Raw genomic sequence first — 124998 nt, 5'->3', positions numbered from 1 at the left:
TTTATGTGGGTTTCAAAAATCAAAATACTTGTCAACTCAATATATAGATCGCATAGTACATTTGTCAAATAATATCCCTTGGCTATGAACGTGTACAATCATGTTAGAATGGAATGCAGCCAGTGTAGAGGTAAACTCTTGGCATTTCAAAAAGCACAAACATCTCTCACCATGAAGTTTAATCTCCCTCTTAGAAGAGGTTTCAGATGGAGAGTCAGACCTGCACAAACTCTGTGCCTTTATGCATTGGTGATTTGAGCACATAATCTCTCTGCATGGATTTCACCATCCTGCTAATGTGGACTTTAATTGTAATAAGGAATCAACTTTCTAGTCTTTATGGATCAGACAATTGTGTCATAAAGATCATGGATGTGCAGAACAGCAAGAAATGTGTGGGTAGCGCTTTGTGAGGATTTGAAAGGGCACTACAGAAGGCCTGTGGAGAACTCCCAGGGGTTAGGGTTTGGAGTTTTAATGCCTTTTACAGTTTCCTGTCTCTTATTTACAGCTATGCTATTATTGCTCTGTTAAATAAATACACTGCTCTGTCTTTGGGAGGAACAATAATACTTAGAGAGTTCATCAAGCTTTGCCTCTGACATTCTCAATGATCTCAAATGGATAATAAACATCTTGCCTCTGATATCCCCTTGTCTAAAATTTAGCTCACAAATTGGTCTGAAAACAAACCCGCCTGCATTAAATTTAAATATAGCGGATATCTCAAAAACATGGTGGAATGGGGGAAAATCTATGGGCTAGAGTCATCCCTGGGTATAAACTCTATAGGCAGGATAGGGAAGGACGGGTTGGGGGAGGCATTGTGTTGTACATCAAAGAAGGCATAGAATCAAATAAATTCAAAAACGTTAGAGGAATGAACTCCTCAACAGAAGCAATATGGGTGGAGTAAAGGAGCTGGCTGTTCTTCTCCCACTGCCTTCTGGGGATCTGCATGTGGGCCACAGCCACACGATTTCAGGGGGCTGTAAGCAGCTGTTGGCTATGTCCATGTTGTGTGCCACTCATCAGCAGAACACTGCTCCATGGCTGGGGGATGTCAGGGGGGTTGCTATGCACTGACTCTAGTATGATCACAATCTGATCAGAGCCTTGCTGGGAGTAAGAGCAATCACGTGACAGTGAACTTTCTTCAAGGCCCTGTGGCATTGGCTTGCCATGAAACCCCTGTTTCAGGAACCTGCATTTCCTTTCATTGACATATTTTGCAGAGTAATTATTCCAAGAAAAGCCTTAGAACACATTACCCTGAAGGAAAACCAAAAAGAAAGAAGAAAACTTTATAATTGTCTTTGCTAATATTAAAAATTTGAATAACATCACGAACTGGCATAGAAGTTTCCCCCCCACCCCACTAATTATGAGGAAGTTGATTGCAATAGATTCATATGTCGCTCAGGGCCTTTCCACACAATCTACTTTTAAAAATTTTTTGTACAACAAATGGCTGTTTTTTTCTTATTTATTGTAAGGAGCCTATGCATCTTCCCTCAAGGAAGCATCATGTAGGAACATGTATTGGTCCTTAAAACAGCTAATGAACTCAAGTTTAAATAGCCAAGTGCATATATGTCAAAGAATACGTGCATATTCTACTTTAAAATGAAAGAGAGCAGGAAACTGACCCAGATCTTTTTGATGACTTTAAATATTTTTAATAAGAAATAGGCAAAAATCACATGCATGTGCCTTTCATAACTGAAACGTAGTTCGTTGTATTGGGCAGCATGTTTATTGTGCATTTGGGCATTCATACCACACAGAAAAAAACAGAGCACAAAACTGTTTCTTAAAAAATGTCCTTTTCTTTAAAATGAAAGAAGGGGGAGTCCAGAGTTCCTGATCTTCAGAGGAGCTGCTGTCTCTCTTTCAACCCCCTTCAATTTCCAACTCACTCCTAAGCCTCCAAGGAAATCAAGGGCTGGCCTGAGTTCAGAATTATCACAGCAGAATGGATCCATAGGGGCAAAGAGAGATGCACCAATTCGAGAGCAGCAGAGGAGCTTTTGCTCCCTGGATAGGGTTGCCAGGTCCCTCTTCGCAACTGGCGGGGGATTTTGTGGGCAGAGCCTGAAGAGGGCGGGGTTTGGGGAGGGGAGGGACTTCAATGCCATAGAGTTCAATTGCCAAAGCGGCCATTTTCCTCCAGGTGATCTGATCTCTATCAGCTGGAGATCAGTTGAATGAGCAGATCTTCTGCTACTACCTGGCAGTTGGCAACCTTATCCCTGGAACATGGATATGTATTTTGCTGTTCTGAGAAAAGCTCCAAAAAGCTGCAACTTGGACAAGTGACAGGGGAAATCTGGACGTAGTGGGCTCCTACTTGCTGTCCTAATCTCCTGGTCATTTTTTTTCAATTTTAAAAAATGTTTGAAGGGCTATTATTGGTAAGGTGAAGTATCAATCTGTAAAATAATAAATGCGTAGGGGTCATTTAATTTTTTCTACATGGCCAGCCGATGACTGAGAGATTGATCCAATGTTGGGCCTCTCTCTTGCAAGTTAACCCTGGTCAAGAGCTGGGCTTCCACTACTGATCAAGAACCGACTGTGACGGCTTTTTAAGCCCCACACATGCCTGTACCCAAGGTCTGTGCACTCCTTCCCCAACTTTCAAAACTTTGGCTTGAATATCAGTACCCCAGGCATTTTATTTTTCATTCTTCATATTCTCATCTGATATTGCCCTATCTCTTCCACTCACTCTCTTCTTTCCTCAGAAGTCCTGAACAACTAGCATTGGGAAATTAGGGGCCAGAAAGTAATGATGTTGGTGTAAAAAAACTGGCTTCTGCAAAATAAGCTGTGAAAAAAGCCTCGTGTCCCCCCAAGGATCTCTGCTGAGAGCACCGCAGCTTCCAGTAAAAACACTAACTTGGCCAGAAGAAGGAAGAGAGATCACAGAGATGCGACACTCCCTCCTCTGCCCTTTTCTTTGACTTTTTAAAAAGAAACCATCCAAACCATGAAAGAGCAACTGACTCCCAAATTGTAGCAAACAAACCATTTTATTACTAATAAACATAAATACAAACAACCTGTATAAAAGACATCACATTTGGTTTCGAGGGAAAGACCTGTTTCAAACAGCACTTTCTTCAGCTGAAAAACTAACCATATCATTGTTAGCTTGACTATAGGTTAACAATCATGGCACTAAATAAATGTAAGTGAATTTAGGTTTAACTTCTGCTCATTTTCTTCTTCCTTTTTTTTGAGAATTAGACATTTTAGACTTTCTTTATTATCTGCTGCTACATTTATAGGTACTCAAGGTTATGGACTGTATATGTGACCAATGCTATCACCACAGGCAGAGTTAAACCCTTCTCAGCCTGCTGGCTTCAATGAACTGAGAAGGATACAAGTTTAAGACTGCAGTGGGGTCCCTTTAAGAGCCAACTCGCTGCTTTCATATCGTTCATACCAGTTTCATTTCCACAGATGATTTTGGACCAGGAAAGGGAACGTCACATCCTTTTTGATGTTTGGCATCTGGATTTCCTTATTCAATATTGATTGTAGCAGTTGTGTTTACCTACTTTGTTCTCTACTGAGTTTAGAAGTTGAACTTTCCTTTGTGAATTATTTAGCACATTCAGAGGATAATGTGAACACTCAGGTGAATATTAGTGCCTGAAGAAAATGTTATTTGAAAAAGGACTTTAACTCATACATTTTCTGTGTTTTTATACAACCGTTTTCAGTATATATGTTTTTGCTTGTACCAAAATGGATCATTGTTTTTATCTGTTCTTGTGGGTTATCCGGACAGTGTAACCGTGGTCTTGGTATTTTCTTTCCCGACGTTTCACCAGCAGCTGTGGCAGGCATCTTCAGAGGAGTAACACTGAAGGACAGTCTCTCTCCTTCAGTGTTACTCCTCTGAAGATGCCTGCCACAGCTGCTGGCGAAACATCAGGAAAGAAAATACCAAGACCACGGTTACACAGCCCGAATAACCCACAAGAACCAATGAACTCTGACCGTGAAAGCCTTCGACAATATTGTTTTTATCGTTTGAGAGTCATCTGTGTTTTATAAATATTTTATTTTATTTTCAGCTATGCGACTTTTCATTCTCCTTTTTAAAAAATTCAAGCACATTTGTGTATTATGCCCAAATGCAAACCCTATTGAAGGGAATTACATGGACAATAGTTCATTAACCTTTTAAGCTACACTCACATTTCCACTCCCTCCACTAGCTGAAACTGCTATTTGCACAAAAGTTTCCCCAGCAAGGCAAATGACTGCTCCCAGGGGAAGCTTAAACCTGGTCTTTCTGCAATGCCACCATCCAAATCCATATCTGGCCCCCACACACCTTGTAAGCCTGGGCTACCATTTTTGTACAGGAAGGAGGGTGGGGGGTAGGCCATTCTGTTGTCTGTCTTATAGCAGGTGACAGTTAATTGTCTTTGTGTATCCATTTTGCCCAGAGTGCCTTCTCTTGCACTCATTGTGATGCCTCACATGTAGTATAATCATTTTTAAGTCTTCATTCAAAATAATTCTTTATAGGAATGATTCTCCATCTCTTTAGTGCTAGAGAATGTCTTCCCTAAAAAAAAAGCCTTCTTTTATTTGGGAAATAGGAATAAAGCTATATCTACTGCAACTAGAGTTGGAAAGCCTTCCCATGGAACCCCATGGCCCCAGGGGCATGACAAGCCCAAATCAATCCTTCAGGCACTGCACTGGCCTTGGCCAGTAGAGCACTTTAAAGACCAATATACTCATCTCTAGATTTTGTCTGATTTCCTTTTCAAAAACAGAAAAGCCTAATGCATAGTTCCAGTTTCTACATAACTGCCACATTGATCAATATAATAGTCCTTAGAGACAGTACTTGTGTGCATGTAAAAGTGGAAAACAAAAATAACTCCTGGAAAAAGAAAATTGCTCGAGCAAACCATTTTTGTGGAAGCTCATAGGGGGCTCTGGGGTGAATTACTTCCATATGTGTGCTAACAAGCAGCTGGGTTAACTTGCATGAGCACAAGGGCCACTTCAGGTCAAGCACCACAGAGGAAGATTTCACAGCATTGCCTCTCACACTGCACTTTTCAGTGGAGCAGTTCACACATTCCACTGCGAGTCTCTAAAGCTGTAAAACAGAGAGGCATAATGTGTTTGGGTGTCAATCAACTCATGTGCTGTCTGCAACTTTTAAATGTATTTATTACTTTAGATTACATGAAGCAATTTAGGAAATGAAAATATAACACAAGACAATTTCCTGTCAATAAAACCATCTGAAAAAAACAGTAAAACATAACAAAAAACAAACAAACAGCAATTTGAAAGCAGCAAATAGAAACAGCAGATAAAGCTCTATAAAACCCACAACACCCAAGGACATTGGAAAAATAACATCACTGTACTAAACAAAATGTCTGGCTAAACAAAGTTTTTCCTAGTGATGCTACCCTAAGTAGACAGTCTCCACTTTAGTTGGGGGATTTGCTGGAGACAGAGAGTGAGAGAGGGTAACTGGGAACGATAATCTGTGTATACCAGGACAATCCTGGGCAAAAACTCTCAAATGAGCAGGCAGTTGTATAATTGAAAGGGGTTTTTATTAAAGAAGTAAGTAATACAACAAGAAATATATCTCAAGCAATGAGCATACACACACGAAGCTTACAAGAGCTGACTAAGGCCAACTTTTCATGGATGATTTTGCTGTTCTCTTGCCGTGGAGCAAAAAAAGCATGATTTAAAAAAAAAATTTCATGGCCGTGAATCATCCCCGTCAATCCCAAAGTAGTTTTGGTTTTTAATGGGAACAAAGCAGGCAGTATTCTACAACGGTTTGGTCTGCCCCTTTGCTGGAGCCCTCCCCTTCCGACAAGCTCATTGTTTATGCCCGCCCCCAACTCTGATTACCTTGTGCGGTTCACCTCTGTGGACACGGCCCCAGCGCAAAAAAGCAAGCACCAGTCCCTCTGGTTTCCTTATATAATTTTTCTATTTACCATGCTCCCCATTTCCTCCCACCCCCATACTTGGCCACGTTCCCCCCCCCTTTCCCAGACTTTGACAGATGGTCATCGTTGTGCCCCCGCCCACAGTAGAGCTCCGGCCGTCCAGTACCAGGAACTTCCATCCAAGAGGGCTGGCAGCCTTGGAGGCGAGCCTTGGTGGCGAGGGCTCAGGACACCAAACCGCTCAACTCCACTTTCATGCAACCAAATGTATGGGGAGTTTTGCCTTGGATTTGCCGCTCTCTGGATGCTGTCTGGATGCACACTCTCCCTTCCCTTTGCAGCATGCCGATCCGCACACTTTCCCAAGATTTCCATAGTTCCTTTGTTCTGTTCTTTTACCAGGTTGGGGATGCACAGGATGCATGGCGGGGGGAGAGGAGGGAGACCCAGAGCAGACTGGCCACCCCTCCTCAGAAGGGTGATGGGAGGGAGTTTTGCCTTGGATTTGCCACTCTCAGGATGCACTTTTTCCCCATCCGAATTCTCAAAACTCAACAGTATGCCCCCAAAGCAGAGTTTTGAGAATTTGGATGGGGAAATGTGCATCTAAAGAGTGGCAAACCCAAGGCAAAACCTCCCATGATGCATAAATGGCCATACACTCTCCCTTCCCTTCCTAGCATGCCAATCCGCACACTTTCCAAAGATTTCCATAGTTCCTTTGTTCTGGTCTTTTACCAGGTTGGGGATGCACAGGATGCATGTGGGGGGAGAGGAGGGAGACCCAGACCAGATTGGCCACCCCTCCTCAGAAAGGTGACGGGAGTGAGTTTTGCCTTGGATTTGCCACTCTCAGGATACACATTTTCCCCATCCGAGTTCTCAAAACTCAACAATAAGCCCTCAAAGCAGAGTTTTGAGAATTTGAATGGGGAAATGTACATCTAAAGAGTAGCAAACCCAAGGCAAAACCTCCCATGCATAAATGGTCAAACACTCTCCCTTCCCTTCACAGCATGCCGATCTGTCCTGCCTTGGAGGGAGGCTGTCCCCCGGGCGCAATCCCCTAAACAGACCACCACCACCCCGCAAGAATGAATGACCGGGCTCGCTTAGGTTAGCAACGCCACGGCACTCGCTCTCTGAAGAACAAAGAGTGTGATCTGCAGCAGCTATGCGCCGCCCGGCACTCCTATGAAGAGGAAATGCACACATCTCCTGCCGGAAGACTTCTGCGGAGGTGGAATGATGGCCTGCAATACTTGTCGGAGCACAAAACTCCCCTTGTCCAATCACCATTCACGTGCGTGGCAAGTCACGGGGAGGGAGGAGAAATTTGCCTGCATGGGCCAGGAGAATAGATCCGACTCCAGGGAGTTTTTCATGGAAATTTGCAACAGAAAGGGAGGGGCAAACGCAAAGATCGCACCAACACAGGTTTGAGATGCTGCGGAGATGCTGCGAATTTTGTGGTCAAACCCATAACAGCCATGAAAAAACAAAAATTAGCAGCGCGGCAAAACAACAGTGAAACTGCAGCAAACCTCCGTGAAAAAATGACCAAGATAAAAGGGAGGAAGTTGGATAGGGTTTCAGGGATGGGGTGATAGTTACCAGCCTTGAAGGGACGTCCAGGGAAAGCAGGGCTGAAGAGGAAAACGACCTGCGTTTCCAGGAGCAAATAAAAGAACCTACACACAAGTGGGGAGCGCACAAGGATCCAGAACACACACACTATGAATGACGTTGTGACATTAGCTGGCTGCCCCATCTATCTATCTAGATCCCTTCCAGGGTACTGCTTTTGGTGTCTCATAAAAGCTATCGGGAACCCCTAAATAAGCCAACAGCCCCCAGCAATGCTAGTACTGGCCAGTGCCGGCATCAACTGAGTCTTTTCCCCCACCCCCCAATCACTGAACTATGTTATATCTAGACAACTGAATGGGGGGGGGGGATGATTACATGCTATCTTGGAGTTTTTTAGGGTTATATTATATATATTTATATTTTAATCTGATTTAGTTCTATGTATTTATATGTTCACCAGATTTTAATGATGCATGTTATATGTTGTTATCTGCTGCGAGCCCCGCTGCAGCGGGAAAAGGGGGCAGGATAGAAAGAAAAGAATGGCATGGTCAGAACATTATGAAATGCATGTAAATGCAAGTATTTTAAAAGCTGTTTGAAGGCTCTACTCTGAAGGGGGCCTGGAGATGGTTTTATTTGTTCATGGCATCTTTCAGAAGCAAGGTCCTGCCATTGATAAAACGTCTGAGAAATCCTTTGCTGCATGATGGGATTGGCAAAAGCAGTTTAGAACTGGTTTGAAGCCCTCCTGCTGGCACTGTTCAAAGGGACTTTGTCAGCGCCGCATTCAGAAAACCACTAAATGGGAGGGGTATCCATTAGGATTGTGACTAGAGTTGCCAACCTCCAGGCACAGCCTGGAGTTCTCCCAAATTAGAACTGCTCCAGACTATAGAGATCAGTTTCCCTGATGGAAATGGCAGTTTTGGAGAGAAGACTCTATGGTATCACATCCCCACTAAGGTCCCTCTTCTCCCAAGGCACCCCCCCCAAATCTCCAGGAATTTCCAAAGCTGGAGTGGACAGTCCTGATTATGACTGCTTTCTTCCTCCCCCTCCTCCAACCAATACATGCTCACAATCTTCTATATCTTCTGATTTTCCGAGAAAACATATACCTGGGTAGGCTCTTTTGTAGTGTACCAAATTGCATTTGTATACTCTCAGACGAATACATAGAAATTGGGGAGTAGGGATACTGGGTGCCATCTCAGCCCCACACAATGGTTGTCTGAGGGGTTAACTCAATGGTCTACAGCTTTTATAGAATGATTATTTAAGGAAGTAAATAATGCAATTATTATTTTAGAAATAACTCTTAAAGATTAACTATAAAAGATTAACTATAAATATATAAAGTGACTGAGGCTATTTTCATACTGGACCCGTTCATGTAAACACAGTGCATTCCTGTATACTCTGAGCGGCAGCCAAGCTAGAAAATATATATATACATTTTAAAATTCTGCCTGAAAACCTAAAGAGAGTTTGTACAACGGCACGTTTACCTGGAAGTCTGATGGTTAGACTAATAAATGACATCATATACTTGACAGAGGCTCCATTTAATGTTTGAAATGTGGCTTTTTCAACGGTGCCTTAAATTTTTAGAGGTTATCCTTCACATTGTAGGAGATCGTTTTGAAACACTCGGTGGTGGTAGCTCCATGTCTGTGAGGTTCTGTTGTATGGAAAAGTCAAGGAGACCCAGAACTAAGGTTGCCAGGTCCCTCTTTGCCATCAGTGGGAGGTTTTGGAGGCAGAGCCAGAGGAGGGCAGGGTTTGGGGAGGGGAAGGACTTCAATGCCATAGAGTACAATTTCTCCAGGTGAACTGATCTCTATTGGCTGGAGATCAATTGTAATAGCAGGAGATCTCCAGCTAGTACCTGGAGGCTGGCAACCCTACCCAGAACCCAACAGCCTCAGGCGACCTAACAGGAGACATCCTGTTTCCTCACAGACCAGATAGTACAAGCAGGAAGTGTTCCAGGCTATCTCCATCTCTTCCTTGTTTTAACCTTACAAAGCCTGCAAGAAAGGAGCTGGCCTATCACCATTTACTTTCTTTCTTCCTTGCTGGACTCCTGTGTGTTGACAACTACAGGACTGATAGTGAAGTCAGCTTTCTCAGTCACTCCTAGGGTTTCCAACCTCCAGGTACTAACTGGAGATCTCCTGGGATTACAACTGCTCCCCAGCTGATAGAGAACAGTTCACCCGGAGAAAATGGCTGCTTTGGTAGGTGGATTCTATGGCATTATACCCTGTTGAAGTCCCTCCTTTCCCCAAAACCCCACCCTCCTCAGGCTCCGCCCCAACAATCTCCAAGTATTTCCCAACCCAGAGCTGGCAATCCTAGTCACTCCATCACCATAGTGGAAAAATTACCACGACTAAGATTACCCTGCATTCCTTGTGGGCATTTGTGCCTTCACTTCACTACCAGCCAAAGTTGCCACCTTTCTTTCCCTTGGGATGCTTTTTATGGCTTTAAGGGTTGCACGATAGGCCCAGCAACTCCCAAGAGCTGGCCTTGCTACGAATTCTTTATAAGAACATAAGATAAGCCTTTTTGGATCAGAGCAGCTGTCCATCTAGTCCAGAGACCTATTTCACACAGAAGCCAACCAGCTGCCCTGGAAGGCCAACAAAACAGTGCATAGAGTCCAATTCTGATGCTGCCTCCTCGCAATGGTATTCCTAGCATGAAGTCCTATGCACACTTAACTGGGAGAAAGCACCATGGAACAAAGTGGAACTTACTTCTGAGTAAACATGGATAGGATTGCACTGTATGATAACAAGGGACCAAACAGCAGATCCATGTGTTTAAAGGATTTATTGCAGTCACACAGAAAACAGGGGCAGGGCGGTTGGGTTCCAACTTTACTAGCAAAAGGATGTGCAGCTCTGGACTGTATCATGCCTCCTGCCTGTGGCTCACTTCCCTGCAGTCTGTCCTCTGCAGTCACCATGCCCTGATTTGTTCCCATGAATCCAAGTCGTTTATGCATGGGAGTTTTGCCTGGGGTTCGATGCTCGCTCGACCCACAATTTTCTCTTTCGAATTCAGTAATTGCTAAGCACCAGCAAAAGTCACTAAGCTCAAAACTGGAAGTGTCTCCCCGTCCCTTGAGAATGATGCTTTGTAATTGGCTTTAGTATTTACTGCGAGAAAAACATCCAGTCCACCCCCCCCATGGAATCCCAAGTGCCGTGGTAAAATCCATTTCTCAAAAAGGGTAAATGTCTAAGGGTAAACGTGCGTCCAAGTACCCATGCATAAATGACCTTAAATCCCGATTCCTTGATCTCTCCTGAGATTAGCCAGGGTCAAATCGTCCTCCTCTCCATGCATAATACAAAGAGTGGGAGAGTGGAGCTGGGGTGGGGGTGACTTTTTTTACAGTAAGCACTACTGCCAATTACAAAGCAGCGTCTCAGGAGGCAAGGACTCAAATGCTTCCTGGTTTTTCATCCCCCAGTCGGAGTTCTGTCACAAAAAAGGGTTTTAAAATGATGCTTGGGTTTCTCCCCCACAGACGCATCCCTTCATTGCATTCCTTTGAAAGAGCTCCTTTCCCCAGATTTGATCTTGGTGCATAGCAATTTTTGAATTTGCTCAAGAACAGTGTGGGTCAAGGGAGCATTAAACCGCAAGTAAAACTCCCATGCATAAATGACCTAACAGCAACAGGAAGCCCTGAGATTTGTGAGGGCTGGCCACAAGGTCATCTCTAATGGACAGGAAACTCATGCATAAGTCCAAGGAGCAACTGAGTCAGTCCGAGGGCGAACATGAGTCCAAGTACCCATGAATAAACGACAAAGAAAGACACTTCAGGAAAGGGGTTGCAGCCTGCATGGAAGTAAGAAATGGCCAGGGGAAGGGTTTCACATTTATTTCATCCCTGAGTCCTGACTGGTCAAAGGGGAGGGGACTGTGCAGACAGGTGGAATTAGCTGGTCCATCCCACAATTGCAAGGAGGATTTTTGCCCATTGTTCAGGGTGATGACTTTACCTGCACATGTTGAAGCATAAGAATAAAATGTGCCTCCAATTTAGTTCAGAAAAGGAGAAGTCTCAAGTATCAACAGTTTTTGTTATGTGTGAGCTACTTTGCAAGTGCTTCCTCCTTTTACACTGCCTGGACACAATGCTCCATTATCAGGGTTGCCAGCCTCATGTGATGGCTGGCGATCTCCCACTATTACAACTGTTCTCCAGGTGACAGAGATCAGTTCACCTGGAGAAAATGGCTGCTTTGGAAGGTGGAATCTATGATGTTCTACCCCACTGAAGTCCCTCCCCTCCCCAAACCCTGCCCTCCTCAGGCTCCATCCTCAAAAACTCCAGGTATTTCCCAACCCGGAGCTAGCATCCCTACCCATTATGCAAGGCTATCTGATATCACTGTCCTAGTACAAATCAACATGCTAATTTGACCAAACTTGTCTAGCTCTTGGTTGAGGATCACAGCTATAGAATTTGACAGAAGTAACAGATTTGTGATGAGTTATGTAAGAATATGAGCTTACAAGCCGAAACAAAGCACATATGGCATTACATAAATACAAGGAGAGAAACGCCACTGGTGTTCAGCGGGAACTGCAAGTTCCTGGCTATTCTGAAAATGTGTTCATAAGAATTATTAAAGCTTAAGCTACTAAGACATGTTCTAGAATTAAATGGAAACATTGCTTTTGAGTTCAGCTGGCTTTGGATCAATCCTTAAGCCCCTGAGTGTGGGGGTTCTCCAAGAAATACTAAAACAAAACAAAACATTTGTGTCAAGTTGGTTTAATTCACACTGATCTTTTGAGAACACTGCTATCTTAGAATGGTTTGGAGCCAACATAATCCCATGCTGTTGCTTCAGCTTTTACTTGTACATATTGAATGCATCGACAGATAACGGTGTTTATTTGAAGGATTTTTTTCTATAGGAAAGTTATTCAAAAGGGTAATTTTGCTTTAAAGCTTATCAGTGTCTATGGTTGCCAACCTCCAGGTGAGGCCAGGAGATCTCCTGGAATAATAACATATCTCTAACAGAGATCCATTCCCCTAGAGCAAATGGCTGCTTCAGGGAGGGGCTGTGGCTCAGTGGTAGAGCATCTGCTTGGCATGCAGAAGGTCCCAGGTTCAATCCCCAGCATCTCCAGTTAAAAGGACTAGGCAAGTAGGTGATGTGAAAGACCTCTGCCTGAGACCCTGGAGAGCCACTGCCGGTCTGAGTAGACAATACTGACTTTGATGAACCAAGGGTCTGATTCAGTATAAGACAGCTTCATGTGTTCATGTGGAGGGTGGACTGTATACATTATATCCTACAGAGGTCCCTCCTCTTCCTAAACCCTGCACTCCCAAGCTCCACCCCCAAATCTCCAGAAATTTCCCAATTTGGAGTTGGCAATTAACTCATTATTAAGAATATTTAATAGAGTGACCTTGCTTAATCACACAGAAAATTTTAATTTTTGAAAAACCATTTTAAATATAAAAACTGCAGAGGACAACCACCACACTGAGTGAGAAATTCCCTACATTGTGTGAGACAAGGGGGAATGCCTCTTGAAAGATGAGGCCTGCTCCAAGGCAGTTACCAACAGGTCTGGAGAGAGAAAAATTTCCAGGCAAACTGGCAAGGTTAGCTGCAAAACATTCGTGCATTTTATTTATTTAATTAATTAATTAGATTTATAACCAGCCCTTTCCCTACCAAGACAGGACTGCTCACATCCAACAATAGACATCATAATACATTAGTTAATATGTGTGTGTGTGTGTGTGTGTGTGTAAAGTGCCGTCAAGTCGCAGCCGACTTATGGCGACCCCTGTTTTGGGTTTTTCATGGCAAGAGACTAACAGAGGTGGTTTGTCAGTGCCTTCCTCTGCACAGCAACCCTGGTATTCCTTGGTGGTCTCCCATCCAAATACTAACCAGGGCTGACCCTGCTTAGCTTCTGAGATCTGACGAGATCAGGCTAGCCTGGGCCATCCAGGTCAGGGCATATTAGTTAATATACAATATAATAAATAATGTAAAATCTAAAATACACTCTGTTTAACAATTTAAACTAAGCAATTTAAATAAAGATGGCTCTAAAATGTCTTCCGTATCAATGTCAATAGTGCTGGGAAACTTCAGGTAAGAGATGGATGTTAACCAGTAAAAGATGGTATGGAATAATACTTAAATAACTTAAAGGATTTTTAAAAATTCTTTAAAATACACTAATGTATGCACAATCTATTTATTAACTGATTAAAACCCATATAATTAAGATATCTTTAACTGGGTAATAGCCCTAGTTATTACCATTAATAGATCCTGTATTGGTCTCACAGAAAGGCTGGTTCCTAAATTGCCGGAATAAACCAAGCTAGGCCTGTGAAACCAGTTAATGCTAATCCTAATGGTTTGGGACAAGTCACTCTCTATGTACCGTACTTACTTTTCGTAGCTCCAAAGGATGTTGTGAGAACTAATTAGGTAAGAATCATAAAGTACTTTGTACATTGCAATGTGACCAAAAATCTAAATTATATCACCATACTGTTTAGGGTTGCCAACTGCCTAATTGTGGTGGGCGATTGCCTGCCAATCAACCGGGCTGCCCGCCAGCCAGCTGTTGGCCGGCAGGAGGAGCAGAAAGGGGGGAATGATCCCCCGCATGCTCCCAAGAAGGCTCCAGCCTCCTGTTCCACACTGCAAGGCCCGATCAGGCTTGTAGCATGGAAAGGGAGGCTGCAGCGTTCCTCCCAGCCCTGCTGTGCGTGCGCTGTGAGCGTGCACACAGCGGGGCTTGGAAGGCTCCAGCCTCCCCCCCCCCCCATGCTACAAGCCCGATTGGGCTTGTAACGTGGAAAGGAACGCTGCAGCCTCCCACCCAGACCCCGCCCTCCTCAGGCCCCACCACTAAAACCTCCCGCCGGTGGCAAAGACGGACCTGGCAAACCTAATACTGTTCTATAGGCTGGTAATAGTTTACAGGTTAACATTTTCAAAGGAATTAAAATGATCCTTCTTGTAACTTGCAGCTACTGCCATTGTTATTGTTCTTTCTATGCTTGTTAAAATAGTACCTAAAAACATAATACAGATCAGTGTAGAATTGTGATAGTTTATGCAGGTATAGGAAAATATAAGCAATAAAATCTTGTTGGCTGTCTATAATAGGGGATAATAAGAATAAATAATATTTTAATTGATTTTCAACTATCTAATTTACACAGCAGTTTACAACATCAAAACCAGATAAAATCAAAACCAATGGATCAACAAATCAACAGCAGTAGATTCAATCCTTACTTCAGATCAATCTTAGCAGTACAGAGCAACCTAAAAGCTGGGCAGCACAAGAGAAATTTTGTCAGTTCCAAAAGGGAGTAAATGAGAGGGCCAAACAGACTTCTTGGAAAGGGCATTCCACAAAAACAGGACACAGGAGGATGCAAATCTTGCGTCTACAAAACATAAAAGATTTCTATTCTTATTATTTAGACAAATTCATAGAGGACAGATCCATTAATGGATCTATAGTCATGAGCGCTAATAGACAGGGTTCCTCTTTGCCACTGCTGGGATATTTTGGGGTGGAGCCTGAGGAGGGTGTGGTTTGGCTAGGGGAGGGACTTCAGTGCCATAGAGTCCAATTGCCAAAGTGGCCATTTTCTCCAGGTGAACAGATTTCTACCGGCTGGAGATCAGTTGTAATAGCAGGGGATCTCCAGCTAGTACCTGGAGGTTGGCAACCCTAGTAATAGAACTTCTATTTTCAGAAGCAGTATACGTTTGCATCTCAGTTGATGGGGAGGGCAGCAGTGTTTGGCAGCTTTGGCCTCTGTTGCTCAGAGCAGGGCCTCAATAATGAAACAGATTATACCAATGTTATAGGGTTATTGTAAATATGAATGTGCTAATGTATATGAGACAATTTAAGTACAATAGAAGTAAATGCTACATACATGCTAAATAAAACAGGCACAACTGAGACAAGGCTCTGCGTTTTAAGTTCAGTTTACATTACTGGGCAGTAATGGAATCAACAGAACTATTTAAAAGCTGAACTATAACTGGATTGTGCCTATTATTATCCCTCTACTCTCCAAAGTTAGAAAAATTTCTGATGGCTCAGCACGACATGTTTAAATAGCAGCTACGTTATTTTAAGGAAAGTTTATAAGAAGGCAGAAGCTCCTCATGAGAAAAGAGCCATTAATTAATTGGAAGGGTTTTTTAAATTATTGCCTGCACGTAAATTATTGCCCCCACCCCCATTAAAACCAGCTTTCTAACATATTTCACCCTAAACCTATTTATAACAGATTTGGTATCTGCTTTACCAAAATATCAGAAAGAAAATCTTTCTCCAGATCTATTGTAGCATTTCCTACTCCAAAATTAACAGCGTACAAAAATATTGGAAAGTAAAGAACAGAAGATCACTCTAAGGCAATGGCTCTTACCTGTGAGTAAGCCCCATTAAACATAGCGGAGATTACTTTGGGGTAAACATGCATAGGGTAAGCTGCACAGCTGCAGTTCTAAACACACCTTTTTGGGAGTAAATTCCACTGAACACTTCTAAGTAGATCACGATAGGTAGCCTTGTTAGTCTGTCACTAGCACTAGAAAAGAGCATGAGTCCAGTAGCACCTTAAAGACTAACACAATTTCCATCAGGGTATGAGCTTGTCAGAAATTGTGTTAGTCTTTAAGGTGCTACTGGACTCCTGCTCATTTCTAAGTAAACATACATAGGACTGGCTTGCATAATAATGAAGAGTATTGTTTTTCTTTCTCTGGAGATTGCTTTGGAACAGCTACGGAAATTGAGTGTCTTTTTTTCCATTTCAACTGCTTTTGTCCTTTCACACCCTAAGGTTCTGGATGACTGTTAGTCTAAACAGTGGGAAGCACCCAACCACCTGTTGCATAAAGAGCTCTGAAGTAAGAAGATGATGCACACCATCAACAACTCCAGCCCTGATGGAGCGTTTCTTGCTTCCTTGCGTCCTATCTGTTATAGTAAGCAGAACCCCAGTTCTATATTAAGGCCAGAAGACATGCAAATGTGTTGTTGCGGTTCTAGGGGTCCTTGTTATGAGAGCACTCCCAGCCAACATGGGGGAGCTACAACAAAGATTTTACAGGACTATTACAAGAACTGGAAATGCAGCTTCAGAAAACTAAGGAAGGAGTCAGAAACAGTCACTCAAGATTCTGTCACATTATCATTGAATCCAGGTCTTTGGGTGCTAACGCATGGCCGTTTTGTCCCCCATTTCTACCATAAATATAGCGAATGTCCCATGTAAGCACACATGGTCATTGCCCAACCGCCTGCTCAACCTTCCCATTTCCAGGACATAGGCAGTTTTTCCCAATCCTGCTTTTCCCCGATTTAAATAGTTGTTGCGCTGCAGCCGCGGGTGTTTGCCGGTGCATTTCTGAATGCCCGGCCCTGGCATCAGCAGGCAACGGCTGGAAGTGCGCATCATTGGCACCAGAAGGAGCTGCTGCCACCGCTTCACCTCTGATGGTGGGGCTCCAAGATGCAGGCTGCAGGTTGCTTTGTGCTGAAACCCCAGCTGGTTGGTACAGGGGGGAAGTGGAGGAGGGTGTGGGTGCAGGAGAGGGGGGGACAGGGGAGAGAGAGGCGTGGGTCCGGGGGCCGAAAGGAGCCACCATTGGCTGCTGCCCCATTTGTTTGTCCCTGTCCCCATGCGTTCAGTTTTTTGAACATGGGGTCATAAAATGTGAGACAGGAAAGGGACAAACAAATTCGATTACAGCCATGTGTTAACATGTTTGTACCGTTAAAAAATGGTGTCAGAGGTAAAAGTGCTTTTTTTGAAGGCAAAAGGCTCACACAGAACTGTTTTCAAGCTGAAGAAACAGATCACTGGAACAAGCAGATATTTGATAATGGCAGCCAAGCTGATTCTTGTTCCTGGGCCTGTAGATATGATAAAATCTTCAATAACTAGATGTTGTTTAGGGCACAATGAAAAGATCTGAAAACAGCAATAGGATGATGGGATGGCAAAATCAAAAAAGTGAGGCTTGCAACTTTGCTATCTAGGATATGATGGGAATTTCAGCAGATCCAACAGTATCTGGATTGACCATCACCAAAGAGCAAAGATTCTTCCAAACAATCAGAAGCCCTGCAAAATCATTTTGATCCCACCAGAAATGTAATGTATTTATGTTCTCTCCTTAATAAATGTGAGCTAAAACACCTGCTGGAACCAGCAGTCATTATGTTCCCAGGCTGTGCACAATGTGCACATGGTACTCTGCAAGAAGAATTTATCACAGATTTGTCATAGACATTAAGGACAAAGGAACACATGTGATAATGTTTAGAATTAATCCATGTTAACTCTGTGAGATGTCATAGACAGATTGCAAAACTAGTGAACAAATGCTAACAAAAAGCCAACTGAAATTGGAGAAAATGGCTGCTTTGGAGGCTGCTTTGAAAATCCCTGCGTGGAAGCAACCCAGGATGGCACTGCATTTAAAGGACACCGAACACTCATAACGAAAGCCATAAGAGATTTAACATATTCTTTCTTTAGAGCAATTTATGCAATCAAAGCTACCTCTGCAATCTGAATGGAAGCAGCCTTCATATAGGCCTTCTGCGATCTCTGCTATAGCCACAACCTTTTACAAGAATAACAAATTTGTGAGTTCCTCATTTAAACTACTGATTTTCAGCTATGGCTCTGGGAGGTAGTAACTAGACCACATTAAGCAGGGAATATAACCTAGGAAATCACTGTGTAACATTGGCTTCTGACAGAACATTCCATTACATCATGCCATATGAGCATGCCCACCCATGTTTTCTGAAAATAGATCACCTGTGAACTTTTGTGAACCGGAATTACATTTGTTACCTTGTTGTGTAAAAGACTGTTCACGTTATTGGTGCTGTATGTATCCTAATTTTTTTTGCTATCAAGTCACGTCTGACTTATGGTGACCCCCATAGAGCTTTCAAGGCAAGAGATGTTCAGAGGTAGTTTGTCGTTGCCTGCCTCCGCGACACGGCCCTGGTATTCCTTGGGGGTCTCCCATCCAAATACTTGCAAGGGTCGACCCCACTTAGCTTCTGAGATCTGACAAGATCAGGCTAGCCTGGGCTATCCAGGTCATGGCATGTATCATAAATAGTAACTACTACTACTACTAATTATTATTATTACTATTATTGTTATTATTTACTAAAATTATCCTCAAATTAAAGATGTTTTAAGAACTGAAGGCAGGCATACAAAATTCAACTTCTGTTCAGAAATACATTACATTTACCTAACAGCGGACATAACACCAAAAGACTTGCAGAGCCAAACTGAGTTTTACTAATTTCATTGCAAAATCAACACAGCTCAAAAGTAAGCAAAATTTAGTGAAATTAATTACAAGGACAGTGATTATAGATAAGACATCTTGAAGAACTTATATTAAAAACACTTTTACTAGATCCAAGAAGTAAGAGCACATTCCAAAATGCTTTTTAATCCCACTGCAGACTTTAATGAAACTATGAACCATAATATTTTTATTTGTTATGGTTGCTAAGAGTGTTGCTAAGCTCTACACACCAAAGCATGGCTCCAATGATGTTTGTGTAATCTGAGAATGTACACTGTATTGAGGGATTTCTTTAGTTGAGTTGGCCAAGTTTAGTTATACTTTGAAACTATGAGTGAAAGAGCCATTTATTAGCTTCCTGTGTGCCCACCATTTTTCCTTGACAACACAAACACGGGTAATTATAGTTAGACAACGTTTGTTGGAGGGCTTGCTCTTGGCATACTTTGAGTATTCATTTGGAATTTGTTTCACACTTGCAAGAGGAAAAAGGGCGACTGGAGAGTATACAGTGAGATTTACGCTATAAACTAACAAAATACAAAAGAACTCTGACCGTGAAAGCCTTCGACAATATTTACAAAAGAAGTAATTTACTTAGTAGTGCAGTAAATGGGCGCACCATTTTCCCCGTGCCATTCTTCTGGTCATTCTTAAATCTCTTTTAGAAAAGGCACATCACAAGATCAAAAAGTATAAAAAAGATCAAAAAGAGAGCCAGCATGGTGTAGTGGTTAAGAGCAGTGGTTTGGAGTGGTGGACTTTGCTCTGGAGAACCAGGTTTGATTTCCCACTCCTCCACATGAGCAGCAGACGCTAATCTGGTGAACTGGATTTGTTTCCCCACTCCTACACATGAAGCCAGCTGAGTGACCCTGGGCTGGTTACACTCTCTCAGCCCCACCTACCTCACAGGGTGTCTGTTGTGGGAAGGGGAGGATGATTGTAAGCCGGTTTGAGTCTTCCTTAAGTGGTAGAGAAAGTCAGCATATAAAAATCAACTCTTCTTCTATTCCAGATCTGGAATTTGGAGCTCTGAAATAAAAGATTAAATTGTCGAAGGCTTTCACTCAATCTAAGGCTTCCAATCAATTTAAAAGATTAAATTGATTGGTAAAGGTAAAAGGTAAAGGTCCCCTGTGCAAGCACCGGGTCATTCCTGACACATGGGGTGATGTCACATCCTGACGTTTTCTAGGCAGACTTTGTTTACGGGGTGGGTTGCCAGTGCCTTTCCCAGTAATCTTCCCTTTACCCCCAGCAAGCTGGGTACTCATTTTACCGACCTCGGAAGGATGAAAGGCTGAGTCAACCTTGAGCTGGCTACCTGAAACCAACTTCCGTCGGGATCAAACTCAGGTCGTGAGCAGAGCTTGGACTGCAGTACTGCAGTTTACCCCTTTGCGCCATGGGGCTCATATCAATTGATTGGGGATGATACTAAATTTACAGTGCCATCCTAAAAAGTAATCTAATCCAGGAAGGGCTACAGCTGGCTCACCAGTCAAAAGGCACCCTGGCCACTGCTACCTCCTGTTTATCCAACAGGAGGCCATGGTCCTGGAGCACCCCCCAAACTTCAAACCTGCTCTTTTAAGGGGTGTCCAGAGCAGGGGACAACCCATGTCCCAGGTCAGACCTTCTGCCCACCAGTAGCACCTCTGTTTCGTTGGGATTATGTTTCAGCTTGTTAGCCCTCGTCCATTCCAAAATTTCTTTCAGGAACCTGTTCACGGTTTCCACAGCCTCCCTGGAATCTGTTGGTAGTGCAAAACAGATCTGAGTGTCATCTGCATATTGGTGGCAGCTCAGCCTAGATCTCTGGATGACCTCTCCCAATGGCTTTACATAGGTGTTGAAAAGCATGGGGGGGGGGGCGCAAGATGGAACCTTGTTAACTCCATCAACCAAAGGCCAAGGGGCACAGCTGCATTCCCCCAGCATCACACTGTGAAACCTACCCTCAAAGTAGACCAGAACCACCGCAGAAAAGAGCCTCCCAGTCTCTAAAGGTGATCCAAAGGAATACCATGATCAATGGTACCAACAGCTGCCGAGAGGTACAGGAAAATTAACAGGGTTACACTCCCCCTGTCCATCTCATGGCGCCAATCATTTGCCAGATGACAAAGTCCGCTTCAGTCCCATAACCAGGCCTGAAACCAGATTGGAATGCATCTAATTAATCTGCTTCATTCAGGAATCTCTTAATTTGGCCAACCACCACAATCACCCTGCTCATGAATGGTATATTTGAGAATGGATGGTAGTTATTCAACTTTCCTGGGTCCAGAGTAAGTTTCTTCAGGAGTGGACACACCATTGCCTGCTTAAAGGCAAGAGCAACCACTCCGTCTCTCAGGGAGACATTTACAGTCTCCTGGACCCAGTCTGCCAGTCCCACCCCACATAGAGCTAAGCGGCCTGGAAAGGCAAGGGTCATACAAATAGGTGGTAGGTCTCAAACTTCCATGAATCCCATCCACATCTTCCGACTGCACAAGCTGAAAGGTATCCCACACAACTGGACAAATCAGCACCCTGGGACCATCCAGTCCTGTTGCTGCTAATGTAGAGTCCAAGTTGAAATGGATGCGAGATACATACTCTCAAACCCAGCAGAGTCCCAGGCAGGGCAACGAGCTAGTGGGATAATCAAACAAAAGGGCGACAATGGGGAAATGGCAGCCAAGGGGCTGAGGCAGGAAAGTGCGGACAAAAGTGCGGTGTGGATGCTCTGCCGCCACTGCGAATGCCGCTGGATTTGAAATGCTAATGAGAGCTACCTGGATTATTGTCACCCTTTAGAAGCAACCTTGATGTGCTTTTAGTTGATAATCACTAGTTGGTCTGTTTTAGTAGCATAGGAAAGGCTGTCACAATCAAGAGCTGAAAGATGGTCATGTGCAGCTCATCTGTGCCACCTGGTGGACAAAGATCAAATGCCTGCCCTATATCAAAGCAGAAGACAGTGGGCGAAAACGCACGGTTGCTTCAGCCTCCTTTATTCCCTGTTTCAGCCTGGATCCAGCCAGGATCGAATGCATGCGTTTCGCTGAATGTGCGTTCGATCCTAGCTGAATCCTGGCTGAAACAGGGAATAAAGGAGGCTAAAGCAACCATGTGTTTTCGCCCAGGGTGTTTTTCTACTTCCTTCTGTGAGTGTTAAGTGCCGTCAAGTCGCTTCCGACTCATGGCGACCCTATGTATGAAAGTCCTCCAAAATGTCCTATCTTTGACAGCCTTGCTCAGATCTTGCAAATTGAGGGCTGTGGCTTCCTTTATTGAGTCCATCCATCTCTTGTTGGGTCTTCCTCTTTTCCTGCTGCCCTCAACTTTTCCTAGCATGACTATCTTTTCCAGTGACTCTTGTCGTCTCATGACGTGACCAAAATACGACAGCCTCAGTTTAGTCATTTTAGCTTCTAGGGTCAGTTCAGGCTTGATTTGATCTATAACCCACTGATTTGTTTTTTGTTTGTTTTTTTGGCAGTCCACGGAATCCGTAACACTCTCCTCCAAAACCACATTTCAAATGAATCTATTTTCTTCCTATCAGCTTTCTTCACTGTCCAGCTTTCACACCCATACATAGTAACAGGGAATACGATGGCATGAATTAATCTCGACTTGGTGGCCAGTGACACATCCTTACACTTCAAAATATTTTCTAGCTCCTTCATGGCTGCCCTTCCCAGTCTCAATCTCCTTCTGATTTCTTAGCTGCATTCTCCCTTTTGGTTGATGGTGGAGCCAAGGAATAGAAAGTCTTGAACAATTTCAATTTCCTCATTGTCAACCTTAAAGTTGTGTAATTCTCAACTTCCTTCTAGCTTGTAGCAAGTCTACCCTAATCCTTATATCCAACCCTTGTGCCTGATCCTTGGCTGCAACAGAATATCAGGCTCAAAGGTTCTGTTGGTTGCAGGGCAATCAGTCATTCTTTGTTAACGAGGCTGAACTACAACTTAAAAACAAGGCTTTTAGTGAAATATAGGAAAAAAGGAAGACCCAACATGAGATGGATTGACTCTGTAAAGGAAGCCAGGGCCTTCAGTTTGCAAGAACTGAGCCAGGCTGTTAACAACAGGATGTTTTGGAGGACACTGATTCATATGGTCACCATGAATCGGAAGCAACTTGATGGCACTTAACACACACAGGAAAGAGGATAGTAGTACCTAAAATAAATGATTATTGAATGTTCCCATTATGATCTCCAGTAAAACCTTAAAGACTGGCAGAATAAAATCAATAGGTTCATCTGGGGCTCTAAAAAACCAAGAATGAAACTGAAAGTTGCTCAATTGAAATTTACTCAAGGAGGTCTACTACCCCTAATATTAAATTCTATTATAATACAATAAGGTTAGCCTGGATTTCAACATGAATTAAAAATCCATCGGATGACCCTGAAATTTTTATTGAGCGATCTTTTGTAAAAATGCCACCGAGGACCATCCCCTGGGCTAGCTTGTTAATTAGAAGTCGGGTATATAATAAGGATAACTTTATAATCAACAATTGAATTTCTGTGTGGGATCTTTATAAAAAGACCTTGGCTCCTAATGTCTCCCCAATGTCTGATGGTATTAAGGAATGGGAATGATGTACAACAGAGCTGATTTGGAGGCCAATAACGTGTAACTTATGCTATCTTGCCAAGTAGAATCATTGCTTTGTATATGTTCAAATTCTCTTGCTTATACACTGTGTGCTTTTGTATAATAACAATTAAAAAAATTCTTACCCCAAAAAATGAACAAAGATAGTAACTGATTTAGACTAGCTTGGGGGACAAAAACCACGACACAAGGGCAACAGTTAACCCAAAGTAATAGGGAGAGACGCTTCCCAAGGCTAAATTGTGAGGAAGAAATAGGTGTTTCTGATTCTACTCCCAAATTCATGAAGAATCAGAATACGCTCTCCTTCAGGGAGAAAGTAAAAAATGTTATCCCATTAGAGTTACTGTACTGTAGATTAACAGTGCAATTCTGAAGGGGGTGTGAATTGGCTTAGGAGCCAGTGTGACCCCTGTGCCGGCAGTAGTGCTACTTGCAGTGTGAAAATGGGCACTAACGCAGGTGCAGGCCCACTCATGCTGGTGATAGGGAACTGTGTGGCAGTGCAAGGGAGGGGTGCCAGCGGAGCCTCACTCGCAGCATTTTCTCTGGTGCAGGGGCTCGCACCGGTGCCAAAGAAGGCATTCTCCGGGGCGAGGCTGAACCTGCACCTGCAAAAAGGATGGCGTAGCCCTGTAAAACTCTATGGAGCAGTTTCATGAAGCTAGGGGAAAACCTGGATTTTTCATTGCAAGCCGCTCAGGAGGTGGCGTGGCTGTGCCGTCCCCTGGCACCCTGCAACCACCCCCGCTACAGGATTGCTCTGCCCGTGTGCATTTTTTCGCATTCAAGGGCCCAGGGAAGTAACATGTTGTTACTGATAATGAGAGTTTTAGCGAATTGCTAGCAAAGAGAGCCTACACCACAATGAAATGCTAATACCTCCATAATGTAGACAGAATTATCTAACTTTATCTGTTTTATCTGCATTGCAGCTCAGACTGAAATGCACTAATTGCCATGTTAGTGTATTTAGAAATTGCTTTAGGGCATTTTGCAGCACTGTGAATCACCACAGTCCTATAACTTTCAGTTTCAACCTGTTAACTACAATCCTCTACAATAATCAGGAGCATGCTCAACTCTAAATCAATGTCTTTATGCAATGGTGTTGTGGAACCAACTATAAATCATGCATGGTGTGTAGAATGTGTGTATTCTTACAGACCTTGTATCATTTTTATTATTTAGCATAAATTAGCCTGAGTTAGAAAAGACTCCCATTTTTCTTGCCCTCCTCCAGCTCTTTCCCAACCCAACTGTTTTGATATGTGGCAAAAGACAGGGAATGAACACTGCTCACCTAGTGTCTAGGCACAATTGGCCAGCAGATTTGGCTGTTAATGGAAAGGCTGGGAGTTCAAGCCCACCCAGGGATGTGGAAAGAATGCCTAAGTGCTTCTCATCTTTTATATTTATATGACTCAAAAAGCTGCATGGCCTTGAGGGTGTCTTCTGATGTTTGGAGAAAGGGTCAGATCTCTACCCTTGGGCACAGGCTATGATACCTGCATACCACTAGCACAGAAGCTAGCACTGTGGCAAAAACAAACAAACACAGAATGTTAAAATCAGATTTCCAGGTTCAAAGTCTGGCTCACTTGCTACTTCAGAATGGGTCCAACCTCATACCCAGTCAAACAGGTTCCTGCTTCCTTAGTACTGACAAGAAAAAAGTGCCCTCTGTGACTTTCTCACCTACAGCATGGTGTACTCTAATCTGGAGAACTGGGTTTGATTCCCCACTCCTCCACATGAGTGGCGGACGCTAATCTGGTGAACTGGGTTGGTTTCCCCACTCCTACACATTAAGCCTGCTGGGTGACCTTGGGCTAGTCACAGCTCTTAGAGCTCTCTCAGCCCCACCTACCTCACAGGGTGTCTGTTGTGGGGAGGGGAATAGAAAGTGATTGTAAGCTGGTTTGATTCTTCCTTAAGTGGTAGAGAAAATTGTCATCTAAAAACCAACTCTTCTTCTTCTAAGCCTCTTACTTCATTATGCTTGTCTGGTGGCAGCCTCTACAGTAAGCAATTGCTGTTTCTAATGCAGATGCTGGTTTGAATCTCTGCTGGGATATCTCTACAGAATGATGAGACTGTACCATTTGCTTTTGTGGGAACAGAAAGGTGCATTTCTCTTCCTCGGTTCCCAAAGCCTGGCCTTCTGGCCTGGCTTTATTTATTTATTAAAGTATTATTATCCCACCTCTCCTTGCTGAAGATGAGATACAATTTTTTTTTTTTTGCAAAATGAGGAGCCTGATGAACCAAAGAGCTCCTACAGCACCTAGTTACAATTTTGTGGTGCTCATGAACCCCACCACACCCCCAAAAAGATGGAAGTTGGCTAGTAGAGGATGGTTTCAATCCATCAGCCTCTGGGTTATGGGCCCAGCATGCTCCCACTTTACCACTCTGCTTGCTGGTATAATTTGCTGACAACCTGTCTCTTGTTCTCTTCACTGTCCTCCTGCTCTTTTTTCTGCCTATTTTCTGATGTGCCTTTGTTGGTAACAAAAGACTGGGGAAGAAGACAGCAGGCAGCACATTGACCATTTAATCTCTGTGGTGTAACTGGCTAATTTGTTCAGATGGTAATCAAAAGATTTGTGGTTCAAGCTTACTCAGTGAAGTTGGGTGTGAGCCTAGATGCCTCTCACCTTTGCTTTTTTGATCAATAAGCTGTGCTGCCCTGAAGGTGAATTCTGACACCTGAGGAAAACTTCAGTTTTACCCTTGAGCATAAGCCATGTACCAGCCAGGATTCAAACCCGGCTCACAAGAATGAGAATCTCATATGATACCTCTACACCACTGGCACAGATGCTAGAAATGTGGCAAAAATACCATTGAATGTCAGATTCTGATTTCCATATTCAAAATCTGGCACAATTGGATACTGTTACAGAATGGGTGTGGAGCCTGAGAAAAAGGCCTTGGATTTCTGAGACATTAAACATCTAGCAGAGTAAAACTTTAATTAAAATTTTCCATTCAAACCAGAAAGGGATAGGTGTGACAGTTGCTGTTAATCTGTATAAAGGTAGTTCAATAGCAACAGAAAATCTGCATAAAAGATTGGGGCAAAGGTGACTGGAGCGTGCCCAAAAGTTAGTGCCAGGCAATGGGGGAAAAAAGCAAGAGAATCAAGGTGTAAAAATAATGATACAGTGTAACTAAGACACTAATAACTGTTGCAGGTTCTCAGAATGCAAAGTCCATCTTCCTTGAAATCATGCCTTCTCCTTTTATGGCTACAGAGCCTAGGTATAGCCGTCCACGGGGGTGGGGGGATTCTCACGGGCTTATTTATATACCTGTTGAAAGTGAAAAGTAACAGATGCACATAATAAATGTAGTAGTAGAAAAGGGCAAGAGTCCAGGAGCACCTTAAAGACTAACAAGAATATTTTCTGGTAGGGTATGAGCTTGCGTGAGCCACAACGCAAGCTCATACCCTACCAGAAAATATTCTTGTTAGTCTTTAAGGTGCTCCTGGACTCTTGTTCTTTTCTACTACTGCAGACAGACTAACACGGCGACCCACTGTGAATAATAAATGTACTTAAACATAAATGTACTTAAACATAAATAAATGTACTTAAACATCTGCCCAAGTTCGATCTCGTGTTTCGTTAGAGTGGCAGCCTCCTTTAAAAATAGAGTTTTTGCAAGTTTCCCAAGTTACATTTTCCTAGATTTTTTTTTAATACACGCATAACGTCTGCGGAAAGGGGTTGTAAATTAGTCTGACGCCCTTCCCCCGTTTTCACCAGGCTGACGGGACTTCCTTTGAAGCGCTGCCAGAGATTAAAGCAAAAGTAAAGCCAGCCAAGCAAGCGCCTTGTCTGTCGGTCTTTGCAAGCCCAAGGAACCCCCTGCAAGACATCCCACCGCCTGTCCATTTCCTCTAAGGGAGAAAGAGGCCTCGCCTATGACGTCACTTTCCCCTCTCCCTTTTAAAAAAAAACCCCGAGGAAGCGCACGGTCTTCTGTTAAAACGTGCCGATTGGCAAGAGCCGTGTCCAATAGGCGCCCTCTCCTCAACCTCCCGCCTTGCGATGCGGACCAATGAGGGGGAAAGGGTCGGGTTGCGGGGGCTGAGGGGAGCGCGCTCCAGGAGCCGTCTCGGCCACGGCGACCGGGAGGCGCCAGAGAGAAGTGGCTCTCCCTTCTTTTCTCCGCGCTGCTGCGCGACGCCACCCCGCCGCCATTTTGTGAGCGTGTTCGGCGGCCCCTCCCCCCCCCGCTCCATCCCACGCGCCATTTCTCCCCTCTTTCTGTCTCGGGCGCCATGTTTGTAAAGAAGAAATAACCCGAGCGGCTCCTCATCCGCGGCCGCCAACAGCTCCCGCGCCCCCCCCTCGCTAGCCCCGCGTGTGCTCTCTCTCTCTCCCCCCCTCCTTTTTGATTTGTGCGTTGGGCATTTGGCTGTTGTCACTCCCCGGGCCGGGATTCTTCCTCCGAAGCCGCCTTCATCTCTCACTCTTCTTATTTGGCTGAGGCGCTGGGGGGGGGGAGCAGCCTTTCGCCTAGGGCGACCGTTAAAGGTCCCTCTGTGTCCCCCCCCCCACTCAATAAACCGTGAGTGAAACCGTCGTTCGTCGCCTGAGGGGGATATTCCTGCCGCCGTCTTCCCTCAGCAGCAAACAGCGCCGTCGCCGTGCGCGTTTTGAGTGTGTGGTGTGTGTGTGCGCGCGCGCCTCCTCCTCTCTTCTCCCCAACGCCCCACCACGGGCAGCAGCAGTGTCCTGCCTTCCTCCTCCTCCTCCTCCTCCCTGCACACACAGCCAGAACCAGCACAATGGCCTTTGAAAGCCTGTTCTCCAAGCCCCCAAACCCAGTTCTTGACCAAAACATGCCCGACTCTGACAGGCAACATGCAGGGGATGAAAGGTCGAGTAACGTTCTTCTCTCTCTCTTTTTCTCTCCGCTTCTCAATGGTGATGATTAACAGTGATAACTAAGAATGACGGTATAATGTGGGATGATGGTGGTAATGATAATGATGTGTGTTGGAAAATGTGCCTGGTTTGGAGGTTTTTTTTAAAAAAGGAAAAAAATGGGGGGAAAATATTTCTGTAGCATTGTATGGGGTAAAGTCACCTTCAGGCTGATGGGAGAGCATTTTAAAGCTATGTTTTGGGGTGGGGGTGATCTCTTAGAGGTGCATTTTGCATGCATTTTTACATCTCATTTTTTACAAATCCATCTTTTCATAAAATGCACTTTCTTTCGGGTGTCTGTGTTACATCATTGTTGTTCTTATCCTCCCTGACTCCACTCCTATTTGAAAGCAAAGTGAGTGCATTTTCCCCTGTGTATACATAGAGCTACTTGTGATTTTTACACCTTACACATTTAACTGAATCTTTTTTTGTGCAGGTGAAGTTCTCTCTGATGTTATCTTTGCCACTTTTACATCCCATTGAGCTAACAAACCAGAGACATTCCCCCCCTTGGAGGTCCTATGTCTTCCTCTCTTTCCTGCAGATACTTGTTTTTATGCAGATTTATTATTATTTACCTGTCATTCAATAACATGTATGCAAATGTTACTCTTTAGGTCAAGGGTTACAGTGGTGTTCCCAATAATAGGCAAGTCTGCTTATGCTTCCCACAGTCCTCCATCACCATATACAACACTGTTTATCAAAGTGGTAAAAAACATTACATGCTCCCTATTCATGCAGCAACACTGTAGGTTATGTTCTGTTTCCTTGCTTTAGAAAGAAGAATATAAAGGTACATTAAAATCATTTGCTTAGAGTTACAGTGAATCAGGGCTAGGCCTTATAACTAATCTACATATTAGCCGTCCTTCAATGAAGCAGTTGTAGCATGTCAAAATGTTAATAGAGCCTGAACTTCAAAATGATACAATATTTTTACTTTTAAAATAGTCTATCATGAAATGTAACTTTGGTAGATCGGTAAGCACTGCTTAAAGAAAAGAATTGTTTAATTAAGCTGCACCCTGCTAAGTTGTTAATAGACCTATAGTTTCTTATTCTTTTGTATCTGGAAGTCCTGGAGATATTTAGCCAAAATGGGAAAGATTCCAAGATACCACTACTATGTTAGTGCAGAAATTTTTCCTTTCCTGACAGACGACTGACAACAGTTTTCTGTAGCATAAACAGCACTTTTAAAAAGTTACTATAAATGTTGAACTGCTGACTCCCAAAGTGCAGGGTCTGTTGAAATACATTGGACTTGCACTGAACAGTTAGAGAAGCACAGCCAAAGTTTGTAAATTCATATTGCTTTGCAGCTCCTTAATGAGCAAATTCCACTGGTATCACATCTTTGAACATTTCCTGACACGGTTCTTTTACTCCAGAGTCTTCCAATAGTTCGTTGAATGCTTTTATAGGTAGAGAATTTAAAAACTGGACCCTCTGAATTAATAGGATTTGGCAAGATGTGTTCTTCCTGTGCTGACAGTAATAAAAAGGAAGACTAGAGGTGTACTTCCTTCTTTTGTAGTGGATAGCAGAGGTTTTTTCCCCTGCCAGAGTCCCAATCTCAAAACCATAAAAAGTTCACATTGAGCCCTTTCTAGTGCTGCATGAGTTTAGTTTTCCTTAGCTCCCCTGATCTTTATATTTTGGAAGGAATACAAATGGGCTGTCTTTTTTTTTTTTTACATGGAGAGTTCTCCGGTTTTGTTGGGATGTAAGAAATACAGGGCAAGAAAGATATACAAGTATATGCAGATGGTGACATCCTAGTACTCAATAGTCCAGCTGTCTGTTCTGTCCTTACTGCAGTAGGTAAAACTAAGTATCTTCACAAAAGGTAGATGAGTATTATTTATAATAAAGAAAAGTTTTCATTTATTAATTACAGTGTTGAAAAGGAACAATGAAGAAATGTGAGTCTTATTTTCAAAAATTGAGTCCCAGTCTTCAAAGAGAGAGAGTAAGGCACTTTTCCACTGTTCATTAAATCATTAATGCTGCTTGGGAAACAGACATTATGCTGCCTATGCTCTCCTAGATATTTCAGTTAAAACTTCCAAAGCATGTATATGGCAAAAAAAAGCACTTTATATATACACATTTCCTTCATTCCTAAGATGACTGAACGTTATAGTTAATAGTACTAAAATTACACCATCCAAATTCCAGAACTGAGTCCTCTGATAAACATTTGACTATTAAATTACAGGTATATTTATAGTCTTGTGCATGTGACTGGCAGATGCTATCGCATAGGCCTCAGACCATGTACCATGAAATATCTCTTGAGGTAAAGGTGGAATGCTCCAAAAATTAATGATTGGAGCCATGCAGCCAGAAATCATTTGGCCTGTTTAGCATAATTTCTTTATAGTCATCACTTCTTTTAAAAATGAATAATGAAGTGACTTGAATGCATCTGCATGGGCCCATTAAATTATTAAAGGTTCACTTTCCCATTGCTTAATTATAGGAAGATGTTCCATTGGTCATCTGTTCTAATTCTCTGTACTGAGTTGAAATATTAAGTACTCTTTACTCTGAAAACTTCCAAGTAGAGGATTTCATCTACCCTTAGATAATTTGGCTGATCAACTTTATAACCACTTGTTTCCCATTTATACCTAAGGATTTATTACTGTTTATTTCTATATAATCTTTTACATTTCTTGCTGAATTTTATTTTTTTTCCTGTCAGCCTTGTTTTTCTATTTATCAAGTTCCTTTTCTACTCTGTACCTTCAGCTCCTGGCTGTGTGTGTTTGCTTTAGACAAATGTTTAACAACAACAGCAACAAAAAAACCTTGTGTACACAGTTAAGGCATGCAGAATTGAACAGTTACAGCTCTGAGAGACCAGCATGTTAGCCTTAACCCGTTAGAACAGTGCAAAATGCCTTGGGGGACAGTATTGCTTCTCAGATCTGTATTGAGCATTGTGTTGGGTTTCTGCTAAAGACTAGGCAGCATTTGCCCATTGAGATATCGGCAATTTATGCATGGCTGTTTATTCACGGTAACCCCACTGACTACTTCAGGGCTTTGACTTGATTATGCATGCATTTTCTGACCGTCAGAGGTTTCCTAGCTCTCCCCTCGTGTTTCTGTGCATTTTGCCCGCGTTTGCTGGATTTGTGTTTACCCAGCATCCAGAAAACCCTGGCAAAGTGCACGGGGAGAGCAGGGTGATCTCTGATGGTCAGAAAATGCATGCATAATCAAGGCAAAGCCTCAGAATAATCGGTGGGGTGACTGCGAGGAAACAGCCATTCATAATTGCCACCGTCCTTGTACATGGGAACATCAGATGAGGTAATGAACATGTGTGGACTGTACCACCTCAGACTGCTGGTGCAAAATTATTTGATCGAATTCTTCAGTGAGGAAAAAGAAATCCCTGCATATAGACAATATCAGGGAGAAGGATAGGCTTCAGCTCTTCTCTTTGACATTTAAGTATCTGTGAGCATGGAATTTCTTTGGAAGGAATTGTACCATGATCACTGTCTCATTTGCTATGAGCCAGACCTAACCCCTTGGTTGATATTCTGAGGATTGGGAAATCTCAGTCCCAGCCAAAAGTTGGAACAAGTGACCTCCCCTTTTAAGTTATATAATTGTCTTTAAAATCAGCTGAGATAACCTATTTATATTATATTTGTACAATTGTTCTTGATTGCTGGCCACAACACCGTAAATCTTGTCTTTAGAGATTTCACTACAGCCCAAGCTAAATGTTTTTTGTCAGTATTATAATATCTCTTTATCAGCTGTTGACAATCTTGCCCACAGGCAAATATCATACAGGAAAGCATAGTCATACATACTTTAAACCAAGGTTAAATCCTTCCCATATTTTTTTTGCTGAACTTTCTATTGGGAGGGAAGATTCTTACCAGAAGGGGGAGCAACAGCCATTATTTTTAAGGGCAGGACTCTTTCACTTCAGTGGCATATTTGTGAAATCAGTTTGTTTTAGTTACATTAAGTCTCCAAAATAAATATATTAAAAATAGCCTGTACCTAGACATTGATGAAGAATTCTCTAAATATACATGTTTGTGCAATTCTTAGTCACATAGGTTCTATGAATCAATTGTCACAGAGTAAATTTTCCCTTTCTCAATTACTATGATACAATTGTCACAGCATAATTTTTTACCTTCTGAATTACTAATGTTTTTGGTTTCTAGTTGAGACATTCTTGAGAGAACCCTTCTCTTTTCTGATGCCCCTACCACATACAAAAGACCAATGCTTTTGTATGGTTGTTAGACATTCTATTATATCGTTATATTATTTAATCATTATTCTATTATATTGTTATATTATATATAATATAGATATCATTATATCTATATTATATATAGATATTCATTAAATCTATTTCTGTTAATATCATCCTGTCAAACCCTGTGGCATAAATTAACCAGAGAAATAATTGTTTCTGCAAAGCCATAAGTTCAGAGATGCACACCTGTACCAGGGTAGCTTGTGTTAAGCACAATTGAGATTTATGCTTCCCTATCAATTATATTTTTTCACAACCCAAAACACCCACAGCTGTCTCTGTATATGATTAGTAGTATAATCTATATATTTTCCATATCATAAATATTTCTGTTTTTTCTCGATGTACTTTCTGTGAAATTAGGATATTTGTTTATTGTTCTATCAATTAGTAAAATTTATTACAACTATTTGTAATTTTGGGATCGCATGCTACGTACCACGTTTCATTGAAATGCAGATAAAAACTAGATACTATATTATGTGACTTTAACGTGTATAATTTTGATTGAGGAACACAAAAATGTGAAACAAGATTTTTCTGTTCCATTTCCTACATTACTGTTGAAAAACATTGGCCTTTCAAAAATTATATTAATATTAAATCTAGAATTTATGTTTCTGAAACAGAGAAGATGGTGAACTTGAGGATGGAGAAATAGATGATGCTGGTTTTGAAGAAGATAAGGAAGAACAAGAAGCAAAAGTTGAAGATAAACAAAAAAATGAAAAAACACACAGAAAATCTCGAAAAAAACGCAAAAAAGAAAAAGAGAAGAAAAAATCAAAAAGGAGAAGACGAGATAAACACAAGGTTAGAATTGTTAGTCAAAATTCTTTGAAACTTATGCAAGGAATAGCACTAATTTCCTTTTCCCTAACTTCAGGAAATTTAGGCCATACTTACACTGACTGAGGATAAAAAAATTAGGCCATGCCAGATTGTGTGATTTTGTATGGTTAGGGCCAAATCAATACAATTATAATGATGTAAACTCTTTTTAATGAATCTAAGTGCTGCAAATCAAAGGAGCAGAGGTTATTCAAATCTCTTTAGTTTGCTTGAACCGTAGTACTTTTACAGCGCATTCCTGAACTCTTCGGCTGAAAGAGCTCAGGAGGCAAAAAAGGGGCTGCACCGGCATAAGTGGGACAGCCGCTGCCGCCTGTCCCACTTATGCCTTGCAGAGCGGCCCAGATGCTGGTCTCCTGGCGAAGCCATGGTAGCGCCACCCAGGGACACCGGCTGGGCCTTCTGCTGGCATCCCAATGGCATAAAGACCCACGTTGGCATCCCAGGGCACGTTCCCGGGGCATTTCGGGGGGCAGGGCTGCCTGTAGGCAGCCACCTGTCCCCTTTCGCTCCAGGTATGCCACCAGGATGAACAGCGTTGCTGCGCCTGCTTTTCAGCAGCTGCAGCCTCGCTGTTTTCAATGGGGTGAAAAAACCCATTAAAAAACAAAAAGCCTTTAAAAGGCTTTTTTCAAGCTTTCAGCTGCCAACAGCTCAGGAATGGGCTATTAATTTGTTTTAAGGGGGCTTAACCTGAACAGTGAGAACACAGCAGACATATTGGTTTTCTGAAGTTTAACATTTAAACTCTTGGCTATATCAGTCTTTCTGGAGGTGCAATTTGCCACAGATTGCAAAGTGGCCAAGAGGACCAGCCTGCAGGGTAGTCATATGCTGCTTTCAGTGTTTCTTGGAGCACAATTGATTTGAGCAGTGCACTCAAAGTACACTGTGATATCTCAGGAGGTGCTGTAGTTTGCTGATGGGTTCTATGCTGTTACAGTATAACATAATATTGTGGATGGTGTGGTGTATAGTAGAATAAAATGGTATTAAAAATAGACCAGCGATAGAGTCCCATAAACAGTCAGCAGCAATATAAAATCAGGCAAAAAACAGCAACAGCCAACAGTAATATAACACTAAGCTATCTTATTTAGTAGTCTTGCTGCTGAATTCTAGATGAATTGAAGTTTCTAAACCATTTTTGAGGACAGTGCCACATGGAGAGCATTTCAGTAATCTTTCCAGGAGGTAACATGAGTATAGCTCACTGCAGGGCTTTTTTTACTTAACTGGTAATAAGTATTAGCAGAATTTCTTGGGCTCACCCAAGTCCTGATCCTCATGCACTGGCCTGCCCCACTCAGCTAGAGAAAGAGAGAGTAGACTTTCAGAAACAGCCTAGTGGGTTGTTCTGCAGAGGGAGGTGGGACTGGGTGGAAATCATCACAACCTTATATATTATTGGCACTTAATAAAAAACCACTGGATCACTGACTAGGTCAGGTTTCTCAGACTAGTGAACCACTCAAAGTTAGTTAAAAGGGCTATGTATTAAATACAAGATCTAAGCATCCATATGTAGATCTTGATCTACTCTCAACCTCGAGCTGCAAATCTATTTCTTCTGCCACTCTGTTCTGAGAAGGCTTTCTCCCAGTGCCATGATTAGCACCAATACCACCCAGCAATACCTTCTTATCTAGAGTGAGTTTATTGTCCCTCATCCAGTCTGTGATCACCTTAACAGCCTCATCTGATTAAGATGGGAAGAGAGTTGCATGTTACCTGTGTATTGATGGTACTTCCAGTTTCCAGATCACCTGTCTCAGCAGTTTTACGTAGATATTAAATAGCATGAGGGAAATTATTTATCCTTGGTATAACTACCATGGAGCTGAACAGAATTCATCTAACTCTGCCTTCTGGAAGCAATTAGACAGAAACAGAAGTATTGGAGGGTGGTGCTCCCAATGCTGATCCCAGTCAAATTATCATGACAGTAACTTCTGTTTATTAGCCCTGATCCATCCTATGGGGTACAAGACGGAACATCACAGGATCCCAGAGGCCAAGGGGCTGAGCAGCAGCCCCTAGCACCACCTTCTGAAACCTGGCTTCCAGGCAGGACAGAAACCATTGTAAAACAGTGCCTCCCACTCCCAACTCCAAAGGCAGTCCAGAAGGATACCATGATTGATGGTATGGAAAACCGCTGAGAGGTCCAGGAGAGTCAACAGGGTTGTTCTTCCTCTACCCATCACCTAGCAAAGGTCATCTACTAGGGCAACCAAGGCCCGTTCAGTCCCATAACCCAGACTGAAACCAGTTTGGTTGGATTCATTTTGAGTGAGTTTTCACTTGGTGTTGTAGCCATCATCCTTAGCTTCACGGGCTACATGGGTTTTTCAAATGTTTAGGAGTTTGAGAAGCATAATACTAGCGTATTGGACTAGGACTGGGAGACCTGACTTGGTGCCTTTGGGTTAGTCACTCTTTCCCTGCCTAATCTATTTTACAGAATTGTTGTGAGGATAAAATGGAGGTAGAGAAAACCTTATGTGCTGCCCTGAGTTCTTCAAAAGAAAAATGCAGGATAAAATGTGTCAGATAGATAGGAACTATTATAAATATGCAGTATAGTGAAGGTACAATCTTTCTTATTATTGGTTAATCATTGTGGTAGATTGAGTTATGAACCCCTGGTTGAGGCTCTTACTTTCCTTCTAACCCATATGTGGTATTTAAAAATACATATATGTAGTTTCTTGTGTGCACATATTAATACAAATGAAATGGGTTTTGTTTTTCAGCATAATTCCCCCTCTAGTGATGATAGTTCTGATTATAGCATAGAATCTGATGGTGAACGTTCAGAAAGACCCCATAAGAAAGGAGGTGGTTTCTACAGAGACTATGATTCTTCATTTCTCCAGGTACAGTTTTTAAGGAGGACGTACTTCTTTTCAGGTTCACAACTTTATAGTCTTCATGTTCAGTCCTATCTCAGACTGCAACTTCCATTCTTTCTTAAAAGATATGTGCTTTCGCACACTGAAATTGTATTGGTGCGATGTAGTCATTTAATGCATTTATTTCATTGGAAAAAATACTTGTTTTTGATTTTATAACTTACTGCCATTTTTGTGATGTCAGTAAAAGTTCAAGTCAGGATAAAACAGTTTTAGTTCCACTCTTTCCTTGCTTGGTTTGAAAGCTTTCCATTCTTATTTGGTTGTAAAGGCGATGGATCTCATCTCAGGTTTTAGTGGTACCTTAGCTCTATTATTACCTTTGCCACATTTGTTCACAGTAGAGAAGATTGCAGACCCAAGCAGCATCTGCTCTCACCTTGACTGCAATTAAGATCTTTGCTATTTCATTGCATGAGCTTTTACTGTTTGGTGTCCCAGTACCTGAGAAGAATCTTCACTAGGTCATTAGTATAGGATGTACTTTACTAAAAAATAATATCCTTCTTTAGTTCTCCATAGAGAGGACTTTCAGATTAATGTGAAAAAACTAGATTTGGGTGACTTACATTATTATTCCAGAAAATAAAAGGGACCTTTCCACAAAGCCCCTTACTCTTCATAGTAACTGAATCGAGGATTGTCTCCTATTATTTGTATAAAATGGCTTCATGTTTTCCTGACATTTAGTTTCTCATGACCAGTTGCTTTGTGAGAACAGCAGTGTTTGGAATTGGATGTTCCAATTACTACATTGGTGCACAATCACAAGCTATTTTATTAATGCTTGTCATGCAAGGTCAATAGTAACTTCACATTAGCTGCAGTTTGTTTAAAGGTGGTTTTAATGACCACTGCATCTTGTGTGTTTGTTTAATATCAATTAATGGTGCCATCAGAGTAAAACCTGAGTTCACAAAGCCACTTTTAATTACTTACAGAAATAATCAAAGGTTTAATATGGCTTGCAGCCAAATTAAAAAAAATCAACATCCTGAGGAGGAAGGAGGCAAATCTTCAAGACTTAATTGAGATCAAAACCTCTTCCGGTAGTGTGTTGCTAATCTAATATGGAAATAGGGCTTGTAAGTGCATAAGTATTGTTTCATTCTGACTGCTACAGAATACGCAGTCATTTGTGTATGCCTCGTGTGATCTTCATGCTACAGAAAATAGGTAGGAATTTTTAACTTGAATATAGCTACTTATAGTTAAGAAATAATGCTAAATGTGTCTGGGTATTTATATTTAGGCATATCTTCATAGATTTTCCTGCTAGCCCTGAGGACATTTGACCTTTCAAGAATTTATTCCCTCATGCCCTAATTATTTTGCTGCCAATTGTAATGATCAGATTCCTGATTTGCATGATTTATGTATGTTGCAGAGTTCAGCTTTACTTGCAGCATAATTCAGGTTAGCTTGGTATAGATCTTCGATTTTGGTTTGTGTCTGCCATGGGAGTGGGTACTTGGGTACTGTTTTCCTTTTCCCTTCATCACAGATTTAGCGAAGATTATTGGGGGCCAGATTCTAAAAATGGCTAACATTCTGATTAATAGTGCTTCTGAAGGTAGTCTGAAGTTTTAGAGACACAGAAGTTACCTTGTCCTCCCCTCCTTGGGATGGACACGAGCCAGCTGGAACTTAAGAAATGGAGGCTAGTCTGGGCAGACGTCACTCTATTCCTGTCCTGGTTTGGCTTGAGTGCTGGTAACAGGGTGTCCAGATCTTTTAACCCTTCCTGCCCTGGCTGGGTGGGTTTCCCTTCACCCAATCCTGAGTTAGGAGAGTGATGACCCTCATGTGTTACTCGACACTCTTTTCTCCAAGCAACTTGGAGTGCACATCGCCATCCTTTATTGCCCATTCAGGTCATCCAAATAACCATCCATCTTGTCCCTTCCTGGCAGTTGAGCAAATGGGTATCTCCTTGCAGGAAACTCACTTCCGCTCAGCTGGCAGTTTAAGCAGTTTATTTCTCCCTTCCCTGAGAAAGAGTGTTCTTTCCTGAGATTTGGGTCCCCTGGGTGTAACACAAGTCATCTTACACTCTTCTGTCAGGCAGCACCATAGAATGGCTGCTGAGGTGGTGGGGGCCAGTTACAAAATGGGTGCCACAGGAGCAAGGCAAATCACAAAAACAGGTTCCACAAAATATTGGGAGGGTCTAAGTCAAGCATTGTCCTATGATGAAGGCAGTTGCTTCTGAATGAGCAGTCACTGCAGATGCAAAGATGATGTCTCCTATGCTCTTTTCAAGCAACTGCTGCACTGATGAGGCACAGAAAAGCCAGGATTGGATCTTTGTTTCAGCAAAGAGATGCAGTTAGGTTCCAAACAAAGGGAAGGGTGTGCTTCCTGCGTAGCCAGAGGATGAGGCTGCCAAGCTTAGAGACATAAGAATATCAGAATAATGAGTATGCTGCTCGATTAATGGCCAGTAAATAATTGATGAAGAAAGCTTAGTCATAATAAAATTGATATACTTATGTTACGGTTGAAGTAGTAAAATGAGCTATGCTATTTGAAGACATATGTGCATAAATTTAGTTCACACTATCTAAAAATATGAATAGTAGTAATCTTGCAAGATTATTATTTTATACACACACACACACATGGGGCTGTCTTATACTGAATCAGACCCTTTGTCCATCAAAGTCAGTATTGTGTGTGTGTGTGTGTGTATATATATATGTGTGTATGTATATATATATATTCCCTCCCCCACTATTTCCTCTTTCTGTTCCCTGGCAGCCATCATAGCCTCTCCTTTTTCCTGCTTTCTTCTCTTCTTCCTACCCACCAGCCAACCTACTTTTATTTCCCCCTGCCTTCAGCTTTCCTTCCTTCCTTTCCCCTAGTAGCCTCTCCCTGGGAAAAGTCTGACCCAGTTGTACAGAGGCTACTGGTGTTGGGTTTAAATTCATGGCTGCCGCCAGGCCAGGCCTAGTTGCATGTGAATCTCTGGTTGTCACTGCTTGGCCTATTCCCAGTGGGTCCTCTTCCAGGTTTTTCTGAAAACTTGAGACTTTCATCAGGTTTATAGAGAAATCTCCCTTTTCAGCTCCATTTTGCCTTTCTAATAATTATATGCTCTGGGGTGTGATTCAGAATTAAATATATGATGATAATTTCAGATTCAAGGGCAGCTTCCTGTGTGTAAGAAATTGGACTCAGCTTAGCAGTGATCTCTTTTATGTAGTAATAATTGTTGATACTCTTACGTTCTTTTAAGTTTGTCAAGACTGTGAGCATTGTGTGTAAATGTGAATAAAGGGGCAATTTGACAAGAAACCCAACTATACTTGCTTAGGGCACATTCTGATACCTTTGCAAGTCCGTGGTGCCAATGTCCTGATTCCTGTAGTGAATTTAGAATTGTTGTGAAGGTGTACCTGTTGTCTGGAAGATTAATAATCAGATATCAGGAAGTTAAATAGAAGTCTGTAACTTCTCAAGTGCAAACCTTTATACTGATTAGTCTGACAAAAAGTTTCCAGAATACTTAGCATTAAGCAGAATGAAGACTTGGTTGAAAATATTTCCTTTTCCTGTTGCTGTTCTCATGTGACTTGCAGGCTGTTTTGGGAATGAGGAATGAGATGGTGATACAATTGTAGCTCAAATTTTCTGTCATCTTTGGATGTTGAATTACTAGAGGCACCTTTATACTTTATTTGCAGCACTAAAACCATGTCAATTGACCGCATTTGTTTCTGGTGCATTTTTATATGGATTTGTTTGTATTTCAGAGATTTCCACACATATATTACTGAAACAGCAAAGCATATATCTGGTACATAATAGAAAAATTCAAAGGAATGGCATTGAGTACATTGTGTTTTCTTTTGGTTTTTATGTAAAGGTCTTGTGGTTTAATCTTCATACCTCAGATTAAGCTGTCTCAACAAATTTGAGAAAGGCTTCTGCTGGAGTATAGAAAGCTCCTGCTGTTCATAGTAGATGATATTGGGCCTTACATCCTAATGGTCTTCTAATTGTCACTCTCTTTTTGATCCAGCACGGACATATTTCAGGAAAATACACATCTTCACAGAAAACACTGCATAATAAAAAGTCAAAAAGCAAGGATTACGAGGATTATAGCAATTACAGCGATGATAATTTTGGCTACAATGAAGATGAAAAAGAGGACTTTGCTGACCAGTTAAAACAATATAGACAAGCTAAAGAAACATCAAACGCTGATTTAGATCCTCCAGTTTCAAAAGAACCAGTGAAAAAGCAAGGAATGAAAGGAGTTCATAAAGGTACATTAGTTTAAGTTAATTTTTAAACCCATCCATGTAGGATAATGTTGCAGAATTACCGTATTTTTCGCTCCATAAGACGCACTTTTTTCCTCCTCAAAAGTGAGGGAAAATGTCTGTGCGTCTTATGGAGTGAATGTGTGTGAATCCGGCCCCCGGGGAGAAGGGCAAAGCTGCGAGAGGCCCGACCCCCAGCCGCGGCAGCCCAGCGCAGAGCTGGCGCACCCCGGGAGCCAACTAGGAAGCCGCCAGCCAGCTGGGGGGCGGGAGGCCCCTCCTAGAGGCCGCCCAGCACAGCAGGAGCCCGGCGCGGAGCCCATGCGCCCTGGGAGCCGGCTTTAAAGCCACCAGCCAGCTGGGGGGCAGGAGGCCCCTCCCAGCCACCCAGCGCAGCCTCGGGACCGGGAAGCGCTGAGGGGGAGGTTAAACTCCTCCGCGCTGCCATCCCAGGCAGCGCAGAGCACTTTCAAGACCCCCCGCCTGCCTTTTCCCGCCTTTAAAGACCGCCCCACCCCGTTTCCTTGGAGTCCCAGGAAACTTGGCGGGGCGGTCTTTAAACTGCTCTGTGCTGCCTGGGCAGGCAGCGCAGAGCAGTTTAAACCCCCACCACCCCCCTTCCCGGGAGTCCCAGGAAGGGGGACGGTGGGTTTTTAAACTGCTCTGCACTGCCTGCCCAGGCAGCGCAGAGCAGTTTAACCTCCCCCCGCACTTCCCTGGGATGGCAGCGCGGAGGAGTTTAAAGACCCTCCCGCCGGGCTTCCAGGGAGTCCCTAGAAGCCAGGAGGGGGGTATTGAAAGTGCTCTGCGCTGCCTGGGATGGCAGCGCGGAGGAGTTTAAAGACCCCCCGCCGGGCTTCCAGGGGCAGTACACCATTTGATTCAGAATATATTTTTTCTTGTTTTCCTCCTCTAAAAACTAGGTGCGTCTTATGGTCAGGTGCGTCTTATGAAGGGAAAAATACGGTAATCATGAAATACTGTTAGGGTTCATAGACCTTCCTATCTGATGGTTTGGATTGGAGCCTTTAAGGGGTTGAGGTTGCACATTCAGTTGCTGTTAGTGTCTAGGCATGTGCTGTATTATGGCAGTCTGAAGGTACTGTATTTTCTGCTGCCTGGAATTTTTGAGTATTTTCCTATTGTCCCCCACCCCCCAAATAAAACTGCAGTGTACATCAACTCTTGGATGCTTGGTCAAGAGACATCTCTGCTTGCTTTTCCACTGTGAAGTTGTTTTGATAAAACAAAATAAGTGTTACTGGCTTATTCTATAGAATCCTGTTGATGTAACATCTAACTATTTTATGTGTTGTGTGGTAAGGACAGTTGAGTAAAAAAGTCTAGCTTTGCTGCTGCTGCAGGATAATATTAATTTATTGGTTTTAACACAGACAACTGCCTGTGAACATTGTCTGGGCTAAAATTGTCTAATTCAGGTAACTGTGATAAGAACATAATTATCAAAAGGTGTCTGAGTCATTGTTCCCCACTGAAATCAAAGGGTGCATGTTCATTGAGTATTGGTCCAACTAGATGGTGGGGACCCAAGTATGTTGCATGCCAAATTTAAAGGGTCTTCCTCCATTGTTACCACCCCAGTTTTAGTTTGGGAAGTATGTCCCTTTCATATGAGAAAGAAATCTATTGAAAATTGTAAACTTGAAAGTGATCATGCAGATTAAAGGTAAGTCCTGGGCATGAAAATGTTGAAGACTGCTGAGCTAAAAGGGCCAGTATCGCACCAGTATCATTAGCTAAACTTTAATTTAAAGTTGTCTTGGCTAAGTAAAATCTTCAGGTCCCAGATCAGACTCTTTCCTTTTACTAGCTCAAACACACCAAAACAAATATCCAGTAAACCGTCCTGCTAATCTTAAACAAGTAGCACATCTCAAGTGCTCATCCTATTTCTTATCTCATTGAAGTTGTCAGTATTTTAAATTGGGGTGGCCAACTTCTATGTTATGAGGGATCACTTTCTTGCATAGAGAGTAGCATAGGGGCCACGTAACAGCAAAGATTTCATAGTTATTGAGCATTGAAAATCCAGAAATGATCTGTTATTTAATTGTGGAAGATCTTTCTCATAAATCTCTCTTCTCCTTAGACATGAAATTGTGGGGAAAAGATTTAGCAAACAGTGATTAAAAATTGTTAGGGTTCTTAAAGGCTGATGAAGTTGCTTTGTGAGATCGACAGACAGATTTTTTTAAGTTGGCCATCTCTGCTTTATTTTGCTATACTGCCTGAGAATGTGGCCGCTGATCCCTAACATGTGAGGTATGATGGATTTCAGAGGAATAGGTATGTGTCAGGACAAGTCCATAGAAATACCAAATTGATCACATGATGGATGACATGGTATTCAGGTATTCAGACAGGTATTCAGCCTGTGTGTTACTGCTGCCACTAGCCAAAGGAGAACTGCAGGAAGGCTATCCACATAGTCCAAAGAAGCCTTGTGGCTTGTCAAAACAGGCCAAATTTTAATAACATCTAGACAGTCTTTTGGTCAGATCTGCTTTCTGTCCTGAGCAACTAAGAGATCTAGTCCAACCCCTGCACAGTGCAGGGAATTCACATGACCACTGCTCTATATCTAGATGCATGGAATGTTTTGCTACCTTGACTTGATTCCACTTCCCTTTTCTCCCGCATTCCAAATTCTGATTTAAAAACAAATATTTGTGCAAATTTCTGTGGAGTGCCTCTTTCCTTGTTTCTTCTTTCTGAATTCAGTGTTGCCTTTTCTCCAGAAAAGTTGTGCAAGTTAGGTTTGTGCATGAATGTATCTGTGATTTATCATCTATGTTTCCTTCAATCCAAAGCACTTCAATTTATGACTCCTTTTCCATTGAGCCTAAATATTGAAGTAGGCAGAGAATTAAACATAACACGTTATTAGATTAGAATAAATATGACAGAGGTTTTGGGGAGTATTCAGAAACAGTGTGCAGTTTTATAATATCAGAAATCACCTTGGCATTGTAGCACTGACCTGGCATGTAGAACCTTATGAGGTACATTCATCATTACCTGAGCAAAAAAAATGAAGTGATGTTTTTGTAAGTTGTATATGCATCCTGTCCCTCTTTCTGTTCTCTTCTGGAGCAGTGTGTCCTAAATGTTTGGGCATTTTTCACCCAGGTGCTACACAAACTGGCAGTGGCTATGGTATGGGCCGAGGCCGTGGCATTCAGAAGAAATTGAAACGTAAAGACCGTGGAAGGGGAAGAGGTACAAATAAAGGACCCGAAGAGGTAAATGGAATGGGAGTGGAAGTGTGTGAGATTAAAAATCTGGAATTTTATGTACTGTGGAAGCCTAGTACAGTGGCTGCCTTTGGTGTGGTTATAGTGTAATTGTAAAATTTAATTGATGCTTCTATAAAGTACTTTATTCTATAAATTACAGCTTGAGTATCATAGCAAAAGGATACTTGCATCAATCACTTTTTGATTACCTTAAGCTGTGGGAAGGGCAGTGTCAATTTTGTAACATGAAATAGTGACAAGATAAAGATCACTGGTCAGTTGGTAGCTGCTTTTACAAAAATAACAAGATTATATAACTAGCTCTGACAAAGTCAATCAGTCAATAGCAGTAAGATGTCTGGTGGCTGAGTTAGCACAGCCCCCCACCACTGAACAGAATAGCCAGTGTCTTTATAGTATCACAAAGAATAACAAGTTTCTTTATAGCCTTTATCTTGTTTATATTTCTGGCTATCCTCTAGAGTGGGATAACTATAATTTCTGTTTCAAAGGTGGAGAACTAAGGCTAAGAGTAACTTTGTAAGGCCTCACAGAGTGATGTTAGGTTTAAGCTGTGTCTTCCACAGCTTGGTCCAAAGATGGACCCTACTGACCAAGTTACTGTACTTGCAGACATCACCACTCAGAAACCTATGCCTGATTTTCATGATGTACAACTGTATTACTTTACTCCTTGTTACAGACACAGGAAGCCCCTGTACAAACATGCCAAACATCAGTAAAGTTTTGTCGAAGGCTTTCACGGTCAGAGTTCATTGGTTCTTGTAGGTTATCCGGGCTGTGTGACCGTGGTCTTGGTATACCAATACCAAGACCACGGTCACACAGCCCGGATAACCTACAAGAACCAACTAGTAAAGTTTATCTTAACTAGAATGTTGGTGGCTAATAATGGAAACCTCTGTTTGACCTTCAGAAGCTCAGCAAATTATATAGTATCTCCTTTAAAAATCTGAACACTGTAATTATTTTAATTTGGAGTGATACTTAAGGAGGGAAAACAGCTTAAAATTAATATTTCTTTTTACAGGAAATGAAGCCAGTGAAGAAGTGGCCAACTATGAGTCAGGCATTCATAAACCAGCATACTGTGGAACACAAAGGAAAACAAATTTGTAAATATTTCTTAGAGGCACGATGCATTAAGGTGAGCTCATAACTATAATCTCTGTTTCTAGAGTGTATATATTTACTTCTAGTTTGTTCAATAGAAAAACAGAATTAATTGGACCTTTTGAGGGATGTTGCCTTTTTATGAATTAATTAATTTCCTCTAGTACCTTTTTGCACTGATCTCATAGAATTTCAAGAAAACTAAGCCAGAATGACAGATTCTTTTGTCTGTGCATAGATTTTAAAATGTTCTGTTAACTGTTTTCCTTACCTTTGAACACTTTGAGTATGTTCAGTATAAACTCATAAAGTCATGAACTCCTGCTTGGAAAAATAAATGGTTCTGATGGTAGCTTTGTAATTAACATACACATTCTTGCAACACGGTGTTGCATCATTGTGAAAAGAGGAGCTTCGGCAGTTCTGATAATAGCAAAACTGGCAATACATTCTGAATGCAAATAGTATCTTCATTGTCGTAAAACAGTTTCATGGTCTCTTTTGTTTTTTATAAACTCAGAATTTGGATGCATTTTATGATTTGCTTTATTTTATTCTTGTAAAATTAGTATAGATATTCATTTCAACTTTTTCAGCTCCGCTAGTGAAAAAATAATTGAAAAGCATCTTACTAAAATTTACCATGTTACTATTATAAGCTCTACTTGAAAAATAATACACTTGTAACTAATAACCTCTTTCTTTATATACACAGGGAGATCAGTGTAAATTTGATCATGATGCTGAGATTGAGAAGAAAAAGGAAATCTGCAAATTTTATATTCAGGGTTATTGTTCCAAAGGAGAAAACTGCATTTATATGCATAATATCCTTTGCTTAAATTATATTATCTGAATATTTTTGTCAATCTGTTTGAAACTACTAGAATATAGATGTTCTATAAAAGTATTGGCTTGAAATGCAATATAAACTGATACTTGTAAAGCACTAAGGGGAAGAGCTTTAGAGCCATGCTTGTTAGGAAGTAATTCAATCTAAAGCTAATTGTTAGTGGTAGTATGTTGATAAAACATTAAAAATTCTGTGCTTCCTCCGGCCAATGTTTGTTTCCATAGAATGAAAATAAAGTAAGGGGGATCTTTTGAGACGACGTAATTTTTGAATACTCCATGTAATACATCCCCTTACCGGGACCTCGTCCATATAGAGAATCTATTGCCCGCTTGACATGGAATTGTCCAGCCCACACTGAGAGAGGAATCCTGCTTATGTCAAGGGGCTTCTAACATGCCCAATTGCACTACTGTCTGCCTAACAAAATGCTAAGCAATTTAGTGAAATGTTAATCTTGTTAGAGTTCTTAATATTGGCTTACATGAATTTCCTTGCAAGTTCTATCATACAGGAGCGAAGTGCTATCACGGTGATAAATGCAAGTTTTCTCATGACCCACTAACTAAAGAAACAAAAGAGCTACTTGATAAAGTGAGTAATACCTGTTCTCAGCATATTCAGCCTCATGTAGGAAAAAGATTCTTTTAAAGATGTTTTCAAAAATAAGAAAAGCCGGTGAGTAACCTGGTTTTAACTCGATATTCCAAAGATCCTAAGCAGATTTAATGAGGCTCCAGATGCACCTAAGCTGTGTAAAAGTAGGCCTTAGTTTTGTATTTAATAACAAAAAAACTTCTAAAATAATAAATGGGGCAAAAGTGCAACATTTTCAGGGATTGGAGGTGCTTTCATCTAAAGGTCTGAACCTTTCAGAACTCCACAGGATAGACTCCTAGCCTTAGATGCCAAGTCATCAGTTATGACTTTCTGGGTATGCCTAAATGAAGAAGACTAGAAGCTTCAAGGCATCATAGCAAAATCAAGTCTCTACTATGTCATAAGCAGCAGCAAGATCCAGTAAGACCAAAAGAGATGTGTTTTACTTATAGAAGTGAGATTCTGATAAGATCGCTGAGATTGGAGGTATACATCTCTGCAGTGAATCCTAAACTTTTAGCCTCCGGAATGTTCTAGGAAGGGCTTTTTGGTCCATTGGCACTGCCAGTCAGGATTCAGCCCTTGATCCAGTATTTAATTTCCCAGTCATGGTTGGTCTTTTCTTTCTTTCCTCAGTATCAAAACAATTGAATCACATTGTTTACGTTTAAGGAAAAGGAGAGCACCCTTATTTTGGAACCCAGTTTACCCACAAAAACTGAATGCTAATAGCAGTGTACCAGTATATCTACTTGATCTTAAAAGACTGCCCTAACTTGGCACAATATTTAAGCTTAGGAGAGATTTTGCCGGGTGGTTCCAAATAATTTTGTTTGTTAATATTAGACTTTATATTATATGACGGTATTTTAATTCCATTTGTATTCTATGAATGTTTATCCCCAATAACTTTCTGTTTTGAAAATGTTGCAACCTGTTGGTAACTTACAGGATACAGAACTCAGTAAGGAGTATGGGTGGGGTTCTGTAATGCTGGTTAGAAGATGCGCCAGAAACATTTGAGTTTTGCTACATTGTATGTTTCTTTTAGGTACTGAACACTGAAGAGGAGCCACAAAATGATGATGAGAAAGAATTGGAAGAACTTAGAAAGCGAGGCATAGTTCCTCTTCCTAAGCCACCGCCAGGCGTTGGACTTTTGCCAACCCCACCAGAACCATTTTCATTTGCTGAGGAAGATGCAGAAAGCTTTCAAGATCCCTCTGGTGAATTCAAGAAAATACCATCCCTCTTTGAGATAGTTGTGAAGCCTACTGTGGATTTAGCACACAAGATTGGAAAGACGTGAGTATTAGAATGGGGTTTTAATGAGACTATAAAAGGGTTCAGGAAATCAGAGAAATTACTGTAAGCTTACCGTAAATGTCTTCAGAAGTAGAGGGGAGACGGGATACATGCAGTTCACTTGCTTACTGGATGCAGCACTTCCCCTCTCTACCCCCTATTGCTTCTTCCTACCCGCACTCGGCAACATTGCAGTATAACATTTCCCTAATGGGGGAATTACTCTAATACCAGTTAAAGGGACACATCCACACTACCACTAAACTGTACATTCTCTAGAAGACATAGGCCATTTATGCAGGGTCAATTTTGATGCTTGCTCAAAGCTCTTTTTAAAAATGCAACCTTTAAAATGACTATTCACAGTCCCGACGGAAAAGGAGAAATTCCACACACACCCCACTCGCCTGCTCCTTTGTTCCTTCCATTAGTCAATTGCCATTTGCATAGCTAGTCACTTCCTGAATGATAGTTCAGCTTAAAAAACTCCTAAAAATATATATGCCGGGCACTTCCGCCTGGAACTAATTACCAAGCATAAATGGCCATTGTCACACAATGCTGTGTTTGCTACACTTGTGGCTCTCTGTCTTCTCTCCTGAAAGATCTACTGGGCCTTTTTTGAGTTGATGGGAAGGAGTGACCTGTAAGCATGATTGCTGCAGGACTGCATTGTGCTTCCTCTGAGGTAAATGTAGCAAAGTGCTGTAACAGTGGTAAGCAGATGGCAGTTTGCAAAGCCGGAGTAAGGTTTTAAAAAAGAGTTAAAATTGTATTTACAACATAAATAGGCTATCATTATTTAAATGTCTATCTTGTTCAGCAGACATCTGAGGAAAAAAATCATGCAATTCAAAACTGTATCTAATTCTGATTGAGATCCTTTTGGAGCAACTTTGTGTAGGGCAATCAGTTGCGCAAATCTACTTTATTTCTAATCAGGAAATTTCTTGGTTTCCTCATATGATTGATGAGAGCTTTCCTTAGTATTTAACCTATCCTTGTTTTCTTGCAGCTTCTACCAGTCACCTTGACCTGTATGAGGGAAGAGTTCCTTTTCATCTTTTAATTGATTTCTTCAGTATTTGAATATTATGATCATGCTCCTTCATAATCTATACATTTAAAGATCTTGACTTGTAATCAGTGTAGGCCACAGTAATTAGAAGTTACATTATACTCTCTGGAGATAAAGTAATTTTGAAATATGTGGGCAGCCATTTTTTAGGTTCTTGAATGGAATACTGGATTATGTTTTTTAATACTTGTAGAAAACGTTTATAACATTTTAACTCTGTCTTACAGCCCACCAGCTTTCTATAACAGCACATCACCACCAGGACCAGAGTTTGAGGGGAATGATGCACATATTATGTACAATGCAGAATCTAGCCCAGGACATAACGTACCATCAGGACTACCAGGTTCTCCTGGGCATCCCTGTACAGGTCCAGCAGTGCCACAGAGTCCACCTTTACAGCCAGTTCCTCCCGGTTTCCTAGGCCCACAGTGTCAGGCTGGTGGACCTATGCATGGACAGCAGGGTGGTCCTCCTTTAACACCACCTGGTGCTTCATACAGCTGTGCAGCTGCTCAAGAGCATATGGCTAACATGCCAAGGGACAATCATTGCCCACCTGGGCCACCGTTCCAGCAAATACCTGGTGAAAGGCAGCCAAGTATTGGTTATGAAAATGCAGCCAATTTCTATGACAATTATTATTCACATCAGGCTGTGCACAACTTCCAGACAAACAATAACACCTGTGGTAAGTTTTTATACATAAAATTACTTCCTTGCTTAGAAATATTCGCTAAAATACATTATTGTGGCTGTCAGGAGAATAACCAGGTGTGTGTAGAAGGTGGGTTTGTATATTGCACAGACTTCTTCGGCACACAAGATTCTTTCCTCCCTCTTTTCTGGGACCCAGGAATTTATGAATTATAGGTTTTGTTCTTGCTCTTAAGTGTCCCTGTACTTTTACTTCCTGCTATCCAGTTTTAAGGGGAAACTAAAGGATACTCTTCAGGGAAGTAATTGGGATTTGGGGTAACCTGCTCCCAAGCGTACAGTGAGGGGGGAAAAGTATTTGATCCCCTGCTAAATTTGCCCGTTTGCCCTCTGACGAAGAAATGACCAGTCCATAATTTTAATGGTAGGTTTATTGTAGCTGTGAGAGACAGAATAACAACAGGAAAAACCCCAGAAACCCAGAAGACAAAAGTCAGAGATTGATGTTCATTATAATGAGTGAAATAAGTATTTGATCCCCTATAAACCAGCCAGATATTGAAAGGTTGCATTGATCTAAAGAGAAACATCAAGTGTAATTTATGTGGCTCAGTACTTTTTTTTTTTTTTTTTGCTTATGTCCAACATAAATACTGATTATTTGTAATTCTGAATGCAGATGGTACATGGCATGGAGAATTCACAGATCATCAACCTCACCACATTTCTTCAGATTCACATAACAGTGGAAATGAATACGAGTCAGACTGTGCCCCTGCATCAGGACACAATTCAGCCATTAATGTACCAGATTTTCTTCCTGCAATGCAGAAAGCCCTTTTTGTAAGGCTTAGTCAAAAACAGCAAGATGATGGAGAAAGAATGAGCAGTCAGTGTCAGAGGACACTGAGTAGAGAAGAAGGTATTGTCAGATTTTGTACTTTATTTAAAACCTTGTGAACATTTTCAGTTTAGTCTTCTTGTTTTGATTTCCCTCCTAGTTTTTCTACAATACCTTTTCACATATTGCAAATTAGTCCCAGATGGGTCTGAGGAGGAAGGCTTCTGTGACCTGTTCCATTGTGGAGATTATGTCATCCCCCTCCTCCCCTCTTTTCTCTGCAGAAAAACTACTTTTGCAACCTGACAGTTTTTGATTTTTTATTATAGTCCCTGAGGATTTAGAAACATGGGATTGTGTTTTGTGCAGTCTATAGAACAAATATTTAATTTCCTACAACTTGTGAATGTAACAATGCTTATTGTATCTTCAGCAGCCAAGAAAAACAACTGATAGTTCTTTTTAATAGTCACTATTTACATAAAGTATGTATTGTTAGAATTGCCTCTCATGCAAAGGAGAATGCTAAACAAACTCTTTCCCAGATGAGCTGCTGGTGATTTTGCTGATTTTACAGTGTTGAAATTTGGAATATCTCAGTGTTACAAGTCCCAGACATTGTCTTGAATATGATATAAGAAGGAGCCATGGCTTCCCACCCACCCCAAAAAAAGCTCAAGACCAAGCTAGACTCCATTGTTCTCAAATCCAGGCTTTCTTTCCAGTTAGGCAGTATAATACTGAGCTAATCTTTGGGTTCAAAGATGTGTATCAAGAGCCTACCTCCATATTTGGCTGTTGGAAGAAAATGACGTTCTGAAATAGTAGGGTGAGAGTAGTGAAAGGAATTAAGAGAAGGCAGTTCGACTCAAAACTGGTGTGCTTGGTATAGAAACACCCTAGTCACATTTTCCTCCTTTTGCTGATTTCTGCATAGTTTGAAGAAAGTAAGAGATAAACTTGGTGGGCAACAGTTTATTTTCATAAGTCTTAGCTTGCTTTTGATTCTTCTAAAACATTTTACATGTTTATGTACTGTGGTATTTTTCAGTGTGCAAAGTGCTCTACATCTGGACATAATGCTTCAATTTAGGCTCGCAGGGCCAAATAGAACTGAACTATTGCTGCTCGTATCTTGTATGTTTCTGTGTTTGTATTGATAGATGGCAAAGGGGTACTTGGTTGTTATAGTGAAACAGCATGTGGTTGTATCAGGTTGTGATCCACCTGTCTTGTCTGGCTGTTCGTATATTGTTTCATGTGTTTAAAAGCCCCAAATATTTTAGCCTTTCCTAATAGGGATGGCATTAGGTCTCCTCTGCTAGACCATCAAGGCCATGGCAGCAAGCTACAGGCCAAGTGTTGTTTGGCTCTTGCCCTTTGCCTAGCACCAAAAGGGTTGTGCCTTTGGCCACAGCCAAGCATCTTTAATATCTTCAACAGGAAGGGAAAGAAAAAGTTCAGCTTGGATCTTGTACAGCTGGCAGAGAGGTCCCCAGATTGCACTCCATGTTACCTGTTAGGATTAGACAAGTGGGAACCCACAGCAAAATGTTACATATTGTTTCATCTTGTCCAAAGTGGCTGGAAAGGTGGGACTTTTTCCACTTCTACAGCCATCGGTGGGAGGTTAGAGAATACCCACTAGCACACAGCAGCGGCTCTTTAACCCACACAGATGGCTTCAAATGACAGACCTGTAGGGAGTCATGGGGGAGGGAAAATTCCATTCCCCACTGGCTCCCTGCTTCCTCCTTGTTTTCCACTTTCCCAGTTAGATGGGAGCTTATTGGTTTTGTCATATTGAAGTAACAATTTGTAAATTGGTCCTAATAAATCATCCTTTTATTTCGTTATTATCTTTTCAAATTCAGTCAGTTCCCCTTTCACTCCTCCCACCAGTTGGAAGTCTTTCATTATTCTTAAACAAGTTGAAAATATAGTAACCATTGTATATTTTTGCCTTCATCTTTTGCCACAATTTAATTTCTCCTTTGTGAATTTATCATTTCTCTATATGTTATATAATCATTATTTTTTTCTTATACATTTGTCATAATATGTCTCTATAAGAAACATTAATGGTGGTATAGGAGGGCTAACTCTTCTTCAAACAGATTCCCAAATTTTAAATAGTCCATCACTGATTATTACATGGTTTCGATTCTGAGTTATGTTTTTTAAGCTGGTTTTTTAATCCACGTATATTTATGTAAGCCTTCTTCGAAATCTGTCGTTTCTAATTTTATTACTCTTTGTTCTGGATCATTTATCCAGTCCATAATCCACACCAGGCCTGTTGCTTGGTAATATTTGTAGTGCTAATCCTCTTTTTTATCGTTTTGCAAGACTTCGAATCTGATTCTTGGTTTCTTGCCATTCCATATTATTTCTCTGTTTCTGCCAATCTTTCATGGGTTTTTCCTGTATATAATTTGGTAACACCTGAAATTTAAAAATTAGTTTTGGCAATACATTCATTTTTATTGTAGAAATTCTTCGTAGCCGTGAAATTTTTAGTTTAGTCCAACTCTGCAAATACTTCTCTATCTTCTCCCATACTGATTTGTAATTGCATCTGAATTTTATTTTGTCCAGTTATTATTTTGTCCAGTCAGGATTATTCCCAAGAATTTGATTGGATCTTGCGTACATCCTGTGTTCTTTTTAATGTTTTCTTTTTCATGCTTCAATAAGAAACTTAAAATTATTTTCATCTTTTTCCTTTCCCCCCCGAAAAAGCTCCATATTTGTCAGTTTGTTCAGTTATATGCTGCATCGACGGTTGGGGATTTGAAATTGTCAACACCACATCATCTGCATAACTTTTCATTTTAAACTCTTCCTCTTCTACTTTCAGTCCTTTGATTCTGGGATCTTGTCTAATTTTAACAGCTAAAACTTCTAACACAAGAATAAATAAATAAAAGTGGCGATAATGGGCATTGATGGGAGCTTATTGGGGTGGTGAGCTGATTGGCAAAGAAGGGTTTGGATCTGAAAGCATTTTAGCCCAAGGGCCCCCCACTGCTACCACCAGCCAGCTGATGGGGGGTGGGTTGGAGCTCACCATATAGTGTTGCCAGATTTTTCTGTGTTTATTTTCTTAAATGGGGGCAGCCCTCCAATGCGGGTTTTTAAAAATTTCAGACTTAATTTTATTTTTTTATTTTTTTTGCAAACATGGGGATCCCCTAAGTTTGTAGAAACTGCTCCTTTATGTGCACAAGGTGCCATTCTGCAGATTTTTTATCTACACTTTTGGAGCTAAGTTCAAAATTAGATACAATAGTTTGTTTTGCTGATGGTGATTAAAAATTCTAGACATTTGTTTATTTTAGGTTAGAAAATAGTAGTCCAGTTTCTGAAATTTACATGGTGTGTTTTCTTTTCTAGATGACAACGTAAATTGGTACTCCAGTAGTGAAGAAGAGGAAGGAAGCAGTGTTAAGTCAATACTAAAAACCTTAAAGAAACAAAGTGAGAATTTTAGGAATCAGCAGTCAGCAGAACAAAAGTTGCGTATTATGCCTACGGACCCAAGACTTACTAAGGAGAGACATCCGGGAAATCAGGCTGTTGATCCCAGGCTGAGATCAGCTTCACGATCAAATGCCAGGAAACTCTCAGAGTCAGGAACCTTGGACCCAAGGCTTGCACGAGATCCTAGAATCTTAAAAAGTAGTGAAGGCAGTCATGCAAGTTCATCTGTTGGTGGAGCAAAGTTAGAATTGCATCACACACATCCTGGTGTCAAGGTCATGCAGAAAGGCCTGGATGAAGATGATGAAGATGTAGAACGAGAACTGAGAGAGAGACCCTTTCTAATTCCATTGGAACCTCTACCAGGAGTAACAATACGAGATCCAAGATCACAGCTTAGACAATTCAGCCACATTAAAATGGATATTGTCCTGAGCAAACCCAACTTTGCTAAGCATATCGTATGGGCGCCTGAAGACTTACTCCCAGTACCTTTGCCGAAGCCAGACCCAGTATCCTCAATCAACTTACCCCTTCCTCCACTTATAGCTGACCAGAGATTTAATCAATTACGCAGTATCAAAAGTGATCCCATCACATCTGACCCAAGACTAGCAGCAAAAGCAAAAAATAACACAAATTTAGCAAATAGAAGTGGCTCATTGGACCACTCTGCAGATTCACATGCTAGTAGCATCGCAAACAAACTAGGAGATCCTCGCTTGCAGAAAATAATTGACCCCAGACTTCACAGGCTGCCTAGTACAGACACTCATCATGGTATAATGAAGGATTCTCTGCCTTCAAAAACTGACCCCAGGTTAGCAAAATCTGGCACTGGTACATCACAGCCTTCAGAAGCCGCAAATTTTAAATCTGACTCTGATGTGTTGCCTCCATATGCACCTAAGCTATCATCTGCTAGTGCTAGAATGGGCACCCCGAGCTCAATACTTGGTGGCATTAGTTTGTATGATCCAAGGAATCACACTTCTTCAGACCCCTCTCCAGTTAATTCAGGGGAAAATGGAGAAAATCAGAAAAAGGGCATTTTGAAAAATGCTGGCCAAAGTGAAGCTACTCTCTCAGAAGAACAGTTGTCTTCAAAAACATCTCCAAACATGGAAAAAAATCTGGAAATGTTCGGAGAATCCAACGCAGATAAAGTGGGTAGTGTCAGTAAATCTCAGGCAAAACACTCCAGTGCTGCTCCAGCAGTGCACAATCTTCCTATCCAAGCTTTATCAGGGTTAATCAGACCACAGTACAGTGATCAGAGGCAAGCGAGGCAGCCTGGTCAGATCAGTCTGGCCCAAGAGAGTGATCCAAATGGGGAATCAGATGACAAATCCCTAAAGGAGGTTTTCAAGACATTTGATCCAACTGCTTCACCTTTTTGTTAGTTGTTTTATAAAGACTTTTTACCATTGTAAATAACGCGGAATTTTGTAACTGGTTTACCTCTTATGCTTTATTTTTAAATTATGACTAGAAAACACTTTTGGGCTGCTATTTTCAGAACTACATGCAGTAATACATTATGCTATAGTGTTTGCCAAGTTGGTATTTTCTATATAATTTTCCCATTTCAGGGAGACTGATGGATCTGTTTAAAAAAATAGGTATATCATGTTAGATCTGAGGGAAGCACTTTCATTGTAAATAATCATTGAGAAATCAGTTTGAAGACTTGTATATGTGCAATTGTCTTTTCAAAATCAACATTTAGAGAATGTGTGCCACTTTTGTATGATTGTATAGGTTCAAGCAATATAATGTACATTACTGTGAGAGACACTATTTAAAGACAATTATCTGATCTATTCAGCCAAACTTGCTAAATGAAATAAAAATATTGTTCTTTTCTGAGCATTTGACATAAAGCATCATTTTTATTCATGCATTGATATACTTAGCCTAAAACTGTATTGTGTATTGTTAAAAAAACTTTTTAAAGTATTTTATTCTATTCTGTATATAAAAGAAAATTCAAAGGACATAATTAAAACATTACAGTTGAAGGTGAAAACACTGTCTGTATAATACTGTATTTCCTTTTTCATGTATACACTCTTCTCAATTAGTGCTTTGTCACATTGTGGTGTTAATGTATTCAGTGTATTTTTGTATTCAACTACTTAATTTGTATTGCTTTTTTGTATTGATGTAACTACAGTAATCTGTATTCATGTATCTATATGACATTTTTAACAAATTAAAAAACAGTGACTAGACAAGGCTGATACACTGCTTGGTGGCTAAATGGTGGGAAATCTACATTGGCTCCACTACAGTCTCCAATCTGAAACAGATAAGCAGTTGCTTTAAGGTCCATTCTGTAGTCTTCACTAGAGCAAAATTTTCTTTCGTTTAATTTAGGGGGAAAAAATCCCTGAGGACTATAATAGCTTCTGCTTTATGCTAATTGCTTTATACAGGGTAATTGCAGGAAAGTGAAGACCATTCCAGATCACTGGTGTAATAAAAAAATGTAAATATTTTTTCTAGATTGAGCTGAACACCCTATACTGTATTGCACTGTACTAGTAGAAGCGTTTATTTACTCCTGAAATTTAAAAGAAAAAAGATAATAGGAAAGCATAAACTTTGCACAGCAATGCCTTGTCATTGGTTAAGCCTCCCCCCCTTTAAATCAGTATGGTGCTGTGTTCTGCTCTTGTTGATTATTTATTCCCGGCTCTAGTTTTTCCATCGGGGGGGGGGGCAAAGAAGTGAGCAGCAACATGGATGCCCCCTCTCCCTCAGAGCAAGGCCACCTGCACTTACTATTTTTGTGGGGATGTTTATAGTGAGTTCCTCCTCTATATCAAGCCCATTTAACGTGGAGGACTGCTATAATACATTCCTAGAGAAGCTCAAAACAAAGGGTTGGATCCATATAGCTTTTTCATTCAGTCTTACCCAATTCCTCTCGATTACAGCCCTGGCTCGTGCTACTTCTGTACATAAAGGTCTTGTGATAGCACTGCTGCCTTTAATCTTCTCTTTTTCAGCAGCAGACAAACTGGTTGTATCCAACCCAATAAGCTAAAGCAGCTTCCAGCATGGTCAGGAGCATCAATGATTTACAGTACAATACCTGCAGCAAAGTTTTCTCCTTGCAACGGACAAAGCAAAAATCCTACACTGCTACTGATGTGATTCTTCATGTTGGACCACTGCATGGTGCCAGCATTCCAGTTTGCTTTTGAACAGGACCAGCAAAGTTCTACTTGTGGGCCTTCACTCATCCCCTTGAATACTTTAAAGAGCTTACAGCAGGCTGTCTCCCCAAAAGTACTATACTGCAGTTTGCTGCTGTAGAGCAAGGGGTCAACAGTTTAAGTTGCTTTTTCAGGCTCTGACAACTGCTCCATGCCACTTCCTCCTCTGCATTTGTGATGTAAACCACACACAAGCTGTGAAATGACCTTGCTGAGGAGAGTGAAAGAAAGTTCAAGCTCTTCCTACCACCTGCCCAGAATTGCTGACATGACTTTGGGGGGAGGGGAGACTGAACTTGACCAGTGTCTTCCATATCACCCTCCATTCTCCAGCTTTAGTCTCAGTTGCAGCAAGAAAAGCTACCCTTTATTATTTAATAAGTATATGTTGTTTGCACCCGTGAGGATTCCAGTTCTTGTACTACAGCAACCCTTTCAAGACTCTTAATTCTCTGAAGGTTGCTTGTGCATGCACACATTCTTTGCCTAAATACACCTAGACGTTTAAAAGTGGATAAGGGAAAGACAGCCAGTCCAAGCGGTTCATGTGTGACCAGTGCTAATTGCCCTTTCTGTATGACATGAAACACTGTGAGAGGGTGATAGGCCATTGAGTACTTAGCAGAGCAACATGTGGACTGTGCTTTATAGATAGAACACTGTGGTTCTTCCTTGCCATCCAATCAACAATCCTCCTCAAGAGATACAATGTCACTCCTTTTGCACTAACTGTGTGCATTTCAGATTCTTACATAATTATTTAACACTTATACTGCTTTTCCCAAATTCAGAACAGAGACCCACAAGAATCCATAAGACAAAGTAGATAATAAAAATCGAATACAATTTTAGTAAGTCTAGAATATAAAACATTCATAATGTATAACTAAAAGCAAGGTTTTTTGGGGTGTGGGGCGGTTACATCCCTTGAAAAACAAATCTTAATTTCCATTCCAGAACTTGGTCTTCTTGATGTGCAAATTAACATCTATCTTCAGTCTTTAGATGAGGTTACCTGGAGCTTTGTAGGCAGATGTGATCAGATTTACTGATGACACAACTTGTGAGCACTTTTTTAATTATCAAAACAGAGTGGGTGCCACCACAAAATGGCTGCCATGGGTTGCTAAAGCCTAACCCAAAATGTTGGAAGGTTATAAGTCAAACAGTCGCCTACAGTGAGTGCTCCCTGGTGTCTTTGGGGTTCTTTTAAAGCCCCTGCTGCTCCAGTGAGGTAGAGGAAAGCCAGGATTGTTTTGTTGAAAAAGTAAAGTAAAGCCATTGGTGAGTGCTATAACACCCATAGGGGCAATGTTAGAAATCTCTTATAAATTGTCTTGAGCCCTTTCTTCTTAGGGAAAGGTGATACTGTAATTTTAATATTTGGGGGGGGGGGATATGTATGAGAAAGGTATTGCCTGAAAAAAGAGAGGGAAGGGCAGATAGTCTGAGGAATCTGTTGCAGGCCACCTAAGCGACAGCTCCAACGTCTCCTTCAGGAACTGCACTGGGGAGTATAGTCAAAAGGAAGGACTATGACTGAAGGGGAAATATGTGTTGCACTTACTTGTAACTGTTGTTCATCAAGTGGTCTTCTGTGCAGTCCCACATGGGAACTGTGCATGTGCAGGCAAGCCACACATGCGCAGTTCCCATGTGGGACTGCACAGAAGCCACGAAAATGAAAAGCAAGTAGCTTTCCCTTCCTTGCTGCCTTTATCCCGCTTTTCTTGAGATCTGCTTTGTGCCTCTTTTGGGACACTTCTCTCCCTTCCTTTCTGCTTTCTTCAACTCCTCAATGTCACCCATTTGTGCCCCCACACATTATTGTGCTGGTTGTTGCCCACATTTATTTTTTATGCTTTATTTCCAGGCATCTTTGATCCTTTCCTTAATACAAGGTGTTTTGGATGCTAGGCATGCAAATAGGACTGAGAAGAGAACGGGGATCTGGAACAATGGGTACTTCTCTCACTGATGCCTTCTCGCCGCAGGTGAAATATGCTATTTCCATATACCTACCATTTGGTAGGCATTTTACTAATTGTTAATTGTTTTCAAAGTATTGGGAAAGAGATCTTGCTAGGAATATTGAGCTGATAGTTCATGGATCATAGAAGTGAAGGTGGGTTCGATCATTGCCTCTGTTTTGCGGAGTCCCAACTCATCTCGATCTGAATTGGACGCTTCTTTGACCCTGTGCCACCACAGCCTTTTTCTCCACTGGCTGCAAAAGGCAGCTACATCAGCTTCATCTGAATTAGGGGGCAGCTGCCGTAAACCCTGCACAGAGGGGAAGCAAGAAAACAGTTAGTTTTAAAATACAGGAGCCCCGTGGTGCAGAGTGTTAAGCAGCAGTACTGCAGTCAAAAGCTCTTCTCACGACCTGAGTTCGATCCTGACGGAAGTCGGTTTCAGGTAGCCGGCTCAAGGTTGACTCAGCCTTCCATCCTTCCGAGGTCGGTAAAACGAGTACCCAGCTTGCTTGGGGTAAAGGGAAGATAACTGGGGAAAGCACTGGCAAAACCACCCCGCAAACAAAGTCTGCCTTGGAAACATCGGGATGTGACATCAACCCATGGGTCAGGAATGACCCAGTGCTTGCACAGGGGACCTTTACCTTTTTAAAAATTATATTCAGCTCCAAAGACAAAATGGATACAGCCCTGCCCAAAAGAGTTCTCCCACTAGGGATGGGTTACAAAAAGGACACTGGTAAGAATGCCCGTTCTATTTTACATAAGACAAAACTTACCAGAGTGGAATGCAAGGTGAGAGCTGAAAACAGGTAACAAAACCCACACAAGTGACTGCATTCTGAATGTAAAAGAATGAGGAAAGGCAGGAAAATTGAAAACACTTCATCATATTGTAAAAAGCTTGCTATCTGATTACTAAGGGTGGGTCTACCTGTATGGTTTGGCCTAAAGTGACATATGATGGGAATAAGGAATTTTAATGTTCTCTGATGGCTGTGGATGTTTTCTCAGCAGGACCTAATCGTCCAGAGATGGTCTCCTGAAAGCAATGTGTTCTTCAGTAAGAGAAGATGACTGGTCAATAAGGCTGTGATCTCCAGCTTGGAAAATTCCTGAAGATTGGGAGGTGGTGCCCTAAAGAAAGGGTGGGAAACTGAGAAAGGATGTGATGCCGGAGCCTGCCCTCCAAAGCTGCCATTTCCTCCAGATGAAGGGGAATTCAGTTGCAATTCTGGGACGCACCTTGATGATAATCTTACCAGTCCAGCTGACACAAGGGGTAGGTATGAAAACAGTAGTTAGCCGTTTTGAAAAGGAAGAGAAAGGGAGAGAGCGCTATAGTGCTTGGTATAAATGCCTCTTTGCCTCCCCTATGTTTTATGTGTCTATCTGGAAATAAAGCATATCTTACAAAGGCACTATATGTCTTTAGTTTGCTCCCATTCAAAGGAAATCAGACCTAGGTAACACTACTACTGGAACTTCTCAGTGCTTTGGGAAACATAGAACACACAATATTGTGTTACACCAGCTAAAGAGAAATAGAACAAGGATGTGGGGCCATGGCAGTAGTGACTGAGCAAAATGTGACTTTTAGATAAGTTAGACAAAGGGAAGTGACACAATGCTGGAAATGAATCGATGTAACAGAAATCAAAAGGGTGCTAAGGCTCAAAAGCTGATTATAAGATGGTTGAACACTAGATTGGTGACTGCCTCTCAACTGGGAAAAATCTGTGGAGATACACCCAAAGAAGGAATGGGGAATTCATAGTCCTACTTTACATGCAGAAATGCGCGTGCCCCTTGATTTCTGGCATCTCCATTTAAAGGTAGCAGAGTTTGGGAAAACCTTGGATATCTGCTGCCTATACTGTACTAGATGGACCAACAGTTTGGACAGGCCTTTTAGGAAACCTAGTCAGCCACTGAGAACAGAATGCTAGACTAGATGGGCTACTGGTCTGATCCAGCAGGGCTGTTCTCATGATTGATAGGTAGTTTGGATAAATAGATTGTGTTTTACAGAGACATGCATTGGCAGAGACAGTTTGTTTATATGTACCAATGATTTCTGGATAGCCAGTATTTGTTGTATCAAAATCCCAAGTGGCACAATGTATGACTTACTGTGACACAAGCCGCTTCAGCCACCTTTAATATCTGAAAAGCTGCTTGGATTAAGTTCTGGGCATTGCTCACTAGATGCTCTGCAGATAGCCTGCTTTTTCCTGTTGATGCATTCACCCTGGGAAATATAAAGAGTAAGCATTTTGTGACCTGCCAAGTAGCATAGAACAAGAACGGCTAAGAGTCTGAACAAAAGGTGCTCTTCTCTAGGTCAGTAGGAGGCAAATGTGTAAACATCCCAGCAAGCCAGGGCCATGCTGCCTCTTTCTGGTTCAGAGATTAAGCAGGAAAGAACACCACAAAATAGTAACCATTCACTCTGAGATATAGCTGCGAACAAGCAACTAAGGCTGGGCACTTATTGCTTTTCAGAGATTCTGAGGTGTGACTGTACCACTGCAATTGCCAGTGATAGTCCCACCATAATTGCTGGCCTAACTGATTTTCCTAAGTTTCATAACATGTCTAGTTATGGCCTTGCAACCGACAGTTAATCAAAATGAATCTCTTGTCAAGCTCACTGTAATTCCTCCTTGCACACACTCACACTTCTTTTATAAAGGATCAACAGGCATCATGGCCTCATCTTTTGGCACCTTCTTATCAGGTAATTTTCTATTCTATCCTCTGTCCTTTTTCTAGTCTTCTACTTTCCCTTCACCTTTGAGTTGTCTATCTTGCCAAGGAGCAGTTCACACAGGTAAATTCTGTGTTGAATCATTCCAGTGACCTTTATTTGAAGATATTTACCATTATTTATTATGGTTGGGAGCCAGTGATCTTTTTTGCTCAGTCTCACTCAACCCCCCTCCTTACTACTGCCCACATCCTACACGGTGTTTGTATATATAGATCTGTGATTCACAGCATAGCCTTTTGGATGATCAAAGGGGGCCCCCTTCTTGAGTTTTTCGCCACTAGAAAAGCTGGCTGGATCAAACCTTAAAATTTCCATCAGCAGAATGGACCTTTCCTGCCTCTTCCTCCTCCCACTGATCTCTTTGAAATGCTTTTCCCGGCGACCCTGAAGGACAAAATGGAGGGGGTCTGAAGTGGGAGGGAGGAATTGGTAGAAACTGCCAATTGAGTCTGGATCTATCCCTATATTATTTTGTGTCTACTGCTGCCATTGGAAAGCCAGTGCTAGGAAGCTGATCTAACCCCACTTAACACATTCTTTAAAATGTCAACAGCAGCATGTTTATTCCACATCAAGGCTATTCCTGCTACACCACCATCCCTCCCACTCAGTAGACATACACACTACTCCAACACTAGCACTAGATCAAATGCTGCATGCTTTATCATGTGGAAAGATTTAGAGATCATTATTTTAAAGATCCAGTTACCTGGAAATGATGCTAAGTTGATAGCTAATTGTCTTGGTCTGCTCTATAGCACACTGCAGTTCGGTAGCACATCTCTCATTTAGGCAGTTCTTTGCAATGATGCCCGCAAATTTCAACAACGCTTGCCCTCCAGAAATTATCTCTGTAGCACAGGCAATAAGCTGCTCTTTAGTCTAAATCAAAAAGCAGTTCCAGAAAAACAGAATCAGTTCTTTTCTTCATCATGTCCATCATCCAAAGAATTTATAGCAGTGTTTTAGGGCCTGTTTATGCTATCAGAACAATCAAAAGGGGATTTTTTTTTTTGCATTGTGCCACTTCAAGATGCAGATAGGAAAGGTGCATTATTTGAATAATCCCCTGCAAAAAAGCTCCCTGCCTCTAGAAAAATACCAATTAATAAAGAAGGCTAAGTTGAACAATTCCCTGCAACCCGGAGATCTGTTGTAATAGCAGGAGATCTCCAGCTACTACCTGGAGGTTATAATTGTGCTGTAAATTGTATAGACTATCTGGAAAAAAACAGCAACTATGGCCAAAATACCATATGCATACAATACTACAGGTTACAATTTAATGTGCAATACTACATTGTGATTTGATACTATCAAAATTACAAAAATACAATATCAGCCAGCTAAACTACACACTACAATTATATACAGTCAATACAGAGTACAATGTTCTGCAGCGGCATTCTACAGTCTGTTTAAAGCAACAAACCAAGTTTCATCCTCCGGATGGTAAGAGCATAGTTCTCAAATCAATTTCAATGCCAATCATATATGTAACATTGTACTCTGTATTGACTGTATATAATTGTGTGTAGTTGCTGGCTGATACTGTATTTTTATAATTTTGATAGTATAAAATCACATTGTAGTATTGCACATTAAATTGTAACCTGTAGAATTGTATGCAAATGGTATTTTGGCCATAGTTGCTGTTTTTTTCCTCTTCAGATAAACTACCTGGAGATTAGAAACCCAAGTGGTGGCCTTTGGAGTCTTTGCCATGAAACAGAAGTCTCAGATTTTTTATCCCCCCATTTCAGAAGAAATAAGAAATACCGTGATTGGCCCCTTCCTTTTTAGAAACTGGTCCATGTACGTCATCTTAGTGGTCATTTGCTTGATCACTTGTGAAATAGGATTGCCATCATGCCACCATTTTTCAGAAACCCCTGAGGAGGCTGTAGGGCCGGCTGTCAAGTTTCCATCAGAATGATGCAACTGGTAAACACTTTGGAGATCACTTTTGAGCTGCTGAAATAATAAAACAGATCACCTTCCTCTTTCTCAATCTTTTGAAGATGACACGTTTCTGTTTATGAGAGGTAGTACTGAAACCATAAATACGTGAGATTTCTTTTTACAAAACCAATTGCCAGCTTTTTCTATATGAGTTCTCATTAAGCTGTAGCATACCAAGCAGTACAAATTGCAGTTTCTAACCACAGTCTGTTCTGTGAACTCCAATGTACCATTTCTTATTGGATACCATGACCAATGTTTTGGTGAGATCTTCAGAATGCTATTTTGATCCACCAACATTGAAGATAGAACTCTTTATCCCCATCTGTGACTGTGAAGATAATTCACAGTGGGTAGCCGTGTTAATCTGTCTGCAGTAGTAGAAAAGAGCAAGAGTCCAGTAGCACTTTAAAGACTAACAAAAATATTTTCTGGCAGGGTATGAGCTTTCTGAAGAAGTGAGCTGTGGCTCACGAAAGCTCATACCCTGCCAGAAAATATTTTTGTTAGTCTTTAAGGTGCTACTGGACTCTTGCTCTTTTCTACTTCTGTGACTGTGAAGTAATTCTTCATTGAAGAACTACTTCTGTTAAGAAGGAAGGAGGATTTGTTGATGCAAAATCCTCTGTTCCTTATCCACTGGGACCACACAGAACTTTTCGAACATTTTGTTAGAACTGAAAAGATAAGTTCCTATGTACATTTTTCTCTCCATGGAAGAAAATCATGAATAGAAAGCCACCAGAACAATAACAAGATAAAGGGCCTTTTAAGTGGTGGCACTCAGATTATGAAATTTCCTCTCCTCATCTACCTTCCTGGAATCAAGCTGATTATTGCTTAGTTTTAATGTATATTTATGTTTTAGCTGTATACAATTTCTGGCGTTTTGTAAACCACCTCAAGACCCTGCATTGTCTGAGGAGGGTGGGATAAATAGAACAATTAGGAAAGATCCAGGAGTGGAAGTATGTCTTCTCCCCAGAGATCTTTCCCTTCCCGTTCCAGCTGAAAATGCAGTGAAATTCAAATTAGTATTATTGACAAAAGTGCATGTTTAATATCTGCTCCTGGTACATAGTAGTAAGGGAAGAGATCAATGTTACCATTTCATTTCTGTCCCTGGCATGTGAAGCTTTCTGCCCAGTCTTCATGGGTCTGTGGCTCATTGCTGCAGGATTTTGATGCTTTCCATTGTCGACCTCCCTGTGTTGGGAAGACTGAGTTTTGCAGAAAGGTTGGCTTGAATAAGTATGTTCCCCTTCATTTTGCAAGCATCTCCTGATGAGGTCCAGGGCTGTTTTACTGATACCCTTTGTGGACTGGAGTTGTGTTACAAGATAACCAGCTTCAGCAGACCACTCAAGAAGAATACAGTCTACCAGGAGATGCTCCTTGTCTAGCTGGCTTTGTAGTTTCCCAGCTCTCCCCATCACTTGGTCAGTGAGGAGCAGAAGGTGGTCTACAGTGGAGAGCAAATCCTCTTTCACTTGAAGAGAAGCCGGATTCTCAAAAGCATCCCCGATTATCTTTTTCACCATCTGAACATTTACCATGAGCTGAGCAGTAATTTTGTCAAAGGCCTTTTGGTTGTTTTTGTGACCATCACATTTATTATCACGTGTCATGGGTTGGGCAAGTTTGATGACTCTTTGGATTCTGTTCAGGTACACTCTGTTGATCCCACTCAGTCGAAGGAGAAGCACTTTGGCGGTTATGGCAAGTTCTCGTTGGAGAAGCTCAAAACGAACTGATACATTGGGGGCAGACAGGGGAGAGACGGACAGGACACCAGCAACTTGAAGTAGAGATTCAGTCAGTATTTGCATCTGTTCCCTTAGCGCTACAATCTCATTCTTAAGGCCATGCTCAGCACACAACGAAAAAGATAATTTGGCTTCTTTTTGCAGTCTCAAAGAACTTTTTGATACTGCTTCCATGGCACTCTGCAAGCAAACCTGGTATTTCAACTTGGTTTTTAACTCATTTAAGGACAAAATGTCTCTTCCTATAAACTGATCTATGACATCTAAGAAGATTTGGATGGTGATGGACCACAGAATGCAGTTTCCATCAAAACTCTCCAGTTTGCCTACATTAGAGGGGGAGTTAACCCCAAGCAGTGCCTTTTCCAGCAAGTGTTTTGTCCTGGCCTGTACACAAGTGAATTTTGCCTGCATCTTCAGAAAAGATTCACGAATTTCAGGAAACACAGGCAGCTCCTCATCATGATCTATAAAGGTAGCTTTGCCAGCCAGCTGCACAACCGTCTCTAACATCTGCATTATTTCATCCATTGTTTGAGTGTTGTGAAGAAAATCACAGCGCGAAACAAAGCAAAATAACTGCTTAGAGAGGCTGTACCAAGAGCCTGCAACAGTGGTCAGGCTTTGCTTAGCTTCATGAATCCTCTCAGAGAGTGAAACGGCCATTTGCAGAAGCCTCTCTGATCTGGAAATAAGGTTTGGGCTGACCTCTTTGGCTAGGCTGATAAGAGAAGATGTTAATGTCCCTATTTCTCTATAATGCAACAGTTTTTCCAACACAGGTGACTTGGCTACCTGCAAGGCCTCTTCAACTGCATCGACACAACAGGTGGAAAGCTCCAGTAAATCTGAACAAGCTCCATTCAGCTTTGCAATGCTGCATGTCTTCATTGCTGTGATGAGCTCGCTAACCAGAGGGTGTAAATCAGTTTTTCTACCTGCATCTTTGGTGAATGGAATACTTTCTTGAGAAATGTTTTGGGGAAAACTATATTCTAGAAATGGTGTGCCTGAAAAGTCATCCTGTTCTTCTGAGTGGTCTGTAGTGCTTTGCTTTATGGTGTTTTGTGAACTGAGCTCCAGAGAATTCTGGGGACGGACACAAGTGAGAAGGTGTTTGGAAATATTGAGATTTCGAATGTTCTCCCGAAGAGGGCTGAGAATATCTGGCTGGTTGCATTCATCGAGCCCCTTCCTGACATTGCAAGTGGACTCAATCAAGTGTTTTGCTCTCTTTGAATATGTGTTCTTTGCTTGTGGACTGGTGCTGCTTGCCACATGCTGATCCATGGCCATTTTTACCAGCAATATAGCATTTTCCAATTGTCTAATTAAAACTAACAGTCCGTTGCGGAAAATGGGGTCTCTGGATCTATCCACGTGTCTGGTAACAAACTCAACCACTTGTGTTGCTTGCTTGGAAAGACCGGATGCATGCCAAGAAAACTCTCCCACGTGCTGATCAACTAAAGCTTTTTCACTACGCTCTTTGTGTCCCTCCATCTCCTGAACAGACAAATCAAGGAACGCCCGGAGGTCAATTTCCTTGTCGAAACACATCAGCAAGCATTCTATTGTGCTAGACCATGTTCGACACAAGGAGTGCAGTTTTTCAGGCACGTCTTCGTTATCAGGATTATGACTCATTTTGCTAAGGAGAAGAGGCAATGTGGCAAGAAGCTTACTCAGATGGTCTACACAATCTTCAATGTCCTCAATGGTTTCCTTTTTGGTGCACGTGACCAGAACAAAATTCGCTGCTTTGAGCATCTGAATGGAATGGTTGAAGAATGCAGCAATTAGGGGCTGCAGTTCTTTTAGAACTACTCCCTTTCTAGCTTGAGAACTTGGCTCCACAGCAGCTTCTACCAACCTCTTCAGGGGTTCTTTAGGTTCTGCAAAGCTGTCCAGGATCTGATAGAGAACAGCAGTCTGTACAGCTTGATTTAGATTTTCCAGCTCGCCTCTCATAGAACAGCATTTCTCTTTTACGTTTTTCTCCAGCTGGCTTTCCACAGGGAAGCCCCCCATCGTGCTTACATCCACAGCAATGGCTTTTCTGAGTTTCAGGAGACGGTGGCAGAGTTTGACCAGCTTTGCTTTAACAGTCGCCCTTGAGAAACCAGCCAACAGCATGCAATAGAAAACAACAGCTGCTACAAGGACATCGAATTGACCCTTGCAGAGGTCTATAGGCTGTGGCCTGGACAGAAGCCTCAAAAGCTTTTGCAGATGCTGGGGGAGGAGGCCATTTCGTCGACGTAGTTTCTTTTCCCCGGCATCACTCTTTAGTAAGGAGATCAGTTCTTTTAGAGTGTTTTCTACTAAACCAAAAATATAGGTTTTTGACAGCTTCACTTGCTGATCACTGGGGTATTTTAGGTTGCTGAGTTTTGCTGTGTGTAGCATAGGGATGCATTTTTTAAGCATCTGCAGGGTTTGAGTCAAATGCTTTTGATGAGGAGATACTTTCAGCTCCCAAAGGAGTCTTTCTGTCAAATTGTTCAGCAACAGCAATGCTTCTGAAAAATTATGGAATGCAACCAGCATTGCTGGTATATTTTCGGCGGACTCTAGACAGGACAGACAGTCTAAGAGCCAGTGGGCAGCTTGGATTACCCTTCTGAACATGATGCTATCTTCTGTTTGGAGGACCTAGTTGGTTAATTAAAACAAACAAAAAACACCCACATATCAACATTAGTACTTCTTCAAGACATTTAAAAATAAAATCAAATTACTTGCAATAACCTATGTAGCCAGTAAACCCAAAGCAGAAACAATGTGAGGTGTACGCGCCCACCCAAATGCAAGGTTAGGCTATGCTCCCTGCTGGGTAGGAGGGCTTGGGGCCTCTCTCTGCTCGGCTCCTCCCTCTTTCCCTCTCCCTTTCTGTGATTTCCTGTAAAACTGAGGTAAGGAATTTCGTTCTCCTATTGTTTTCAAAGAAGTGAGCACTGTCTCATAAAAACTCATACTGGGATAAATGCTGTTAGTCTTTAAGGTACCACCGGATTTTAGTTGTGTTTTGCTACAATAGACTAAGGACCAAACTAGATGTTACAGTGGCCACAGTGGCAAGAGCCAATTGAACACTTAGCAATCTTATAGACACACATGTATGGTCTTGCTCCTTGCACCAGCCCTAACTGGGGTGGGGTGGGAAGGCAGGGCCTTGGAGCAGACAGTGTAAAGAGGAGCTGGAATAAGCACTACAATGATAATTGGTGTTCTTCCAAGAAATACATAAGGAGATGGGTTCCACTTTTGCAGCAGGCTTCCAGAAACATTTTTCTGTTTCCTGCCAGTTTCTAACTGGTAACTAAACCTGAGCCCTGAAGATCAAGAGAAAAGAAAGAGATAGCGTTTAAATGCACAGGTGGGAAAGTGGTTCTCATACTTTTAGCGTTTCCACTAGAATCGTTTTGGCTGATACAACCAGTTCCTCTACACCATTTTCAGCTTCAGGTTGAATTAGAAGCTTCTGTACCACCAGAAGGATGCTTTTCCCAGCTATCAAGAGAGATCCGACAGCCAGCTTCATTTCCTGCTTGAGCACCTCATCATCAGATTCTTCAGCCAGTCTGGGTTTAGACAAAAGAAGTTGTCCTCAACTTAGTTACAGATGGTGTCATGCTGGTATAATGAATGAAACACATCTTTGCAATTATGTGCCCATACCACGTTACATTATTAGACTACCCACTGCTTCAAAGGAAGTAACTCAAAGCCAGAAAAATAATATTACTTCTGCTGCTACCTGCAATTGACCTGTCAAAACTCAATTGCAAACCTGGGTTTGCTGTGGCTTATAGAGTATGAAATGGCCCTGACAGGCATATATGTTCACACAAGGTCTGGGCCAGATGGGCTATTCCCTACCATAATGTGGGGGAATTGGTTGTTTGGTCTGAATCCAAAATTTATAACCATTAAAAAACAACAAAGATTACCTTCTTGCAATACAAGCAAGTTGTTCAGTAGCTTTCGCTAATTCGTTTGCAGTCTCCTCCAAACCAGCAAGTGCCTCATTATTCACTTCTCCCAACTCTGTGGCTATAATTAATTGGTAAAGTTCAGCCACCATGGGTGAAATAATTCTCTCTGTAGATCTGGTGAAAATGATAGCACTGATGTCATACAAATAAAAGGGCTCCATTGCTTTTACCCTGAAAATAGAGTGGACATAATCAGGCGAGTAATTTCCACAGTATAAAGATGGTGATACTGACATAGCACAGAAGTACTCACACCATTTGCCTATATAATAGGAAATTTCAGAGGTGGGCATTTGCAGAATCTTTCCTTGTGGCGATAGCCTCCTACAGATTAATTTTTTGTTTTAATGAGGCACTGCTGGTTATCTTATTGTGAGCTATTTATTTCCAAATGTTCAAGAAAACTCCTGGTGTGGTGAGGGCTTTGTGTTGCACCATGGAATAAAGTGGTAAAGGTCTGAGGTAGCAGAATGGTCTGTACCACTTTAGACTGAAAATGGGGACATTATATTTGAACTTTCACACAATGACTCCCAGGATTTTTGGTTTTTGAAAAACTAGCACATCAGGAAGAAAGCTTCTCGTTACCTTGTTTTCATAATGTGTCGGTTATTGTTACAAGTGCAGAGTTTAGTTTTTTTATATATATGGCAGACCATTAAAAAAAAAAAAAGAAATTCCCCACCAGCACCCCAAAGCGGTACAGTCCATTTTACCTCATTCTGTTGTTTGTGTAGATCAGGTCTCACATAATCAATTATTAAGCCTAACTAAGGCTCTGGTAGCAGACATGGATGTCTGGGAATTGAAGTTGCTGTTTTTGTGCTGAGAAATAAGAAGCAAGAGGGTGCCATTTTCAAGGGATAAGTGGGCTTTTCCTTTCCCCTTGCCACTTTATCTTTTGTTTTCTTTTTTAAAAAAATATTTTTAATAAATATATAAAACCAGAATATAAAACCGAATAAAAAAAGAAAAAAATTAGATGTTATATTATGACCGCAATGGCTTCCATTACATCAGAATAAAAAGAAAGAGTATAACAAAAATTATTATGAGTAATGCACATTAACAGAAAAATCATAGCCATTTTAAGTATTGCATAATAAAATAATGATAATACAGTAATAATAAATATTGAACAATGAATCTCATAATATTCTTAGCGTAAATCATAGGGTACTCTATTTCACACTTGATATAGCCAATATTGAGATTGAACAATGTTATAAAATGAATTTTTTCCTTGCAACCCCCCCTTCCCATTGTTTTTTTCCCCAGACCCGTGTTTACTGGCTTGAGGGAAAGGCTGAACACTCTCAGGACTACCACTTCTCTCCTGTGAATTGGCCCTTTCTGTCCTGCCTTCCTCTGGCAGAGAAGCAGAATTTTGTGTTCCCAGACACTGTGCAGTCTCACCTCCACCAGCACACACAGAAGAGCAGCAGGGTCTCCACCAGATCCAAGCAGGCAGCATATAATAGACAAGCAGCAGTATCAATTCACACACAAAGAGCAAAGTGCCAGAAGGCCCAACCCGGTTCTGATGTTGCCACAACATTCCCTATCACATGCAGGGTAGACAAAAATCTGAAATCAATGCACCATGTCTGCTCCTAGGCTAGTTTGGAATGCAAGATTCTACACATGCAGACGTATCACTTCCTTCCTGTTGTACACTTTCAATTTATTCACTTTGGGGAAACCCTGCCTCAATTATTCCGCACTGGGGACCCTTCCTCGGTCAGTTTCAAGACCCAACAAGCAGGGCCAGCTGAGGAGACCCCAACAGCCGGAACTTCCCCCTCTCACATGTAACAAAACATAATATTTTAGTCAATAAAGCTTATATATAATAAAAAGAAGCAGTTTTCAGTTCTTGAACAGAAAATTTTTTTTGACATTGTGTTCTCAGAAGTGCTATGTGAACAGAAAGCGTTTTAGTCCCACTTAATATAGATGACAGCGATTCTTATGCTCATCTCAGATATTCTTCATAGGAATTTTATTAATTACAGTCCATTTTAAGAGTAAATACCTGCAAGCTCTGATGGGCTCAGGAACCAGAAGAAAGACACACATCAACACTACATTTATTTTCAGAAAAAGTAAAACAGAAGCACAATCCCCCCTTTTCAGAGACTCTTTCAAACCCACCATCTGTGGGGACAAGGCATACTCGAGAGAAAACAAGAATAACTTACTTCGCCTGAAGCGTGCACCCATTGATTTTTCCACATACGTTTTCATTAATGTTACAGAGATGGCCACTTTCATAAATAATTAATATTGGCCTGTTGACAAGTAATGGGAGCCAACAGCAGATGTGAGGTCTCATGGCAACAGGCCGTCAGCTGATCAGAGGTCTGACATCGATGCAATGGTGCTAGCTGGCAAATGGTACCCATTTCCTGAACTGAAAAAGAGCAAAAACATTCCACAGCTTCTAAAACCAAGGCTGAGGAAATCATGACAATGAGAGACATTTTCAGACTTCAAATTTGGACCCAGCCAGTCATTCTCAGTTTAGTTTGCCCGCATTTACCTCCAGAGATGCAAGGGGTGGGGGGAGAAAGCAGCCTCAAAGAAACAAAACAACAAACTTACAACACCTTAAAGATTAATAAGTGTATTATTTGGAGCCAAAAACTCATGTCATAATAAACATAATAAACTCATGTCATGGTAGTATAAGCTCTGTAATTAGAGCACATGGGGAAGTACAATTCAGGTGGAGCAGCAGAAAAAATTGGTCAAAGATACCGGATATTTATTATATTGCCTTCTTAGCTGAAGATACATAAAGGCTAGCTTCTCTTCCTTCAGCTACATCCAAGTCACTATATAATAGTGCTTTTGAAAGGAGTTTATCCACAACCAGTTATTAATACTTCAAGTAAGGGTGATCCAAAAGTACTTCCCCACCAGAACATCCACTGCATTGTTGAAAAGCACCCTCAGTTAATGATACTTGGCAAATGCTTCAAAGGTGTACAGCTGCTAATCTAATCACCACGGGACTGTTTATTTATTGACTTCATTTATACCTCACCTTGCTCCCCAGTGAGGACTCAAAGCAGTTTACATCTTTCTCCTCTCTTCCATTTTATCCTCACAACAACCCTGCAAGTTAAGCTGACTAGCCCAAGGTCACCCAGCAAGTGTCCATAGCAAGGGTGGGGATTTACACCTGGATCTCCTCGATCCTAGTCCACACTCTCACTGCTGCACCTCTCACACCGGACTAATCTATAAAGGAAGGAGGAGAAAAACATGGTGCCAAAGTACCATCATCTAGGGCACGGGTCGGCAAACTCATTAGTCAAGAGAGCCAAATATCAACAGTACAACAATTGAGTTTTCTTTTGAGAGCCAATTTTTTTAAACTTAAAATATATAGGTAGGTACACTATTTATTAACTTAATAAACTTTAATTAAAGTTTTAAGTCTTAATTAAACTATAGGTACACTGAATAAAACTTGACATCATACATAATAATGATCTTATTTATTGATAAAAATTAAATTGTAAGTAACGTATCCATAACATTAAATCATGACAATGACTTACAAACACTTAATGTGAACAATGGCCTTGCATCTCCTTGGAAAGTTTGGGTAAGTCAGGTTTGTATGTTGTTGTTTTTAATTTTAGGCACTATTCCAGGTTCTCATCAAGAAGACGACTTCTCAATTTACTCTTGATAAGGTTCATGCTTGAAAAAGCTTGCTCACATGAATATGTAGAACCGAAAAGGGAAAGAACAGCAAACGCTAGTTTTTTCAACTGATCATATGAGTCAGGAATACTATTCCAGGTGTTAAAAATCATCATGCCTTCCTTCTCCAGGTCTTTCAATGCAGACCACTTGTGCTGTGAACTGGCCGAGGGGCCAGGGAGGGCGCCTTGGGGGGCCCTCCGTCGTTGGCAAGCCCCCCTCTACACTGCAGGGAGCACAGCGCTCCGGTGCTCCCCTTGCCAGCCCGGAAGGAGGGTCCGCGTGACAGGGAGGGGAGAGGTGGCGGCCGCCGGGGCAGCTCGCTCTCTGCCTCCCCCTCCCCTCTGGGCTGTGGGCGGCCTCAAGAGTGGAGAGAAAGGCGCCACGCGGGGCTTCCTCGTCCGGGCGACGCACGTCCTTTGGCGCAATGCGAATTAGAGGCTGGGATGCTCCGTCACAACCCCTCCCAATCCTAAAAGAAAACTTGGGCTTACTGTACAAATATCGACACGGTGGCCACTCCCTCCGCTGCTTAAAAAAACCCCAATCCCCACAGCAGGCCCACCAGCATCAGCGGCACGCAGTCGCTGCTTCGGCACGCGAGCGCCTCCTGCGCAGACTCTCTCCCGCCCCCTTTTGGTACTGCCAAGCTGGTATTCGTCTCATTCCCCCCCCCCCCGCCCCCCGTCTTGACCGACATTCACGACCTGCGCGCCCGCACGTGGGAAGAGCCGCACTCAGGGGCCCAAAGAGCCACTTGTTGCTCAGGAGCCGCACTTTGCCGACCCCTGATCTAGGGGTATACACCAGCACCCGTGAGGATAAAAAAGGTGAATATTCTTCTAATTAAGTTTATTTATATGTGAGCTCCCCCTCACTAGCAGTCTCCAAGCAGCAGCTGGACAAACATTTGTCAGGGATACTTTAAGCTGATCCTGCATTGAGCTGGGGGTTGAACTAGATGGCCTGTATGGACCCTTTTAACCCTACGATTCTATATTTGAGTATGCTATCCATGGATTCTTTTCAGAGTGACAGATGACACCGCATGTTTGTTCAGCTGATAGAGGTGGTAAACTGGGCACAGCTAATCAAGTGCTTCCAACCTTTTTGCTCTTAGAATTTAGAAGAATGTTAAATCAATAATTAGTATTAGAAACCAGTAACTTAAGTTTAAAGTAGATGAAAGGTGCATGTGCGTATTATTACACTGAAGCTTGGACACAGACATATTTTTTCCTTCCATTACTGGTACCCCCTTTTCTGTTTTCTGTTTTCTGTACCCCAATACATACAAATAAAATAAAAATTAAAAAAATAGTGATATTCTTGTAGATATGTCCTGTAGAGCTTTACAGCAACAGTTCCTGGGCAGTTTTGGTTTTGGAGACGAGAGGAACAAGCAAAGAGAGTCGACTGAAAGGAAAGCTCCCTTTGGGGACCTGCTGCTTAGCAGCAGCGTCTCCCGTTATCCTCCGGCGTATTTGCAAACGAACCCCAATATAAGAGACATCCTCAGTCTCGGGCGCTCTTTTATCCGAAAGAAACGAACCCCTGCAGCGCTGTGCGGGCAACTCTTCAGGACGCACGGAGCACATCAGACCCGCGCGGTCTGCTCGTGGGCTCGCACGGCACCTGGTGTTGAACTTGTTAAGTCCGTGTGGGAAGGATTCACGAGATCAGAGACAGAGTTCAACAACACAGCTTTATTTGATTTCAGCACAGAACAAACTTACACCCTGAACGTGCCCTGCTTATATGCCCCCCCTGGCAGCCTGCAGCCACTCCCCCCCTGATCCGTGATAGGGGGGAATACCCTCTCGGTGACGAATGGGACATGCTGGCTTAGGGCCAATAGGATCCGTTTGTTTGACCAACAGGGTGAGCAGGGTTTAGGATCCTTTGTGCAGACCTCAAGCTCCTGAGTCCCCCTTGATTACACCCCAACTATATACATACACAACAGAACTAGACCGGCTTTTACCGGCAAGGTGGATCTGGCACCGGTGTTATGTCCCGAGGAAGAGAGACGCGGGCCCTGAGTTTCCCCTGTTGTCTGCTCCCTGTTGCCCCAAGCAACGTTTTGGTCGGCGGGTGCTCCTCCCTCTGCTGAATACAGGAAGGGGGTGTAGGAATACAGGAAAGGCAGAGCAGAAGCCGCGTTCAAACAACTGTGATTCCCTGTTTATTTTGCGCCGAAGAGTTCCAAGGCCATTTATGCACGGGAGGTTTTGCCTTGGATTTGCTGCTCTCTGGATGCACACTTTCCCCATCCAAATTCTTACAACTCAAAAATAAGCCCCCATGTAGAGTTCTGAGAATTTGGATGGGGGGGAAATGCGCATCTAGAGAGTGGCCGATCAGAGGCAAAACCTTCCATGCATAAATGGCCCAAGAGATGGCCACTTATGCAGGGGAGGTTTTGCCTCGGATCGGCCGCTCTCTAGACGCGCATTTCCCCACCCCCATCCAAAACCTCCAAACTCAAAAACAAGCCCCCTTGCAGAGTTTTGAGAATTGGGATGGGGGAAAATGTGCATCTAGAGAGCGGCTGATCTGAGGCAAAACCTCCTCCCGCGCATAAACGGCCTAAACCAACCAGGAGTAGAAAAGGGCAAGAGTCCAGTAGCCCCTTAAAGACTCACAAACATATTTTCTGGCAGGGTATGAGCTTTCGTAGAAAAGGGCAAGAGTCCAGTAGCACCTTCAAGACTAACAGGAATATTTTCTGGCAGGGTATGAGCTTTCGCGAGCCACAGCTCACTTCTTCACATACCCTGCCAGAAAACATTATTGTGAGTCTTGAAGGGGCTCCTGCACTCTTGCCCTTTTCTACTACTGCAGACAGCCTAACACGGCGACCCACTGTGCATTAAACCAACCAGGGCCTTCGCAGGACACAAACGACCACGTGCCGCGGCCCAAGCCCCCCTCGGCGGGACGGAGGGGGCGTGGCGACGCCCCGGCGCCGTCGGCGCGTCAGGAAGGGGCCCTCCGAGGCCGGCCCCTGCCGCGCGCGTCCGTCCCCGCCCCTTCCTGCTCCCCGACCTATGAGCTCCGCGCTCCATCGCGGCGGGAGGGGAGAGGAGACGACAGAGAGGAGAGAGAGGCTTCTGCGCGCGCCGCAGGGGGCGCTCTCCCCTTCCGGAGCTGGGCGGCGGAAGTGGGCGTGAGCGGCCGTGGCGCGCGTGGCTTCGCGCCGGCAGCCGGGGAGGTCCGCCGGGGGGGGAGGTCCGCCGGGGGGGGGGCCGCTCGCCGCCGCCTCCTGATTCTCGGGCTGGGCGCTGGGGCCGCCTCCGGCACCATGCGGGAAGCGCCGCCGGCTCTCGGAGGCGGGATGGCTCGGCAGGCTCTGGGCTGAGGGCGGGCAGGCAGGCAGGCAGGCAGGCACACGCCCCCCGCCGGAGGAGGAGCGGCGCCGGGCCGAGCCCCTGCAGCGGGCAGCCGCGGCTTTTGCGGAGCCTCGACGGCATGGCGAGCCCGGAGGGCTGCCTGGTGGCCTCGGCTTGATTGCTTCGGGGAGCGTGCGGAGAGACGCCTTTGAGTTCGCGTCAGGCTCGACCGCGGACCCGCACGGTTGGGTCCCTCCCTTCCCCCCCCTCCAATTATTTCAAGATGTACACGTTCGTGGCGCGAGACGAGAACAGCAGCGTTTACGCGGAAGTGTCCAAAATCCTCCTTTCCACCGGGCAATGGAAGAGGCTGAAAAGAGACAACCCCCGCTTTCACCTCATGCTGGGGGAAAGGAACCGGCTGCCTTTTGGGAGGCTGGGTAAGCGAGAGCCGGCCCGGGCCTCCGGCTGCACGGCCGGGGGTCCTCTTCTTCTGCTCAGTGGGTTCGTTTTCCTTTCGAGGGCTGCTGCTGCTACTGCTGTGTCTGCCGGGGCTTCAGCTCTGGCGATCTCTGGGAAGGAGGCCCCAGTCATATCCTGGCTGCAGGCAGATTGCATCTGGGTGTTGCCTGCTGCGACAAGGGAGGGACTCCACTCTCCGGGGCCGTTTATTCATGGAAGGTTTTGCCTTGCAGTTGCCAATCTTTAGATGCACTTCCCCCCCCCCCCATTCATATTCTCAAAACTCAACAATAAGCCCCCCCATGCAGAGTTTTGAGAATTCAGATGGGGGAAATGTGCATCTAGAGAGTGGCAACTGCAAGGCAAAACCTTCCATGAATAAATAGCCCATGTGTAAGTTGGAGTAGAAGGGCGAAAGCGCGCGGTCGCTTGAGCCTCCTTTCTTCCCTGTTCCAGCCAGGATTCAGCCAGGATCGAACGCACGAATGTGCGTTTTCGCCCATTGAAAGGTTTCTTGGAAGGTTAGGGAAAAGGGATCCCCAAATAGATTGTGTGTTGATGTAATGTTTCGGCTGTTAAAGTCACCACCTTATATTACTATCAGTTCAGCACTTGGTCTGCAAAGATGGGTTTTTTTTTTTTTTTCAGTTGTGAACATAAACCAGTTTTATGCTGTTACATTTTTGGTTCTTGTAGGTTATCCAGGCTGTGTGACCGTTGTCTTGGTATTTTCTTTCCTGACGTTTCGCCAGCAGCTGTGGCAGGCATCTTCAGAGGAGTAACACTGAAGGACAGGGGCAAGACAGAGACCCTGTCCTTCAGTGTTACTCCTCTGAAGATGCCGGCCACAGCTGCTGGCGAAACGTCAGGAAAGAAAATACCAAGACAACGGTCACACAGCCTGGATAACCTACAAGAACCAATGAACTCTGACCGTGAAAGCGTTCGACAATATTTTGTTACATTTTTGTTCATGACCATGATGCTGCATTACAGTTTAGACTGTCGATCCAACTTAATGCTGAGTCCTCAGAAGACTTAGCGGATGGAAAGTTTTTTAAGGAAGTACTTAAGAACAAAGAACTGTGTACAGGGACTGGTAATTTATTTTACATTTCCCACCCCTTTTTGGAGTTGGAATATCTCCCCCCCCCAAAAAAAAAGTATAAAATAGGGGGAAACAACTGTACAGATGGCCATATGGCCTGACATAAGTTCTTTTTACCAGGAAATTCTAGATGGTTGGCTCCAAAGTGCTCAGTAATGGTACAGTGTCTTGCGTTGATGATGTCAGACACCATATGTTCAGATTGATACCTGCTGTTGCTATATTTGGATGTAGTTTTAGTGGTGTATGGATTGAGGACTTTTTATTTATGAACATTATATTGAGATTTTATGTACTAGATCAGATAGCTGCGGTGCATAAATGGCTATGATACAGTGTATAGTTAATCATGCATAAACCAAATGGCTTAAAAGAGTATCACCATGGACTAACCTAATATGAATACTTTTATAATTTAGCATCAATACAATGTGCCCTTTATTGAAGTAAGAGGGGGAGAACTTTTCTTAGGATAGGGACAGACTGTGAAATAAAGCTGGGACTGAAAAACTTGACTAATTTTTAATTGCTGGTACATCTTTAAAAGGTGACCACGCACATGCAGCAAGAAGTTTGATTTTGCTGTCCTCCTGTATGTAAGTTCTTTACACTTAGACATCTGCTTAGTTTGAAGCTGATCTTCATTTAAACAAAATAAAAGGAACAATCCCAGATCTTTTACACTTCTTCAAGGGGTTATTGAGAATTTAATTCCTGGACATTTTATGGGCTAGCCAAGAAGAATGGGAGTTGGCTCCTCCTAGAACAAGTGGTTCCTCCAAGGATTGAATTTATGAGAGTTACAGAAAGCATTGATGTAGCAATATTAGCAGTGATCCAGACACAGTTACACAAAATTAAATCCTGTTGAAAATCAGGTGCTGTTGAAAATCCTGTTGAAATATTCCCCTTGAAATCAGGATGCTTTAAAAGTATTTAGCAGGTAGGTAACACCCCCTTATCCTATGATCAAAACAAATAAAATTAGATCTCCATGACTGGCAGAATATGACAAATGAGCCGTAGTGATTACATCTGGGGATGTGAGAAGCATCAGGAGGATGTACTGAGACATAAAGTTTATTTTAAAACATTCAGAATATTGCACGAATAAGAGATGATGATGGAAATAATTAATTTTTTCACATTTCAGAAAATCAAACTAGAAAGAGAAATTCTATTCATTTCACCCCATATCAATAGAAAATGCACATAAAAGCAAATTGAACCGTGTGTTCTTCTGAGATTGTATAGACATACTATACAAAACAGGCTAAATATTTGTATGTCATTTCATTGTATTTCATAACTAGAAAACTGACTAGTTTATAACATCAGTCATTAAGCAAACTGAACAAGGTTGTGTGTCCGATTTGTTAACAGAAATGACAAAAATCCCAGCGTCATGGAAATTAGCCTGGAGGAATTGTGACTGTGTTGCGCTGTTGCCAGTTTACAGGAGTCCTTCCTCCTAAGGCTGTGATTCTTGTGGCTTATCAGTTCACACCATGCTGTCATCAGAAATCTCTGGTTGTTTTAAATTAAGCTATAAATATTAGCTCCTGCTTTAAGTTAAGTAAGTAGCCTGGAGCCATATTACTTCCCATTCTGTGGACATGCTGGAATAGAATGGAATGTCACCAAGTATCTCGCTTTGAGAAATGGCTCCACCAAATGTGCTATTGCTGTACAGTGCCATTAAAAATTAGTCTTTCGGATTTATTAATCAACTAGAGCCTTTTTTTCATTGGACAACTTGCCTGTTAGACACCCTTGGGGTGCAAAATAGCTATGGGTAAGTCTTGTGCTAATAAAGATGCCTTGGGATAGCTAAATGAAAGATATTTTCCAAAGTGGATTGCAATCTGATGAGACCCTTTGAGATCCCTGGGCTTTGATATTGGGGCTGATGTTTTAAAGAGCTGGGTCCTCTGGGCCCCAAGTATTTCTAGAAGCTCACTGGAATTGTAATTTGCTTGATAATTGGCATTAAAATAGAAATATGATGCTGTTTTGTGACTTGCCGATGCTTCGTTCTTGCTCCAGCTCTGCCTCAGCATTGCCACCACCTTTCCCAAATTTGATTAACTTCTTATTAAAGCTGTAATTAAGTGGGTGGGCAGGCCTGTGAGCCAGTCCGAAAGTGAGGATGCTCCTGTCAGTGGTTTCTGGCTCATGTTGTTTCTGCTCTGTGTCTTGTTGATTTAGACTTGATGGTTTCACAATTTAGCTTGTGAATAAGGGAAATGCAGTAGACATATCATGACTTCAGAATGAAGGTTTGGACACAAATCTTATCTGAAGAAAGCAGCTTTGGATACTATTCTTGCAGTCAGATTGGATGGAAGAATCTAATTCGTTTCTCTGGGAGACTACTTCCTCTAAATCTTGCAGTGTTCTAAAATGTTATTGATGACTGCAGTGAAGAAAAGAAAGCGCACTCTAGCCCACGTGTATTTTGCACAGCCCTGGAGGGGGGGGGGGTTAAATGCAAACTCTAGTATCAGAGTTCAAAGTAGTTTTGAGTCCATTGGAGAACGCAGCTCAAAGAAATAAAAGTGCAAAATGAGGATATCTGGCTAGACATTCCAGCTGGTGAGCAGGCCTGAGGTTTGGAGCATTTGCTAATGGAACATGAATCAGCAATGAGATACTGTTGCGGGAAAACCATAATAGATCTCATTAGCAGAGGTTTCATGTTGGAGTTCCAGGAACTAATGCTAATTGACTCAGCACTGGTTTGGTCTGAGCTGTCATATGCTGTGCAGTTCTGGGTAACAGAATTATGAAAAGAGATAAGCAGTTCTTGAAGCAATGGGTCTTTCCCTCCCCATAAAGCTCCTCCCCCCCTTTAGTCATAATCCAGCATCAGTAGTGCTGTACCATGTTATAACAAATGATAGAAAGGCGTATAGGTGGCCTTGGTGCAGACGGAATAGACTGTGTATTAGCTTCATTTTCATTAAAGGTCTTTCTTCCCCCCCCCCCACCACCATTCTGTGAGTTCAGATCAGCTGGAGCAATATTGCTTTGGGGGCCATTGCTGTCGCAGAGGAGGCTGCCCGCCACTAGAAATAAAGGGATTTCATTTTGATGACTAAGGGCATGGTCTGAAGGCTGCAACTGAGTATGTTTTGGCCTGGTCAGTACCTAAATGGAAGATCACCAGGTAACTCTATTCCAAGCCTCAATAAATCCCAGGCGCCGGGTTACCATGGCACCTAGAAATTTCATTATGGTGCCTAGAACTTTCAGCTGTCATTTTACTGTAGCATCTCTCAGCAATGCTCAGTGTGTGTTGCCATTTTCAGCTGTGTTGTTTTTTATGTTGATACAGTATTCACTTTTGTTGTAAGCAGCTTTGAAGGGCATATGGTAGAAACGCAGCCTAAAAATACAAGCAAATACAACATCCAGGCTAGACTTCATAAGTGTTGATGAAAACACAAAGAAGTAATTTATCACTTTGCAGTTTGTCACCTTTCTGTTTCCATGAATGTTCTCTTCTTGTACTCTTTTCATGTGCTAAGGAAAACAGTTACTTCTGATCTGCCCTCTCCTCTGTTTGTATATACTTTTTTTTATCATGATCCATCTTTCTTCTGGAGTTAGCAATATTTAAAAAATTGCTTAATCATGTATTACATCAATCAATAATCCATCCTTGTCTGAGATATGATGCTATTGATTGGTATAACAGCATTATAATGGCTACTTTTCCCATTTTTTTCACTGACCACAACTCACATTACAAAGAGTTTTATTTATTTTCATATTCTTTTGTTTAGTTATCCTTAGATTTCTTTTTTTAGATGATAATGGCTCATGTATATTTATGCAATCCAATCTTGCAGATAAATGCAAAAAATCTATTCACCCAACCTGAGTCATGGCGAAACTTGAGCAGTGATTCTGGAAAACATTTTGCCTGGATGGACTTGTCAATTACCAGATCTTCAGGAAAGTAGTAATCTACAAGAGTGTATGATTTATTCATAAGCATCACACTCCTAATTCTCAAGAGCTGCGTAATCCTAAAAGACACAGAGCCCCTACCTTGAAGATTAACTGACTCTTACAGGCCATAGCCTGCTTCATTTAGATTAAACCACAGAGCTAAAATATGCTGCAGGATGGAGTTGGAAGGGACCTCCAGTGTCATCTACTCCAACCCCCTGCACAATGCAGGAAATTCACAACTGCCTCCCCCCACACCCCCAATGACCCCTACTCCATACTCAGAAGATGGAAAAAAATCCTCCAGGATCCCTGGCCAATCTGGCCTGGAAACTGCCTCCTGACCCCTTAGTAGTGATCGGCATTACCTTGGGCTTGTAAGAAAGGGCCATGAGAGCCAAACACTGACGCAACCCTTCCTGCCTAAGTTCACAGAATCAGCATTGCTGTCATTTGGCCATCTAGCCTCTGCTTAAAAACCTCCAAAGGAGAGCCCACCACCTCCAGAGGAAGACTGATCTAACTGTCAGGAAGTTCTTCCTAATGTTTAGCCAAAAACTCTTTTGATTTAATTTCAACTTGTTGGTTCTGGTCCAACCTTCTGGGGCAACAGAAAACAATGTTGCACCATTCTCTGTATGACAGCCCGTCAAGTACTTGAAGATGGTTATCGTATCACCACTCAGTTGTCTCCTCTCCAGACTAAACATACCGAGTTCTTTCAACCTTTCCTCATAGGGCTTGGTCTCCAGACTTGCAGAGTTGTTAATCCAGATTTTCTTGGTTTCTGTTTTATTTATTTAAAACAGTTCTGTGCCCTAGGCAGCAAAGTTAAAACATTTCAGATGTTAAAAACATTGCCACTTGAATGCTGCAATCTTAAACATACAAGCCAAGAAGATAGTAGAGAAAAATGTGAGGCTGATTGCTGAAAAAAAGTGATTTAGGATGGGGCTGTGTGGTAGCTATTTATATACAGTATCAACATTTAGACATAGCTCCAAAATCCATCTCCTCACCACTGCAGACATTTTCTGTTCTTCTACAACAGGGGTGGGGAACCTTTTTCCTGCCAAGGGCCATTTGCACATTTATAACATCATTCGGGGGCCATACCAGGCGTAGATCTCCCGGTGTGGGGGGGAGAGGCTAGGGTTGCCAGGTCACCGGCCACCACCTGGAGGCTGGCAACCCCAGGGGAGGCCATGCAGAGAAGGCCTGGAGGGCTCCCCCGGTCCTCCCCCCCTCCCAGGCTGGAGGGCAGCCAGCGGTGGGCCCTGAGCAAACGAGGCGCCAGGGAGGTGCAGCCCGCGGTTGATCGGCAAGGGAGGAAGGTAGGAAAACAGAGAAAGAGGAAAAGGGAGAGAGGGAGAAAGAAATGGAAAGAGGGGGAGAAAGAAAGGATGGAAGGAGACAGACAAAGAAAGAGACACACACAGAGAGAAAAGCCTTCCCCTCCACACACACACCCGCCGGCCCCACACGACCTGGCCCCAGGCTCCATGCCCTCCCCGCCCCAGAGTCCACAAAAGGCCCCCTGAAGCCCGATCGGCTCCTGCACGCATGCTCTGCTGCCGGGAGCCGCGGGCCTCTTCCCCCCCCCCCCCCGCTGCTCAACAGCCGACAGGCAGCAAGAGGGGCTTACAGTGTTCCTGCCCGCTGTGGCTATAGGGGGCAACCTTGATGGAAGCGTCCCTCCCCCTCCTTTTGCCGACTAACAGCCGTCAGTGGGCGAGAGGAGGTCCAAAGGGCGCTGCAGCACCCCTGCAAGCCATGGTCCCAGGAACACCCTCAGGAAGGGCCGTCCTATGCCACGCCTCCACGGTGGGGCCCCGGAGCTCCCAAGGGCCACAAAAAATGTCCTCGGGGGGCCGCATACGGCCCCCGGGCCTGAGGTTCCCCATCCCTGTTCTACAAGCTGCTCCCCTTAAAGATGCAATGCATGCCCTTTCTCATCTTTCCACCCATCTGCTTTCCCGTGTTCCCAGGTTTGGCATTCATATTGCAACAACTGTGCTGTGTATCCTAAGATCCTGTGCAGTGTGGCAGAGGTTGCTAGGGTATACATACCTCTTGGAAGTTGGAACATACTTGCTTCATTGGTGCCACTAACAATGTTACAGCTCTATGCAACAGTTTGGTGTACTCAGATAAACCCTGGATAAAAAGGTTTGGCTCCTCATCCCTATCATCTGCCTTAGGTTTTCCACCTGATGGACCTAGGGCTGCCCCAGGCTTGGAGAAATATGGTGCAGATCTAGGAACCACTTCCAAAATTCAGGAGCTGGCCCAGCTCCGCTTGGCTAGCTAGAATCTGACATTATGGCTCTTCACCCTCTGCCAGCTGATCAAGTAGTAGGTGGTATGGCTACCACCACTGCCATTACCAGCCTCTCCTGAAGTGCTCTCCCAGAGGAGCTGGGCTTTGGAACTAATATTAGTTTCTTGAATGGGCACCCCAAAATTGACCATCCCTAGATTACCGTTGTAGAGTAATATCAAGTATATTAGTAGTTCATATTCCTTGCTAATCTCTCTCTACAGTGACATCACTGTTGAAATTTGTCATTGAGATTCCTCTCTATGCAGCTTGAGTATGTTCCTGTTGGAAAAACATCTCCAAGAATCTCTTCTGGATGTGATTCCTCTAAATAACTTACAGCATCATTCGTGGATTTGCTTCTTCAACATTTATCCAACCTTTAGGTCATTCTTTACTGTTCATATAACTTAGTTCTGTGCTTGGCCAGATGGTAGATCCAATCATAGAACCCAAAGAACCTTCACTATTATCAGTCTTTCCCTCAGTGCTTAAAAATACTTGGATAAATACTGTCTGAGCCTAGTGGCCTATTCTGATTTCGTTGCCTGTTTAAGCACCCGCTCTTCAGTTGCGTCAATGTCCCATTGTTACCATAAAAAGCGTGTAGTGTTCGGTATCTCTCCAGCATCGTTTGCGAGGAGATTGTCTTTAATTCCATGAATTGGCCTCGCAAAATTATTAAATAGTCTTTGATTGTTTAACGAAGGGGCCTAAAAATATGGAATATTTTCCCCAGCCTTGCCATATCCCACTGAAACCCCACTGACAAAGCTTTGGCCTGATTAACTCTGTCCTTGATATGAAATGTGTTTCGTGACAGCCTCTGAAAATACCTTCTGTGCAAAGCCTCGCCAATGTGGTATGAAGCTATTACAGTTCTAGCAGTATGCATGATACAGGAAGAGCCCAGTGAAAGTTTGCCTGAGGTCAGTTATGTAGGCTGCATTGGCTCCACACAACTGGTTGCTTTGATGCACAGACACACTCACACACTCCTCCCAGTTCCTGCTGTTTTACTCAAAGGAAAGGTATTTCTTCTATTCTCTCAAAAAATACCATGCTCAAGTGTGCTCATATCAATTACAGGGGCTAAATGTTTCAAACCCTTAGCATTGCTAACATCAAGCCTTCATTCTCACCTGTCTTTCTCTTCCCTTCCTCCCCCCCTGCTCTATCTTGATATGGGAGCAGCTTCTCTTCTCTGTCTTTGCATGGGCCAGGAAACCAGATTTGTCATATTACAGAAGTGAAAGAGCCAGCAGGACGACACCTAATATTGGATTGAATGGAATAAAAATCGGCTGCCTTACAGGAGTGGCTTATCATGTTCTGGGGCAGACTGGGGTGTTAAAACAGCATGGAGCTAGCTGCGCCAAGGGGCATCTGTGGTGCTGGTTGCTCTCTAGGGGCTACTTGAATTCCATTGTATCTGTTGTTGTCACTGAGACCTGGACTGAGCCTAGTGGTACCTGTGACACAACTGGCATCCCAAGAGCCTGCTGGCTCAGGTTCCTCCTGCACACCCTCCAATGCAGCAGCCCACCAGGAACTTTCCCAGTAAGTTAAAAGCTCACTCTTCCCCTGGTCTTCTAATAGCTGGCTAGATTATTGGTCGAGAACCCCAGTGATTAATCAGTGTGCCTTTATCTACAAAAAGATTGTGTTGGATTAACATTTTGTCAAAGAAAAAACTTAACCACATTTGCATTTCCTTAAAACAGGCCTGACCTTACCAATAAGGCATTTAAACCTGTTTGAATTGCTTACCAAAAATACACTACACTGGTCAGCCCAAGACTGCTGCCAAGCACACCACCTCCATGCCGAGATACCTCCCTTCTTTACCTTATTTGGAAATAGCCCAAAGACTTTAAACCACCCTCTCCTTCCCTTGATCCAGTTGGGGGATATACTTGGCTCGGTCCCTCTTAGCCCGTACCCTCTTTCCAAGCGTTGTTAGAAAATACTCTGTTCTTTCTGAATTAAGCCTCTTGCCCGATAACCGGAGCCAAAGTCTGCCTCCAAGTCATGCTCACTCTTGCTGTGTTCCCAGATGTGGGGCAGTGCTGGGCCTGAGTGCACTTCTGACTGGCTCCAAACCATCCCAGTTTGCGTAGCTGAAGCTGTACCTGTCCTGGACACACAAAACACGTCCCTGCCTCTTTCCCCCTCTGGATTATTTTCAGATCTTACTCTTGAGCCCTTGCTCTGAGGACTGAACCCTTGCCTAGACTACATGCATCGATATCTATAGCCATATTTTATTTTTCTTCCGCCTTACTTCTTTGGGCCTCCTGCCTCTCCCTCTTGAGTGTAACATGCTCAGTGGTGTTCAGGTGCTTGGAATGACCTGGAGCTGAGGTGAACAGCGAGGTGGCTAAGTTTGCAGATGACACCAAATTATTTAGGATGGTTAAAACAAAACCTGATTGTGAAGAGCTCCAAAGGATCTCTCCAAACTGGAGGAATGGGCATTAAAATAGCAAACGAGATTCAATCCGAGCAAGTGTAAAGTGATGCATGCTGGGGCAAAAAAATCCCAATTTCACATATACACTGATGGAATCTGCATTGGCAGCAACAAACAAAGAAAGGGATCTTGGGGTGCTAGTGGATAGCTTGATGAAAAAGTCAACCCAGTGTGCGGCTGCTGTGAAAAAAGCAAATTCCATGCTGGCCATAATTAGACCAGGAATACAGAATAAAACTGCTGCTGTCGTACTGCCCTTATACAAACCTATAGTGTGACCGCACTTGGAATACTGTGTACAGTTCTGGTCACCACACCTTAAAAGGGGTATTGCAGAGCTTGAGAAGGTGCAGAAAAGAGCAACTAAAATGATCGGGGGCTAGAGCAACTGCCCTATGAGGAGTGGTTAGGGCTGTTTAGATTAGAAAAAAGGCAGGTAAGGGGAGACATGGTAAAGGTCTATAAAATTATGCACTGTGTGGAATACTAGAACGCTGGGTCATCTGAAGCTGAAGGGTGAGAGATTTAAAACAGATAAAAGTAAATATTTCTTTATACAATGCATAATTAAATTGTAGAACTCTCTGCCCCAGGATGTGGTGATGGCTGCCAACCTGAAGGCTTTAAGAGGGGAGTGGACACGTTCATGGAGGAGAGGGCTATTCATGGCTACTAGTCAAAATGGATACTAGTCATGATGCATACCTATTCTCTACAGTATCAGAGGAGCATGCCTATATGAGGTGCTCTGAAACGCGGGCAGGTTGCTGCTGCCGTCATGTTGTTTGAGGGCTTCCTAGAGGCATCTAGTTGTCCACTGTGTAAACAGACTGCTGGACTTGATGGGCCTTGGTGTGATCTAGCATGGCTTTTCTTATGTTCTTAATACTTAGCTTCTTTTAATGAACATTGTAGTATCGGGCGTTGTATTGAGTGTTTTATTATTTTGCCTTCTTAAGTTTGCCACAGAGCTAATGTTGCACACAGAGCATGGAGTTGGGCCTGATCTACACATGAAACGTAATGAAATAAGAATAAAGTAGCAAAGTTCTGAGGTGATTAAAATGGACTGAACATCTTCAGATGGCATGTGAGGGGATCACTTTTTTTTAAGGTCCCAAAGGTAAAATACTCCATGCAAGTGGGGGGGGGAATCTACTGCATTCAGGGAGAAAGGTCCTAGTCCAGTCTGATCCCTCCTATGCAATGGAATGGTCTACTTTTTATGTAAGGAGCATTAAAAAACTTTAAGCCCGTATGGTCCCTACTACTGTCCTTCCTTGAACATTTATACAAATGATTCCAGTATTTATCATCTGAAATACCAAGAAACTGAGATATAATACTCTGTTTCCTTTTGTAGGTCATGAACCTGGACTTATACAGCTGGTGAACTACTACAGAGGAGCTGATAAACTTTGTCGTAAAGCTTCTTTAGTGAAGTAAGAATTTTTGTATCTGTGGCTGTAAGGGTGTCCTGAAATGTACAAGAAACTTTTTGCCATTCTCCTCAAGCCCCAGTAAGCAAATTCAGTTGTGTAACAATCCGTGCACTTTATTCAGTGGTATCCTACCATAGGCTGGAGGAACCCCTTCCAGCCTAAGGAAATTTCCTCCACTGGAGGAAAAGCCAGTTGGAAGAAGGCTCCTTAGGCTGGAGGAAGACTTGTAACCTGCCCAAATTTTCCATTTTTCCATGCAACAGTTCCTACAAGTTACTCCCGCAATTTCGGAATTGGAGCTGTCTGTCTGATTACAGGTACTGGTACTATAGGACTTCAGAAGTGGTTCATTGTGATTCTTTGGGTGGTTTCCCCTCATTTCACAATTCAGACTAAGGACAAATGATAGCTTGCCAGCACAGAAGTAATGGCTAATTTTCTGTGTGGATAAAGCATATGTCACTGACGCTGGTGTTTTGATCTGTGATGCTGCAATGATTAAGTGATGAATGGGGTTGTGAAAAGGCCCTCTTTCAGAACAAGTTACCTGTAAGTACTACTCCCATTTACCAAGTAAAAGCTGTGGCTATCATTAGGGTATTTTAAATCCAGTATTCTTACTGCTGCTTAAAGCTGTGGTTTATCCGCCGTAGGTCAGATCCTCTTGGTTACTCCAGTGTTATTTTCAGGACATGGAGCTCAAAGGGCTGAAAACTGTGTAATTTGCCCCCTTCTAATTGCTTCTTCCCTCCCCTTTTAAAATTTTGTTTTGCTTTCAGCTTTCAAGAACATGAAATGCCAAGCTCTCTTTTAAAAACGGAAAATAATCATTAAAATATGACTTGAGGCATTCTCCTAGAAATGTCCTTTCAGTGCTTGCTTGATTTCCATAAAGTGCTTGGAACTTCTACTCTGATTTAGTAGGAGAGATGGTTAGGGGCTTATTTTATTTTATTATGCAAACCCTTATACTGAACTGTTTGCACATAAAGAAATGCCTTGAGGCTGTGTGGCTCATTAATTTCAAACAAGACTTTCTAAAAAAAATCTCTGAGGGTACAATAAATCACATGGGGACCTTTGCCATAGCAGAGTCATCTTTTAAGATCCATCTGTGACCTTTTTAAAAATTATATACAGCTTGCCCTTTAGACTCAAAATATAAATGGAGTTGATTAAATTTTGTTGGGTTAGGAGTGGGGATTTGGAGTTTTATTGTTTGATGCTTTAATTATGTGTTATAAGCCACCTTGAAAGACAGGATATAAACATTTTAATAAATAAATGCATAAATAACTGGAGCATTCATGGGTAGATTGTTGGGTGTGAGAGTAAGCACCAAGATTAGTATAGGTCAAAGAACATGTTACTTCTGCCGCTGGAAGTATGCCATCAATAGTGTCCCCGTGGCAATTGACTCCTCTCCCCACCAAAAGGTTGAAAGTACTTACCGCTCAAATGGGAGGCTACTTTCCATTCCCTCCCTGCAGATCCAACATGACAGTCACGATCTGTGTGGCGGGTATTTCCAAATGTTATAGCAGGGAGATATGGTAATGATGTTCAAGGTGCAGAAAACAAAAAATCTGGGAATTCATAAAACCAAATGAAGTCTCTGCCTCTTTCCGATAGATTAATCAAGACAAGTCCTGAATTGGCAGAATCCTGCACGTGGTTCCCAGAATCTTACATGATTTATCCAACTAATCTAAAGACTCCAGTAGCTCCAGCACAGAATGGGATCCATCATCTGATAAATAACCCAAGAACAGATGAAAGGGAAGTCTTCCTGGCATCATATCAGAAGAGGAAAGAGAGCGGAGAGGGAAATGTTTGGATAGCCAAATCTTCGGCAGGTGCCAAAGGTTAGCACGGAACTGAGGGAGACACATAAAGGAGCAAGGCAGGCAAGATGAGGCAGTTCGCTTATTGTACGTGCTTCTTTCTTGCTTTTGAGATGGCAATAGGTGTGAATCAGAATGCCTCCTGAGACTGGGTTTGACATAGAAGTTCTCGTCCTTTGAGCTGTTTTGGATATCTTTTGTGTTCCTAGGGAATTGGGAATTCTTGGTAAAGATTCTAGAGCTGTCCCCCCATTCTCAGAAATGTACTGCATGCTCTTTGGAGGGTTAACATATGGTGTTCTTCTGGCTTCTGCCTCTGGGTTGATATTGTATACCCTGATGAAAACCACAGGGGAAACAGGTGTTCTGGGGCGGGGGGGGGGAGGGATGATGCAGCGAATCGTACTGGTTTTTCTGTCTGCCTTCCATTTGAAACAGAGGCAAAAATAAATCCTTAAGGATTGTACTGGATAGATGGATAGAATGCTAGATCAGGCCACCTCTGTTGGAAGTACTTGAGGATACACTCAGACTGCAGGAGGACCACAGTATGTTTATCTTAGTGCATTTTGATCCCACTCTTTTCCCAAGGAATTCAAGGCAGTGTACGTGGTTCTCCCATTTTTATCCTCACAACAACCCTGTTAGGCTGAGAGAAAATGTCTGGCCCGAGGTCACCTAATAAGTCGCATGGCAAGTGAAGACTGAATCCAGGTTTTCCCTAGTCCAATTCCATAATTGAGGGATCCACAACATGGCGCCATGGCACCCACCAGTGTGTTTCTTGCCTGGCACTCACTCCCTTCTTCCCCAAAGCAAAAAGCCAATCCTGTTTTTTCTCCATCTCTGAGGCATTTCAGGAGAGCCCTTTGTATTTGCATGGAGCAACCCCCCCCCCAAAAAAAAGCAGCTGCCTTCAACACAGGACAATGCTTGGCTTGGAACCTTCCAAATTTTGTCATTGACCCCATCCCATGCCAGTCATTTTATGTTTTGCTGTGCCTCCCCATGGAAATTTGTGGTGGCACCCACTACCTGTTCTCAGAACCTCAAAGTGCCCACAGATCAGGGTGGTCTGCTTTAAACACAGTCTCACTTAAACGGGGGCACCACTTCTTGCAATTTGAACAGGAGGCAGGAGGGGGAAGCAGGAATTTGGCATGGCAATGGAAGGGGATGTTAAAAAGAGCAAAGTGCAAGGGGGGGGGGCAGGCAGCATGAGCTTAGGCAGGAAGTCCTGTTGAGGAATCCAGCCTCATTGTGAGAGCTGGGAGAAGAAAGGCCAGATTGGAGAGTAAGCAAAGTGCTGGTGAAAAGAACTTTGTAGCAAGAACAAAAGTAGAAGAGGATCCCCTTCCTAGCCTGAAATAATGTACATTGTATCAGAGAGAAAAGAAACGTAGAGTCTGTAAGTGGCAGTAATACAAGCCATGGTCCTGCTGGACGCACATGTGACTAGCAAGGGAGTGCGACTATCAGAATAGAACACCAGTGAAATTAGCGGATTTGTCTCCAGTTGAGTCCCTATCTTTGGCAACACCTTAAATTTGTATTCTAAAGTTAATACAATGGCTTCCAAGTGATTTCTAGTCACTTTCAAAAAGGGTTTTGAGTCTCTCTGGCATCAGAGACATTTGTTGGACTTGTTTTTGCTATGGAAAACAACCTATTTATTGCCTTTACCTGGAGTAATTTAAAACCAGCTCCACTGGACTCCACATCTAACACACATTGCAGGCCTCATGATGTAGACTAACAACAGCAGTAATTCAAAACAACAGGCTGATAGAAACCAAGGCTTGAAATCTGGCAATACTGTTGTGGTAAAGCAACTGCCACAGAAGGCATCTGTTTCGTAAAACTACAGGTACTCCTTTTATCATTTTGGAGTTTTTAACCCCCCATTGAGTTTTTTTTTAACATTTCAGGTTTTAACACAAACATGGGGCAGTTTTCTGGTTTGTCAAAAGTTCTGTCTTATCTGTTTATCCCTCCAGTCTCCGGATTTAAATATCCACAGTCTGAGAATTAGATATATTGATGCTTGTAATGTCTGGTGAGCTTAAAAACTTGCACACTGTTACGTTCATGGGTTGGTCCTAATAAAAGGTTCTACATGGATTGTGTTCTTGGTTTTCTGGAGCTAAAAAGCCACTTGAGGCGCCATACCTCTGAGTAGAGATACTTACCTGTAGCTGAGCTGGGAAGCCTACCCAAAAATGAAACTGCAAGGGTGTCTCTATCATAGGGTTAGTTTTCTGTGAGTACCTATTGCTGGCAGTGGTTAGAATATTTCATACATAGCTGCAGGGTTTTTCAGTGAAAGATAAAAGTTGGAAGTATCACAGCCCATGCTCCTTTCCCACTACCCTACTGAGTCAGTTAACAGTATCCCTTTGCTTATAGAATTAAACACTTTCTTCCTGCCTCACTTTTTTTGTGTTTGGTTTCCCCCCCACTAGGTGAAGGGATTCTTATTTCTTCAGAGGCTACTGAACTTCTGGACTTTATAGATAATCAAGGACAAGTGCATGTGATTCAGAAATACCTTGAGAAGCCTTTGCTCTTAGAACCAGGACATCGCAAATTTGATATTAGGTAATCTGTGTGTGTGTGTGTGTGTGTGTGTGTATTGACACTTCTGGTGTTCACTTTAATAGCTGAGTGAAATGAGCAATTGCTGATGAATCTGATTCATCCAAGTAGAAAATTTGATGCATGATTAAAAAAATAAAAACTTTTTCCCTCTATTTTAGAAGCTGGGTGCTAGTGGATCACCAGTATAATATCTACCTCTACAGAGAAGGCGTTCTACGGACTTCTTCAGAACCTTATAATAGTGCTAATTTCCTAGACAAAACCTGCCATCTGACCAATCACTGCATACAGAAAGAACACTCTAAAAACTATGGGCGATACGAAGAAGGGAATGAGATGTTTTTTGAGGAGTTTAATCAGTATCTGATGAGCGCTTTGAATGTTACTCTGGAAAATACGATCTTATTACAAGTCAAAAATATAATAAGGTAACATGTTATATTTGATAGAATAGTACACAAAGCAGTCTACCAAGAATTAGGTTACAAGTTCTGTAACTACTGTGTGTGTGTGTATATATATATATATATGTGTGTGTGTGTGTGTGAGAGAGAGAGAGAGAGAGAGAGAAATATATATAAGGGTTTGCCCCAGTCTAACATTGGACATTTGCTTGCATTTTAATAAAAATGTATAGGGCACCTCCATGCATTTTTCTTTCAACATGCACATAGAAGACCTCTCTGTTGATGTAAATAAAGAAACCTGGTGGGTGAGTGAACATAAAAGTTCCTGCAGCTCAAGGCAAAACTGAAGCGGAATGAATTTTTACAGCCAAAATGCTATCTCTGCCTTCTTTCAGAAATTAAAGAAGGAAGGGCCTTACTGTACATGACACACAACTGTGTGTTACTGAATTCCTTTTTATTTTCTGGGAGGGGCAATGTGGAGCCAAAATGTTATGGGCAGGGAAAGGATTAAGAACCCCCTTCCTTCCTGTCCTTTGCTGCTTCCCCGCTCCAAATCCCTCTCTACCAAAATGGCTTTTTTGGGGCGGGGAGGCAGGGAGACACTGCCTGGATTCCGTTTTGTATGTAATGTGTAATTAAATCCTTAAAGTACTATCGGAAGTGGATGGAAGAATCATAAACAGCACCTGTATATGGTGGGTACTTACTTACAGTTCTGATGTAGAAAGGGAAGTAACACAGTTAGAAATCTAAATCTAAGAGCGTGAATTAGTGGCGAAATAAGCAGTGGCACAGATTAGATGAATTGTGGGATACTTGTCAGGAGGTTTGGAAACAAAGCTTCTCCCTGAAAGATCAAACATCCATGTCAAAATTGGAAATACTTAGCCGATTTTTGGAGCCCCCATACTGAAACAAACATTTGTAACAATTCAGTTATATAAGGCCAGTACATAATTGATTTAATAGTATTACTGTTGGGGGAAAAAAACATTTTTAAAGTCACTGCATTGGCCTTTGAAGATGCAGTCCACACTGCTAAGAACTGGAGAGCAGTGAATGAGTTGTGATAGTGAGGGGCTTTACAGGTGGAATGGGAAGTAGCCATGCAAAAGAGGTGAGTTTCTGGCATCAGATCTCTGTCAGAAGTTTATTTGCTGTGATAAACATGAACATTTGGTCTCATTATACCAGTGGGAAGTGCCAGAGGAAATCAAGATTGTTAGTGTTTAGAATGTCAGCCTGGGAGTTGGGAGAACTAGGTTTGAACCCTTGCTGTGCTATGGGAGCTCACTGTGGGGGACCTTGAGCTCATCACTCTGTCAGCTTAACCTGCCTCACAGGGTGGTTGTGAGGATTAGATGGAGAAGGAGAATGACTCTGCAAGCCACTTTGGGTTCCCATTGGGGAGAAAAGTGTGGTATAATAAAAACGAAGAGGAAATTTTACATCTCACAAGTTTAATAGATTATACTCATGGGTAGAAACCTGGTATAATCAATCATGTTCTTCATTCAACAGAAGCTGCCTTATGTGTATAGAACCTGCTATCAGCACCAAACACCTCCACTACCAGAGCTTCCAGCTCTTTGGCTTTGACTTCATGGTGGATGAGGACTTGAAGGTCTGGCTAATTGAAGTCAATGGTGCCCCTGCTTGTGCCCAGTGAGTATCTGATTCCAGAAGCACCTTGGGAAAACTATTCTGTGTGTGCATAGGGAGTACAGAAATATTCCTAGGAACTCAGACAGAGACATTGCCTTTTTGCTGTTTTCAAGTGAAACACAGTGAGGCAAGATCAACTGTGACATTGTTATTTGTACATGTTTCTCTCTCCTGCTCCCAGCAGTTCGAGCTTCTCTTCCTCGTCAAGGAAGAGCATAGGTAGGGGAAGCACCCCTGAATGGAGCTACTTGAGATGGCTTTTACTAACAGGCCACTGTTTCCTCCTTGCTTTATCAAGCACCATATCTAAAACCAAGATGGCTGACCCCTTTGCTAGTAACAATAGCAGAAAAAACTTTTTTTTTCTAATGGTATTGTAATTCTTTGTTGTATTTGTGTTTTGTTGTTGCTGTTTTTGGCTTCTAGGAAACTTTATGCAGAGCTTTGCCAAGGCATAGTGGATGTGGCCGTTTCTAGCGTCTTTCCCCTTAGTGACACCGTGCAAAACCAGAATCAGCAATCAATATTTATGAAGTTATGATGATAAGAGAAGCATCAACCCAACACACATGGGAGAACTGTCGCCTGTTGAATGTAGAGAAAAAGAGGAAATGTGAAATGATCATTTCACCAACGTATCATGCCAGAATAATGGATCAACATCATCTTGGGAATGTGAAAAAATGAAAGAGGAAAGATTCCATGGAGAGTCCAAGCGGAACCGAAGTCCTCTCGACAGTGCTGCCTGTGTTTTGGAAAGCTTTGATTTTAAAAAACAATTCCTGTAACCGAAGCAAATTTCTGTGGGAGAACAGCAAAACAACTTTAAAAACACACATGCAAAACCAGGGATATGATACAATTATTTTTAAAGAACTATCCTGTAAATTGTGTTTTCCTTCCATTCTTTCCCCCTCTTTAAGTAATAAATTATTTTACCAAACTGTAGTACCAGTAGCCTTTCAAGGACTTTGAAGGGTTTGTCAACTCAACCTGTGTGGTTTCTATTTTTTCCACAAGCTACATGTCTAGTGCCTTAGCTTTGTTCCCAGTAACTAAGCTCCTTTGTTCTTCTTTTGTTCTGTAGAGGTTAACAAAAAAGAAAGCTGTCTTGTTCTGTGGGATATAAAAATTTTATGTTATTGTTTTCAAAATCTGTGCGTTTGGTTTTAGTATTGAACAGCACTAAGCATGAGAGATTAGTTTGGATGAAGGATAGCTTTCTCCCCCTCTCCATTCAGGTCAGTGCAACCCATGAAACTGAGCACCAGCCATATATTGTGGCCTGCCAGGTGTTTGACAATCTTCTTTTGTTGTCATTGTTTTTCTTTTGTTTCTTGTGTTTGTTTTTGCAGCTAAAACAAAAGGTTTGTTAAGCCCCTGGTAGAACACCATTCTTGACTGGTCATCTGTGTTCAGCTTGATTGGTTACTCTTATTCCTCTAAGGCATCAAAACCCTGTCACGTTTATCCCAGTGCTGAGGACTGAATGTGATCTTCCATTGTGAATGTTCACATTGTTTGGGCTCTTTCTTCCTAATTATTTTTATTTTTAGATTTGCCTTGCATTTCTTTTTTAAAAAGCTACCAGAAAGGAACACTGCCAACTTCTAATTCCAGTACTTTTAGTTAATAATCCTTTCAATTTTGTTGGATTCTTTTCCTAGTTTTAATATTTCTGAGGCTCCAGAGTAACAGCTGTTAAAGACCACTGTTGCCGTCATTGTTTGGTAGTATTCCTGTGCCACTGTTAACTAGCACCAAGAGAGAGTATGTGTTGGGGATCAACAGCTGGATGTTCCAGGGAAAAATCTGGTTCTCATGAGGAATCCCAAGTCAGCCACTTCGTTGGCAGCCCTAAGGTGGGAAAGGGGATTCTGTCCAAGAGGACTTGCTACCAGTCTGTTTTAGGGAGCAATGGATAGGGCTTGGCCTTCCTACAAAAGTAGTTGCCCACGAATGTCACATATGTTTATGTTCACCAAAAGATATGCCCAATCAAGTTAAGGTAACTTGTTTAAGAGGTACTGTACAACACCTTTGTCTGTTGACATTAAAATTAAGATCTTACTAGTGTGTTTCAGCATGTAACCCATTGTTGACATGTATAGGTAGGGCAGCATCTTTAACTTTCTGAAACATTTCCATGAATTTTTAACTGTCATTCTCATGGTGAATAGCTTTTAAGATTCAATGTATGATATAAAGAAGTTGACAATGTCCCTTTTTAAAGGCTCTGGATGAACATTAGCTGTGAAAAAGACTGGTTGAGTTCAGTGTAACATATTAAAATTTGGTTTTTGATCTTGAAGGAACCTAAGAGGTATGCTGGAAAATTTAGACATCATGTGTATTCTGTATTGCATTTGTGCTGTCTGAAGACTTTTCACTAGAATCAAGACATGTAATGCAAATATATACCCTGATCCACTTCATATTTACTTAGAAATACATACTGTCGACTTAGTGGGACTCACTTCCTGAACATTAAGCATAAGGTTGTGAATCTGGACAGCTGTAAATTTACAGTGCACTGCAAGCTGAGGCAAGTTATAAATGGAATAACGACAAGACTTGGAAGGAAGCCCACTCATTAAGAGTTCTTACCATGCTGGACAATGTCAGAAGTGTATCTTGCTAAACTGAAATCAGATAATGTGTAGTCCATTATTTTAGTGCTCCAATCCTAAACCTACTCACTGGGGAGTAAGTCCAATTGTACTGTCTGAGATTTGCTTCTGAGTAAACGTGCTTAGGATTGCATTTTAAGGCTTCATTGCTGTGTACACCTGCTTAGGAATAAGCTCCTTTGAACTTGTTAGGATTTATAACCAAGAAGTGTAGGACAGTAGCTACCAACAATGGTGATTGGGAATGGTTTGCATGCAAGTGAAACCAAGCAGGTCCCTGTTGTGCAGTTTTCAGGCTTCCAGCTAGCTTCCTTGAATGTGCATTGAATATGCTGGCATAATTTTGCACTAGTGTTAATCTTCACAGAAATTTGACTTGTGAAGCATAGCTGCTTTTGGATTTGGCCCCGACAGGTGAATGTTAACTGACGCTTACCTTGCCACACTGTGCTGAATTTAACTGTCTCTAGAGCTCTTTGGCCATTGCTGCAAACATAGCTACAGAAGCATGTCTTGGACATTTTATGACTTTTTAGATCTTAAGAGCTTTGGCTTACCTTCCAGCACCGTAAACAAAACCAGGCCAAACTGTCGGGATCTGTGATGGGACTAAATGCAAATACTTCACCTTAATGGAATTTAGAATTGATAACTCTTTAACCAGCCTCTGTTCTTGAACAGCTTAGTTAGCATGCTGATATTTCTGCAAATCAAAATATTGTTAAAAACACAGGAGTGGGCCAAACAGGCTTTCCCCCCCCTGCTTAGATGGAAACTCTTGGGTTGTAGATAAGCCTACTTGATATTTCGGGCTATCCCTTCATATCCTTGAATGTGTAATGGAGGCAATAACTAGCTCCTTGAATAAAAGATGGTCGGTCTGTGACTCCTGAAATAAAAATATAGGCTGCCTTCTCCCCCAGCAATCTTATGAGAGTGGTTTTCAAACGTTCTGCTTTCACAGAATATTCCCCATATAGATTCATCAGATATGGAACTGTTGTATATCTGCTATGGGAATGCTTGTGCTGCAGAGGATTCTGGGGATGTTCTGAGGTACACTCTCAATTCACACAGGATGCTGATCAGACCTGTTGGGCCTCCTTACCACTCTGCATGAACTGAGAGCTCACCCTAGAGCACATTCAACACTTGCATTGCTGAGGAAGTTCAGGCTGTTGGTCAAGCTGCCATTCAGGGAAACTTGCCCACTGGTATTGATCTACTCATTGAGTAGCCTGATTTAAACTTTTGAGTAACCCAGTAAACCTCAGAACACAGTTTGAAAACCAATGCCTTGGGGCATGTCCACACAAGGATTTTTCAGGTGTGGTCATTCAACTGTTTTGGATAGCCTATCCTTTTAGTGATTGGTGTCTGTATCTTGATGGCTACGTTATATCTTCTACTTTTTCTGTCAATGGATGCTGTGGTGTTAATGTCTCAAAAACTGTTTATGATTTTCATTTAACTTCATTGGCCATGCCAACCTGTTTCTAACACGGCATATGTTACTCCATTCATAACCTTGATTTCCCTTTCCCCACTGAAATTTCAATAAATTGTAATTTAGATGGTAGAGGAAGTAAGCTGTGAATTCCATTGGAGTATGAATTATTGGATGTGAAATCACACCACAACTTTATTGATGCAGATAGCTTAAAAATCAATGCATTTAAATAATTACAAGGTTGTACTCCCATAAGGGTGGGAGATGCAGTTTTTACTTTAGAAAATAAGAGACCTAGATAATAGGGATTTGGATAATTGAGGTGTTACTGGCCTTTAATTCGGTTTCTGAATATCTTTGGCATGTACACTTGTATGAAAACGGTAGCAAGTGAAACCTGAGGTACTGGTTGACTTTAAGGAGTTTTCATAAATGTAGGATTGCAGAAACGTTCTCCAAACTATTAATGTACCAAATTGCAATTTCCATTACTATGAAGGCTTTGTTTGTGTAGTAAGAAGGAACTGTGGGAAATCCTTGTCTAGGAACACTGATATAGCACATACAGTTAAAATACGTTGTTTAAAAGGGCTGTACCCCATTTTAAGACAATTTTGTGTATGCCCACTTTGATATTTGGGTATATATTTTCTTCACTGTAAACTGTGCGTCCTTTGTAATGCGGTGGAATCATACGTATTGGAGTTTGATGTCTTGTCAAATCCAACAAAAGTTATAGACATTTGATTTTCTACTGAACAAACCTTCAAAGCAATAGACATGGAATTAATTCAAGTACTAAGGTATAAATACCCATATTCTCAATGCAGACATCATGTACATGTGTTCCATGAAATGATGAAAGTGTTGTATATTAGATAGTGAAAAACAACAGTCCTGATTACAGAATGAGCTTGTGATCAAATGTAAGATCTGAAGTCTTTTTTAAAAAGTGCTTTGTGTAGAGACATGTTGCCCAATTTTTTTTAAAAAGCCCACAAAATACCTAAACAGGAAACATGGGGGTACTGCTAAGTTGACATCTGTACATTTAAAGCCACCATTTTCAGACTGTCAGATTTAATCTTCATTATGGTCTTTGCTGTTGTGACTTTGCTTTGAGGGTTGGGGCTCAGTGTTGTTACTTTGTTTTGATATGAGACAGCTTTGGGATATTTGCTGAGCATTATGTGCAATCCTCCTTTGGTAAGGAATTTTGTTTCTTTTTTTTGGAATAAGAAAATAACTTTTCTGCCTTACACTATAAAATGTAGAAGGTATTTGCAAAATAGAAACCCTTTTGAAATTTAAGGCACTTTTTTTACCCCAAAGCACTAGAAATATTGAGCTGATTTGAGAAAATAATATTTAATCCAGGGTTGCCATTGCTGCTACCTCAGATGGTTTCCACGAATTGATTTCTTCTTTATACCTTCTTACATCTTAATTTTTGGTTCTAATTGAAGCTTCAATGGCACTTATGGAAAAATTAAAATGGATGAAATGGAAAGAGACAGGAAAGGCCGCTGTACAAAGGTACTTTCCCAGCAGCAGGAAATGTCCCCTTACAGTGGCTGTGCAAGAGCCAGCATGGTGTAGTGGTTAAGGGCAGCCTAATCTAGAGAACCAGGTTCAATTCCCCACTCCTCCACATGAGCAGCGGACTCTAGTCTGGAGAAGGGGGTTTGTTTCCCCCTCTCCACATGAAGCCTGCCAGGTGACCTTGGGCCAGTCACCATTCTCTCAAAACTCCCTCAGCCCCACCTACCTCTCAAGGTGTCTGTTCTGGGGAAAGGAAGGAGATTGTAAGCCGCTTTGAGACTCTTTAAGGTTAAAAAGAAGGGATATAAAAACCTCTTCTTCAGCAATATGAGGTAGAAGATCAAGAGGTGTCACTTTCTCAGAATGGTAGTGGCACCTGATGAATTTCTGCTTGTTATGCAGCTGTTTGAAAGCACAGAGCCTCTTTTAGGAAACAGGTGGCAACTCATAGCAACCTAGGGAACAGTGGATGGACACAAACATATACACCTCATCCCAGTAGGAAACACATTTGACCCTTCCGGTAGTGGATTATCTTAACTGACTGGATGTCCATATAAGAAACTGGCAAGATCTTCACTTTCCTTTTTTGTCAGAAGGAAGTGATAGAATAGGACTTGTTCAACAAGTAAGATGCCATGAAGCTGCGATGTTGAAGGTTATATATGAAGCTACTCTTTCAACATATGCGTGTGTGTGTTATGGGATGGTACAGTCTACAAATTGAGTGACATGGTACAGTCTACAAATTGAGTGACCCCTTATGGGGTTTTTAAGACAAGAGACTAACAGAGGTGGTTTGCTGCACAGCAACCCTAGCATTCCTTGGTGGTCTCCCATCCAAATACTAACTAGGGCTGAGCCTACTTAGCTTCTGAAATCTAGTTGCAGCTGTTCCAAATAGATATATGTTTTATGTCATAGCAAAATATCCTGTTCAAATTTTTTTGTTTGTCTTCAAATTATTGTACTGTGGTTTTTGTATGTTTGTGTCTGACAGAATATGTGATGGTAAGCAGTGCATGGTTTGCTGAAATTTGTATTCAAACCTCTATGAAACAAATTTTTAAAAATAATAAAACCCAATTTTTCCTCATTGAACATGTGTCATTTATCTCCACCCCCCCCCCCCCAAAAAGTACCACTAAAAATATGGGACCACAGGTATTCAAGAAATATATAATCAACTTTTTACTTTTAAGAACATTACCAACTGCTTTAATGTTAGCTGACCTTACAAATCTCTATCTCCCTAAATGAATGGGGGGTATGCTTCAAAGTAGACACAGATTGTGACTACCTACTGGAAAGAGTAAAAAAGAATTCTAACGTTTGTTCACTTCCAGCGTTGTTTGTGTAAAGTGCCATCAAGTCGCAGCCTACTTCTGGTGACCCCTTATGGGGTTTTTAAGACAAGAGACTAACAGAGGTGGTTTGCTGCACAGCAACCCTAGAATTCCTTGGTGGTCTCCCATCCAAATACTAACCAGGGCCGAGCCTACTTAGCTTCTGAAATCTGACAAGATCCGTCTATACCATGCTGCCTTCCCTTCCACTTCTAACATTAGATGTATGCTATGTGTCATAGCCCTCTTGGTTGGCAAAGCCTACCTTAGGTTTAAAAAAATACTCTGTTTTCAGCAGAGCTCTTGTGAGGGTTGCCCACCTCCTAGGGCCTGGGGGGGAATCTCCCAAAATGGCACCACCCTACGTTCTGCAGTGACTTTCCCATCTGCCGCCCTGAAAGAGTGGGAAGATTTCCTTCAAAATGGATACTCTCTTGACAGGGAGTACCTTATTATGCCCATTTAGAAATACAACCATACTCTGGGTTAAAGTTTGTCCCCTTTTAAAATAATGTTTGGGTTTTTTAATTGGTGGAAGTTGGCTTTCTCAGTTACCCAGTGAGCCCCATGAAATGTGCAGAAATGGACCTAGCTCTTTAGAAATGTTTCACTTAACACCAAGGATTCTTATCTGTTTTGCGTTTTTAAAATATCTAAACCAAGGCAGTGTATGTGTTAGAATGGGACTTGAGTTCAAATTACTCTCCCCCCTCCCCTTTATAAATGATTTATGAAACAGTTTTTGTAGGAAACCGTATCTAAGATGCAGAAAGAATTAAAACAGATAGGGCTGGGATTATTTTTAAGGGCACTGGTGTTCTTGAGTAAAGTGTGGCTTTGTGGCTTTGCTTCTCGGGCATTTGGGAGAGGGAGAGGTTGAGAGAGAAAACACACAGCCTTCCATGCTCATCCTAAACTATCATTCCAGTACCATATATCGCTGCTGCCTTTTTTTTAATGACTAAAACTAGGGTGAGAGAAAACTAGGGTGTTGAGAAGGGAGAGAATATGAAGCTGCTTTATACTAAATCAGACTATTTGGCCCACGGTGGGCAACATCTACTCTTTTTTTTATTAAAAAATTTTTTTCTTAAGTCACATTCAATTTCAATATTGTCATCTTCAGTTACATAAAATAAAACCATTTCAAACTAATCAGCCTAATCAGTATCGACTTTTCTGACTTCCCCTCTCCCCTCCTCTATCAAATTAATATCGATATAACCCCCTCTGTATTTGTTTTCTAATTCATTATAATTCATTATATCATTTCTATAAACTACATATAATCATCCTATACACTTTAATTATTGAATACTTCATCCTTTCAACATTGATCAGTTGAATTAGATTAAATCATAGCCTTTAACATCTCCCATATTTAATTCGTTTTCACAATATGTTATCCATGCCTCCCATTCTCTCACATATTTTTCATTGACTTTTTGATTCACTAAAGCAGTAAGTGGCAACATCTACTCTTGACTAGCAGCAGTAACCCAGGGCTCCCCGTTTTCCGCATAACCAACTACCTGATCCTTTCCCTAACAGGAGAGTGACTTTGGGAGGTCACCTTCTACGTGCAAAGCAGATGCTCCACTGAGCCAAAACTTAAGCAGTACTACTACACCAGCTGCCCCTTATACGCCTGGAGAAACAAGCTAGAGCGCCACAAGCGTACAGCACGCCGAGCTCTCACGACAGCGCCGCCCTCCTCCGAGCCCACGTGGCGCCGAACACGAAAAGCTGTGGTTGGGCGTCTTCTACGCGCAAGGCATTTCGGGAGCGTTCTGTTTTCCTAGCGAACTACACGTCCCAGCAAGCTCTGCGAGCCGTTTCCGGCGGAGGCTCGCGCTGTCGTCTGGTGCGCTCAGGAAGAAGCATGGAAGCCGCGTGCAAGTGGCGGGATTTGCCCGGTTCCCCCAGCCTTAAACGCTTGACGGAGCCGGGCTACGGGCTGGTCAAGAAGCAGCAGCTCTCGGCCTTGCAGGAACTGACGCGGGCCCACATCGAGTCATTTAACCATGCCGTGGGCGAAGGGCTGCACCGGGCAATAGAGGTGAGGTACTTGCAGGGAAAGTGGGGCAAAAGGGTCTGTGGGCGAGTAGGTAGGCAAGAAAGAAAGAAATAGGTTGGGCAGTGAGCCCCGCTGTTGTATTTCCTGGTGCCCCTCTGCTTCTTGCATTCCTTCTTTGGCCTCTTTCAGTTATAAGAAAAATACATTAAACATCAAAAGTATTTTCTTTACTGTTGCTAAAATGGTTGGAAGGTCTAAAAAATCCAAAGCCACCCTGGCCTATGTACACAGCACCAAAATGCATCTTGGGGATGCATTTCAGAAGCTTGAATGGAACCGGAAGAGGCAGCGTGGTGTAGTGGTTGAGAGCGGTGGTCTCTAATCTGGAGAACAACTGCCCTCCTCCTTCTCCTGGAAGCTTTGGGTTGGCCAGACACAGAGCGCTGATCCTGGCTTTCTTTTGGAGCAGGAAAGGGCACTGTTGCACCAGGTGGAGGCGCCCATTCAGAAACCCCTGTTTGTGTCATAGGCTAGGGTTGCCAACTGCCAGGAAGTAGCAGGAGATCTCCTGCTAATTCAGCTTATCTCCAGCCGATAGGGATTAGATCACCTGGAGAAAAATGGCAGCTTTGGACATTGAACTCTATGGCATTGAAGTCCCTCTCCAAACCTCACCCTCCTCAAGCTCCGCCCCAAAAACCTCCCAGCGGTGGCAAAGAGGGACCTGGCAACTCTAATCATAGGCAGATTCTTGGCTTGGAACCAATCATGGTATTTTCTATATTTTCTCCAAAATCCCAAAGTGCCTGCAAGCTAATTAATGTTGGGGGGCTCTTGGCTAGGGGGTGAACGAATGGACAAAACTGCCTTACAGCAAGTCATTGACCCATGTAGCTCTGTTTTCTGAGGTCTTGGGGAGAGGAATGTCCTCCCTAGTCCTGTTTTTATCTAGAAATGCTAAGGATTTTCCAGGGTCTTTTCAGTAGAAAACATGTGTTCTGTTGCAGGGCTGTGGCCCTCCCTGTAGCATCATGGGTGATGAGGTCACACTACAGAAAGATGAAGAAGATGAATAAAGCTTCAGTTTCCTTTTTTAAAAAGTAAACACTCTCCACCCCTGCCTGGGGACTCCTCATCCAAAAGATGGGAAGCAAAATTTACTGGTAGCTGTCTTGGGTCATTTAGAAGGGGACCGAACCAAAGTAGTACTTGTGGAACATGTTCCATTAGAATCTAGTATACATAATAGTTGCCTCTGACATGATGGGCTGGATTTCTTATATGCTGTTTGCTTCTAATGAGTGTAGGTGACCTTTGGATTAATTTTCCTTTCAGGCCATTCCACCTTTAGAGTTTGCATTTAAGAATGATCGGATCACTTTGGCAATTGTTGGTGCCGTGATCAGTCCACCTATGGTACCAAAGGGCAGTATATGTAAAGAACTGAAAGTTTACCCAGCGGAATGCAGGGGGCGCAGAAGCACCTACCGTGGGAAACTGACGGTGAGTAACAATGTAATGAAATGATGCTTCATCATGTTCTGGGCATCTTTATGTACACCTTAGAAACCCAAGAGGTTTAAAAACTGCATGTGTATTTTGGAAATGGATAAAGGGTGTATAACTGATAAGGTGAGTGGCATTATAACTCGTAGGCTGCAATCCTAAGAACACTTTCCTGGGAGTTAGCCCCATGACTAGTTTATGATCAGACTTGCTTAGGATTTCTCCTATAGTCACCTGTTAAGTAGCTGTAGTCCCGGGTTTCCTTCCAGAGAACAAGCAGCTAACAAGTGTAAGAGGGAGAATCCACATTATGGTTTAAAGCAGAAGATATTTTATACAAGCTGTTATTAATATACCATTCATAAAATGTTTTATTATGATGGTTTATTTTGTAAACAGCCTCGGGGAAATTCATTGGAGGGATGGCATAGAAATGCACTAAACAAATAAGATCAATGGTCATTGTTTATACTGTAGGTCACCAAACAACCTTTATGGCAGTGTGGGAATTTGAACCTGGATCTCCCAGATCCTAGTGTGACCCCCTAACTACCAATGCTGAGACAGGATGGGAGGGTGAATTTGCAAAGTAAGGGGGGGAAGGAGGATGAGAAACGCAGGTTGGTGTTAATGCCACACCTTCTCTGCAGTGGGTCATCCCACTTAGGATGGAGATGCACCATATGGTTTGTTTCACTCTTGTTGGGCAGGTCTCAGTCATCTATCCAGGTCAGTTTTAAAATGTGTGATGTTTTGTAGGTAACTTCTTCAGGCACAGTATTGTTTACCTTTGTAAAATATTTACAGTGTAACTGTTCTTTTCTCCTGTTTCTTTTTTAATCCTTTCTCTTATATCTGTACTTTTCTAAAATTATTCATATTTTTGTCGATATAGGCTGATATTAGCTGGTCATTGAATGGCACCCCTAAAGGCATTATTAAGCAGTCCCTCGGAAATATTCCAATTATGGTGAAGTCCAAGCTATGCAATCTCTATGGCCTTTCTCCCAAAGAATTAATCAAACACCATGAGGAGGAAGAGGTAATGGTTAATCTTGTTGCTGTTGCCTGATGCAAGTTTACATGAACAAAAATCCCTCTAAGGATTGAAGCCTTAGCCAGAGTTCATACTGTTTAATGCTCTGTCTGTCAGTTGATTAGACTAGATGGCCATCTGTCAGCAATGCTGCTTCTATGACCTTAGGCAGTTCATGAGAGGCAGTTTATGACAGGGATGGCATCTTGGCCATCTTCTGGGCATGGAGTAGGGGTCACTGGGTGTGTGGGGGTAGTTGTGAAATTCCTGCATTGGGCAGGGGGTTGGACTAGATGACCCTGTGGTCCCTTCCAACTCTATGATTCTATGATTAGATTTAGTCTATTGATGCCTTTTAATATGAAAATAAATGTGCTTATTGCCAAAACTCCAACATTGATGCCTTTTTAAAATACTGAAGTATGTGTGAGAGTGCTAGTAGACCAAAGCTACAATTTGTTGAGATGCTGACATAATGCTGCCAAATCAGACCATAACCACCAGGACGTGTACCCCATGGGCTGGTCTGTCTCCCATCAGTCATAGGCCTTTCCCCTTTCTTTAGAGCCAAACTAAACGTGACAGCATCCTCATGACCACCACGAGGATGCTGACACCATTTTAAAGACCTTTAAAATGCTGTGAGGGCCCAATCCCTCCTGAGCTCTTGTCCCGGGGGAAGGCCCACACACAAGTGTTTAGTTTGCCTCTCAGTTTCTGTGATTAACCATGACACCTCCTCTAGTGTTTTCAGTAAGCATGGGTAGGAAAAATTAACAGTTTATAACCATGTTTAGAAGTACATTTACAAACTGTAGATCGAGCTGATACAGCATACATGGTACAGACCTTTAATACTAGACATAGCTACCTTCAAAACTGAAGGGAGGGGAGATAGAGGACACCCCTCCTCTCCCAACTGTGGTTAGCCTGAATAGTATTTTGGGTCCCTAGCCATTGTTAAGGAAAAGCTATCTTTTTCATTCCCCAGTACTTCTAACCAAAAGAGCCTGAAAATGTCCTAGTGTGCCTTTTGTTTGAAGCTCTGTGAATTAAAAATTTGCCTTTGTTAATTATAACTAAAGCTTAAATTAACTCCTGCAGCTCTCCTTAGTACTAAATGCTATGTTTTTTAAAAAAAATTATTTCGGCAGGAAATGGGAGGCTATTTCATAATTAATGGAATAGAAAAGATAATCCGAATGGTAATCATGCCAAGGCGCAACTTCCCCCTTGCAATGATAAAACCGAAGTGGAAATCCAGAGGCCCTGGCTACACACATTATGGTAATGGTTCTAAATTATTGTATGTGTTGTTACAGTAATAGTTTTTCTCCTCCCACTGTGCCTGCTTTAATTCTGTGAGGCACCCTTATGCAGTAAATAGAAGAACAGCTTCTCTGGCCCACACCCATCAGACATAGTCAATCACTTCTTCTCAGGTCATCAAATGCTTAAATAACATCATACTACAGCCAAAGTGCATTGGAGGCACCACATAGCTCAGGAGTAAAGCATATACTTGGCACCCCACGTCTTCAGTGGCAAGGCTGTCTGAGGCATCAGAAACATGAGTCATATATTCCATGTTGTCACTGTTTTCATTTTTGAAACATTAATGTTAATTGCATGGTAGTTAGCAGAACTAAATTGTCCATCCCTTATATCAGTTTGTCATCATTAAGCATATGCCTTTTCAGTTTTACAGCAATTTTGATTTTTTTTAACTGTTAAATTGTAGAAATAAGTTTATTGTAAACACATATGTGATTGTTTGCAGCTTCATCTCTTCAGAAATTTTATTTGGACTAGCTATATCAGTCACACGGTGGTTCAGTGTGGGGGGAAACAGGTTCTAGATTCGCTCTGACTTTGAAGCCTATGAAGGGCAAACAACTTGTAGATTAGTCATGATGTTCCCTTTTAACTTGTAAACTGCTCGTAATTGTTTTAGATGGTAGCATGATGTAGTAATATTGAGGTTTGTTTCTTTTTGGTGGCATTAGGCGTCTCAATGCACTGCGTTAGAGATGAGCACACCGCTGTTAACATGACCCTTCATTATCTTGAAAGCGGCACAGTGATGGTGAACTTCATTCATCAGAAACAGTTGTTCTTTATCCCACTGGGATTTGCGCTGAAGGTATTGTAGTAATTATCAGTACATTAAAATCCTTTCAACGTTTATGGACTACTTTGGCATGGGGCAATAACCCTGCAAATAAGTCCACAAAAGTTACTAGCGCTCCCACCCATGTATACTAAACAATATATTACAAGGCAGAATAATAAAGGGTAGAAATTGCCTGGGGTGTTGTATGAGCTCTTCAATTAGCCCTAGGGAAGGTGGGGAATGGCTTTCCCAACTGAATTCTTTCAGACCATGTTTTCATCCAATTTGGGGTCCCCAAGGCAGCAAACATTAAAACATTTCAGTCATGGGCAACACAATCTTGAGGGCCACCATGATGGTGGCCAATGCCCCATGGTACACCATGGAGCTATGGAGGATGAAATAGGAGCTGAGATGACTAGAGTGAGTTTGGCAGAATACTCATGATGAAGCTGCAAGAGCATCTTATAGGATGTTTTTGAGATCCTTTGAGATGGCGGTGAAGTCTGCTAAAAAGGAATTTTATGCAGCCTCCATCACATCCACTAGCTCACGCCCAGCACAATTGAGGGTGATTAGATCATTAACATCCCTCTCTGAGGGTTTACAAAAATCTAGCAATTGGGCTATTAGCTGAAGCCTTTTGGAGCTGTTTTGCACATAAAATCTTGTCACTCCGCCAGGATGTCCTGGCCAACGTGGATACGGTTAGTGAACTGGAAGAGCCTTGGCCATCTTCTGGTCCTGTGTTGGACTACTTCAGCTGACTCTCCTAAGCTGAGGTTGAAAGGGTCCTGGCTGCTCTGAAGCCTATTGCCTGGCTCCTCGACCCGTGTCCATCATGGCTGGTGAAAGCTGGCGGTGATGGGATTTGAGCTCCCCTGGAGAGTGTTATCGACCTATCCCTGAGCTCAGGCATTTTCCCAGAGAGGAGGCAGTGGTAAGACCGCTCTTGAAAAAAAATCCCTGGATCCTAATATTCCATCCAACTGCCACCTGATCTAATCTACCTTTCCTGGGTAGGGTAGTTGAGAGAGCAGCAGCAGAACAGCTTCAGAGCTTCCTGGAAGACACATTGGCCCATTCCAGTCCAATCTTCTGGTGATCCCTGGCCAAAAAAAACATCTGGCTGTCCTCAGCCAGGGCCTTCTCAACTCTGGCCCCAGCCTGGTGGAACGCTATGTCCAGTGAGGTTCAGGCCCGTGGGACCCAAAACAATTCCGCAGGGTCTGTAAAACTGAGCTGTTCCACCAGGCATATGGTTGATGGTTCTCCCATCTGGCTAGCTTCCCCTTCTTCTCTTCTACCTCCTTTCTCCATCTCTGCTATTTCCTGCTAATAGTAAAAATTGTTACTGCCGCTTATGTTGTTATGTTGTTGTTATTATAGATGTATAGAGGGTAGGTTGAACTAGGCATGCCATCAGGAATAGGCACTCCAGTGCAGCCCTGTTGCCACCCCCAGACAACATTTTCTGAGTGTTGGGTCCTGGAAAAGTATCCCTCAAAAACTGGGTGCTGAAAGGGCAGGGGTATATGCATTGCAGGGCAACATCAATCAGTCCATGCTAAAATTTCTTTGGAGAGACTATTATTGGATACAATGATAATGTTGACTGTGATTTATTATGTCATCTGTTCGCTCCACTTTAGAAACATTTTGTGGATCTGTTTTTAACTGTCACTGTAGCTCACTTTGAGTCTGCATCTGAAGAAAGGTGTGTTAAAGTACTTCATCTAAACAAACATTAGATGCTGGTGTTACACAGTTACTGACTTCAGACAAACTGACACCTTCACAGCATATAGCTCTGTTTTCTAATTAATTGGTTCCAACCTTCTCTCTATGTTCCAGGCATTAGTTAGTTTCTCAGATTTCCAGATTTTTCAAGAGTTGATGAAAGGAAAAGAAGATGATACTTTCTACAAGAATTGTGTGTGTCAGATGCTGAGGCTGGTGGTAGAAGAAGGCTGCATCACACAGAGACAGGTTCTCAACTTCCTGGGTCAGCGCTTCAGAGTGAAACTGGAGCTTCCCGAGTGGTACACCAGTGAACAAGTTGGAGAGTTCCTATTTAAGTATGTCTAAGTCACTTCCAGGTGTTCAGTATGCAGTTCATAACTACTTATGTGAGAAAACAAAGTCCACTGATGAATGATCATAAAGTATCCATTATGATCAGTAAGATTCTAAAGCATTTTGAATGAAACTGTTCCTCACAGGGTAGTTTTGAGAGATGTTGCTCGTACCAGTTTGTTTTATCTGTTGTAGTTTGTGTTGACATATTTAAGAAGAGCCCTTCTGGATCAGACCAAAGGCCCGCCTATTCCATAATCCTGTTGCACACTAGCCAGCCAGATGAAATCAAGATCCTTTGAAGGTAGCTGCTCTGTACAGCTATTGTAGCTAATGGCCATTGATAGATCCCATCCTGTCTTATCATATTCTTTTTAAAGCCCATTTATAAGAACATGAGAAGTTCAGAACCAAAACAGTTTGGAAATCTTTAAATCCAACTATGAATGGCCCCACACCAAATTTTTGGCCTTTTTTGTGTTGTATCTCTGGAGTTGATAAAGCTTTTCAGGTTCAGAATATTTTAATATCGAGAAGTTATACTGCTAGGGAATCTGTAATTCGAAACACTGAAATCCAGTAACTAGAATAAATTAGCTATATTAGGCTGTTTCTCAGTCCTTGTTTATATATATTTCACCCCCAAAAAAAGAACCACCAGTGCCTGGTCTACTTTTTTTTGTGACAGTTCTTACTAAAAATCTTTACCCGCAAAGCTGCTGTTCTCACTAAGGAAAAATAATGTAATTTTGGTTTCTGTCTTTTCCAGTAAAGATGATCTCTAGCATTATGAATAAGCAGCCTTTGCACATTTTCTAACCGAGACAGCTTGCGTTATCTTAAAAGTATCAAAAAGATGGCAAGGATAGCAGTTGATTAAAGTTACTGGCAAACAAAAAATCTGAAATAGTAAATATTGTTTGGTTGAAAAGATCAAAAATGATAACTTTGGAAAATTAATCTAGGGGTGATTATTTTGTCTGTCCCTACAGCCAGTGCATCTGCATACACCTGAAAACCAACGCTGAAAAATTCTACTTGCTTTGTCTCATGACCCGGAAACTGTTTACTTTAGCTAAAGAAGGCTGCATGGAGGAAAATCCTGACAGTTTAATGAATCAAGAAGTGCTCACTGCAGGAGAACTTTACCTCATGTTTTTAAAGGTATTACTTGAGAGTGCCGTGTTTTGGGTTTGTTTGTTTTTAAGAAGTCCAGCCAAAATTTTCCATTTTATATAGCTAGGAACACACAATAGTAAGTTTTGTAAGCTATATAAAATCTGCATTGGTTTAGGCTGCATCTGGCTACTTTGCTATCTTCTCCCGTCTTCATTTTTAATAACCTCAGACAGTACCAAGGCACCTAGGTACATACTGACTAAAACACATTTGGGCTTGCCCTGCCTTGAATCTTATATAAATGGGCCCTTTTAGCCCCCCTGGCTTATCGCTTTCCACCCTGGATCACATTGTATTCAAAAGTCACTTTTCACAGCTAAATGTGGTTACAAGAATACAATGTTTGGCTTCCGTCAGGAAACCGGAGGGAGCTGTGCCTCTGCCCAAGATACCACTCCCTCAATAAATTGTGGTACATACTGCTTTGTGGTGTGTGTGAGGGTGAATGCAGTCTCAAGCTGTAAAGCTGGAGTAGCCAAATGCCTAATATAGTTTATCATGGAACCCCCAGGGTACTGACCGTAAGGTCTCTCCAAAGAGCTTGGGAACCTTACTCAACAGGTAGTAGCCAAGAGCCCTGGGAATTCTTTCCCTGTAGTGCAGGGGAGCCAAAGCGAGCCACTCTTGTGCTGACCCCACAGTTGCATCAAAGGGGTTTTGATTCCTACAGAATAAGTGTTGAGAGTCCCTTGTATAAAATGACACTCTTGGTAACTTCACAGTAAGAACTTCACTCACTTAAAGAGTTAGCCACACCAAGTAGTTCAGTTCCCTAGGAGGAGATTTTTGTTTGTACTTTGGTTGGTTACTCTGGTGAAGGAAGTTTAGCTACCCTGCTGGTGCTCTGTTCTGATTGTTTCCTGCTGATATTCTCCTGAGTTCTCTCCGTCATAGGTTTGCCAAGAATTCACCTCTTAAGAAGCCACAGTTGGTTAACAGTGTGAGAAGGCAACTTCCGCTCACATATTTGAGTGCTGCAATGAGACAGCCAGAAGTGTCAAAGTGGCTTAATGGTTGTTACAACAGTACTGTTTATTTCCTCCCTCCAATTTTCGCTGTGTATCACTCTTATAATCTAGGTTCCAGTGTGTTCAGATTCACTTAGCAAATTCACTGAAATCTCTGGTATTTATTTCCATGACCACTCAGGAGACAATGTGTGGCAGGCCTAGTGCAAGTCGAGGTGTATTTCATCCATCCCTGTATTGGTCCAGGAGTGTTCCTTATCACATGCTCATTTGTAACATGGCAAAGTATCATATAAACATTGCTTGCACTTGAAACATTTTCTCTTGTTGCATCCTATATCGTAGGAGAAGATGGAAGCTTGGTTACAGTCTGTTAAAATAGCCTTAGAAAGAAAGGCCCAGAAGACACATTTAACAATTAATCCAGAAAGCATGATGAAGATTGTTGGCATGGGGACAGATCTTACAAGGCTGTTCGAATACCTCCTAGCCACTGGTAACCTGCGATCTAAAACCGGTAGGTATATTGAAACATAACAAGGCCCCAAGGTATCTAAAGCTTCTGACCACAAATAAGATAAAATATACTTTTAACATTCAGGAGGGTTCCCTTAAGTTAGAGAAGAATTTTCTACTTTTTCATGCTGTCTATTCCTCTGGACTTCAATGCACACACCCCTTGCAGATTGCCATTAATCAAGGTCTCTTGACGCCCTAAATTCTTTTCAGAAGTGCTCAAAACAATGCCAGCTGTGTGACACTGTCAGAGTCAGTGGGCGCTTTCACACATGCCAAATAATGCATTTTCAATCCACTTTCAATGCACTTTGCAGCTGGATTTTACTGTGTGAAATGACAAAATCCACTTGCAAACGATCATTGAAGTGCATTGAAAGTGGATTGAACGTGCATTATTCAGCATGTGTAAAAGCATCCAGTGAGTCAGAAACCTTGTTGAATTGAATTTTCTTGTTGAATTGAATGGGTTTGCTTCCAAAAGAAGTCCATGAGTTTGTGCTTAATGAAGTAACATCAGCAAGGTTAATACTTGCCCAAAATTGGGAAGAAAAATATAATCCCAAAGAAGGTGGAGTGGTTGGAGAAGCTGCCAGAGTGTATTCATCTGAGTAAATGAACCTGTCTTTTATGAGGCTAAAAGTCCAAAAAGTTGAAAAGTGGAATTTTTTTGTCTAGAATGTGCAGTTAATTTGAGCTTGTATACTGTGCTGTTGATGTATTTTGTAGTTTGTGTAGATCATTGTATTTTATTTGGCTTATTTTAGCAAAGGTTATAAAACATTATGGATAGATTTTTTAAAAAACCTTGTGATAATTTTCCCTTATGGTATATTAAATCTGCTATCTACTAATTCAACATACGTGTTAGGGGCATTTCACAGGTAAGGTATCGATATATCTGATAATCCACATAACCCCATCTGTGGCTACTTAAATTCGGAAATTGGGACCATGTACAGACAAGATTGATCTTTCTACAAACCTGGCTAAAACATGGGCAAAATGCGCGGTGAGAGCGAGGCGACCTCTGACAGGTGGAAAAGGCAAAGCAGTCATTGGGGGTGACCGCGGGGAAACGTCCCTGCATAAAAGGCCTCTGTATTTGACAAATGCAGCTGTATCCTCATTTTAGCGAACCTCCTAAAATTCAGTGCATTTTAAAAGTGATATACTTGGCTGACAGATGTTCATAGCAAAGAATTTTCTTTTTGTCCCCTCTCTTCCCCCACTCTCCGCCCTGTCCCCTTCCAAGGTCTGGGGATGTTGCAGAGCTCTGGTCTGTGTGTGATTGCAGACAAGCTGAACTTCGTTCGCTACCTCTCTCATTTCCGCTGTGTGCACAGAGGTTCCGATTTTCTCAAGATGAGGACCACCACAGTGCGCAAGTTGCTGCCAGAGTCCTGGGGTTTTCTTTGTCCTGTGCACACCCCAGATGGGGAGCCCTGTGGCTTGATGAATCACATGACAGCTACGTGTGAAATAGTAACACAGCCTTCCTACACAATATCCCTGCCGCCTTTGCTTTGCTCCCTTGGTATGTATTAACTGACTTGGTTCTTAGTAATTCTGTTAAGGAAAGGAAGTCCTAAGGACTGCCTTTTGCAGAACTACAATATTTATATATTCATAAAGTGCATTTGGAAGAATCTGGGGTTCCTCCGTGAGAAGATCAGCAACAGCCAGCAAGTGTTTATGAAGACTGCTTTTATGTGCTTCAGATTTTGCACCACAATGTACATATACTTGTTTGTGTGTATAGAGAACAGTAGTAATGTCTGTGAGTTCACAGGCAAAGTCTTCCTATGTATTTTGTAGTAGAAAAGAGCAAGAGTCCAGTATCACATTAAAGACTAACAGAATTTTTGGCAGGGTATGAGCTGTGGCTCACGAAAGCTCATACCCTGTCTGAAATTTTGTTAGTCTTTAAAGTGCTACTGGACTCTTGCTCTTTTCCACTGCTATTGACAGACTAACACGGCTGCCCACCATGATCTATGTATGTATTTTGTGCTGCTAAAGATTTTTGCTGATGACGGTATTGCCGCTTTAACCATTGTTCTGTTTCTTTCCATAGGTGTCTCTCCAGTTGATGGCATGCCAAGCCAGTCCTATGCAGACTGTTACCCGGTTATGGTAGATGGCTCTTTGGTGGGCTGGGTAGAGAAGGATCTAGCTCCTGATCTTGTACAGACACTCAGATATTTTAAGGTTAGTCTTGCTTGATTCAACTACGTTATAAAGTGACCATGTTATTGAGCATTTCTTGAATATTGTTGCTTGTATCTTTTTGGACTTGAAAATTATTAGCAATTACAACCCTTACTTTTTAAAAAAAATTGGCACTATTATCTGTCTATATTTGTTACTTTTGAAGATATATTTTGCTGACTGCATTTGGCCTCTTTAGAAACTTTTGAGGAATGACTTGCCTACTTTTGCAGCTCTTCTCTGTTTCAGGAAATTAAATTAAGTAGTTGAATATGTTTTTTGTATGTGCAAATAGACAATGCAAGAAAAGAGAATTCCAGTTTGGACAGAGGTGGTCCTCATTCCAATAACAGGGAAACCCAGCCTGTACCCAGGGCTTTTCATTTTTACTACCCCGTGTAGGATGATGCGTCCTGTACAAAACTTGGCTTTGGGGAAAGAAGAATTGATTGGCTCTCTGGAACAGGTACTGTGCATGTTCTTCTAATCATACGTGTATTTATTGATTAAGGCTACTACTGTGAATCTGCTCACTGATGTAACTTATTCCTTAGTGGCTAGTTGAGTTCCTTCCACCTTTGTTACTTTTCAGTTGTTTGGGACTCAAACTTGCATTGGCAGCTGCAGTTTTCCTGTGTAATCTCATCTTACAAACTTCTTATGTTGAAGGAACTACAGAGTCATAGCTGTTGCAAGAAGCTTTCCTAACAGGAGCTGTTGAATTAACCTATTGGATTTTGATTATGAATCTGACTCAGGCTCTGAATTCGCTTTTGACCTGAGGTCTTCTCTAAGCTGTTATTTATTCATTACAGTATTTATACCCCGCTTTTTTGTGTGACTCAAGTCAGCTTACAGTAATAATTAAAACATTGCAAGTCAACACCAAAATAAAATAACAAACTACAAATACTTTGCTTCCCTTCCCTCCCCCCCAAAAAAGACCTGCATTTCATCAGAAGCCCTGGCAAAAAAAGCAGGCTTTGCAGCGCCTCTTAAAGATCTCCAACAAGGGACTGCCTGGTACTAACAAGCTTGGCTACCAGCCATAACTGCAGGAAGTTGTTCTGTGGGTTTGACTGCCCTCCAAAAAGAGTTTGAGATTAATGTAAACCGAGTTTTTTTTTCACAGGTCTTCTTGAACATTGCTGTGTCTGAGGATGAAATTGTATCTGGAGTGTTCACGCACCAGGAGCTCTTTCCCCATAGCATGTTAGGTGTCGTAGCAAATTTCATTCCTTTCTCAGACCATAACCAGAGTCCCAGAAACATGTACCAGTGTCAGATGAGTAAGTATTATAAACTTTTTTTTTTTAAGTACCCCTTCACTCACCCTGAAAGTTTTCGGGGTGGCTCCCATCAAATAAAAATATTTTTAAAAAATCAAAACCCCATTCCAAACTTCTGGGGGGAAATAAACAAAAAAACCTAAAGACAGAACAAATCCATCAGTGCATATAAAAGCACAGAGTCCTAAAACAGAACAAGGGGCATACCAGAGCAGAATAACTAATGAAAATTAAAATATAAGATAATAAAAGCCTAACAAGGAGAAGAGTCAGTTTTTATACCCTGCTTTTCTCTACTGAAAGTCTCAAAGTAGCTTACAATCACCTGCCCCCCCACCCCCTGCAACAGACACCTTGTGAGGTAGGTGGGGCTGAGAGAATTGGGAGAGAACCGTGACTGGCCCAAGGTCACCCAGCAGGCTTCATGTGGAGGAGTGGAGAAACCAACTCAGTTCACCCGATTGGAGTCCCCCGCTCTGTACCCTGCTGGCTCCCAACAGCCCTGACCTGTTTCTGTATCCACAGCATTGGGTCCAAGAGCAGCCCCAGACTTCCCTGGACCTGCTACTATTAAAATTGGCAAGAGAATCGGTTCAGAGCTACTGGCCCTTCCAACCAAGATCATCTCTGTCTTTTCTGAATTCACCTTTAACTTGTTGGTCCTTGGCCACTTGACCACAACATCCACAAACTGCCCCAAACTGATGCTTTTGTGTCAGAAGAACTGGGGATTTGGGTCTTGAGGCCAGTAACTTGGATAGCACACAAAGGAGTGCTAATTAAGCCCTGAACCATTTCATATGTATATTGAAATGTATATTTCACTTTTCCACTCAAAGGGTTATCAATGATTTACAACAAAAATAGAAAAACCTCATTTACGTACAATAAATAACAAAAGTGAAGATGGAAAACAGCAATGATTTAGACACCAGCTAGGACACGACGTTTACTACGCAGACTATGTTTACAGGGTGGTTTGCCATTGCTTTCCCCTATCTGCAGCAAGCTGGGTACTCACTTTACCAACCTTGTAAGGATGGGAGGCTGAGTCAACCTTGAGCCGGCTACCTGAAACCGACTTCTGTTGGGGTCGAACTCAGGTCGTGAGCAGAGCTTTGGCTGCAGTACTGCAGCTTACCACTCTGCGCCATGGGGCTCCTTGCAAATGTCTTACTGGGTTTTAATTCCTGTTGCTAGTTTGCCTTCGAGGACTATGGACAGGCTGCCTATATGTAATAAATAAATACATGCAAATGAGTGCCACAATGCTGGATTTCTGTTATATTTATGGAAGACCCAAGATCTTAAATACAAAAGACATTGTTCCTTTATAGAACAATTTTGTATGTGTACCTTACCCAACACCACCAATTTTTGTTCTTTCCTCAGGCAAGCAAACTATGGGGTTTCCACTTCTGACCTTTCCATACCGGTCAGATGACAAACTCTACCGGCTTCAGACCCCTCAGAGTCCCTTGGTGCGGCCATCCATGTATGATTATTACAACATGGACTCTTACCCAATTGGTACAAATGCAATTGTTGCTGTTATCTCCTATAGCGGCTATGACATGGAAGATGCAATGGTAGGTCTTCAGTCAAAGCAAACTTTGAAATGAACTTTCTACTTTATCTGATGAGCTCAAGATGAAGATAATATTTTTATTAAAGTAGAACTTGACCTTCCTGATAAAAATGTAATCATTCCATGAAGAAAGTTAACTTTCATACCTATGAACAAAAAAAATAGGCCTGCATATCAGGAGGTAACTTTGAGCTCCTACAGCTGGCAATTAAGGTCGTCTAAGGGAAATCAGGCACTCCAACATCCACTATCTCACAGAAACAAGTTAGTTGTCCTGGAGGGCCCATGAACAAGGTATAGAGGCCAAGGCATTTCTCTGGTGTTGCCTTCTAGCTCTGGCACTCAGTGTTACTGTGAATGTGGAGGTTAGCTACCATGGCTAGTGGTTGTTGTTGGATATATCTTCTAGGAATTTGTCTAATTCCCTTTTAAAGTAATCTAATGGTCCATCAATACATCCAGTGGTGGTGAGTTCCACAATTCAGTTACTCAGCTTCACTGGATGCCCCCGAGTCTTGGTGTTATGGGAGAGGGGGAAACACTGCTCTCTATCCACTTTCTCCTCCCCTTGCGTAGTTTTATAAACCTCTGTTGTGTCCCCCCTTAGTCATCTTTCTTCTAAATTATAAAGCTCCAGACCCTTTAGCCTTTCCTGAGAGGAAAGGTGCTTCAACCCCTTGATCTTGGTTGCCCTCGTCTGCAGTCCTAGAGACATTATTGCTATGTTTCCTTGAAACCACAGAAACTAGCATTGCCTGTCTCTTAAGGTGTTATTTGACTCTGGTTTGCATGACTTTTTTTAAGGTTATAAACAAAGCTTCATGGGAGAGAGGGTTTGCTCATGGAAGTATCTACAAGACAGAGTGTATTGATCTTGCTGAAAAAGTTAAGCAAGGATCCGAATATCTGGTGTTCGGGATCGGTCGTGATAGCCCAAATCCTTTGAAGAATTTGGATGCTGATGGTCTGCCCTACGTTGGGGCCAAGCTTGAATATGGGGACCCTTATTACAGCTATCTGAACCTGAGCACAGGGGAAAGCTTTGTGATCTACCATAAGTAAGTTTAGATTGCTGCTGTTCAGCTACGCTTTCCTTAAGGAAGTCCTGAAAACTGTTTTGTAAAAACTGTGTAACATATAACCTGCTATGCTGTGTGTCCTGATCATTCCAGGGAATAATACCACATCCCAAAGCCCTGAGAAATACTTTGGAACGGTAGACTTTGATGAAAAAGTGTGGTTTGATTAAAACTTTTGGACTATAGTTTTAGCTTTTTTTTAATTGATAGTGTTTATACATATATTTCCCCCTTTTTTCAATCTTTTTGGTTTCCTAGTCTGTTCTGGGTTGGAATTTTCTCCCCTCCTCTGTTTTTGTTTTCTTTCTCTATCAGCAACTGATTAGCCCATATTGTCTGTCACCATGTATCAACCAACTGTTCCTAGACAGAGTTGTTATTCCTGCTCAGACTAGTTCTACTCTGAGAGAAAAAGGCCGTCTTGTTCACGTCAACCATGATATTTCACTTCTGCACTCTATCTGGCTGATCATTTCTCAAATGCCAAGCATCTGATCTTTTGCATTTATAATTTATGTATTGTATTTTTATGCCACCTTTCTTCCAAGGAGCTCAGGGTGGTATACAGTGGCTCTTTCCCATCTGATCCTCACAGTCACCCTGTGAAGTAGCTTAGGATGAGAAAGTGACTAGCCCAGGTCATCCATTAAAGCCACCAAGGGGGAAATTCAGCAGTTCTAGATGCTGAAGCCAGGGGGCATAAAACAAATATCAGTGTCTAATTGGAGCAGAACACCTGCTGCTCCAGCTAGGGCAAAGGTAACCATTAGCAGGTATGGTTAGGAAATGGTCTTGAGGAATTTAAGAGTCAGAGTGGAAGATGGAGGTTTAGACTGAGAAGAATTTGTTTTTTATTTTGCTAATAAATTTATTAGCAGGCTCTTCATGTCTCTTATGTTGTCTTTTGCTTATAAAGCTTTTCTTCTAGAGATCACATGAACTAGCTTTCCCACAGAAGTTCTCGTGATGATTCAAATCTCTTTTTTCCTCCTCTTCAGGAACAGAGAAACCTGTTTTGTGGATAACATCAAAATATGTAGCAATGACACAGGAACGGGAAGATTCAAAAGTGTTTGCATCACCCTGAGAATCCCGCGGAATCCAACTATTGGGGACAAATTTGCCAGCCGGCACGGGCAGAAAGGCATCTTGAGCCGACTGTGGCCAGCTGAGGATATGCCATTTACAGAAAGTGGAATGGTGCCGGACATTCTCTTCAACCCTCATGGCTTTCCATCCCGAATGACCATTGGCATGCTAATTGAGAGCATGGCAGGAAAATCGGCAGCGCTGCATGGACTCTGCCACGATGCCACCCCCTTCACATTTTCTGAAGAGAACTCCGCCCTGGGGCACTTTGGTGAACTGCTGAAGGCTGCTGGCTACAATTACTACGGGACTGAGAAGATGTACAGTGGCGTCAGTGGATCAGAGCTGGAAGCAGACATTTTCATTGGAGTGGTGTACTACCAGCGCTTGAGACACATGGTCTCTGACAAGTTTCAGGTGAGGACTACAGGAGCCAGAGATAAAGTCACCAACCAGCCCATTGGTGGAAGGAATGTTCAAGGAGGCATCCGCTTTGGAGAGATGGAGCGGGACGCTTTGTTGGCTCACGGAACATCCTTCTTGCTGCATGACCGCCTCTTCCACTGCTCCGATCGCTCGGTGGCCCACGTGTGTGTTGAATGTGGCAGTTTGCTTTCTCCTCTGTTGAAGCCCCCACCCGCTTGGTCCACCACCCGCATTAGGCAGCACGTTTGTACCGTTTGCGAGCGGAGCGATACCATTGAGACAATTGCTGTGCCTTATGTCTTCCGATGTTTTGTGGCAGAACTGGCATCCATTAACGTAAAAGTGAAACTTCATGTGAATTAATTGTGGCAACATGAACAGTCACTTTTTAACTTTGGAAGAGCAGCAAACTTCTGCTGTAGATAGTATAAAAGAGCTGTTGACTCATTATGAATTGTCTGATTTTATGTATTTCAAAACCAGGCAGGGTTGGTCTACTAAGAAATCAGACTCAGACGTGGGATGGTCACGTTAAACTTCGTGCAAACTAGCACAATTCTCCAGGTTTTTTTTTTAATAAATGATTGGAAGGATAACCTTTTTCAGTTTTAAATGTTTTCATTTGCTCTGCAGATTGGAGAACCAAGTTTTTCCCCCCATGCTGTAGATCTTGAAGTATGACTTATGCCAACAACAGGGGCACCAAAAAGAGGCCAAGAAGTTAAAGATGAACATTAGGAAGCAGTTGGGAGTCTAATAAATCACGACATGTGCCTTTATGTCCAGGATAGTGGTCCAGTATTGAAAGACTTGCTTAATTGAAAACGAAAATTAATGCGGCTGCAAACATCATCAATCCTGAAATGTGATGCTGGTAACTTTTCAGGCAACATTTTCCTTCCCCCAACTGCAGTTGAGGGTTCTGGCCTCTGACTTTAATGGAAGGGGCTCTGGCACAAACAAAAATAAGCTTTAGTTATGTCACAGAAACCCAGTTCTCAGGATGATTGTTCCTCAGTTTCATAACTAAGCTTCCTTTGCAGACATCCTGCAGTGCCTGAGATCATGTGTCCCTCCCCGCTCGATCTTTGTGCTACAAAAGCCTTCCCTCTTTGCCCAGCTCACCCATCTTGATGGGCATTTTGTTAGTAGCAGGCAGTCTCACTGTCAATAGCAGCTGCCCTTGCCTGAACTGTCTCTGTGCTTTGGGTTAAACGGCACTGCCTCAATGACTCAGGTGCATCCTTTGCTTACTGCTAGCCTTTGGGGGTTGTTATAACCGCTGATTTAGAGATAACATTTTGAGGGGTTTTTTTCAAGCAGACATAATGTCTCTGAAGTCATGTCTTTCCCATAGGGCGTCTCCAGAATAAATTATAAAGTAGTTACTATTTCTGCATTAGATATTAAAATGCTTAAATAATGGTCACGTTGCACTGCAAATGGCTTAAGTTTTTGAATTTAAGAAATTAAAATGCCCTTTAAAAACTTTAAAAGATATTTTTGGTAGTATCTAGGGTTTAAAATATTTATTTTCCACCTTTCTCACCAAGGGGAACCCAGAGAGGCTTACATCAGTCTCTCTTCCATTTCATCCTCACAACAGCCCTGTGAGGTAGGTTTGGCTGAGTGACTGGCCCAAGGTCACCCAACCAGCTGACATTGGCAGAGTGGAGATTTGAACCTGTATCTCCCAGATCTTAGTCGGACACTCACCACTGTACCACACTTCCTTTAAGATTATTCGGATCCAGCTGTTTCTACAGTGTTTTCTTGCATGCTTAACTGGCAAAAGCACAACAAAATATGAAAGATAAAACTGCATACTAAATTATGCAACAAAATTAAGCATTAATATAAATTTGCTCAATTTACATCAGTATACAGGGTCACAGGATTCAACTTTCCTGGATTGCTCAGGTCAACAATTTAATTTTTTTTAGCAGAGGTACAATAGGATTTCACGTAACTTAGTGGAAATTTATAGAATAGCCAGCAAGGAGAACTTAATTACAGCTTAACCAAATCCATTATCTCAATGCCCCTTGCCACAAGCTCCAAGACCTTGCAAACCAGCAGGGATTAACATGCAGTAGGGATATTGCATCTCAAACACGCACAACCACCAATTCAGTGGGCCTTGGTTAATGTTCCTGGTGTAAGTGCAAGGCACAAGAGATTTCTGTTTATCAGGGAGTATTTTCCCAGGGTTTGGGCCTGCGGGCCATTTGAGAAGGTGTTGGGCTCTTGTGTGTTGCAGTGATATTTAGCTTCTGGAGTCCAGGAATGTTCTGTCCAGTCTGGACCAGGTGAAGGATCTCAGAAAAAGAAGCAGAAGTCTCTGGAGCATGGAGTTGGCCTGCCAGGTCCTCTTTAGTCTCTTCCTTTCTATCGCTGTTGGTAATGGGATGACAGTTGGTTACTACAGGCTCCATTCTACAGTTAGTGGATGATACGTAACAGCAGACTATTCACCAGGGTATCAGAAGAAGGGAAAGAGCCTCAACAGCTAGTCTAAAAAAGAAAAACATTTCCCAAGTTTTAAACAAATATAGATTGAGCTCTGGCCCAAATTTATTTTCGCTTGAAGGTAAGAAGAAATGAAGCATTAGATACTCTATAACCATTATTAAATTAATGGAACTCTAAAAGTGGCAAGCCGACACACATAGAACCACACAGGCTAGCAGCGCTGCTGGTGACTTCGCAGTCTCTACAGGCAATCAACATGGGATGGGATTGACAGAATTGGAAAGACCTTATGGGAGAGACAGACCATCTTTTGGTTTCCACACAGCCCTTAATCTTAGGATTTTCTTCAATTATTCAGAGTTACTTATTCTAATCCAGAGGGTGACTCTTCAACCACCCTCCCTCCGTCAACATAGAAAGCAACAGAGATCTGGGACACGTTGTGCAACTGAAACACTGGCTCCAATGTGCTTGGGAGGCCTGATGTAAATATAATAAAAAATGACCCATGCTGGGTTGTGCACTGTTGGTATCTCATTGAAACAGGTCCAAATGAAATGGTAACACAACTGCACAATTTGAGATCCCTGGTGTGCTTAATGTGTCACAAATTAGGAGCAACAGCCCTGTCTTACTGTTGAATCCCCCCTCTCCCACAAGGAACTCAGGGTTGTACGCATCATTCTCCCCTCCTCTGGGGAGGGGCTGTGGTAGAGCATCTGTTTTGCACGTGAAAGGTCCCAGGTTCAATACATCACCAATCGAAAGGAGCAGGTAGGTGATATGAAAGACCCCAGACAACCACTACCAGCCATAGCAAGTACTGAGCTGGATAGACCAATGGTCTGACTCCCTGTAAGGCGGCTACATGTGTTCATGTTATCCCAACAACAATCCATGAGGTGCATTCCTGTTGGCTTCTTTTCCCCATTAAATGCTGTGCAAGTGGAATACTGCTCCACTAAGTTCTTGCTCGCTCACCTCATGTTAAACCCTGCTCTGAAAGTCACCAGCGGAAGTAACGAAGGAGAGAGCTCAAACAAAGCCTCCACTGCCATCCATGCAGGAAAGAGGTGTTTGCAAAGAGGTGTTTTCCAGTATCTTGGCTCTTGCAGAAGAGAGTCAGTGGGAGAAACCAGCCCTCACTCAATTCAAAATATGTCCCCAGTTAAAACGTAGTTTCAGAAAAGGGTCCTTATGGAATTCTGTGGAATTCATCACTGGTAACAGGGTGATTTGTCCTAGAGAGGATGAGAGCAAGAGCTGAGGCTGAGCTTAGGGACAGGAGTATTTCCCTATCCTTGCTCATTCCACCATTCTCTTGTATGGGGGAGAGAGCAGGTCTGACAACTTTCCA

At 42.2% G+C, this 124998-nt stretch overlaps 3 protein-coding genes across 3 annotated transcripts; all 3 read left to right on the top strand.

Moving 5' to 3' along the window:
• The first annotated feature begins 28309 nt into the window (after positions 1 to 28309).
• Positions 28310 to 55980, top strand: ZC3H6 (zinc finger CCCH-type containing 6). The gene is made up of 12 exons (XM_056852679.1): positions 28310 to 28473; positions 33462 to 33645; positions 36441 to 36563; positions 40627 to 40876; positions 44024 to 44136; positions 45182 to 45298; positions 45980 to 46093; positions 46604 to 46711; positions 47769 to 48022; positions 49328 to 49791; positions 50437 to 50679; positions 53995 to 55980. The coding sequence occupies exons 1-12, from the start codon at positions 28382 to 28384 to the stop codon at positions 55482 to 55484; spliced, it is 3552 nt and encodes a 1183-aa protein (XP_056708657.1). The 5' UTR covers positions 28310 to 28381; the 3' UTR covers positions 55485 to 55980.
• A 21132-nt stretch (positions 55981 to 77112) lies between these two features.
• On the top strand, positions 77113 to 95684 carry TTL (tubulin tyrosine ligase). Its single transcript, XM_056852677.1, has 7 exons — positions 77113 to 77269; positions 88513 to 88591; positions 90224 to 90456; positions 92898 to 93033; positions 93192 to 93461; positions 94965 to 95108; positions 95535 to 95684. Exons 1-7 carry the CDS (start codon positions 77113 to 77115, stop codon positions 95647 to 95649), a joined length of 1134 nt encoding a protein of 377 aa, XP_056708655.1. The 3' UTR covers positions 95650 to 95684.
• Positions 95685 to 103958: 8274 nt separating this feature from the next.
• POLR1B (RNA polymerase I subunit B) lies at positions 103959 to 121562 on the top strand. The gene is made up of 15 exons (XM_056852673.1): positions 103959 to 104135; positions 105429 to 105596; positions 106495 to 106641; positions 107790 to 107922; positions 108642 to 108778; positions 110603 to 110826; positions 111817 to 111988; positions 113317 to 113488; positions 114743 to 115024; positions 115565 to 115698; positions 115994 to 116164; positions 116831 to 116987; positions 118380 to 118576; positions 119380 to 119633; positions 120653 to 121562. Exons 1-15 carry the CDS (start codon positions 103959 to 103961, stop codon positions 121530 to 121532), a joined length of 3405 nt encoding a protein of 1134 aa, XP_056708651.1. The 3' UTR covers positions 121533 to 121562.
• The last annotated feature ends 3436 nt before the right edge of the window (positions 121563 to 124998 follow it).

The sequence above is a fragment of the Euleptes europaea genome, chromosome 7 (assembly GCF_029931775.1).
Source record: "Euleptes europaea isolate rEulEur1 chromosome 7, rEulEur1.hap1, whole genome shotgun sequence".
Lineage (NCBI taxonomy): Eukaryota > Metazoa > Chordata > Lepidosauria > Squamata > Sphaerodactylidae > Euleptes > Euleptes europaea.
This window is presented reverse-complemented; position numbering and strand designations above follow the sequence as displayed.

Bases quoted from the DNA above. Each gene is read 5' to 3' on its own strand.
- ZC3H6 (XM_056852679.1), top strand. From the start codon at position 28,382: ATGGCCTTTGAAAGCCTGTTCTCCAAGCCCCCAAACCCAGTTCTTGAC. The intron at 33,646-36,440 runs GTTAGAATTGTT...TTTGTTTTTCAG, and splicing joins GAAGACGAGATAAACACAAG to CATAATTCCCCCTCTAGTGA. The intron at 50,680-53,994 runs GTATTGTCAGAT...TTTCTTTTCTAG, and splicing joins GACACTGAGTAGAGAAGAAG to ATGACAACGTAAATTGGTAC.
- TTL (XM_056852677.1), top strand. From the start codon at position 77,113: ATGTACACGTTCGTGGCGCGAGACGAGAACAGCAGCGTTTACGCGGAA. The intron at 88,592-90,223 runs GTAAGAATTTTT...TCTTTCCGATAG, and splicing joins CGTAAAGCTTCTTTAGTGAA to ATTAATCAAGACAAGTCCTG. The intron at 90,457-92,897 runs GTTAGCACGGAA...CCCCCCCACTAG, and splicing joins ATCTTCGGCAGGTGCCAAAG to GTGAAGGGATTCTTATTTCT.
- POLR1B (XM_056852673.1), top strand. From the start codon at position 103,959: ATGGAAGCCGCGTGCAAGTGGCGGGATTTGCCCGGTTCCCCCAGCCTT. The intron at 105,597-106,494 runs GTGAGTAACAAT...TTGTCGATATAG, and splicing joins CCTACCGTGGGAAACTGACG to GCTGATATTAGCTGGTCATT. The intron at 113,489-114,742 runs GTAGGTATATTG...TCCCCTTCCAAG, and splicing joins TAACCTGCGATCTAAAACCG to GTCTGGGGATGTTGCAGAGC.